The 144,179-nt window shown below is 39.7% G+C and overlaps 5 protein-coding genes and 1 long non-coding RNA gene across 12 annotated transcripts in view; 2 read left to right on the forward strand and 4 right to left on the reverse strand.

The window, feature by feature from the left end:
* Window positions 1-4,034, reverse strand: part of nfe2 (nuclear factor, erythroid 2) — a 5,313-nt gene extending 1,279 nt beyond the window's left edge. The window contains exons 1-5 of one of the 6 annotated variants that reach the window (XM_063891767.1): window positions 3,859-4,034; window positions 3,272-3,339; window positions 1,394-1,472; window positions 1,174-1,311; window positions 1-521 (exon numbers count right to left, since the gene is read on the reverse strand). The exon at window positions 1-521 is cut by the window's left edge and continues 1,279 nt beyond it. In XM_063891767.1, coding sequence (XP_063747837.1) covers window positions 1-521; window positions 1,174-1,311; window positions 1,394-1,441 — 707 coding nt within the window. In that variant the 5' untranslated portion in view covers window positions 1,442-1,472; window positions 3,272-3,339; window positions 3,859-4,034. Of the gene's footprint in view, window positions 522-1,173; window positions 1,312-1,393; window positions 3,519-3,858 lie in introns of those variants that run through there. The other 5 variants (XM_063891733.1, XM_063891758.1, XM_063891750.1 and 2 more) reach the window with 5 other exon arrangements.
* A 4,542-nt stretch (window positions 4,035-8,576) lies between these two features.
* copz1 (COPI coat complex subunit zeta 1) lies at window positions 8,577-12,979 on the forward strand. Its single transcript, XM_063891999.1, has 9 exons — window positions 8,577-8,706; window positions 9,146-9,214; window positions 9,876-9,957; window positions 10,048-10,139; window positions 11,152-11,207; window positions 11,327-11,404; window positions 11,552-11,603; window positions 11,688-11,726; window positions 12,372-12,979. Exons 1-9 carry the CDS (start codon window positions 8,689-8,691, stop codon window positions 12,417-12,419), a joined length of 534 nt encoding a protein of 177 aa, XP_063748069.1. The 5' UTR covers window positions 8,577-8,688; the 3' UTR covers window positions 12,420-12,979.
* Window positions 12,980-21,903: 8,924 nt separating this feature from the next.
* znf740b (zinc finger protein 740b) lies at window positions 21,904-28,570 on the reverse strand. 2 transcript variants are annotated; one of them, XM_063891890.1, is made up of 7 exons: window positions 28,432-28,561; window positions 25,847-25,997; window positions 25,428-25,661; window positions 24,674-24,802; window positions 24,453-24,585; window positions 24,231-24,349; window positions 21,904-24,116 (listed from the first exon to the last, which is right to left on the reverse strand). In XM_063891890.1, exons 2-7 carry the CDS (start codon window positions 25,889-25,891, stop codon window positions 23,967-23,969), a joined length of 810 nt encoding a protein of 269 aa, XP_063747960.1. In that variant the 5' UTR covers window positions 25,892-25,997; window positions 28,432-28,561; the 3' UTR covers window positions 21,904-23,966. The 2 variants fall into 2 exon arrangements, with proteins under 2 accessions (XP_063747960.1, XP_063747965.1); XM_063891895.1 differs by lacking the exon at window positions 25,847-25,997 and having other exon boundaries at window positions 28,432-28,570.
* A 282-nt stretch (window positions 28,571-28,852) lies between these two features.
* csad (cysteine sulfinic acid decarboxylase) lies at window positions 28,853-36,612 on the reverse strand. Its single transcript, XM_063886739.1, has 15 exons — window positions 36,518-36,612; window positions 32,576-32,674; window positions 32,354-32,493; window positions 32,148-32,274; window positions 31,970-32,060; window positions 31,535-31,757; window positions 31,338-31,417; window positions 31,001-31,055; window positions 30,708-30,824; window positions 30,536-30,600; window positions 30,333-30,414; window positions 30,051-30,250; window positions 29,847-29,898; window positions 29,665-29,754; window positions 28,853-29,514 (listed from the first exon to the last, which is right to left on the reverse strand). The coding sequence occupies exons 2-15, from the start codon at window positions 32,598-32,600 to the stop codon at window positions 29,341-29,343; spliced, it is 1,521 nt and encodes a 506-aa protein (XP_063742809.1). The 5' UTR covers window positions 32,601-32,674; window positions 36,518-36,612; the 3' UTR covers window positions 28,853-29,340.
* Window positions 32,785-41,588, reverse strand: zgc:174906 (uncharacterized protein LOC571548 homolog). The gene is made up of 4 exons (XM_063886749.1): window positions 41,452-41,588; window positions 34,132-34,459; window positions 33,968-34,039; window positions 32,785-33,734 (listed from the first exon to the last, which is right to left on the reverse strand). The coding sequence occupies exons 2-4, from the start codon at window positions 34,445-34,447 to the stop codon at window positions 33,454-33,456; spliced, it is 669 nt and encodes a 222-aa protein (XP_063742819.1). The 5' UTR covers window positions 34,448-34,459; window positions 41,452-41,588; the 3' UTR covers window positions 32,785-33,453.
* Window positions 41,589-55,462: 13,874 nt separating this feature from the next.
* LOC134871950 (uncharacterized) lies at window positions 55,463-94,826 on the forward strand. Its single transcript, XR_010166762.1, has 4 exons — window positions 55,463-55,625; window positions 63,577-63,649; window positions 94,132-94,171; window positions 94,462-94,826. It is a non-coding gene; the product is annotated as an uncharacterized LOC134871950 (long non-coding RNA).
* Window positions 94,827-144,179: the final 49,353 nt, after the last annotated feature.

A 144,179-nucleotide genomic window follows, 5' to 3' on the forward strand; every position in this document is an offset into this window, starting at 1 on the left:
CTATAGGTCATGCCTATGTCTACACTCGGGTAACCTGATGCACCTCCAACGGGATTATCTGGGGAAGCAAGTGGTGGACTAGAGCCCAGAGACAGACCTGAGTCCGACTCAAGATCATCAGCTGACCGAGCTTGCAGACTTTGTCCATGTGTAGTCCAAACAATGTGTCGGCGAAGATCCTGAGTGTTAGCCCTCCTGTGCCCTTGACTGCTACCTGACATGTTCATGTGTTCTCTGAGAGCCATGTGCGAGGTCTGTGTGTAGGAAGAAATGGGGATCATTCTTTGATTGAGCTGAGGTTCAGGTCCATACATCGCCTCTGAATTGCTTCTGGGACGATGACAGGTGGGCACTTCTTCAGAGTAACATCCATCATAAGTGTCAGCAGGGCCGAGCTCACAAGCAGTAGAAGGCGGCTCCGAATGGGACTGGGCCATCCCATATCCTCCCATAGGGACCATGGGCTCCATAGTTTGGTACTGTGTTGTTTCATAGGAGCCTTCACTGGGGGCTTGAAACTCCTGGAACAAAAGAAGAAGCCCCAATGGTTATGACTTGGACAATACATATGCATATGACACAGTAACAGCATAAAGTGATCATAGGCAATTATTAAAGGTTTTTTTTAAAAATCAATAATGCAACACTATTTTTTGCATTTTATCTGGCTCAATATAGAGCACAGTTTGCCCCCACTTCAGCATGCCACCCATAGCCTATGAAGGCTTCATAGATGTGATCCGGTTTCACCTGGAAACAGATGGCTATTGTATGGTGCAGGGGGCCAGTAGGAACATACAGCACTTGCCCCCTCTCACAATCTCTTCATCCTACCATCACTCAAATGGGCCATTGTTGCTTTCCCCAGCTGAGTTTTAGTTTTTCAACAGTTAGCACCACATGAAAAGTGAAAAATATGTATTTTTGCCACAAGAATTAAATACAAATTAAACTGAGAATAACACGTCACTGAATTATATTAATGAATAAATACATTCTTATCTACTGAGACTTTGGGTTTTGAAAACAATCAATAATTGTTCATTTGTAGTGCCCTCGTTAGTACATGCACCCCTTTCTAACTCAGCATGGGGTATTGTGATTATGTTAAGGATTTGGAATATCTAGGATCATATAAAACAAACATATTGTGCAATAAAAAAATTAATGTACCTGCAGCTCTGTGATGGCCATCAGTTCCTGCCAAGCCACATCCATCTCTGTGTCCTGAGGAGCTCCATGAGACTTGACTCCAGGGAAATTAGCTGACATGGACACTCCCCCACACAGCCTGCCTGGAGTAGCTAATACCTTATAATACAAAATAATATTGATTACCTTGTTCATACGTCTATGTTAGGTTGTATCATGTGTTGTGGTGTTCCAGCTGTACCTCACAGGTTCTCCTCAGAGGGAGAACATAGTTGGCTGTTGAACACATTCAGGACAGACTCTTGCTGCTAAAGATCAACCTGGTGAGGAAACAGAACAGCAAGTTAAATTTCAGCTATTATACCTATCCACTAGAAAGAAGAAATGAAAAAGTATTCTGCGTATCGTTTAAAACCACTACCACACCTTTTTTCAAACATACAGCAAATAACATAATCGGTATACTTGTCGGAGCTTCGCATAAATGACTGATTGGGTCTTCTGTAGGTTTTTTGGAGCACATGCAGGTTCAGTTTAGTTGAGTTGGCTCCTCCCAATAGCTGTCCTGGCTGCAGCTATGCCGACCCCTGATAAGACAATCTGCGGGAAAACAGCCCTCTCTACAAGACACACAGGGGCCTGATGGCTGCTTTGGAAAACTGTGGTTCTCTGACAACATGTTTGCAGTATCCCTAAAACTCTTTTGGTAAAGCTTGACAGTAGCTGTTATTTCAACTTCAATTTGAGTTAAAAACTGTATTTATTTTTGAGCAAACAAACTAAACAGAGACTTAAACACCAACAGAGATGTGAACACTGTTGAATATATCCACTGTCCAATGAACAAGTACGCGCTGTACATTTATATTTACACTCACAAATGTACCCACACGTCTGCGCATACATAGACTTGTACATAAAATGCAGAAACCTACAGATAAATGCTTGTTTTATCTATCATATAGTGTTTATCCCAAATTTGTTTTTAAAAGTTTCAAATTTAAAAGCCCATTCAGGGATTGGCCAAATGAGCTTCTTGCACATCATTTTTGTTGTCTAAAACAAACATTTAATTCTCAACCTTTACAGTCGAAAGAACCATTACTTGCCTATTTTATGCCATCCTTACTTTAAATAGATTTGAACAAAAAGAGGTATTCCCATCAATAAATGCAAAATGTGCTCATCAAGTCCCGATCACAAGCTCAACTGACAATAGTTCAGACTCTACTTTGTGGTTTTGACAGAGCCGAGGGTGTGGTTGAAGGTACCCTTAAAGATAAAGTTATCTGACATTTAAAGGTGGATGAAACTTTTTTAAAGAAAGTAATCAATGCCAGGTTAATTGGAGTGGTGTATCAAACAACAGCTGGTTCCATGCTGAGGAGTGACAAATTATAGAATTGGTTCAATTAGATTTTGAAGAGACTTCAATGGTCTGGATCAATAAAACTGTAATATTATCTGAAAAATATACATCCAGACATTTATAGAAAATGTGGTAATATTACAGTATATATTCAGGTATTTTTTCACATAATTGTTTCTTCTTTTTTATTTCAAAGTTCGAAATGTAATTTACCTCTACCAAATCTTCAACACAAAGCATTTGCAATATTGCTTATTATTTCAGAGGAACTAATATATAAGACAATGTGATATAATTAACAATATGATAATTACTTTTTAATGTTTAGACATTTTGTAACATTTTAAATCCTGCATTGGCGTTTGTGGTATGTTTCCAAAAGATGTTTCTAATACTGTAAGGGATCCTAATTCACAGTTAAATCTGTACCAGCCCAGTCAGTAAAGTGAATTAGTTTGTTACACAGTGCGACAAAACATACAATCAATACAATCTAAATTGTTTTTAAATATATTTGACTGTGTCATTTTTTAAACAGTATTTTTACAACTTAAATGCTTGGAAGCGTAAGCAACAATGTAATTAGATTGTTTAGTAGCTCACTTTGTTATATCATAATGACACCTACTTTAATATATGGAAACAAAGTTTTACTATAAGTTAAAATGTTGTAACCTTTAACCTCAGCTTTGCAATATGAAAAGGAGAGACCTTAGAAAATAAGAAAAACTTAGACAAGTATGAACATACCTTAACAACATTCTCTGCTTCTTCAACAGGTGATGAGTAAAAAATAACTTCAGATGTGAAGCACAATCCTGGTGTTAAGGAAAAGAAAAAATTAGAAAAGGAGATACTGTTCTTTTTTTCCACATATGTCGTGATGTTGCTGACTTTTAACAGATCACAAGACGTAAAACACACGAGGCCTCTTGCTCTATCTCTTATTCAACTGTCTGTCTCTCTCTTTTCAGCTGCACTTACAGCCACCGGCATAAATGGGATGGCTCTATGCAGACAAACGCAATCTTCCTGTAAAGCACCCACACCACAATTTTTTGCACTCTTGTATCCTTAATAGCACACTTGCACCCCAGCCTCCAAATTTCCCTTTAGCCCACATGTCAAACCACAAACCAACAGTCTGGCATACACCACGACAATCATTCTGTCAGTCCACACTGAGGTAGGTAGATGTTTACAAAAACAAACAAAAACCTGTAAGCAATTTTGATTCTAATTATATTATGACAATACACACAAAACATTTACATTTAACGCCCTAAAAGTGAGTGAAAACTAGCAGGATTGTTGTCCCTGTCGTGGCCAAACCGTACAAGAACTGTGTCCTTTCAAATCCTCCCAAACGAAAGGTATGAGGAGTGTGATGTGGAGCACCTGGAGCCGGCATTGCAGTGAGGGCCTTGTTCAAGCAGGGGTGGGTTTGAGGCAGGATTGAGACTTAGTTTAGCAGAGATGGAATGTACACCCTCCGACAGGTAAGAAAGACTACATTGTTCCTCTATCTGGCAGAGCAACCGCCAAGGGAGAGAGAGGAGCAGGGGGAGAATGGAGGGGAGCGTGTCTTACATAGCAAGTGACCATTAAAATCCCTCACAAAAAAAATCCCCTCATTGCCCTGATCTGAAAAACTGTGAGCAGAGAAACTCACAAAGACTATGTGTTATGTATAACTGCTCTATTGTGCAACAGCTTTCACACAGTTACTGACAGTAGAAATGTTGCTGATGTATTGTTTCATAGAACAATTTGTCTTCAAGCATATTGATAGAAAGCAATCTGTCCCACATTGAAGATGTTGGAACTAATCGGCATCAGATTAAATATTCAAGACATTTCATGATCTGTAAAATACCCCCTAACCATTGTGACAACATAGTGGATAGATTTAATTTTTTTCAAAGGGTTTGATGATGAAATCACTTGATGGTGTTGAAATACATGTATGTAAATTCAGCATCTGTTGCTTTAACATATACTTGTTATATGGTACCTGCATACAAGGATTCCCACACAAAAATAACTGCAGTGTGCAACAAAGGCCAGTAGTTCATTTAAGTATGCATCGCACAACATAGAATAGCTTTTTCTCCGAAATGCAAAGCTGATATGAACACATATTTCATACACATATGTGTTCTCAAATAAAAACACGTCTGCTCTATGTGATTTACAGCATTGTTATTATTATTCTATACTTAATTATACAAATATTATACTATTGCCTTCTTCAGACACTTACGGTGATAATTCACATAAATATTTGGACTTTTTAAATATTATCTAACAACCCATAAAATGTAAAGACAAAAAGTTTAAGTCCATTTATTCTGAACACTGACTAAAGCTTGACTTTTTTTATTGTGAAATAATTACACATTTTAGGGCTTGCAATAAACAAAACTGGAGTTACAGTAAGGCTTTCAGTAAGGCACTGTATATTAAAAAACCATGAGAACATGGAAGGTTTTGTCTGGCCCATTACAATATCAAATCCCACAGACATAAATCTCAATGTTTTCTTTGTCATTGTTCTAAGATGGAAAAAGTAGGTGGCTGACACAGTCAAGAAAGGTGAATGTCTACCAGGAATCAAAGAAGGGACTTCCCAACCCAAGTTCCTAGCACCCAGCCCCTGACTCAACCACTACCACAGCATGCCAAAGAGCACCCTGTTATTACTGCGACCACAATGGTTTTGAATCTGGACACAGTTCCCAGGTCAACGCCCACTTTCCCTGTTTGTGTTTGTTTGCTTCAATTAGTCTTTGACATCTCTGCTTTCCAGCTTGCCTGAACCTCTCCACGCCCTCAGACTTTTTCTTGCTGTAAACCCCCTATGAATTATGTTAATAATCATTGAGTTTTATACAAATATTTGTTAAATGTTATGTCAAATTAATGGTTGATTATGTTCGTCCTTTAAGTTGTTCCCCACATCCTCAGTGAGTCCTGATGTTTCTATGGCAGTTCAATTGTTAATCAAAGATGGACGAGTGTGGCCTCTTTGGTTTTGTTTTAACATCCAGGAGGCTGTATCAGACATGAGTGGAAAACCACCTCACTACTAAACAAAATGAATGTGTGCCTTGGGTTGTGGTATCATAAAGAGAATATTTTTGGAGTCAGCTTCTGGGAAAGTAAAAATAGAGAGGGCAGATGCAGTATTTTTTTCTTCTTATATTGATAAACTGACTAGTCATTATCTTGATCTGAATTGTAAAAATAAGTTATTTTACTCATTTTCTAGTGTTAATATTCAACCTTAATACAAACAAAACTGAAAATTGAGGGAAATACAAACGGTAACCTGTGCAATTGTTCATTGTGGAATTCAACTCGAAAGGGTTAGCAATTTGAACCATACTTACAGCACATAGGTTCACAGTTCAGCTAATATCTAGTTTCACATATTCACCTACTCCTATAGATTGATTTGAAAGATGCGTAATGTTATTTGTACATTTTTGAAAATGCATAATTGCAGCTGTAGATTAAAATATAAATGGGATTTATAGAAACCTTTCATTGCTGTAACGATGGTCACATATTATCACTACCTGAAACAGAGCAAAGGAGGAACCTAAACATGCCGCATCATTCTTCTGAATGTGTCAATACAGTCTGCCCTTATCTCAAGATGTTCAGATTAAGATAACGACAGTAGTGTATTTCTTAAGAGTTTTCAATGTTTTCACATATTACTAGTGATGGACAACAGAATTACAAATACTAATAGGTACAAAGGAAAATTACACAGAAATACGTACATTTATTTTACTTGAAGACATGTGTTTGTGAGCATGAGTGTTACTGTTTAATTGCATATTTAGGCAATGTCTTCATGAGATTAAACATCAAGTCTTGTATAGACAGAGGGAAGGTAAGGAAAGGAGGATGTTGGTTGGCGGAAGCTCTGCTTAATGCTGATAAAAGAAGTACTTGGTTCTAAGGAAGGGAACTGCTAACTGCTGTGGTTGCTGGTACGCCGAGAAGAGGGGAGCAGCCCTATCACACAACATCATTCAATCTAATACTACATTTAGAATGAATTTCAACTTTTTCATAATTGTGAGACAAAAACACTCAACTTATTGTAGTTGCATATATTTTATACAACTAAAAGATATAAATAGTGTGGTAACATTTTGAAGCCAGTAGAATTACATATATATCAGTAACTTTACTGCATGTTCCTTCATCATTAAATCAAACAACTTTCATTGTGCCCATCTTCAACTCTGCCATCATAAACATTGTTGTGATTGTTTTTAAATACATATAAAGGTATGTTTGACTTCTAACATCTGGGAATCTTTTAAATGATAAGTTCAATGCAGCATAATGTTTAATCTTGAGCCGGGGTCATTTTGAAATCTTAGTGGTGGAATAGAGCAAACATGGTGCAGTATTGCAACATTTCATGGTAGCCCGCAGTGGTGTTATATGCATGTCAGACTAGTTATTTTTGTGATACACTTTTTGGCAGTTATATAATAGTTTTACACCACTAGTTTTCAAAATGTAGATATTCCAGTATTATTTCAAACTCAAGCCTCAAAATATTTTACTGTAAGGCCAAACTGTGATGTCATTTACGGAGTGAAATACAGGGAAATCCCCATCAGCCTGGGTTTCCAGATGCTTCCCAGAAGTGGGAACTAAGATAATTGGGTTTGGTTAAATGTAGGAGGATCCAGAAAAAAGATGTTGATGAGTACAAGCAAACCTGAACGGCTTGTAACCTAAACTCGTTTTTCCCACATTTTTTGTTTGTTACCATGAAGTCCTATTTTTCAGTTTCTAAGTTATAAATGGTTCATAACAACCTAAACATTTGGTTTGATAACGGTACCCATGGGAGAGATTTGATCCCTACCAAACGCAGTTTCTTATTTATTGGTATAATACCTCACAGATATACTGTAGTTACCCTATTAAAATGTAAAACTGTACATTTAATTAATTAATTTTTTGTATAATGACATTAAATGTTTTGTATTCTATTCTATGTAACAAGTAACATAACTAAAGTTAACTGTACTTACAAGTAAAATTGAATTGAATTGAGTTGAATATAACCTTACATGAATTAGGAATAGAACGTAGCAAAAGGATGATTTTTTTTAAATAAACACGCACGCTTTTTCTTGTGTGCCTACTTGGCAGGACATTACACCTACAGTGGAATGAATTGTATTGAAGCAGATTAACTCAAGTACTGTACTTAAGAACAATTTTGGGGTACTTTTACTTTTCTTAAGTATTATATTATAAGTATTATACTACTTCATATTTCTACTCCACTACATTTTAAAAGCCAATATTTTACATTTTACTCTACTGCATTTATTTTACAAAAGTATTTGATAGTAACTTTACAGTTTCAATTTATTAACAATACAAAATACAAATAAATGAATACATAAACTATAATATTTAATTATAGGTTAAGATATCCAGCATCATTTATAAAGTAATTCAATTAGCTCCACCTTTACCAGCTGTGATGAACACATTGATGCATGAATGATAACAATCCAGTAATTTAATATATATGATTCTTAGATGGGAAATTACACACAATAAGTCATTTCATTTTTGGTAATTAAAGTATATTTTGATGCAAGTACTTTTACTTAAGTAAGATTTTAATAAGATAAGATGTACTTTATTGATTCCAAATTGGGAAACTTGTAACTCTCAACAGAGTATTTTGACTCTGTAATACTTCTACTTTTACTAAGGTAAAATATATGAGTACTTATTCCACCTCTCGTAGCCTAATAACATCTGAATTGAAGACTAGATCACTTTTATGTTTTAATTTGATGAACAAAAAAAAGCTCAAGGTTGGACAGATGGTTCCTGGGGAATATACAATGCTTGACTTTACCTGAATTTTATTATCACATTGCAACTTTCCCCACTTAAGGGCTAATCAATGTTGTATTAATTTACATTCGTTAAAGTAAAATGTAGCTTGTTTTAATGTCTGGCTCCGTGCCCTGTACTCCGCCTGTACTATAATGCTCTTTGCCCTGGCTGTGCGTCAGCCAATCAGAAAGAGCCTCATCTACTGAACGTAATACGTAGCCGCAGTAGTAGCTAGTAGCTTGCTAGCTGGTTAGCTTACAAGAAAGAAGATGGATTCTCCCATACTGGTAATGTTTGCGAATGTATTCATGTGTAACAGTGTACGTGTTATCCCAGTTTAGAATTATAACTATTTAACATAACCGCATGTTGTTGATATCCAAACGTGGTAATGTAAGATAATTTAACTCGACAGGGAGCTAGCTTACTAAAGTAGTCGGTTTGGCTAACAAGCTAGCCTGTTAGAAGTTAGCTTCGGGTGTCTGTGTTTGTTGGTGATGTGGAAGTGTCATGTCTTCCGTTTAAATTCGCAAATAATCGGTTATTTGTATCAACTTGGTAACACTGATTCGATGGCTTTCGTTTCATTCATCCCTTGTTAGCGCATACACGAATGACCTGTCAGAGTTTGATGTGTTTTTTTCGAGATATGTTTGGTAATTACTGTCACTTATTGATCATACTTGCGTTTATTGAGTCATTGCATCATGTCTTCTATGTTCACAGGAACCATCCTTGTACACTGTCAAAGCCGTTTTGATTCTAGACAACGATGGAGACAGGCTTTATGCAAAGGTTTGTACAACAAAATGACCCTCAGTAGTTTAACTTTACTTTATCATTTTCTGGGTGAACTTCTTATTTCTTTGGCAAACTGTATTAAATGATGCACATGTAGATATTCTACATTGTTCTTTTTAAAAACTACCACTCGAACACTAAAATCACACATTTCCCATACATTTATCTCTTGGTATTTAAGGATGCGTATATAAATAACTGTATATTGAATTTTCTAATGTGAACATATATTTATTTTGTTCTATGCTCTATTAAATATTAATTTAGCAACTCTTAAATTGTAAATAGGGTTTCAAAGCTTCTGAAATTTCCATTGGAGCTTAAGAATTTTCTACATTTCTAAAGTAAAACATCTAATATTGCAACCAACAATGTAACTACCCTATCAATGATCAAATATATATTTTTTCTGTTAAAAACACCTCAAGTTTTTTGCTAAAACTGGTAAAAACACATCAAAGAACAACACTGGTAATTGCATGTGACATGTTCCTTAATTACCTTCAAAGTTGGCTCTGCACTTTATTTTAGGGAAAATATTAAATATCTCCAGCCTCCTTTTTAATCAAAATTCAATCTAGTTAAAGTGCGCTTTGGGTTATAGATTTACATTATCAATATATAATAACATCTTCTTTTTTACCTCTATCTACAGTATTATGATGATACATACCCGACAGTGAAGGAGCAGAAGGCGTTTGAGAAGAACATATTCAACAAAACACACAGGACGGACAGTAAGAAATATTCACTTCACTGAAGACTGACACTTTCCTAATTTAGAACATGTCTATTAAAATGCATGGTGTTTTTTTGTGTGTCTTTAGGTGAAATAGCATTACTCGAGGGCCTCACTGTTGTGTACAAGAGCAACATAGACCTGTTCTTCTATGTGATCGGGAGTTCACATGAAAATGAGGTAAGCATTATTTCAACTTTTAAAAATAAATTGCTCTAAGGTAAGAGTTGGAACCCGACTAATGAACAATTTCACAGAAAGTCAAATCTACCAATCCCTTACTGTGTCTGAGAACTGGGGTGTTGGTTTTAATCGTATGAGATGAAACAAACATCTTTGACAATAATAGTTTCCGAAGTGTTAGATGATAATACAAAGGTTTGAGCAGTCATTCATAATGACTCGTCATTTGACATGGCCCGTTCTGTAGTTTGCATTTTTCTGTCAGTCAATCTTTTCTCCTTTTGGTGACTAAATGTATTGAATAGCCTGCTGAGTTGAAGTACTTTAATGCGGTAATTCTACTTCATGTCACTTATGGGGCTGTAGTTTATTCGTTTTTCTTCTCCAATTCACCACAGCGTTTATGTAAAGCAACAGATGTAGCCTATGTTCATATCAAAAAATAAATAATGGATCCAGCATATGCTGTTTTATTTTTAGAAGAAATTCTCAACCACACAATGGCTAGTTTAAATTTGATCAGAGATGTTATGGCTTTGGTTTGACGAGTAAATTTAATTTATTGGTATTGCCCCAGGTCTCCTTTTTCTTTGATGATTATTTGCAATATCAATATTGGGGCTAACAGTGCATGTTGCCATAAATAATGTGTGTAAATGTCAAATAAGCTATCTATTTTTGGGGTTCACTCATTTGTTTATTTTTTTATATTTTACAAGATCAAAGCCTGCAATACAAATAACTTAATTTGTTATAAAATAAGATGTTATTTTGTAGTTTACCCGAGTCATTTATTTATAGCCACAGTAGTATAGCCTGTACAGATGGATACGAAGTTAGTCTTAGGTAGAAAATGAAAGAAATATTGTGCCTTGAGGTCCAAAGAAAATATAGTGAAAACCATAAAATATGATTACACATGTTGTTTTTTGAATGTTTATTTTTTCGTTGCAGATGATAAAAAACAATGAGATGAAAAACATCTAACATATTCCTTTATTCTCAACAGCTAATGCTCATGGCTGTTCTAAACTGCCTTTTTGATTCGCTCAGTCAGATGTTGAGGTACGTTTCGGCAGCTGTTATTTATCCTTAATCACTCTAGCAGAACTTTTTGCTACAAATCTTTGTCTAATGTCTAGAAAAGTTAATCTTGACATGCATGTGTTTTTGTTACTTTGCAGAAAGAACGTTGAAAGGAGGGCCTTGTTGGAGAATATGGAGGGCCTCTTCCTGGCTGTGGATGAAATTGTAGATGGAGGGTAAGTACAAATTGAACGGCTTGAGACTTTTAATGCATATCCTTGTTAAAAAAGACACCCGTTTCAGAACAGCATTTTCTCTCTTTGGATTAATTACTTGGTCTACTAATACTAATTGTTGGGATGTGTCTTTGCTGCCTCCTGCAGGGTGATCCTAGAGAGTGACCCACAACAAGTTGTGCACCGTGTGGCCCTCAGAGTAAGCTCCTCTTCTCTTAGAAATAATCCTAGAAGTTTGATCTTGGTTGTGCTGGATGTAAACACAATATAAATTTGCCTGTAGGGGGATGATGTGCCTTTGACAGAACAGACAGTTACCCAGGTGAGAAAGACATTCCTTGCTTCTCTCTCTGCTATAATGTTGAAAAGCTCCATTAGTGTATCGACCGTTAAAGCTCATTACATCAGAACCTTGTTTTCGTCATTCTCCTCTAATTCTATTTGGTCCTGTGCCTCGAGGTGTCACACGCTCTGTTATCTTCTATGCAAAACAGTGTACATGCTTGCTAATTATTCAGTGTTAAAGTATTGGTCGCCATCGGTGGTTCCTGTCTTTCAGTTTTTACATGACTCTGTCTGCGTGTGAGCTCCTCTTGATTAATGTTGTCATTTAAGAGGCCTGACACCGGCTACCACCATTCTTCCTCCCGCTGTGATTAATGGCTGTCCCCAATCCCCGTTCTTTATGGTTGTGATTCGGCTTTCATTCAACGAATTAGGATGATTAATTAGGCCTTTCATATTTCTCTTCATTTACATTACCCGTTCATCATTCTTTATTCTGTTTTTTAATAATGATATATACATTTTTTATCATTCTTCCTTTTCCCCAACAAGATACCATTCATGTTTTGTTACACTTTTCCTTAAAGGGTATTCAACATTGCAGCCAGTCTTATAATGGCCAGTGCAGTTCAATTTTCTTGTTGGATATATATGCTTGGTCAAACCTAGTTTTCGTCTACAGGTTCTTCAGTCTGCCAAAGAACAGATCAAGTGGTCACTTCTACGGTAGAGTCGCCGCTGCACCGGTCGACCAGGGAGCCGCTGTACGGGCCAGTCTGTGTGGCACTGATCTGCATTGTCATTTCCCCTCTCATAAATCAAAGCTGTGAGGAGTACCACTGGCTGATCCAGTCACACTCCCAGGACTACTGCTTAATTCTATTCTTTATTCTATTTTACATTGTGAAACATAATCAACATGAGGATAAGATATGTTGTACATTCCATTACAAAGACTGTTGTGTTTGTTTTTTTCAATACAGAATATGGTTTATTATACCAGCGTATCTGTCTATAAACATTGATTAACCTCATCGTAGCCTGTGGCAACATTCCCCGTGTCTTCTTACACCAGAATTTTCTCCCGTTTGACAGCACCCGGTCGTCTTACTGTACAAAGTATTGAGGCTCTATCTTGTTGTTTACTTACATGAATATTGTGATTGAAAGTGTACAACTAGTACTGTAGTAATACCGGCGATCACAGAGGTCTGTTTTGAACACCTTTTGTCCGGGGATCCTCCTTCATCAGACATAATAAATGTTTGTCGATACTGATGTCTAACATTACCTTTTGTCTTTGCATTATTAGTAATTGTTTTATTCAAAGCGTAATTGTTGTGAACTGCTGTCTTTGTGTGAATGTGGTTTGTCATACTTTTTATGTCTACAAAAGTAGCTGTTACTATAAAAAATAGTATTTCCGTATTTCAAGCTGCTGTGCTGTGTGCTCTTTGTTCTTCAGGGCCACAGCGAGAGCCAGAGACACTAGAGCAAGGGCTCCATCTCCTGGCGTCTGCAGCAAAGTGCCAGGCTGAGGGACATAAATACTGTAGACAAGAAGGTAGAGAGGGGGAGGAGACTCATTCATGCCGCTATGATCAGGAGCTTCCACTGTGCTGTGTTGCTGTGACATGCAGATAGGTTTTATGGAGTCATACTTGATTCATTTCTGCTCTGTGGTGACATACTGTGCCGCATGAATTGTGTGCTTCAATGTATGCACCCCCACCTTCACACACTAACCCCATACTCTATTGTAATGCAGATGAAGGTTACACTTGAGAGAGAAATAGATGCAAGAAAGGCCACTACATCATGTTGGTACCTGATGCATATTACAGGAGAAGACAAGATCCATATGCATTCTCCTATCTCGTTACCCACATATGTTATCATGATGATCACATGAAGGTATTTCTTGTCAGAAGAGATTTGTGTTGGGGCGCAAATTCAACCATGCTTAATTCAGACCATATTAGCGAGCTGGTTACATATCACGTATCCTCCCTGTGAAATCACACTCCACCTCCTATTGTGCTTGGCATGCTGGGACTAGTCCGTCGGCCTGAATCTTAAAGATCATAAAGCTACTGTTTGTAGCCTTTTTTTAAACTGGTCTGTATAACGAATGTGCCCCTTTTTATCTTTCTTCATCGTAGTGCAAAGCGAATAAATGAATGCTCTTGATGTAGAGATGACTATGGCCTGGAGCAGTTTGTGGAAAGGATTACACCGAGCTGTAATGTCAGATTACAGAATGTAAATTGGAGCATTTTGCGCCTCTTTCACTGGCAAATAATCAGTTAAATCTTGCGTTTATAGCACCCTCAGGGAAATTGGATGGGAGCTGCTTATCTCGATCACAAAATGTAGGACAGAAAACAGCACACATGGATGTAGGCATGGTATTGTGAGGCACACAATAACTGCATTTTAATGCTCACATACTGTAAGGTTTGTGGAGTATTTCTTTTATAAGGAAATAACATTTTAGTTATTCAGAGACCGAGGACTTAATTGATTTCAGCTCTACATTACGGTACATTATCAAACTAATAAGTAGCTTTCTGTATGTTATGTATCAATCACTGCTAACTGCTTGCAGACAGCAGTTGATGTATAACAGGCCAACATAATGTGTGTGTGGTTGTGCCAGATGCATGCATGTGGGTTGATGTTTTCACATAACAGAGAGGAGAGTAGTCAATGAAACTGTTATTGTCTCTGACCTGTAGACCTTTTTTCTTGGCTTTGCTCCAGTTTGATTCAGCCCTTGAATCTGTGGCTCTTTATGGCTACAGAGATAGCATGAATGGCAGCCATGTTGATGCTACTTTCTAAGTGTTTTACTGGAGAAAGAGCAGTAAGAAAGGGTAAGGTAATCATTATAAATGGACTCCATTATCGCACCAGTTTACTGTTATCGCACCAGTTTGCTGGTATAATGAGGACAGCTTCTGTCTCAGTGTGTGGTTTCAGTGAGGGAGGGGAAACATGAAGGTTAAAGAGGACGAGGTTAGCTGAAGTAGACGGCAGTAAATGTGATTAGATGAGATCCCAGGGAGGGCATGGCGGAAAAAAGAGAGGGTTATAACAGATCCCACCCAAGGTGCCTGACCAGACCCTCACTTTTAATCTAGAATAGCCCCACAGCCCCATTGGGGGCGCAGTCACTTGCTTTCATCCACTAATTACAGTTGCACCATCATAAAAAAACAGCAAGATAATTTATATTAATTATACAGGCATGAGTATAACAGTTTAAAACGCCATGGCTTGACATGCTGTACATAACATGCAGTAAAATTGTCAGAGACGTGTGGGCTAGAGCCTTGTAATTGATCGATGCATGCAGTGAAAGAGTGGCTCTCTTTCTCTTGTGTGTATGTGTGTGAGTAGACTGTGTGAATTAGAGTCAATAAATTATCATCATCTGTAAGCTTACAGAGTCTTTATGTCATAGTCAATGGGCCTGAGCACCCATCCAATGGCTTGCCCTGCTAAAGAGAAACAACACTGGGGAAAACAATGACAGCATGTTGGATGCACCACAGTAAATGTATTAAAGAAAGTGTCATTATATCGTCTGAGCAGCACAAAGGCCAAGACCCACATGATGTTTAATGACCTAGAGAGTTAAAATTAACACGGCCATTTTACCTATACTGCTTTCACATTTCTATCCAGAAAACATTGCCATCATGATACTTATTATCACAATTTCTGGGAAAAAACAACCTCATTTGGCAAGTACATTTATCGGTTGTTTATTGAGGCTCAGTTAAAAAAAAAAATACACCACCCTTTAAATCTGGAGAATCATTGTAAACATTTGAAATAGGTCATTAAAGGGTGCTCCAAGCACATATGGTTGTGTGTATGAGCATGCTGAGAGAAGGAGGTATGGGCCCAGGCCTGCTCCCCTTAGCAGCAGCTCGGCAGCCTGACGTGGTTTATGGCCCAAGTTGCCCTCTCTGGGTCTGTTTATGGATTCCCATAGAACAGAGAATCATGGCCACCCCAGGAAAATCCAGCCAAAAACAACACCTCCACTATTGCTCTCTTGCCTGCCTTTGCCGTAACTCAACAGGCTGTTTATGTTTCTGAAGAAGGAAAAAAAATATTCATAGTAATGACATAAGATGGCTATAAATTATGATGCTAATGTTTAATTTTTTTTGTTGATGTAAGATAAAAATGTCACCGCAAATGTGGTTGGTTTATTGGATGTCGTTACAGATTGGTGAAAAAATTGTGGGCTTTGTTAAGGAAAAGATTTCTTCTTTGGTTTGGAGCAGCTTTGCCAGTTATTTTATGATACCTGTAGGATTTACGACATGAAAATGTTCAGCATTGATAGGATAATGAAAGTGCACCACCAAGGGCATTTTTAATCGAGGAAATATTCTACTTGATGTGATTTCCCTCTGCTGTTTATCTCCAGTCTTCTTGTGCCAGTGCATTTCTCTGGATGTGAACATGCTCTTTAGTCAGAGGTGGAATTGTTTTGATGCAGCAGGACTATGTTGTGTTTCTTTGGGGTTAGATGGCAAGCGAAATCCTGCAGCGTAGAGGCTCAGGTTTGCTGTGCTGCAGGGCTAACTCCATCATCTTCTGAAGCTGCACAACTGGGGCACATCTGGTTTGTGGATGGGCTCGACTGGACTCTGCCTTTAATCCAGAAGGCAGCGTGTAGCCAGGCGCCTGCTGCTGCTACTTATGGTGCTTTGTCATGACAGACAGAGGTTACTCGGTTACGGCTGTTATTAAAGAGTCAACACCAAGTTTTGGTTTCGCAGTGATGCAAAAGACGCGCTAAAGGATGGCCATCTATCATTTTCAGTGTATCCAGTCAACATTAGACACTGTGCTGGCAGTAAAGCTTTATGAGTGTTTCTGGTGGTGCTATTCAGCTCCCACATTATCCATCAGGGAAGCATATTGTCTGTTTCTCCTTTTTTCCTGGCCAAGTTTAGTCTTGTTTTGCTGGAAAAAAAATTCTCTGCAAGCCCTTTAATGTTTTAGTTTGGTTTGTGTGTGTGAAGGTTTGCAGCACGACCAAAGGATGTAAAGAAAAGCATTTTGTGGTGCAAAGATCTGAACCCCATATTCGCTCCCTCCTCCCTCTGTCATCTTGTCTCTCTCACTTTCTCCCCTCCCTCCCCATGGATTCCCCAACCACACCACAACACCGTTAACAGACGCGGCCCTGACAGATTTACTGCCATCGTCTTTCCATTGGCCGCCAGGGTGACAGCAAAGATTTAATGCTGCCTTCTCATTGGCCAAGACTTGGCAGGTTAATTTATAGGTGCACTGTGATTTGATGCCTTCTGCCTTTGAAGTGAGTTACAGCTCTGTCGCTTATAGGACACAGAAACGGTGTCAGGTTGCAATCGTAAAACCTTATCCCTGAAGGGAGGTGCGCTGGAGTATAATAGTCCTGACGTCACAAGAGAAGAGACCTTCTTGTGAGCAAAGAGGAAGAACAGAGAAATGTGTGATACAATAAAACGCTAAGTGTTTAAAAAAAATGCTTTAAATAGGTCAAAAAATATTCTGCTAATGCAAGAAAGAGAGGAGCTCAGTAATGTTGCAAAGAAAGAGAAATGAAAAAGTGTGATTGTGCATGTCTGCATGTTTTCAGTCACATCTTGCCTGGGATTTTAGGTATTTCCGAATGCATGGGAATATGCATTTGTCTTCTTGTCTCATTCCACATCTCTAATGTTCTGCAGGTTTTTGCTTGACTTTAGGGTCAGAAGATCCTAAGTGACAGAGTAAATCATGCATATATCTCAAAGCTGATCAACAACAGCAAAGTCACTTTGGCGTCTGACTACCGTATCCACTCACTGCAGCCCCGCTGTTCGTGCAACGCTATCATCTATCTGCAGCATATCTCTTCATCAGCCTGAGAGTTTATCCTGACAAGATCAAGAAGAGCGAGAGCGTGGCCCTGTAACAGCCTTGACCCATGGAAATCTCTAAGGGTAAAAAGCATGGCCGCCCCTGCCCTGTCTATCAACCCCCAGTGAATTCATGCTCCGTTTCCCTTGGATATCAAATCCCTCTCTTTACTCTTTCACTTCACACTTGAGGTCGTCTGCTCAAGTGGAAATTGTCGGAAAATAAAGAGACAGAAGAAAGCCGTGGACTTGCCTTGTCAAGTGGGATTGCATAATTTCACCAGAGACCTTCTCTTGAACTTGATAACTTGGGGTTACACACATGCCCTCTGACAGTGTAGCATGTTAGAGAAAGAAAACAGGTTTTACATCCTTAAGAGATATGATCCTTCTGAACTCAGGGGAATGATTGATAGTTTGGCGGTGCGTTTGAAGAGGTCGAGACAATTGTACGTGTAGGGACGTTAAAACATTTTCATTTTTCTGTTGCCCTGTTGTTTGTAGTATGACTTAAAAATCTGTAGATTTGAGGTCTTTAAAATGTTTATTCTTATAAATGTTTAGAGGAGAGAAAAAGAAACTGGTTTTAAATTTCAACTCTCCCAATATGTGTTAAGTGTATTTCTGGTCTATGAAACATAATATATCTTGACTGGAAATGTTCCCCAGTGGAGTGCAGCGCTGCCAGCCCCGCTGAAGCCCAAACATGGACTCTTGTTGTGGCTGGTTGGTTGTTCCCTGGAGAAGCAGCTCAATCCAAAACATGTTCCAACAAGATGTAGATTAATAGAAAGGCGTAAGGCCAAGGCATGTTAATGTATCTTTGGAGGCTCAACGCACCGCTGTTGGAAAGTGATTTTTACACAGTCGGCAGGGCGCCGGGCTGTCCTTCCTGTCAAGGGAATGTGGCCAAATAAATCTCATCAACAAGGTCCTGCACAGCTGAACTTGACCTTTGTAAATGTTTCTGCATAGTGAAGACCTTTACCATGGTGTTCATGGTAGACCTAGAGGCCCTCATACTCTTGCCTTCCTCTCTCTGTGAGTGCTAGGTATTATTTAATTGAGGCAGAAAATGTAGTGTTTGATATATTTGAGGACTGGCATTCAAGTCTGTGGTATTGCACATCATAAACTCAACCATAAGTGCACAACCAGAACCTGAACTATGGAATATAGCCATTATATATTTATCAGTTAAGTTATACTATTAAAAGGTTTAAGTCTTTTTTGCACCTCTGCTTCCCCAAAGGTTGTCTCCTTTGCTCAAATCTCTTAGGCTTCACTCGTCTGAGATTGATCCACATTGCAAACAGTTCATTTTAAAGATTTAGGTTGCAAGTGCCGTGACTAGAGATTCATTTACATCTATGAATATTCATGATTTGAATTAATCAAAACATGCAAGTAGGCCAAACTTTATCTCTCCCTTGTTACCAGCCACATGGGTAACAGCTTTCACTTCTTTTCTCCTTTGTGATATGGTTTGTAGTACTGGGAATGATATGCAGAGGCTAATTCATCTTGTTGAGTTACACTAATTAGAATCGTAGTGGCAGAAACCTGAATATGGGAGAGTTTGAAACATAATGTGACAGGAAATTCCCCGTCAGAGATGTTTTGTACATCCTGTCTGTCATTTCCATACATTCACTATATAATGGTACCACCAACAGCAGTACCCCGGTTTCCTCTGTATACACTTTTTCTGCTAACACTTTGGAGACCATTTATATTGAGTTGAAATGCCGGCTATTTTCCCAGAATATTTTTGATTTCATGTACGTTTTTATACTGGTTCTGGATTCTTTTTAGGTATATGTCAGACCAGTGTTCAGTTACATACACAATTTATTCTGAATAATAGCCTGCAGTATTAGAACCTATTAAAATATTTGTTCATCATTAATAAGTAATGCATGAACACTTTTATTGCTCATTGTTTGACGATAACTTGAGATTTGTGGCATACTTTCATAAGGAGTTATTGAGGAAGCGTGATAAGTCTAATTAATATTTTTACATTTATGCTGACACAGTTGGGTTAACATAAAATGCATGTTAAAGAATTGTTGATGGAGATATTCACAGTTAATTACTTTAATGTTAGATTCCCCACCTTTCTGTTTCGGAGAATAACGGCTATTGTGTGTTCATTTATTGTCAAGTCTCCATTGCCTCTTCCTGTGCACACTTACCCTGTTCCTCTGTGTGAATGTTGGAGGACGTGTTCACTGATGTGTCCAGGAAAATTGGAGTAACCCGGAAAGAGGAATTGAAATTTTAATGACGAGCACCACCACCACCACCACCACCACCACCACCACGCTGACGGCCATGGAACACCTCAGACAGCTTAAATACCACCGCTAATTAACACAGAGAGGTGGGCTGTCACAGGCATGATGGATGTTCCAGGGGGGGCAGATCGCTGCTTTCAACCAACCAGTGCTTCCTTTATTAATCAAAGCATGAGATGAAAGGCTCTCCCACACCTCGGGGAGAGGGAGATAGCAGGAGCTATTGTTGGGAGGGTTTCAATCATGCGCCATGAGCCTGTTATGTATTTGATCAGGGGGCATCCAAACATTTGTACGAGACACAATGTTGCTGCTGCTAGGCGCTTGTTTTTGCACACCTCTGAACAACCCACATGTTTACTCAGTCACCTGAGATTTACTAGTTGTTAGGTCAATTTCATTTTAGAGGATTTCTCCTTTTATCCCTGTGACAGGAGAGGTGAGCATGCAGAGCATTGGCTATCACTCCTCCCTGATGGAGAGAGCCAGACTGAGCACACGGCAGCACTCCTACACTTTACCTCTGGACTGACTCCATGATCAGTCTCTCTCGCAGAAATGATTTCAAACCTAGATGATTTCAGCACTTTGTGTATGAAGATGGAGTGTTATCTCCCCCTCTCTGGTCGCCGCGCCATCTACCTCACTTAAGAAGGTCCATTGTTAAGTGCCAGGGGCCTGTGGGTGCTGTAAATCAGACTGCAGAGGGAGGGGATGTCTCCCATGGGGGAAGGCACACACTCCCAGCAGCCTTCGGGCTGATCTCATCCTGCCTATCCTAATGCTTTAATTAAGGAACTGGTCAATAGCAAAGAGGAAGGTGCGAAAGGGTATGATCTGCACTTCCTAACGTAGGACTGATGTGGCAATACCTACGCAGACAGAATGACAGGCCAATGTAAATTCTTTCCTCCTCTCTGAAGAATGTGGGTATCAGCTATCACCACACAGACGGTTATGACTGTTTAATCACCCAGTTTGACATTGATACTTCTTACCCGCAGCATCTATAACAAGTCATATTTCTTTGAACAAGACTGACTGCGATGTATATCTTTAGCATTCAAGATGGATTTACAAATTCATCGATTGTGACTGTTTTGACCTAAACTACTTTTATGCTTCTTTGCCACCTCAGATCTGGCTCATATATGATAAACCAGCTCCAGGCCATCACACTATCAGTGATTGGCTCATGTTAGATGTGCGTTGATCATCTTTTGTCTCAGAACAAGTACCATGGGTATCTTAATGTCTTTAAGGAGCATTGTTGGCAGACATTAGCTAAGGATACACCTCCCTCTTGTGGTGCAGGCAAGGATCTTTATAAAGTGACTGTATTGTAATGTGTGTGTGCAAGTTGATAAATGTAGGTGATAGAAAATATGTAATCACTAACTATTTTCATTACTTGTTATTACTCTCTTATCAACCAAAATGAACTCCTATCTTAACAAATGGGAATATTTGCATCTTATTACTGATATTGAAAAGATGTTTTTGAAGAATGATCCTAAAAAAGGGACTGAGGTAGATTTGATATTTGGTAGATAGGTTAGTAGATTAAACCGGCTAATGTTGCAGCCTCATCTCATACAGTTCATAATGATTAATTGTCTTGAAATCCTATCCCAAAATTGTGTATACATGCATGATGTGATCTTTTTGGTAGTCTCTTTGTAGATCGATTTTGTTCTGTCTAAAACTTTGTATTCAAGCCAATGTAATGTGGAGACAGGAGTAGATTCTTCTCTTGGCATTTACTCACTGCATGAGGAGTTTTTACCCAGGGTATTGTGTGAAAATGTACCATAGATATAGAAAACCCTTTTGTTGTGGTTACTCATCACTGTGCTAGAGGAGCTCACATGATCATGGATGCCATCTGCTGACAAGATTGGTGCATTACATACTTCTGGAAATGTTTTTCATTCTTTGTAGGCTGAAATATTCAGGAAGCAATGTCTTATGTTATGTTGACATAAGTGGAAGACAACTGCAATTTGTTTAAAAAGTGTAACAGCTTTATTAAGACTTGAGGCCCTAAAACTCCGCTCACTACAGTATGATTGACAATTGATTTCAATTCACCCCTGAAATGACAAAAAAGGTTGGGCTCAAATTTAAAAAAATATCTTTTCTAAAACAAAATGTATACAATATCCTCCAACAAATACATGCAAAAGAAATAAACGGTTGACTAATCATGGCTGCTATACAAAAAAAAGAAGAATGGCAGCTTTTACTTTACACCTAACAGCAAGTTGAAGGTTGTCTTGCTGTTTTTCATAAGGAATCATCAGACTAAGGATTATAACTTTGTAAATACTTTGATTTTCTTTTGAAATGTAGGTCCCATACATACTATTTTCTACCCCTAATACATTTTAAATATATATTAACTTCATTAAAAAGTAGACAAGTCAGTGATGGGGCCCCATAGTCCTTTCACATTATCTAAACGTCTGGCTGCGACAGAAGTACCAGTCTAAAATACAATCCTCTACAACCCAGCTAACATCTTCCGTCCAGTGTTTACAGTCGGATTTCATCATACAGAGGCCTGAAGATAACATAATGTAAGTATTCATTGGACAAAACACTGCGTGGCCCCATTGCTCATCATCATCATTGAAGATTCTCAAGGTTAAACTGGAGATAAAGTGACACGCACTGTATTCAGATCACATTTGGAGGTGAGATGTCAAAGCTATGGATGAGTCGCATTAGGTTATCAACTGTTTGGATCTGGATTATGAGGGCTAAACTAAACTAATGAATTGGGTACAACAACATTTCCCATGTAGCCCCAGTAAAAATAGTTTTTAGGACTGATTTTAATCGAATTGTGTCCTAATGTAAATCTCAGGAACAAGCTCAGCTAAGCCCTCTTGAAAGGATGGCCTTTCAAAGTCTTAAAAAAAACTAATCGCTGAGCATTAAACAATAAAACTGACAGTGCTTTCTAGGAACAGAGACAGTAAAACCATTCATTTATATTGAGGGGGTTATTACAAGAAGCGCAATTCCTGGAACAGACAGGTTGCTCTTACATCATGTTATTAGATAAAACAGCTTGCGAAATGTGTCCTTCCTTATACTGTATTTCATCAGTGTAACCTATTAACTGTCAGGAAAAAAACCCTCTAAAACAAGGTCGACCAGTGAATATGAGAGCAAACAGGCACCACAGAACTTAACTAATACCAGGACTAGTTTGACATTTTACATCTGAGGAGCAACTACTTAGCCATTAGTGTTTTTCAACCTGTTTGTACGTCACAGTTGTGCTGGGTACTTGTTGCACCGTAGTTCTACAGCTGTGGGAGACGCAGATAAGACAGGCCTTTTAGATCCATTTAAAATAGGGTTGAAATAATGCAATCTTCTACATAAAGTGAAAATTAATTCCCAGTTAACATTTTACTCTGTAAGGTTTAAAATTGTGTAATATAAAATTACATCAATATTATTTCAGGTCACAAAACACCTTTCACTATTGGATATGTGGCAGCACGGACTGCATTTACCTTTTCCCTTATGAGCAGTAGCTGGTACTTGAAAAGTAGCATTAGTAACACACATTTACAAAAAAAGAGAAATGAAACCGTAAAACATTAACAGTAATGTATGTGTGTCCTTTAGCAAATTGTCCATATATAGTAGAGGGCAGCACTGAGATGACTGCAGGTCAACAGGATACCTAAGAGGTGCTGCACGATACATTGCAGTCAAAAAATCCAATCCCTCAGAAGCAATCCCAAAAAAATACCGGAAACTTTTTAGATAAAAAGGAGACTTGTACATTATTTCATTCAGTTATTGCCGTAATACCAAGACCTGTGAATTAGTCGTTCCACTTTTTTGTCTGTATCATGAATGGAAAGCAGATAAGAAAAATACAAAAATCCACTATCAAGCTCTGTGAACGAGCCGGCGAGGGCAAAATAAAGTTTGGTTGAGTATAAGCTAGGCTGTTTTTCTGGTTACAGTACTGTTGAGCTCCAATGTGCGACATTACTGAGCTGCAGACTGCTGTCTGTAGGGTCTCTGTGTGAAGCGGGGTCAGACAGTCAGTCGGTTGTTGGAAGGCTGTAGGGGGCTCCAGGAAGCTGTATGGGCAGATGCTTCCTGTGAGTACTGGCTTTCCTCTTTGCTCATCCCCACTGTACATAGCCGCCGATGTCTCAGCAGCCTGTCTGTCCGTGAGAAGCTCTATAGTCGAGGGTATAGAAGAAGTGAGTGAAATAACACCACTGACACTGCTAACAAAATTGGTTTGCTTTAATGCTCTTAAAATAAATTAAGCTGAAACAAGGGCTATCTCACCTGATGGCAGCGATCACACTGGTACGGCTTCTCTCCGCTGTGCACCCTCTTGTGTCTGTCCAGGTGGTAACGCTGAATGAACCGCATATCACACGCATCACAAGCAAATGGCTTCTCTCCTGTAAACAACAACGGGCCCAACATTTAGCAGTATACCAAGACTCATGGCATATTTGATCTGTAGTGAGAGAGGAAGGCCACATTGAAGAGGTGAGTTCTCACCTGTATGTGTCAGTATGTGTCGCTTGAGGTGATAGCTACTCCGGAAAGCTCCATAGCAGTGGTCACAGATGAAATTCTTCTGGACTTTCAAGGAACTGTCATCGTCGTCCATATCCATTGTCGGAATAAAATGCTAACAGGAATCACAGAATGAGTTTTAAGTGAACTTAACATCAGGATTAGATGTTTGCTTTAAAGGGAAGCTCTGTAACTATCCTCACCTCGACTTTAACTTTGCTGGATGATCCTGCTTTTTTGTGCTTCTTCTTGGGTTGCATATTCTGGTTTGCCTGCATGTCCTTTCCATCAGCCAGTCTTGATGAGTGATAATCCCCGTCTTTTCGGATCAACTGTAGGAGGAAGGAATGGTCCTTTGTTAATTGCACAGTATGCCAGCTTGTAATCAAGCAGCAAACACAAAGTCTGATATACAAGGCAACACTCTAACCCTTTAGAATGTAGCTGTCAATGCAATTTCAACACATTTTTAATAATGCTGTATGATGTAGTTTTAAGTAGATATTAATGCATCTGCCAACAACTATAACTCATCCTGTGGTCATCCATAAGGAGAAGCTAATGTATCTATATAGATAATGAATAACAATGTAGTAAAAATGGTTGTATTCATAGGATAAGTTATAACTGTTATAAAATGTTAATATATATATATATATATATATATATATAAATAAACACTTAATACTTACTCACAACTTCCTTTAAATGTATTATTAACTATTTATTATTTGTTTTATAGTGCTGATCAATTCTAAATAGGAGGGAGAGGGAGCAAAGTACTCATGTATAATGTGTAAAAATCTTATCATACAACTCAAATCGAGGATTCCTTTTGAGTCCCACCATAGAATTGGTGCCAAGTGATTCCAGAACGAGTTTTAAATCTAGTTTATTCCATCACCATAACATCCGTCTATCAACAGCTAACCCAGTCCAGGTTTATTGTCCTCTTACCAGCGGTGGACAGCTCCCAGCTGAAGGATGGCCCATGTGGCTTTGGTGAGGTTGTTGGTGGTGGACCTGGAGTCCGTGTTGGTTGTGGCTAAGCTGCGAGTGGGTTTGGTGACTCTCGGGACTGGACCTGTGCCCCTGACCCAAGGGTGACATCATCCTCTTCTGGCCTGGGATGTTGTTGGCTTGCATCAGGGCCATGCTGGACAGCACCGCCTCGCAGCCCAGCAACCCAGCCTGGCAACACAAACAGCATGTCAGAGCATAACGATGGGGCCACAGGACTCCTCACAGAGACAAGGAGTCAGGGGAAAGAGAGGGAGTTGAGTAATGGGAGTAACAGAGAATTGAACTGGCATCAGGATGGAAATACAAACTAAAAACATGACGGTGATTCTGCAGATGAAGAGACTTCCACTGACCCATTTCATATGGTCTCGAACAGAGTTGTTTGAATGGTGTGTCATCGCCGTTGTTTGAATGCGTGTGTGTTTGTGGGAACAGGGGGGGCTTCACTTAGGATGAGGGGTTACAGAAGAGACCACACCCACCCAAATCATCAGGGGCCAAAGCCTGAAAGTAGAGGCATGAAAACATGAGGCTAACATTTTTTCCACCCTGGAATCAGGAACTGGAATACCAGACCAATCTAATAAAGGTCTCAAATCTGGATATATGACTTGAAATTTAGGTCCAGCATTAGTAAGGGCTGTTTATCAGGCAGGGAAACCCTAGTGATTTGGTTCACACCACGTTTTAATGGGTACCTCAAGCTGACAAACATAATGACATCCAATGGGAATATGAAAACAGTCAACAACAAAAAAGACACTTTGTAGATATGATAAATCCCACAAAGGCTTCATACATGAGGTTATAACAAAACATATGAAAGAAAACTAACAAAAATAGGCCGATGCTAGAAAGCAGCAGGTGCACAGTAAATTACAATTTGATCTACATTAAATTGTCATTGGTATCATAAAATCTAATAAAGGAACGATGTGATGTTTGTTAACGGGGTTAAACATAAAGGTCCTATTATAGCCTTGGATCTGATGCTGTAAAGCACATTCACGCAAATAAGAGCCTAAATGGAGCGTAAAACGTAATATGTAAGACACTTATGTCGCCTCTTGTGACGTTTCCAAACCCGGGGATGAAACATTCGAGGTAACAAAGAGTTCAACAGTCAAGTAATCATTGTAGAGAGAATATGATTATAGTAATAAAATCTGGTGCTGAGGTTACAGGTTCCCTTAACTCAATGACCTGTGGTGCAACTCTAAAGCAGTGCATGATAATGACCAAACACCACAAAAATATTTCCTTGAAATCAATCCTGTATTTATAAACAGAATTGACCTTGTCTTTGCATTATGAACTCCTAATTGTTTAATAGAGAATACGCCATAGGGAGCAATGTGATCATTTTAGTGTGATGTGTTATTACATCCAATGGAAAAAATGGAAACCAACAATCTCAGTTGAAAAGATTGATCAAACAAATGCTTCATATACAAAAAGTAATAAATGACTGTAACATATTGTGGTGTAATACTGATAACATAGTTTCTACTCTAAATAAAATTGTTATGGGAATAATAAGATGGAATACAGGCAACATGTGATGTTTCATTTAAATGGATCAAAGGTAAAGTCTGTCCTAACCTAAAGTATACATGGCACTTCAAAGAATATCCATGCAGATAAGATAAGGTTATAAATAAGCCTTCTTTCTTAGAAAGTTATATTGTCTTTATCAAGTTTCCAAACCAAGAGGGGAATTATTGAGGTGAGGTAGTTCAGTAGTAGCATTTCATCAGTTAACGGTGAAATCGATTTCATGTAATCAAATCCGGCACAGAGGTTGCAGATTCAATCTGCTTTTGAACCCAAAGACCTGTAGTGCAAGTCTAAAGCTGTGCGTGATAAAGCCCAAACACTACAACAGTATTTCCTCGTAAGTAATATTGTATAGTTTTGTGCTTTTATGTTGTATTATGTACTGTATAGGCCTAATGGTAAACATACAGTGCAAAGCACTGATTTAAGGATTACACTGAGCGGTTTGTATACCTAATGAGTTACTGACATTAATTACTTCTTTGATCCTCTAGGATGCGGCTCATGCTCAAGAAATTGTGTTTAATGTATAACAAACATGAATACCATACACAATTATAAAATAGAACTAACTTCTTGATTAGAAGTCAGTGTTTAGATCCCATCAAAAACGATTCAACATTTGTATATTACAATTTACCAAAAGAGCTATGGTAGAAAGGAAGAACTGCCTCTTATGGTGTGGAGTTAAGCACATGTAGAAGGCTTACAATGGTCAAAAACAGTTCAGCCTTTTCAACGAGAGAGGTTTGTATTACAGTCTTATACGTTAAGTTCACATCAAACTGTTTGTGAATAGAAACACATAGCAAATGTATACCTTTACAGACCATGCACAAGGGCTTTGATGGTAAACAAACACTGCTATTCATTAAGTGAAACACGTTTCCATTTATCTTCATGTTATACATATTCGTCGTTTTTATATTTAAGCGTATGGTTTAAAGGACCTTGCAACAAAACTGATGCATTTGAGCACAAGTGTGCTAGCTAGCGACTTAAAAACGTTGGAAAATCGAACCTCTCTGCACAAATGAGCTTTATTAATTAAACGGGAGCCCATTGGGAAATGCAGTTTATATTTGGATACACTATTTAGACGGTGGCTTTAAAAGTGTGCAGCATGCTGAGAGTCTCTGCTGAACACAACAGAATAGGCTAACCTGCTAGCTAGCCAGTAGTTGGGTTGTGGGACAACTCTTGTGTGAGTGCACCCCCACCCCCCGCCCCAGACAACACAACAACAGCAGGGCGTGCGGGCTCAGCGCCGACCGCTAAATAACACCTTCCCCGGCTACAGCTCTCACAAACACACGTGTAGCAGAGTATAAACACGTCCAAAAAGCAGAGAGGGAATTTCGTTTGCAAATAGATTGCTTACCTTTTGATTTTTAGAGTTTTGTAGGTTATTATTTCTTGTCGCACTTCCAATTTTTTCTCAGTTTACAAACACTGACAGGAAACGCCACCGGAAGAGCTTCTCGGGAAGGGTTGTGATTGGCCAGGCGCCCTGTCACGTGATTGTAGCAGCATGACCCACATTTACGGCCATAATTGTGAGGGAGTGGTATCCTTTTGATTGCACACATCCGAAATTGTGGTTCTGATTTTCTTACACATTACATTATACCGTATTATATCTGTCGGTAAAATAACTATATAATATGGTATATATAACGTATATATACAAGCAAATGTTAAAATGTGCAATGACTCTTGCACTATATTCTATTAATTTGTTGTTCACCACCGGTTTGCCAACATAAAAAGGTCTAGAATCATTGAGTTTGCATTGGCCAATATGAAATGAAGCAAATAAAACTTAGATTTATTGTTAAAAGGTGTTCCTTCATTTTACATTTAAAAATCAAATCAAACATAAGAATTCAATATTAATGAATGCACTTTACAATATATTTTCAGAACAGCAGTTTAAACTCGATTTCCTTCATTATGAAGGGTTACACTTACTCAATCACTCACACAAATCTAGACCTTTTTGGATGTGTTTACAACAGCAGTTTTATTCAGTGGATATATTTCAAAAGAATAACAACCCTGTATACATTTGTTTGTTTATTGATTATTAACAGACAGATTTTGATTCATGGTCATTAGATTTCAGATTTTAGTATGTCATTTTATTATGAAAGCTGTCATCATTAAGCAAATCGAATATCTCAATGGTACAATTGGGCTGTTTGTTTGACTTTTTTGACATTAATATACAACGTATAATGCACAACTCCTAAGGTCCAGTCTAGACAACACATCTTTCAAGTTGCTTTGTTCACAAGTCATTTCCCAGTCTTTCAATTTCATCAAGGAAGAAGTCCATATCTTCCTTTGAAACCAGCGTAGAGAGGACAATCATGCGGAAAAAGTTGACCTTGTCTCTCAAAGGTTGGTAGCCCACCATCATCGTACCTTGCTTTATCATGCGCTCCTTGATGACTGGAGCTACCTATTATCAAGAACAAAAACACACACAGTTAACTGTTTGATTCAGAAGCTCTGCTGAGGTGAATGCTTGAAGATGGTGGCCTTGTTGTCTTATTAACAAAGCATGCAACTCAATCAGTTAGTCTTTCTGTTACCATCCACTGAAACTTACTTTTGCCAGTCTGTCCTGGTAATCTGCATTTCCTTCCTTTCCCCTTATACTGGGCGGTATAAACCAGAAGCACACATTCAGAAACTCTGGCTGGTCATAGAGAAAAACACACAGGTATTCTGGGTGAAAACATTTCATCTTTAGTATGATACAATACCAGAAAGCTTGACATATTTACTCACCTCCCACAAAAGATGAAACCCTTCCCTTTTCTTCATCTGCTCCACCAGATACCTGCAAGAGAGATGTTAACACTTTCTGTTCATCTTCATTGACGCTCAACAAACAGATAGACGGAGGAGTTTTAAACTTATGTCTCGTTAGGGTAAGATCATTTTGAATTTTAACTATGCTATGTTTGTGTTTTACTTCAGCTGGATGCCTACCTTACAAGGTTAAAAGCTTTGTCTACACGCTCGGCCAAGCCAATGGAGCCAACAGCTTTCCACATCAACCATAACTTCAGACAGTCCACCTTGCGGCTACACTGTACCGTCTTGTCACCGACATCCAGCTTGACATCGTAGAATTTGTCTTGCTGGAAGAGGTATGTGGCGTTGGCACTGTGGCACTTTTTCAACAAGTCCTGAGGACAAGCAGAAATAAATTACTGTCAGTGATAATACAAAATTAAAAACTCATCATCAGATGATGCTGTAGCCTCAAACCGTTGTATCCTGTAACAGCAAGGCAGAACACTGCAGGCCAGCCATCAGCATCTTGTGTGGATTCCAGGCTACTGAATTTGCTCTTCACACACAGAGACAACACACACAAAACATTGTTCATTATTACCATATCTGCCCAACTGTGTATCTAATTATTTCTTTTATTACAGTGAAAGTGTATTTTTTGTCTTGTATATTAATACCTGTCAACCCCTTTCATTAGATGTCTGTGCTGCTTGGAAAACAGCACACTCCCTCCCCAGGCAGCCTGAAAAACACCACAAAAGAGACTAAATGTAGCATGTACTTCAACCTTACGCAAAGACAACAGAAGCTTGTCCACAGACTTGAATGTTCTCCTTCAGGACAACTCACGTCTACATGCATCCAGACGTTGTGTTTCTTGCAGACATCCGCTATGTGGTCCAGTGGGTCAAACGCACCCCGCACTGTTGTCCCTGATGTGCAGCTTACAAGTAAAGGTACTGCACCCTGATGGAAACCAACAGAAAATGAACACAGCATTCTGTCACTTGTGCTTTCAGGTTTGCAGGATGTACAGCATGTTTAATGGTTACCTATAGCTTTTAAAAAGTCACTGTTAAAACTAATTTAAGGGACAAAAGGGAATGTTAAATATAATATACTTGAGTGCTTAGTGAATTTACCTGAGATTTTGTCAGCTTTATCTTTTCATCCAGGTCCTCTGGAATGATGTGGCCTCTAAAGTGCACAAAAGATAATAGAACATTAATTATTCTGACTATATATAACCCTGATAGACATAGTGTATAGGGCTGTAACCAACAACCCTTTTCTTTGTTGAGATTTTTAAATAATTGTCCAGACTATAACAGGTCAAACATTTTTTACAGATATGAAAGATAAAGGACTGATTTAAGTTAAAAAGACGAAAGTAATTGTTAACTATTATCTTAAGAATTCATTGATTATAATTTGATTTATTATGAATGGTTTCAGCTCTTATTATGAATAATACAATACCCTTCATCCACTTTCACCAAGACGATATTGTCTGTCCCAATGCCCAGAAAGGCAGCCCCTTTCTTCACAGAGTAATGGCTCTGGAAAAACAATCATATTTATGTACAACAGAAAAAAGCTAGTGTGATCCTCTGATATAGTTTCAATCTCCACAGCGACATAAACTCCTCAAGCATGCAGTGTTTAACCTTTCTGACCTCTGCAGATGTAAAGATGGTAAGCCGGGGGACAGCCCAGAGCCCCTGGCTTTTGACCTCTGGGAAAAGTCGGTAGCGTGCGAGGTTCATGGCAAACATGTTAGAGGAAGACCCCCCAGGGCAGAAAATACCATCACCTTCTGTCCAGCCAACCAGCTGCCGCAGTGATCTTAAAACCTCAGTCTCCATCAGCACAAACACTGGGGCCACCTCATAGGTAAAGCTGCAATTAACACACAAAATATATTTTAGAAGTTGTATTACTTACTGTATTTGTACACATTTTATGAACACAAACATTAATTCTTCAATCTGCCTAATAGTCACCATTCTTTATTTATTGCAATATGTGCATAGTTGTGTCTCAGACCTATTCATCCAGCCCCTGTAAAATAATGAGCTTAAATCCAAAATTCATTTTATATTGATTCTTACAGGTTAGTGTTGAGAGCCTCACTGAGGAATCGTCCAGCCAGGGCATGATAGTCCACTCCTGCAAACAGCTGATTGAAAAAGCGTGGGTGACCTAGAAAAAATGAACAAAGCGTCATCATTAAAGAAAAAAGGGTTTACTAAAACATGTAAATGTCTCTGCTGTCTCTGGCAGGCTCACTTGTCTTGATGCTGTACTTGGCAACATCTTTTACTCTCTGTAGGAGCCTCTGTTGTGGCTCCCCTGTCGCCCTGAGCTCCAAATCCAGCAGCAAAGCCAGATCCTCAGGATCTTTCCACTCACAAACCTGCAGGAAGAACACATGGATTTTTAGTTTTTGCTCAGAGAACTCACTGTAATCTGAAACCATTGTCCTTTTAGGCCACCTTCTGCTTGATGTCTGTGCCCTTGCAGAGCACCTCCTCTATAATGATTTTGAAGGCTTCATTCAAGAAGAGTTGGCCCTCTGAATGGTCAATGAGAGGCTCATTCATGTCATGGAGACTAGCTGGATCCTGCCCATCTGCTGTTAAGAGAAAAGTTGAACATGTAAAAAAAGATTCTAACATTACAAATATGAATAAACATGTACAGCACACTGTACTTACATGAGAATGGAAACATGTTTGCCATATTCACGCTTTCCAAGTTGATGAATCCCTACCGCTTTATTTGGCTCTACTGACAAGGAAGCCAGCAGTGACTGTCTAAAAAGCAAAGGCAGAGTGAGGTACAAAACGAGAGGGAGGTAGTTGACCTTTGTCCCAATTAAGTTACCTAATGTTCTCAAAGAAAAGGAAGGAGGAGAATACAATACTTAGAGGCTGCAAATGTGATACAAGTTTATTCAGTGTAGGTATGAAACATAGGCACTGCTTTTCTTTCCTACTTTGCATGATGACATGAGTTGCTATCCCAACACATACAAGTAAGGAACATTTGTTTAAAATAACAATATATATATACAAATCAATAAGGAACACATCAGTATAATTGTTGTGACACCTAATAATCTGCTCATTTGGACAAAATAACATCTCTCCAAAATATTGAAGACTAATAAAAAGATGAGTTTAGCAAAACAGAACATTAAGTGATGGAAACAACATATCATTAACTTCTTTAAGTGTCCTTCATTATTAACATTAAAATAAAGTGAGCACAGCTCGGTTGTTTTGTCCTCCTTGGATTGGAAGGAGAATAAAATCCACTCATAGATACAATGAACAGAAAACAAAATAAAAAACTCTTACTAAGATATTTCACAAACCAAAACTTAGTTTTTATAATCTTACTTCCACATTAAAGTAATATCAGTTCATCATAAAACTTAAGACAAATATCTAAATCTTTATAGCATACAATACCTTTTACTCTTACAACCAATACTCGTATAGAGAAACTCCCCCAAAATAAACCTTTAATGGGGAAATGATGGAAGAAAGTTCCCAGTAACAGAGTGTGTCAGTCACAGCCAGTGAAGGCCTCATTTAGTCTCCAACAGGAAGTCAATGCTTTCAGGTGGCAGCGCCCAGTCTCCCTGACTGAGCAGCGAGTGCAGGTGTGCAGCAGTGGCTTTTTCCCTCTGACAGGTGCTCCAGTAGCGCAACATGGCAAACACTCGCTCCACATGAATTGAGTTGTCCTCTTCAATCTGTTCTAGCTTCACAGAAGAGATTTCCAGAGCCAGTCTGCCAATCTCCCTCCAACATTTGCCAATTGTACGAGCCACGGTCATCAGCTGCTTCTCATGAACTAAGCAAGAGCCTATGCAATGAGAGAGGCACATCAAGTATTGGTGAAGGTCTCGACAATGTGTTAAGGTTAATATCTTTGTATTGCTTCCCCTTATTGACCTCATGTAAAGAAAACATGCAACGAGTGCCCTCTAAGGGTGCTCTACCAGTGAAGGAAACACTTCCCTACATGCTAGAAACCCCCACTTACATCTTCTGCTCTTTATTTATTTGCATCTCCCCCTCAGTCAGCCTGAGACCCACCTTTTTTGCAGATCTGTTTGCATGGAATGATCTCTCGTGGGTCAGGAGTTTTTCTCTTTCTTTTGTTTATTCCTTGTCGATAGAGAAAACCGTTATATTTAACATGGACATCTAACATAATATCAGAATGAGATAATGACAATACTGAGCAGACTTTGTCCTACCTGAAGACACTGTGTTTATTTGCAGATCCTTAATAAAGCAAAGCATTGGGAAGGTTTCCTGCAGGGCATGTTCCTTCAGCAGTTTCAGTAGACCCCGTGCTGCTTCAGGCCCTCTTTGGATGATGAGATCCAACAGGTCAGTCACCTTCTCACAAGGAATACGGCATGCTTTCACCTGCTGGTAGCCGTGAACAGACAGCAGGCAGCGAGAGTCTGCATGCTGCAGGACAAAATCAGCATCGGCGCTTAGAATTTCTATAAGCTTGACTTTCAGGCTTCTGAGTAGCTGGATTTCTGCTGCTGGTTCCTCAGCCATGTCTGAATTTTACTTAAATGAGAAAATAAAAAAAGCGATGATGAATTATTTTAATGCAAGCAAAGATCGAATCTGAAATATTTGAATAACAAGTATTAAATTCATTGCTGCAATCTCAGCCACTTGTAGCCAGTAGAGATAGCAGAGAGCGGTGTAGTGTGCAAAAAGTAGATTAAAGACCAGTCGGGCTGCTGCATTCTGGATGAGCTGCAGAGGTTGAAAAGCACTTGCAGATAAGACAAAGCAGCAAGGAGTTAGAGAAGTCAAGACAAGGCGTGAGATGACACATGCCTGGACCAGAACCTGCGCTCTGACACTTCTGGGTCAGTAGGGGAAGTATCCTCCTATGTTATAAAGAGTGTATCTTGTGGAGCAAGTTGAAGCAATGATTTTGGTGGAGAAGGACAGTTTCTTATCCAGTGTCACACCCAGAATACTTGCAGAACTCAGTGTTGTGAGTTGCTGACAGGCATTTCTACAGGACTGTGAGGGAGTTTGTGGGAAGGTGAGAGCGGACACAGTGAAGAGGGTATGTGTGACGCATGTATGATCTTCGCGATTACACATGAATAGGAACAGACAGTATGCACATATATTAACAGGGAGAGGGAAGCAAAAGCACAAATAAGATACCTAACAGTCAAAGTAGAGTTTGCCTCCAGTCAGACTCCTACAAGACTCCTTTGTCTTTGTCTGGCTATGTCTGCTGAGACTGCCAAAATGCTGGAACACCAGGCTTGATAACTCACTTGGCTAACTTTGCTATAGCTATAAAACTGCTTCACTTCTACATTTTTCACACTCTAATCAGGAAAATGTAGGTAGACTTTTAGAAGTCCTGAAAGAGCTCCACTGATCAAGAAACCTAATTTTTCCAACTGTAAACAACATTTTAAACAAAGAACAGATTTTACACACAGCACACTAATATGGTAACATGGTAAAATGGCTGCATTTATATAGCACTTTTCTAGTCTTTAAGACCCCTCAACGCTCTGTTACATGTGAGCCTTCACACACTCATACAGAGGCAGAGGCTGCCATACAAGGTGCCACCTGCTCAGGGATACTAACATTCACACAAATTAACTCGCCATGCAATCAGGAGCAACATAAAAGAAAGAGCTTTGCAAAACAGAAAATATATTCAGCAAGCAGTCAAGCAGTATGTTCCTACATAAGTATGATTTGCAAATGTGAGATTACCCTGAAACTGAAGCTGATGGCCAGCAAAACCCATGAGCCAACAACCCACATTTTCTAAACTTAAACACAATTTTGACCAAAGAACACATTTACACATATTCAATAAAACAGAGAAGCATACACAACAGAAAATATTCTCAGCAGTGAGTTTAAACTGTGAGGCAGTAGGTTCCTCCAAGTCAAAATGCACACTTAACAGATACTAATGATAGGTTATCACGATTACATCCACAGTAATGTTGTGTCATACTGTATCAATTCCCATTGCTGGTTAGTATAGCCACATTTTTAAAAGACAGCTGATGGGGTTTAAATCCTATTACATTGCATTTGCCTTTTTAATAAAAACACATACGGTATGTGTGATAAATCACCAAGAAGACTTTCAAGGTGTTTTTCCTTGTTGAAATAAAAAGGTAAATGAGTAGTTTGGATATTTGGACACTTATTAATGGATAACAGGATTTCTTCACATATCCCTTATGGAATTTTTCTTGGTGACGTTTTCACGGCCACTTTATCAAATCCCTTACATCGATTTGTTAATGATTTACAAAATGCCACTCTATCAAGGACGGTAGTAAATAAGATGCTTTTATGAACACGAAGTTTTATAAGAAATATATATTGTCACGCTAAGTAGTTTATAAAATGCGGTATTAATCTGAAGCAAATCAACAGAAGTTGCTTTAACAATATGATTATTTTTATGGTTTTAAACTATTTTAATTACCGGTATATTCTAAAACTACGTTATAACAGTGTTTATGTGTCAGCTACCATGCAATACATCTGAGCTCAAGATGAGCTTATAGCTTATAAGAGGCTTATAACAGACAATATATATTACCATAAGACTCTTACCATTTATTGTTACAGCTGGAGTAAAAACACGATTCAGCAAAAAGAGTTCTTCGCAAAAAGGCGGAAAACAGTTTCTTCAGTTTACAATGTTTAGATCACATGCACGCGCTTTCTTCTCTGTCTACTTTCGAAGACTGCAGCATTTCAGTGTGCTTCCATCCAGCGGACGGATGACTTAACTGCAGTAAGATGCCATGGTCCTGATGATTTGGTGACATCTGGTGGAAATGATTGCCCGTTACACTTGGAGGTAAGTGAAGCAGGCCTTCTTTTATAAGGAAATCTCATAATTACACGAAAATGATCAGAATCAAGCAAAACTAAAAATAAACGAGAGATATTTGGACAGAAAAGGTAAAAGGGAATCTATACGTTAGACAAAAACATGCGTTTTGCCCAAGACTATATGAACTGTACCATATAATTTTGTATCTGTCTGTCTGTCTGTCTGTCTATCCGTTTGTCCGTCAGCCTGTCTATCCGTCTGTCTGTCCACCCGCCCGCCCGCCCACCCGCCCGTCCATCCGTCTATCTATCTGTCTATCCATCTCTCTGTCTCTCTGTCTGTCTGTCCGTCCGTCTGTGTATATAAAATAATGTGTTTAACCATAACTAAATGGATTCTCTTATTCTCAGCACCCTTCCTCAAAACAAGAAGCTCAATCATTCATGTTTAGTTGGAGAAATGTGTTGCTGTTCATACCGTGGAAGTGAAATGCTGTTAACATGGGAATACACTCATCCATGCCTTCATCACCTCCCGTCTGGACTACTGCAACAGTGTCCTGTCTGGACTGCCCACCAAGGCCCTTAGCAGACTCCAGTACGTCCAGAACTCAGCTGCCAGGGTTCTAACCCACACAAAGCCCTGGTAGCATATCACTCCCATCCTCCAACAGCTCCACTGGTTGCCAGTCAAGTCATGCATCACCTACAAGATCTTCCTGCTCACCTACAAATCTCTCCATGGACTCTCACCACAATACCTCACAGATCTCCTCCACCCCTACACTCAGTCACGTTCCCTGCAGTCCTCTGACAAGGACCTGCTGGCCACTCCTCGCACCAGATTGCGAACTTTTTGGGACAGGACCTTCTCTGCCAATGCTCCCACACTCTGGAACAGTCTACCACTCCACGTCCGCTCTACCCAATCACTGCCCATGTTCAAAAAGCACCTCAAAAGATTTCTCTGCACTAAGTTCTTTGATCCCTAACCCCCACTCCCCTTTTCTCCTCCCTATTTGTAAAGCGACCTTAGGTACCATGAAAGGCGCTATATAAGTTAAAGTTATTATTATTATTATTATTAATACATATTTGATTGATCTGTTTGAGCAGAAAATATTCACTGAATGAATACCAAACAGAAGGTGTGTTTTCAGGAACATGCACCGCCATGTGAATGATGTGGAATACCCAGTGCATCTGAACTTAGTGTATCATTTCCTCCAATGGCCTCTGACTGTTACCTGACGACAATTATCAGCCGCCACTGGTCACACGTCTGCTTAGACTGTTTACTCAGTCTCAGCTCTGGGAAATGACAAATCAATATGTTATTCCTGGACAGATATTTGCTTTGTGTGAGAGGTAAAGCCTCTCGAGCCCATTTCATCCACACACAGTATACACTCTGAGCAGCGGCGGCTGGTGGTTAAAATAAAGAATGAAGCACAAAGTTGCGGACAGGGGACATGCCCCACCGTAGGACATTTTTGAAAATTAAACCCTTAAATGGCTTCTGGTGAATTTTGGAGAAACAAATTGAGACTTAAAAATGATGAGATTAACTTTCAACAGATTGAAGGTCCATCCATCCATCCATCCATCTTCTCCCGCTTTTCCGTCAGGGTCGCGGAGGTAACAGCTCCAGCAGAGAACCCCAAACTTTCCTTTCCCTGGCCACATCAACCAGCTCTGACTGGGGGATTCCAAGGCGCTCCCAGGCCAGCGAAGAGATATAATCCCTCCACCTGGTCCTAGGTCTACCCCTCGGTCTCTTCCCAGCTGGACGTGCCTGGAACACCTCCCTAGGGAGGCGCCCAGGTGGCATCCTCACTAGGTGCCCGAACCACCTCAACTGGCTCCTTTCAACGCGAAGGAGCAGCGGTTCTACTCCGAGTCCCTCCCGGATGACTGAACTTCTCACCTTATCCCTAAGGGAGATGCCAGCCACCCTGCGGAGAAATCCCATTTCGGCCGCTTGTATCCGCGATCTCGTTCTTTCGGTCATGACCCATCCTTCATGACCATAGGTGAGGGTAGGAACGAAGACGGCCCGGTAGACAGAGAGCTTTGCCTTCTGACTCAGCTCTCTTTTCGTCACAACGGTGCGGTAAAGCGACTGCAGTACCGCTCCCGCTGCTCCGATTCTCCAGCCCATCTCACGCTCCATTGTTCCCTCACTCGAGAAAAAGACCCAGAGATACTTGAACTCCTTCACTTGGGGTAAGGCTTCATTCCCTACCTGGAGTGGACAGTCCATCGGTTTCCTGCTGAGAACCATGGCCTCAGATTTGGAGGTGCTGATCCTTATCCCAGCCGCTTCACACTCGGCCGTGAACCGATCCAGTGAGTGCTGAAGGTCACAGACCGATGAAGCCATTAGGACCACATCATCTGCAAAAAGCAGTGGTGGTTGCAATCCCTAGCCCACCAAACTGCAAACCCCCTCCCCCACGACTACGCCTCGAAATCCTGTCCATGAATATCACAAACAGGATTGGTGACAAAGCGCAGCCCTGGCGGAGGCCAACCCTCACTGGAAATCGGTCTGACGTGCTGCCGAGGACCCGGACACAGCTCTCGCTTTAAGAGTACAGAGATTGGATGGCCCTGAGTAGAGACCCCCTCACCCCATACTCCCGCAGCACCTCCCACAGTATCTCCCTGGGAACCCGGTCATACGCCTTCTCCAAATCCACAAAGCACATGTAGACCGGATGAACGTACTCCCAGGCCCCCTCCAGGATCCTTGCGAGAGTGAAAAGCTGGTCCGTCGTTCCACGACCAGGACGAAAACCGCATTGTTCCTCTTCAGATTGAAGGTATCACATATTACTGCATTCAAGCATTACATGACCATGCTCCTACTGATAATTGTCAAATGGCTGTGGAAAATACTGGAATTTTAACTTAAGGCTATGTCCCTGTCTGGGGGTTGGGGGACATAAACAGTAGCCTATTACATTCTCCTGCCTCAGCAGTACCCAAACAAACCAAAGATTTAATAAAATTAATTAAATGTATTGCCAACTGGGGTTATTCAATAAAAAAAACTAAAGGACCGGGAGAGGCCAAAGTAACAATAAGTAACAACAGGAGAATACCTATTTTGAGTGGAATAAACTTGACCTACCACAAAGCAAAAGTCAAACACCAGAAATAAATCTCATACTACAAAACGTAGAAGAAATGTCCGTCTTCAATTCAGATATTTACAAACTATTTACAATTAAACAAGTAATATTTAGGTATATCATTGCTGTAAGGTGAAACATCCTAACACTTTTAGCTGCAAACACTCAACAGTTTCAAAGTTCAGAAACACTTAGACACTGCCTGCATCACTTTTCTTTCCTTAGCAACCGTTGCCACTAGTAAACAAAACCCAACTAAGCAAGTCCGGTTTGAAAAGAAATCGTTTGATTGGAACATTATCTTATAACTTAGCCTACTTTATGGTAGTTTAAAGCGCTGCTCCAGCCCAAAAAACACGATTTGGCTCTCATTTTGCCGTAGTTTTAAGTTAATAACCTCAGCCGCACGTTTTCTATAAACACGGTTTCTTTCTGTTTTAGATTAGTCAGATGCCAGCAAGCTACCTAGCTAGCTTGCTACTGAACCCAATGACGGGATGTCTAGCATCCATGGATTTAAAGCATTTAGAAAGAAATAATAAACGTTGATCAGATCTATAACGTTACAGAAGCATGTGTGTATCTTGTTTCTAACCGTAACGTTACCCTTACAAGCTCTCGTTAAAAGAAGGAAACGTATCCTACCTTAGGGCCAGTTTTCAGAATTACTCTTTCAGCTTCCTCATAGCAATTTTCGCTCAAATTGCTATGACGTCATCACGGAGCCCTGCCTTTATATTCATTCATACAGCATTACACACTTGTGGACTCGAGTCACATCACTTGGACTCGAGTCAGACTCGAGTCATGAATTTGATGACTTTAGACTTGACTTGAAAAAATCTAAAAAGACTTGCACTTTGACTTTAACATCAGTGACTCGCATTTGGACTTGGACTTGCCCCCTTTGACTCGAAAAGACTTGCTACTTTCCCCAAACCCAAAGATTAAAAAGTATGTTGACGTGTGGGTAACGTGTGTGGCATGACATCCAATCAAATTAGATCCACGTTGTTTTGATCTGACAGCATCCAACCAATCAAAGTACTGGACAACCAATGAGGCGGGACAAACTATAAGGCGCCAAGTACGCAACAATGATACCACGGGTAGTTTCGTTTGGATTTAAAAACTTTGAGGTGATCAACAAAAAAAGAACTGCAGTCTGTAAAACATGCGGGACGAAGATAACAGACGGAGACGCGACAACTTGCAACTTCGTTCCACATTTGAAGTTGCACAAAGAACGGTAAGTTTTGAATGAAAGCCAACACTAGCTTATTGGCTAATTGCTAGCTAGCTACATATCAATGAGACTGTAAACGTCACCTTGGCTTACGAACACGCTAAACGGTATCTCCTGTAGGTTCATTAATGGATAAGTTCACTATTTTGCACTTTGAGCCCCCTTTCTGGGTCTTCTTGGATGAAATAGAAATGTTGACGATTGGTCCAGTCTCCAGCTTTTGGCTAATTGAATCACCCCCTGCTTCAGAATGGTTGGCTACAGGCATTCATAACATTGTCCTTAAAACAACCCTAAACATTCGTTTTCAAAGATGAGCAACTCGCCGAGTGGTAAGTGGTGTTCGTAGTTGATTAAAAAAAATATATCGGGGAAAGCTATTACCTTCCGCTTGATATTTGGAATACAAAATAGCAAATTAAACACTACAGAAACTGTATTTCGCCAAAACACTCGTTTTGGAACATCGCCACTAACCAGTGACCACTCCGTGAGTTGCACATCTTTGAAAACGAACGTTTAAGGTTGATTTAAAGACCGCTTTATGAATGCCCGTACATGAATCATGGGGGACCAATCGTTAAAATGTTGGTGTCAAACACACTTTTTCATCCTAGACAAACCAGAAATGGGGCTCAAAGTGCAGAATAGTGAACTTATCCATACTCATATTGTAAAAGGATAGTTTAGGATTTTTTGAAGCGAGATTGTATGTACTTAGCAGCTAGTCAGTGGATCATACACAGTAGACTGCTGCCAGCAGCAAAACTAAAGCAAGTGTAACGGATCCCCGTATATAACTGGTTTGAGTCTTTACTGCTGGTTCAAATTTACTGTTTTATTTTCTCTTGTTCAATACTACATTCCTTATACTTTCAAACTATCACCACCGTAAGAACTGTTTGGCCTCATACGGGTCCATTATAACTATAAAATCCTTCTATTTTACACACGTACATCCGTTCGTGACCAGATCATACACTGTACTAAAAAGTTACACGCTAACAAAGTGACGTATGATTAACATTTTACCTTTCAAAATAAAAGTCTATAGGAAAATGAATGGCATAAGGCCTGTATAAAATTCTTAAACTAATTCCGTGTTCACAATTATGCAAATAAGTACAAATTGAACTAAAAATGAATTATACCTTCATGGGGTTATTTACACTCCCACCAAATTCTAGTGTTTTTCCAAAATGGAAACATTTAAAACACACAATTTCAACTTATAGGGATAACCCTTCAAATATATATGGCTACACCACACAGAAAACTATATTGCATTTCATAACTGCATAGTGCCTAAACAGCTTCTAGCAATAGAACTCATTTCTGGACAGGGCGCTCCAAAGAGGTCCTGATGGTGCGCTCTCCTTTGTGGTTCAGCTCCTTCTCTCCAAACAAGATTTTGGCCCGTCTCACAAGTCCATCTTTGCCTTGAATGACTTCAGTCACTGTCCCAAGTCTCCATTTGCTTCGTGGTAAAGTGTCCTCAGCGTCCATCACTACATCACCGACCTGTAGGTTCCTTTTAGTGCCATGCCAGCACTGTCTTGCTGTGATGCTGTGGAGGTACTCCTTTTTCCATCTACTCCAAAACTGTTCGGTCAGGTACTGCACCTGGCGCCACCTCTTTCGTCCATAAAGATCCTCTCTTTCAAATTTGCCAGGTGGAGGCAAGGCTGTGGTGCTTGCATCTGAGAAGTGATGTAGCTCTGTTTTGATCACTTTTCCAAAGCCAGCTGGCTGGTAGCAGCGAGCTACGCGTATCTTTTCCATCTTAACAAGGTCATCTTGCCATTTCTCCCACCGTGGCTTCAACTGCTCTGGAATTAGGTCATCCCATCCTGTTCCTTGATGGCACATGTCCTGGAGAATTTTCTTTCCGTTAAGAAGGTACGGAGCTACGAAGCCTAGCGGGTCATATATGGAGGCAACAGATGACAGGATGCCGCGCCGTGTTGCGGGCTGGTTCTTTGGTGCGACTTTGAAGGTGAAACAGTCACTCTCGATGCTCCAGTATATTCCTAATGCTCTCTCTAAGGCTGCGTCATTGAATCTGAGATCCTTTGCTTTAATGTCTATAGCGTGCTCTGTTGAGGGGATGCTCTGGAGAACAGCACAGCTATTGGACACGAATTTGTGAAGGCGTAAGCCTCTCTTTGCACACAGCTCACGTGCCTCCTTTGCTATCTGAATGGCCCTTTCAACAGACTCAACACTAGTGATGCCATCGTCAACATAAAAGTCTCTGGCAATGAACTGTGATCCTAATGGGTGTGTGTGACTGTGTTCTTTGGCGAGCTGCTTTAGTCCATAATTCGCACATCCTGGTGAAGACACGGCTCCAAACCAGAGGTTGCGCTAGACTTTTTCATTGTCCGTCATTTTGACGGGCAGGGTCGTAAAAAATCCGTCATTGTCCATTATTATCTGTCATTGTATTTTAACTTTTAAATGGTTATATTAGGCCTAAGCCATAATGCTTATATTTAATAGCCTCAATTGTTTTTTATTGACTTATTGTCATAAAAAAAATAATTCACAGAACAAGCGTGTTTTAATAATAATTATTTATTATGCATTTCTTTTCTGACGATCAGAACTTTTTCAGCTGTGAAAACATAGCGGCTGTGCCTTAGAACGATGGGCTATTTTAGCCGAACGAAGTCAATTATAGTGAAAATACAAACAGCTCAAGCAGCTCAAACTTTCCTTCTTGGCCGCATGGATTTGAACAGTGCGCTTGCCTGCGTGTAATCAAAAGTGTCAATGGATTCTGCTGCCGAGGCGATTGACATTAAATGCTGCGCCTTTGCCTCCGACAGACGACTTCTCGTGGCGGTTTTTATTTTATTTTGAAGGCTGAACCCCCGCTCAGCTGCAACACTAGACACTGGGATAACCAGCGCCACCTCAGCCAACGCTCTAAAATCGGGAAACATTTCCCCTAGCGAAGTGATGAGCAGCCGACAGGAGCCCCTGAACGAGGGATTTCCCGACCCTGCCAGCACTCTCTTCATCGGGAGAAAATCCCTCTGCATGCGGTACAGGAGACAGCGAAGTGACACAAACGACTCAATGCATCTCTTTTAAATAGCAAAATTACGCCCACATGCTTTCTGCAGATGATTGAGAAGGGGAAACAGCCCACTGAAACAGGTAGATAGCCTACACTACTGCAGCCATAGGCTACATCTCAGACTGTGCTAATGGCACAGACCGCTAATGGTTTTAAATCGGAGCATGGCTTTGAGTGCGATGGAGCTGAACTTGCGCAGCTGGCTACAATGTATCGACCCACTGAACACCAGAACAGCCGTAACGTCGGCTCAGATTGAAAGTTGGTGTCGGCAATGAAGCTTATGCAGAGTAAGAAAACTGTCACAACTTGCCTGGTATTTCAATTGTGATTTTTATTGTTGTGTTTATTATTGGTAATGATCATTGTAAAAATCTGTCAAAATGACGGACGGCCTTCAGATTTTTCCGTCATAGCTAAAAAATATCCGTCAATGACGGACATTTGTCGGTTAACGCGACCTCTGCTCCAAACAGATGGACCTTCATCCTGAATTCTTCGGGAGGTGGGCTTACATCGCCGTTCTTCCACCATAAGAAGCGTAGGTAGTCACGGTCCTTCTCTGAGACATGGAACTGGTGGAACATCTTTTCAATGTCACACATCATAGCAATGTGATGCTGGCGGAAACGAATGAGAACACCTGTGAGACTGTTAATCATGTCTGGGCCTGGGAGAAGGTGTTCATTGAGGCTACTTCCCTTGTACTTTGCCGAGCAGTCGTAAACTACTCTCAGCTTTTCAGGCTTTTTGGGGTGATAAACACCATGGTGAGGTATGTACCATTTTTCTCCAGACGTGCCTTCTGCGCTTACCTCTTCTGCGTCACCCCTTTCAATGATGTCTTTCATGTAGTTAATGTAGTCGTTCTTGTAACTTTCATTTGCAATGAACTTCCTTTTCAGGTGACTGAGCCTCACGGCAGCAAGCTGCTTGTTATCAGGTAAGCACGGTCTCTCTCTGAAGGGGAGGGGCATTTCATAATGTCCATGTTCGTTTGTCTTTATGTTTTCCTTTAATTTGTCAAGAAACATCAAATCCTCTTGCGAGACTGTTTTGTCATCACTTTGAATGTCTCTGAAATCAGTCTCCAGAATTCTGATTGCATCCATTGGAGTCACTGCAGGCAGCTCCTTCACAGTTACTCGGTGACAGTGACTGTTTGACATGTGCGAATCAGAGTGAGGTGCAGAAAAGCCAACAATACTCCACCCTAAGTCGGTAAGAATGGCGAAGGGTTCATCATCCTTTCCTGTTATGACCCGTCTCGGTACAAGACTCCTTGGACAATTGTAGCCTATCAGTAGCCCCACCTCGCAACTAAGGAGGGGCGGTATTTGGTCTGCTATTGCCGTGAGATGTAGCCATCTTTTTGCCGTTTCGTGTGTTGGTATGTGTTGTTTGTTCACAGGTATGCAGTCTTTGGTGTATGCGGGAGGCAGTTTGATGTGCACAGTGGAATTGAATCCTCTCACTCGCAGACCAGATGTGCGTTCACTTTTAAAGACCATATTTTCACCCATCATGGTAGTGAGTTTCAGTTTAACTGGGCAAGTAGTCAGCTGCAGCTCTGTACACACATCTTGCTCGATGAATGTTGTGTCACTTTGTGTATCCAGCAAGGCGTACACAAGTTTTTCTCTGGATGGATTCTTTTCGTTAGACACCCACACCGGCACTATCATGGAGGTGTTTTCTGACTGACCTTGGCTGGTGACGTTGAGGGACAGAGCAGGTGTTGGGTTCGTTGTACTGCGTTGTGCTGAATCTTTGTCTTGACCTTTTCCGTAGTTGTCATCATGAAGACATGTGGGATGTCGTCTTTTGCATGAGTCACATGTGTGGCGGTGCCTGCACTCCTTTGCGCTGTGACCAGGTTTTAGACATCCATAACACAGTCTGTTGTCTTTGATGTACGCTCTTCTATATTCCAGTTTTCTTTTCATGAAGTCTGGACATTTGCAAAGCTGGTGACTGACATTCTGACATAGCATGCAGGGGGGCTTGACCTTTTCGTTTGTTGATGTATGCTTATTATTTTCCACCACTGTATGTGTGTTGAAGGCACTGGCTTTGTTTCTTTTGCCTTCCCTTGTGCTCCACTTGTCTTGACAGGATTCTGCTGGATGGAGAGCGAGGAAAGAGGTGACTGGATTGCAGGCAGTTTCGGCCTCCACTGACATGAACTTGGCAAAGTCCTTGAAGCTAGGGAAATCCTTTCCCTCCGTGAGACGTGCTGTCACTTGCCGGTTCCATCGTGAGGCTATCCACTCTGGCAGTTTCCGCATCAACTTCTGATTTTCCTCACAGTCGTTTAAGATGTTTAAGCCTTTTACATGGGGCATGGCCTGCAGACAAGCATTTAAGAAATCTGAGAAATCTCTCAGTCCTTCAGCATCTTTAGACTGTATTTTTGACCAGTTGGATAACTTTTCCCTAAAGGCCTTTTGAATGATAAACGGCTGGCCGTACCTCTGATTGAGCTTGTTCCATGCGTCACTGTAAGCTTCACTGTCGCTACGATAGAAAGTCCCTTTTATGCATTTGTGAGCTGAGCCACCTACATATCTCTTGAGGTAGTGCAGCTTATCGGTAGTGGGGATGTTCTTTCTATCTATAAGTGATGTGAATGAAGCCTTCCACTCAACAAAGTCAATTGGATTGCCATTAAACACTGTGGGCTCTGGCATTGGAAGTCTGTTAATAGCAATGCTGTCCTGAACGGCTTGGGCTAGGCAGGATACATCGATGGCAGGAGATGGAGTGACAGCCGTGTAAGGGTGCGTTATGGCAGGGGGAATAGAGTTGTGTGGCATAGGATCATGACATGACTGAAAAGACTGGGCATCAGACTCCTCTTTCACTTCTCTGTTGTATGCTTCAAGTCTGGCGTGGGCAGCTTTCAAGTCTTTTTCAGCTCGTAATTGTTCTAATTCGGCCTTGTGCTTTTCTAATTCCCTTCTGTGTTCTTCTTCTAAAACACGAATTTTTTCCTTCTGTTTCTTTTCTTCCATTAGCACCTTATATTCAGCCTCCTTAGCAGCTAACTCCGCCGCTGCTTCTGCTCGCTTGGCTGCAACACTTGAGTGCGTGGAACGATGACTGCCAGTCAGTATTGAAGCAGTGGAGCCATAAATGGACCGCGCATAGTCATGCTTAAGCAGCTCATGCAAACGCTGCCCTTCATATTCTGCATCATATTCTCCATTTACTTCAGTCAGTCTTACGTTCAAGATTTTGACAATGTCAATCGTCACCGCTGCACAAGCATCAACTTTACACCTTAGCTCAGTATCGGGCGTGCCGTGCTTTCTCAATTCTTCATACACATTCATGATATCCATTTTCCTTATTTCCAAGTTGTCTATAAGGGATGTTAGGCATTTTTCAGCTAGCTCAGATTTGAGTTCATTGCGTGTTTGACGAGCTTGGGCTTTCCACTGTTCATACAAGCTAACAAGTTTCTTTGCTCGTTTGCACTGTTCATCTTCACGGTATGCTAGCATCTTTTCAGTGGGAACTCGCGCTCTGTCAGAACGTCTGGCTAAATCTGTATCAACATCTTCATTGCTTAACAGTTCGTCGAGAATTTTCTGCTTGATTTGCAATGAATCTTTTAGTTCGTTACTAACAGCACCTTGTTCTGCTTCCCTTTCTATGATTTCCTTGTATTCCTGAATTACCTTTTGAAGGATATCAATCTGCTCCTCTTTATCCTTGCCGTGCAGAGTAGCATCGTTTCCCTCCATTTTTGTTATCCTTTGTTCGTCTTCTTGCTGCCTTTACCGCCAAACCGTCTTCAATTCACCGCTGCACGTATCCCTTTCATCCATAAAAGTGTTCCTTTCCGTCCGTAGAAGTTGTCCTTGCAGCAGGTTTACTGAAGAGGAGAAGCTTTTGCAGGGGAGGATAAAGTTCTTACTTTTTCCGTGGAGGATAAGTTCTTACTTTTTCCGTGGAGGATAAGTTCTTACTGTAACGGATCCCCGTATATAACTGGTTTGAGTCTTTACTGCTGGTTCAAATTTACTGTTTTATTTTCTCTTGTTCAATACTACATTCCTTATACTTTCAAACTATCACCACCGTAAGAACTGTTTGGCCTCATACGGGTCCATTAAAACTATAAAATCCTTCTATTTTACACACGTACATCCGTTCGTGACCAGATCATACACTGTACTAAAAAGTTACACGCTAACAAAGTGACGTATGATTAACATTTTACCTTTCAAAATAAAAGTCTATAGGAAAATGAATGGCATAAGGCCTGTATAAAATTCTTAAACTAATTCCGTGTTCACAATTATGCAAATAAGTACAAATTAAACTAAAAATGAATTATACCTTCATGGGGTTATTTACAGCAAGCCTTATCAAATCAAGGTCAGTTTAATGTACTTTATGTTATAAATATGTGTACCATTTTAGCTTGCTGCCAGACGATTTTTTCCGATAGGAAAACTAAGTATATCTCACTCTCTCTAGCACACCAGATTCCATTGACAAAATGGCTATTTTACTTTGCAGCACAAAGGAGTTGCTAGTGTACTGCTGCCTCATTGAGTTCGTTTATGTAATTTAGGTAAATCACAACAAAGCTGAACTATCAACGAAGATATAGAATAGCACAATTAAACGTAATCATTGAGCCAGCAGTAGACCAGCAATTTCTGTGATGCAGGTAAAATTGCTGTTTTTGCCAATGGAATCAGGTGTGCTGGAGAGAGTGAATTAACAAGCATACTTCAGTTTCCTGTCGGAAAGGGCTGCTTGATGGCAAGGTAAAGCAGGAAAAATATACATTAATATAGTAAGTGTACACTGAAAATGGAAATGTATTTTATCAATGTAATGTTAAAACCAACACAATCTTACAGTATTCAATACAATTCATAATAATACAGAAATAAATATTAACACAATGTTAGCATTGATATATGAGGAGATAGTTTCAAATGCAATTTATGTGTGGCTATAAGGGACTTTCTGACATCTGTTTTATATGCTTTCCTGTTACAGATTTGAAGAATACCAGATGAGTAGAAGCATCATAGATGAACCACAACAGCAGCCGCCTTGGATCCAGCCTTTTCTCTGCTGTGGGTGGAGCACCATGTACTGGTCAATCGTGACATCAAGGCAGAGGTGGCACAACAAGTTAAAGGTAAATATTTTTGACTTCAATGCAACTTTTTTTCTTGTAGTCTGATCTTATTGACAGCATCAATAATTGCATTTTTCAGTCTAACACTGTATTGCCAACACCAATGGTAATAAGGGCTCTTTTGTTTCTGCTTTTAAATGTTTTTCCAGAATGGATCCTGCAAGATGCTGCAGAGACGCCCTTTTGTTCTGGACACTGAACATGAGTCTCTTCCTTCACTCTTCCGAGTGGCCACCAGGGTCTTGGCAGTTCCTGCCTCTAGTGCTCCAGTGGAGCGAGTTTTCAGCCATGGTGGCATCATACTACGTCCCCATCGTGCACAAATGACTGACAGAATTTTGGCCAGTTTGATCTTTTGCAAATGCAATGCAGCATAGGGCTCTGACATAGAAAAGTACAACTCTGTTCATTGTCATGTTCATGACACTTCACATCTAGTCCCCTACCAGACACACACACACACACACACACACACACACACACACACACACACACACACACACACACACACACACACACACACACACACACACACACACAAATGAGTTAAAAAGACTGAAAATATTTTTTATAAAGTGGTAACACATTTGGAAAAGTTACATTCAACTGTTTTTGTGATCCTCCAAATACCTGTTTGAGGGTGAAGACATGTTTTTTAGTTCAAGGCTAGATTTAGGTTTTAAGATGAAGAGTGTTTTGCAAAAATGAGGATCTTTTGAGACGCATTTATAGTGCAATAAGCAATGGAAATACAATGTCAGCACTTTCTGTGGAAATTACATTTGCATTTGTTTATTTCAAATGTGTTTGAACAATGCTCTTTTTTTGATACTTATATACAGACCTTAAAAACATACATGATTTGTGTAAATATTATTTCTCCGTTGTTAAAAGGACTCGAAAGGACTTGAAACTCAAACGGTAGGACTTGGGACTTGCTTGTCTTGACTCGGGACTTGCTTGTCTTGAATCGGGACTTGACTCGGGACTTGAAAGCAAAGACTTGAGACTAACTTGTGACTTGCAAAACAATGACTTGGTCCCACCTCTGACTTATGGTGTGTAGCCTACGTTCTTCTGAAATTCCATCAGATGCCTATGCCAGGTAGCTATTCCTGACGAATAGAAACACTAGAAACAACAACTTAATCAAGAGAGGATTACAGGAGCATTATCTCGCGATTGCTCATTCAAATGACCTGCACATTGGGGCATCGCTGAATGCGGGCAGGCTAACTGACGTGACTGACAAGTGAACACTGAACCAACTCGAAATCGTATTACATTAGATTATTCCTTGCAAGACGAACACGAAATCTGACGTTTATGTTGTAATCTCTTTAAACGTTAGCACAGCAAAGCACTAACACGGACACAGAATATTGTGGCAGAGAGTTGGTGGTGATGAACATTGTTATTTGTCAGACCTACTGTCAATCATCTTTACATGAACTCGCAAGGACGCGCACAATTGATTCAAAGCGGTCAAGCGGCGCTTCACGACAACGCCTCAAAAGGGGAATTGACCAATCAAAAAATGAGATATCGTCCCATTGACCGCCAGCCAAACGCTTAACATCTTGAAGCGGCGCTTAATTGTGTTATGCCAAATTTTACAGCTTACTTTGTCAGTTTGTCTCTGCAATACACAGCAGCACAAGCAAGTAATGAATCGTTAAATATAACAGAAACACGTCCACGTGAAGCTTTTTTTGAAGCATCGCTTCATCTGCTTAAATGGACGGGCCGCCACTGACTCTGAGTCACTGTGTGTGTATTAGCTGTCTGAATAAATCCATATTTCTCTCTGCATACAGTGGGTGGAAAGAGTAGGCTAGAAAGAACCACGATTTATTCTGATCGTTTGTTCTTACAACCCAGGTGAGACTGCTGTTTCAAAGAGGAATGCACATTCATCTACCATTATGTACTTTTAATGATTGTATAACGCTTTAAATCTGCATTATGTTCAGCTTTTATCTGAGAAAATACATTGTGAAAATGAAGACAAATCTCAAACGCTGTGATCTACTGATGTAAAAAAAATACACATGTTGACACTCTGCTTTGCGCTCAGCTGTGTAATGTGCCTGTGACATGTGCACTTAGTCATATTGCATTAAAATGACTGCAACACAAGTGGAGCATATTCTATATAGAATATGAAAATGAACTTTCTCTTCCGCTCATCGAGCACAATCCCACTCATACTCTCGTGTTTTTCAGGCCTCATCGCACTCTCTGTCATGTGGTAAACTCCATTTATATGTGCATGCTAGTGGTGAATGGTATAATAGCTTGGACGCTCCACAGTGCTGATGGAGAATAATGCAGTTTTCTTATGAGTGGCTTTGGCTCTTTTCTACAGATGTGTGTGTGTGTGTGTGTGTGTGTGTGTGTGTGTGTGTGTGTGTGTGTGTGTGTGTGTGTGTGTGTGTGTGTGTGTGTGTGTGTGTGTGTGTGTGTGTGTGTGTGTGTGTGTGTGTGTGTGATTTATGCATCTATACAATTCAGCGTCTTATGCCCCAACGCCAGATCAATTATATTTACAGAGAAATGTTCTTGAGCACCCCTAACCGAAACAAAATGTAGCTTTGTGTACAATTGTAAGGTTTAAATATAGCTTTGTTTCACAATACACTATTGTAAGCTAAGATACAAATGTGCACATGAAAAGAATCCCTTTACAAGGAAGTGAAGGTAAGATCTTCTCCTTTCTCCTTTGAATAAGAATCCACTCAAGAGAAAGCTTCAGATGTAACTCCTTTGATATATTTTCTTGATATTGATTGATTTAATCCTACATTTGACAAAACATTTATAAAAGCTACTCTCTCACAACTTTTGTGGTTTTATGTGATGAAACAGTTTGAATATTTATGTATAAATAATATCTCCTCAGAAGAGTCTGTGTGTATTTGCTGTATAGCTGACCGTAGTTCATCTGGGCCTGCGCTGCACACAGTGGGCCTTTGAGAGGTGACCCCCCACTGTCAGGGTGAATGGAGCAGCAGCAAGGGGACAGCCATGCATCTGAGTGACTCTGACATGTCTGTTTGTTTAACATGCATTATATATGAAAGACCAGAGTGAAAGAAGGAATGAGCATGAGAGCAGGGCAGCAGAACAGAGAGAGGGATGAAGCGAGAGACACCAATGAAAAGACAGACACTGGGAAGAGAGCGAGAGAGGGGGCAAAGGGAAGCTGCTGTTTACAGTTGAGTGGAGACATATTGTAGGTGGAAAGGTTCAGTTTCCTGCAGTAACAGGGCTAAATTTAGTCTTATGAAGGAAGAATGAAAGTCAAGTACAGGAAAGTACAGAAGAGATTTCTGTAAGGCTCAACTCAGAGCACCTAAGTAATGCTGTCTGAGATGATATTATCCTCACTATTAGAGAAAAGAGGTTGTCATATGGTACAAAGGCAGGTCTGACCATCCATTATCACTCAGTGTGTCATATACATTCTTTCTGTTTAAATATACATGGAAATGTAGTTCATTATGGGATGGAGACAGTTTGCGGAAGACTTATAGGTTGAGCCTGTAATGTAATTGACGGGTCCATTAACGCTGATAGAAGTGTAAATAATTTAAGCGTGTGTGCTCCTCATCAGCCTTACTTTAGAGAGGCAACTGAAAATGGCCAACACAAAGGCATTTTCCGTCCTTTAAGTCTAATGAATGGAAAAGACAGTGAGTCTGACTGACAGACACATATTCAGACTGCATTAAAGACACAGAGGGAGTCGAGAAAATGCATGAGTGAGGGGGGAAAAAGTGTGTGTGTGTGCGCGTGTGCGTGTGTGCGCGTATTTTGGAGGCTGTAAGATAGGCAGGAGATGGTAAGAGAACCACAGTTGAAGTCAACACGCCATACTAACCTGCTGTAATTCAATAAAGTCAGTGCTATGTCATGATCCTTGATCAACAATTCAAATCTGCATCATCGCATAATATGCAAAGTTACAAAGTAAACAAGAGTGGAGTGTGTTTGCAAATTCATGTTTGTCCAACGCAGTGAGAGTCGACCTCTAGAGGGAGCTCTTATCATTCTAAAGCATTATGTGAGTGCTTATAGTCTCTCCTAACACAGCTCCCCATTTAAACATACAGTACTTATGTATAATTCCAGCCATGAAGCTCAGACACGCTTCAACCTTACAACATTTCTGTTTTTGGTGTAACACGTGTAAATACATTAAAAGATGGAATACCAGGTTTTCCCCGAAGAAAACTTGCAGATTTGGAGTTAGGTCTGTCGTAAACTCTGTTACTTCTGTGTAAGAACTGAAGTGACACTGTGCTTCTGGCCTGGATATGAAAGTGAAGTGTTTTTTGAGGACATCACACCTAACCTTTGATTCAAGCGAGTCACTGTTACCCACTGTCACACCGACTGAACATCAACTAACATCTTCAAATGCATTTAAAGTCCTTGTGGATTTGCATCAAAATTAATGAAAACATGGCTTCAACTACAAGGAAAAGCTGACTAGAATATTTTCCCAATGTTGTTCTGTTTCCAATGAGACATTTTATTGGAGAGGTGTTACTTAATATAAAATATTTTATAAAAATAAACCAGTCTACAACTCATAGCTCTTTGTAGCCTATGAATGTCTTAGCTTTTTTGGGTTCACATTCCAAGGTGTGCCGTATGTAAACAAAGTAGGCCTATCTGATATAATCTCATGCGTTTAGCACAGTTTGGAGTGTGTCCCGCTAATGTTAGAACGTATCATCATTGGGTTGATCGCCATCCATAGGTAATGTTTTTTAGATGAGGTCAGATACAGAACCAATTCAAACCATCAGGATACAGTTTCATAATAGTTTTATATTGCACATAGACACATGCCGGTGGACTGCACACGCAATGTACTGCATTCTGTATACAAACATATATGAATTGGTAATAAAGGTTGCAATCTCCTGCAATGAGCTAAAACGTTTACAGAATTCATGATTTTATGTTGAAGTACTTCACAGGCAGAAAGTAATATACAGGAAATATAAGGGAATTATTATTGAACCATTGCCTTCATCTATACAGTATGTCTTTGAGTTTCATGAAGTGAATTTTCAGACTTAAATTATCATCAGCAGTAGCGGTTTTGGGCATGGGCGAAGCAGGCAGCCGCCCGGGGCGGCATTTCGTGGGGGGCGGCACGAGCGAGCACTAAAAGAAAAAAAGTCATCTGGGCCGCGAAGCGGTTTTCTATCTAGGCGCTCGGAGGGGATCTCGCCCGGGGTGTAATTCCATGCAGAACCGCCACTGATCATTAGTGTTCATCGTCAACTGAAGAATCCTAGGAACTTCATTGATTGGATCAATACGGGGAAAACAGTGCTCTTTGTCCGTGCTGTAAGTTTCTTTGCCTTCATAAAAATGATTTGACCAACCAAATTGTCTTCCATTCTTTCTAGTCACCTACCACCATTACCTGCAGACCAGGGACGGTTTGTGTATTAGTGCAACACTCTACCAACGGGGAAAAGAGGGCTTTTTTTGTAACAAAGCAGCAGTCGTAATCAGTGTTGTAGACGTTAGATCTGTCAAAAACGTCATTGTCCAATCAGACTAAAATCGTGCTTAACATGGTCCCGCACCTTTAGGGGCGATTTCAGTCAGGCTGAAGTCAGGGTTCTCTCATAGACTCTCATGTTAAATGCATTTTTTTCAAATATCAGAGCTTTCAATGCAATCTCTATGGCTTGCCCATACGCGCTTTCGTCATACGTAACTGAGAAAAAAGCGGGCAGCTTCTTCGATCACGTCACTTACTACTCTCAAGATGGCTAGCGTTCAGTGCAATTCCATTGTGTCTTTGAAAGAAGTTCCTTTTAGTCGGCGTGCAAATCCAGATAAATTGGCATTAAAATAAGGACCTCAAAGACCAATTTTGACCATTCAACAAGTTTCTACAAAGGGGGGAAGACCTACACGCGAGGATTTTCTACAAATTGGTATGAGCGAAAAACCTGGCTAGCAGGCTGTGAAGTAGCCAACGCAGTCTTCTGCTTTCCCTGCCTACTTTTTCACCCTGAAGGTGGCACGGAAGACAGCAATGCTTGGACGTCGACTGGTGTAACACATATGCACCATGTATCTGAACAAAATAAAGACATGAGCTGTCGAAGATCCACATGGATAGCTGCTTGAGATTTTCGTCTTTTGGGAGGGTGAACATTCCCACTCAACTGGATGAGGGATAAAGGCTAGCTGTTCGTCGCCACAATGATGAGGTGAGCAAGAACCGTCACATCCTAAACCGGCTTGTCCAGTGTGTGACATTCTGCGGGGTGTTTGAGCTAGCTTTGCGAAGCAAAGATGAAACTGAGGGCTCCACCAACCCTGGCATTTTTCTCGGACTGGTCGACTTGGTTCCACGGTTAGAGGAAGGTTTTGATGAGCATCTAAAACATGCTACGGTATTCAGTCAATAAATACTTGACTTAATATGCTGCCCCTGTCTTTATGTTGTTTCTGAACATATCTTTTTGGCCTGTTTAGCTATTTTACATCATACATCATTGGATAAATGTAAATAGTTAATATAATAATAAGTAGAATAATTCATTGTGGACCCACACCATTTCTGCTTATAGAAGCTCCTGGATGCAACTTTCTTCCATAGCTTTCCACCTGTAACTTATGTAGCTAAAGGGGAAATATTTCTGTTGTGCCATCTAGTGGACACAAGAGGGATCTCTGTCTGAGTTAATCATCCAACAACAAATTGATATGGTCTTACTTAATGTACCCATTGAATGGGTCAATAGGTGACCTTAATCACTATCAGAAAAAAATGTCCACCCTTAGATTTTTCTCAGGAGCCGCCACTGCTGCAGACACTCATTTCTGTTGCACTGCACCTCCTAGTATTGGTTAAACAGCGTATCCTGACTTGGTTAAAGAAGTTCAATGGACGTGTATTACCTCACGTGCATTTGAACAAATTCTATTCCAGCTAAGTTAATTAAAGGCAAACTTTACAGGGATTTATGTATGTGTATGCTGTTAGTATGTGCTTACATCTAAAGCTTTGAGGTGGTTTTTCTGTTTCTGTGATTTCAAGTGTTTGTGATAGCCATCACTCTCTTCTGCTGTGTTTTCGCAGTATATTGGTGTGAATGTGTGTTTGGGCCTGGGTGTTTGTGTGTGTATAATACAGTGATTGGTGGCAGTCGGATATGGCAGTGATTCACATTTGCGTGTTGCATCACACCCAACATCCCCAGCGGGAGGAAGTCTCCTTTCCAGATATAATAGAAAATAGCTCTGCTTGAAAGCCTTGAAAAAAAGAGATGGATTGAAGTTGTAACAAAGAGTACCATTATTATTTCTAATGAGATATGATGGAGATTTTTATTCCACATTGTCTACATAGTTCAGTACCCTTACTTTATGGCAATATTGATCGCATGACTGTGGATGCTGAAGAAGAGAAGATTTTACACCAAATTGCTAAAGGTTTTCTCAGAAATACTTTAAAGCTATAATGTAATTAATAAAGTTTCTTTATTCGAGTTATGCGTTTTACAACCAAGTCCTTCATCTTACTTTGGGTTGCCAGTAACCTACCTATTCAATCGAAAGGAAATAAGGAATCACTTAAGTAAAGAAACCAAATGAGGGGAAACCCAGTAACATAGTGATGTTGGGAAAATGCTGATTCATGTTAGTCAGGTGGGCTCAACTGTAGCCGTATTGAGTATTTAAATTAGTTTATTTTCTTAGCTCAGGGCTGGGATTCAGTCTAGGGTGGTTCCCCCCTTTAATTCCGTTCTCCAGAAAATCAGCCGTAAAAATAATGAATCTGTTTCAAAGCAAATTAAGAAAATATGAATATCATGCCCATGCTTTCTTTACTGATTTTAAAAAGTAAACATTTTACTTTTACTATATACTATTGTAATGTATCCCTGTCATCTCAATATATCTTTATGCTTTAACCACACAATCACTTACTGTCTGGCTGTGGCCTGCAAGCCACAGATTGCACTATTCCACCCATAGCCAAGGGAATGGGGCATTATGCAACGAGTGGCCTTCCTCAGGTCATTAAGATGCCCTCACTCAGCAAAACTGGTACATCTGCGCGTGCTGATCAGCCTGGCCCTGTGGTTGGTGGAGGGATGATAACAGCACGCTAATTAAAAAGCCATTTATTGGAGTGAAAGGCCAATTAAAGGGCCTAATATTTGATAAGGCTCTCAGTTCACTAAGCAGCAAGCCCACCTGGGAAGTATTTATTAATTGTTAATGGAGACTGTAATTAATATCCAGGGCGGATTAATGTGCAGCTGAATATTATTCATATTCACAGAGAGGGGGAGGAAGGGAGAGAGAACAAGTACAAATGAGAGAAAGATTTGAAACTTGGCATTTCGCTCTGGTAGGGTGTAGTGAACACAAGTGGTTCTTATACAGGTTTGTCATCAATCCAGAGCGCTGCTGCCGTGGAGCACAACGTTTCCTTTTTCAATGCAAATCATTCAAGCAGAAATTCAGATTTTTTTGTAGCAGTTCTCCTTTTTCTAATGTGAGCAGCCAGTTAGATTGGGATAGTTTGTTCCTTGTTACTCTGTATGTTTATTTTTACACATACTTTTGTAAACAAGCTTTGTTTGTTCCACATTAGACTTTTTGAATACTTGGAAGAGAGGAGAATGCAATATGCCACATGCAATATACACGAGCATAATGTTTTGTAATGAATTGATTTAAATTTCACTTTCAAATGTAAGAGGACCAGCTACATTTTTTCTTTCATTTTTCCACATGTTTTATTTAAGGATTGAAAATACATAATCATTTTCCAAGTTGGGTTCTGCTCCTCTCGTCTTTCCTTGTTTTTAGTCACACTGATCAGAAAATGAGCAGGTTGTGAAAAAATTGGCAGTACGAATTATGGGACAGTCTAAAGTTTAAGGGATAATCAGCTCCCCACTCCACAAAATACAAAAAATGTCCTTTCTACTTGTGTGTAGTACAAAGTATTTAAAGTATTGGCGCTCTTCTGTGTCCCTGCCTGGTGTCAGTTGTCCTTGCTTCTGTCCCTTAGAAGCTGGCCTCTATTTATAAATCGTGTTTAAACAAAAACAGTGTTCTCCTGGTCACTGAGCAGCACAGAGCTTTGGAGAGTCATTTGCCGTGTTCCTCAGCTTCTCAACAACAGAGGACAGACCAAGTTGAACTTTAGATAACAAAATGATTTCCCCCTAGAACCGGCCTCTTTCTCCCCCTTTCCTTTTACAAATAGCTTTGTTTGTTACTGCTGCTGTGAGCCGAGTTATTGTCTGACTGTGAAGATGGTTTCCTTTCATTTTCTTTTTATTGTGATGAGGTGTTTTGGTTTTCCTTTGACCTTGTTTACATCCCTTCCACAAGCCATTAGGAACTATGTAGTGTGTCTTCATTACAGATGGCTGCTCTATTAGCCAAGACTAATAGACATGGTCACTGAGGAAGGACATGCCAATAGCACTAAATATGCTAAAGGTAACGATCCATTGGATTGGTGGCAAGATTAAGGTTACGGCTAAAGGTTCAGGTTAGAGTTACAATCTCACATTGGTGACTAGGGATAGAAATTGATAGTGTTTAGTGACTCCTGCAAACTGTCAAGGGGCCAGCTGTTTACCACTGGCAAACAGGAGGTAAACCACACCACACAAGCACTGTTATCTACTCTTGTTGCAAGTTATTCCCAATCTGAGTTTGACTTTGACATGCCATGCTTGTGTGTCTGCATCTCTTGAGGGATGATGTTGGCAGGACACATTCTGTTGGATTAGACCTGGCATTATATGAATAATACACATGCCTCAACCTCTGTTATTTAAATGTTTCATTAATTATGAAGAGACGCTGACCATGAGCTTTGCACCTTTTTGTAAGTTGCAGACTCTGGGCTTTTTGGCATAGAGGGTGAGTGTGTGTGCGTGAGTTCATTCAAATGGATGGGTGTTTGTGGTTACAGAAAGTGTGATTAAAGCTGACATTCTTTGATTTAATGAAATTAGAAGGCAATTAGTGGATTCATTGCCTTTTATGGCCAATCCTTGAAATGTCATTCTGTTTACTGTAATTCTGCAAACAACCAACTCAGCAGCTGCAAACCAGGCAGAGTAATACATGGCTCCATGTGGGGAGAGTCTGAGGGCACACACAGCAAATAGTGATCGTTTCAATAATAGATGTGTGTGTCTGTGTGTGTGTGTGCAGCTTTATTGGTCAATAAAAATACTCAGGCCTGAGTTGGAATGTGAATTTATTGTCGCTATGGTCAGTTAGTTGTATGTGCATGAGCGTGTGTAGCAGTATTAAGGCCACAATATCCAGTAAATCAGTCAGACACAGCAGACAAAGTGCTATGTTGAAACTTCACTGTAGAGCATATACACAGCTAAGATGGATGGTTGGTAGGGGGGGACTATTAAAGGATATAACAGTAAGAAAGGGAGGGGGGGGCGAATGAGTGGAAATCCGCAGGAAACGGCTGCTGAACGGCGTGCAGATCAATACTAATAACCACAGACAGAGAACGACTTCCTCTCAGAGAGAGCGAGAGAGAGAGAGAGAGCGAGAGAGAGAGAGAGAGAGAGAATATTGTAAATTTGTCTGTTCTGCAAACTCTGTTGGTCTCTTTCTTTCGGTTTTAATAAGAGGGCAGGGCAAACAGATGGCTATGTTTTGGGTGCCACTTTATCACTGTGGAAACCTGGTGCCACCCATCTACTCCTCCTACAGCCGTAACTGAGCTCACAGTCATATTGGGAAGATTAGGGGTGTGTGTGTGTGTGTGTGTGTGTGTGTGTGTGTGTGTGTGTGTGTGTGTGTGTGTGTGTGTGTGTGTGTGTGTGTGTGTGTGTGTGTGTGTGTGTGTGTGTGTGTGTGTGTGTGTGTGTGTGTGTGTGTGTGTGTGTGTGTGTGTGTGTGTGTGTGTGTGTGTGTGTGTGTGTGTGTGTGTGTGTGTGTGTGTGTGTGTGTGTGTGTGTGTGTGTGTGTGTGTGTGATGGAGGGTTGGGGTGCCATACAATTCGTGGTGAATTAGATTTTTCTAAAAGCATCTCTCAATAAGAGGCTGCTGAATGTGTTTGCCCTAATGGCCTGCCATTTTATATTTCTTTAATTAAGTTACAGAGGAGAAAATGGTCAACCCTGCCGTGCATTTCCACACACACACCCCCTTGCAAAGTACACTACATTTTCATTCTAAGCTGAGGTGCAGACATTAACCTCGGCTAATTCTGTGTGCCAGAGAGAAACTGAAGCTGCATAATACTTACCTCCCAACACTCAGCACACTGGGAAATCCAGTTTTGTGTGTGTTTCTTGTGTGTGTTTCTGTGTGTTTCTGTGAGTGAGTGTGTACATATTGGTGTGCAGCGACTACGTCAGCTGAATGTACCAACTCTGTATCAAAGCATAATAATGTGATCCCAGCTTACTTTAGAGTGACAATCCCATTTCACCCAGGCTTCACAGCTTTGGTGAAAAATCAACACCTTGCTCAGACTCAAACATATTCATGCTCCGTTGAGTTGAAACTTCCCTGTGAGCGGGTGCGTATGAGAGATAGAGGGGCAGAATAAAGAAAGGGTTTGTCTGATGTCAGATGAGAAAACTGCACACACATGCAGATATGTTAGTGTTGCACTTTTCCTGACAAATAGAACAAAGAATACAGTTTCCTCTTTCTGGTGCCAAATATGAGAACCAAAAGCAATCTGTCCAAAGCGCATGTCTCCCCCAGTACAGTGCATAGTTGTTTGAGGATCCTTTTCAGATCATTTTTAACACATACAGTGTGTGCGTTAATGGAAAGTGGACTTGTTGTGATTCCCAGATGGCAGAGAGCTCATCGTCTGCTGCTATAGAGACACATTTAGGACAGAGCTTTCATAAGCCAGTCATTATGTTGAAACGCAAGAGCAGATGGCCCCCCCCCTAAAGCCACGCCTGGAATTTGCTTCCAACAATCACCACAAGGACATATTGTCTGTAATATTTTTCCAGCGTTACTGTTGTAGGTAAAGACCCATGGCAATGGAAAAGGAAAAGTGATAATATCTTTGCTTGAAAAGCAATATGTTGTAATTAATTCAAGTAGTGTGTGTCATAGTTTGTCCAGGCAATCTGCTCAAAAATGCTGTACGTATACTCATCAACTAAACTTGAATAATAATGTTGAAAGCTTTGAGGAAAAACAACAACATTGGAAACATAGACTTTAATGTTTTATTTTATCAACAATATGCAACTTTGAAACACAATGACAAAATGAGCTGTGTACGTGTAGGTATTAATGTGCAAAGGTGCACCTGAGCTACATGACTCAATACTGGTTCAATAAGGCTTAATGTCTGCCAGGTAAGTGAATACGAATTTGCTCAAACATAACGGTGCATATGAGTCCATATTGATTTAATGAACATTTCACTGACACATATTTAGTTGTCAACAGAGCAACCTTCTATAAAATATGTGCTAATAAATAGTCGACCCTATGACCTATAGATTTTCTCTAGGGCTATCCTCAGATGGTGCTATGGCTTATTAAACAACAATGATACATATCACCATCGACCCATCCTAATCAATTATTGAATCCTAAAGCCTAGGCCATACCTGCATATTTGACAGCCCCTAATGGCCATATCTATCTGTTCCTGCCATTTTTGCCCCTCCCTCTCTCTGATATCGACTGAGCCAAAGCTAAGAAATGACTGGTATTGAGTAGAACAATCTCTGGCCAAAATTGTATTGACTTGGACAGTAGGTATTCATCAAAGCTAATTCTATTGGTGATGAAAGGTCTTGGATTTCACAAGAATAAACATACACTTCAACACATGCTTAAAATGAATATAACCAATGAAGATGTTTTGAGAAATTAAACGTATCTATTTGCCAAAATAATTTACATTTTCTTTTGTTATTTTAGTTATTTTAAGGGGTCTTCGTAAAACTGCCTGAATCTAGCTACCTTGTTGTCTGTGTCTGATGACAAGTAAACAGAGGGTAAAACATGTACATTAGCAACAAGAAGTGGTAAGGAGTAAATTGTTAATCATATTCCCTTTATTGTTGATTATAATCAGACTGATACAATATTTATAAAGATTAATATTGGAAAAAATATATATTTGTTAGTGACAAAAATAACGCTGACGTTTTATTGTCTGATATTCATTTTTAAAACATGGACACAACCTCTTTTTAATGAGGATTGCTAATTTGTACAGCAATGTTTCCTATGAATGTTTTTGCTGATATAGGCCCAATAGACACTAATTATTTGAAAGGTGTAAATACTAAATGTTTTCAATAGTACAATGAAAAGAAAGGAAATACCCATTCGGCTCAGTTGGCCTTCAGTTTACAGTTAAGATGATGATGATTTTGATAGAACAAGTAAACAAGACTCACATGCAGCACTGACAAAGGCCTATCATCTCTTCATAGAAAGGACATGGTACATGAAAACCTTTTGTATTTTGATTAAAATGATGTCGATTCCACACGACAGAAGACATTTTTGTAAAAATATAATGGTGGTTCATTTCATAAGCAAAGAGGAGCTGAGAGTGAATGATTTGCAAAAAGTAATCCTGTTTTTGTGAAGCCTCTTTGAAGTGCCAGTGTCACTGCTCTGTAGGCTACTGTGTACAAAGAGAAACACTAAGTAACTCTTCAAAAACTTTGACAAAATTCTCTAAAAACTTTGAATCTTAGGTAGTCATCGGTTTTCCCCAGTTAGTTTTGAGACCCCACTTCCGGTTTAAAACTTTGGTGCGCACTCCTGCGTGGCAGCTCAACGTGTGTTGTCATTAAATGGAGGGGAGAGCTTGCCACCACGCGTGACACCTGCGTAGTTGGCAAGCTTGCAAAGCGGTGGTGAAAGAATTTACATGAACAAACACTGGAATAAGTTTTGGACATATCAGAGGCGAAGTGAACATTTTGGAGATGAAGACAAGCAACCTTGCGATAGTAAGTCTGAGTCAGAGGAAGGGGCAAAATATTGACTCGTGTGACCATGCTAACAATGTAAATATTTATGCTAACATAGCGTTACCTGCGTGTTCCCTAGTGTGCGGAGCAAAGATTAATCCTGTCACTAAGGATCATGTTGTGAAGGATGGCTGCCACCTTAGTGATTTTGTTTTTATATCTAAATAATTAAAGGTCAGACTGGTGAAGCTGAATTGGAGATGCTGGATGCCATAACACAAGCCTGATGAATGAAACTCTACAAACTGTAAGTAGCCATTATTAAGTTTGTTTGGCCCTGTGCCATTGCACAAGATTACAAACTGTAAATCAGCTTTATTATGTTTGTTGGCCGCCGTGCCAGTGCTGTTCGTACAGTAGTATGGTTGTGTCTGTTGTTAAATGTGTTTCTGTATCTGTTGATGAACACGTTGTGATAACACCTTGGTCACAGTTATGCTTTTACTGCTCTGTTTCCATTCCTCAAAATGCTGGGATTCAGGTAAGTCAACCCTGTTTAACACAAGATTTGTTTTGGGTAGTATAAAAGCAAGTTCCAATGTGTTGCATAGACTTGTATCTTAAACTTTAGTTAGCTGGCCTATTTGTCGACTATTTAGAATTTGGTTAGGCTTACAGGGTTTCCTGCATTTTTTACATGGAGGGATAATTATTGCTATCCTGAAGGCTCATCAGAATAATAAGGGCTTCTCATTCCCTACAATCTGATATAAATAATTAGGGTGCTATTGTTGAAGTAAAAAACATGATTTGAAAAATCTCATCAATTGGGATTGATCCATAATAGATGTAAGGCTGAGCTTGTGGTTAACTGTTGAATGTGTGGCATTGCGCAAACTGTATTTCAGCTGCTGATGAGTTATGTGATTAGACTTTGGCAACAGTCACATGGCTGCAGAGTTTGTTGACACAGATTGGTTGTATTCATATAAATAATTCTTTAGACTCAGCTTTGGTACGGTTGAGTTATTTTTTCTACCCTGCCATTAGTAGACCAAAATGCTTGTAATTTTTGTTGTTGTGACAGATTAAGGTTTCATCCTCCGATTCTATTCTAATGAAAATGATTAAACACACTGTACACACAGTTGACCCGTGTAATATAGGAAGAAAAAAACAGTCTGCGTAGTGGATGCTCATTTTTGACTCTTAAGTCTTGGTCTTTGCATTTGATTTGGTCATATAAGACTTGCTGAGTTGTCCTTGTTTCAGTACCTTGACAACAACTCTTATCTCTAATGGGTGAGGCGGTCCATAGCCAATAACATGTTGAAATATGTGCCCTTTTGAGTGGGCTTCATGCTGGTCATTAAGAAACCACGTGGTCATCAGAGCTTGGTATAAACCTTTTTCCATGGTAAACGTTTTGACAAGTCATAATAGAAAAAGCACAGGTGTGTAACTAAAGACATAAATGGGGGCCCCAGTTCAACTCATTGTGGCAGACAGCCATGTCAGTGATACAGCATGCACAAAGCACGGCCCTGACATTGGCTTCCTTCATCAACGGGAGCTGTAGTTTTACTTTCAGGAGGTAAAAATGTCGAACATAGTTTTGGATGCGAAGTCAATAAGACCCTCTCATTACGTACATCATCATACATTGGGAGTTCTATGCAACCTTTGAATATATATATATATATATATATATACTGTATATAGTACAACTTTTATGTGACGTTTGTTGGTATGAAACCCATTACCTATTATCCAAATATTCTTGCCTCCTAAACTTTTTCTTAAACATTCAAGCCAGCAGTTAAGTGTCATCTCTTCAGAAATTGCATATTCTAGTTAGAAAAGTTATTAATTACATGGGTTTTACCTGTTAGGGCCAATGGAAATGACTCCCAATATGTCTTTGGTTATAAACTTGTATTACAAAGTGATTTTGCTAGCATCAGGGTTTGTGATGATTATATTTCTTGTGTGTCACTTTAAATTAGATGGCTAAAATCTATTTTGCAAGAAATACTGTTAACCGTCAGCAGGGGTAAATTATTTTTGTATTTTATTTGATGATCGACCAAATAGATGATTTAGAAGGACGTGTGTGTGTGTGTGTGTGTGTGTGTGTGTGTGTGTGTGTGTGTGTGTGTGTGTGTGTGTGTGTGTGTGTGTGTGTGTGTGTGTGTGTGTGTGTGTGTGTGTGTGTGTGTGTGTGTGTGTGTGTGTGTGTGTGTGTGTGTGTGTGTGTGCGTGTGCGTGCTCTCACTCACATGTGAAGTGGGTGTGGACATGGGAACTAATGGTGACTTATTAACATCATAATTCAGCCAGGCAGGACAACTAATCACTGAGACCTCAGATAGACCAGCCACAGGGGGTGATGGATGAGGCTTGTGTGTGTATGCGTTGGTGTGTATGCGTTGGTGTGTGTGTGTGTCTGTCTGCCTTTGTGTGCGTGTGTGTGTTAGTGATAGATTAGTTGTGTGGCGTTCCTTTCACACTGAGATGTCTCCCAATCAGTCTTGATGATTAGGCTCTATTGATGAGGTGCATTGATGAGAATGTGATTGTGGATATAGGGTGTGGCAACACATTTTTTTGAAACAGGAAATAAACCCAGCTGGTATCCTGTCTAATTCAGGTTTTGAAGAAGATATATTTACGACTAAAAGTGTATTACGTTGTATCTGCGTGCTTTTGTGTGAGTGTGTGGGCTTACGTCTGATGAGTATTTCTATGTTTTTGTCCGTGTAGGGTCTGCTGTCTGCCTTTAGCACATGGAGGGCTGGGCTTAGGCCGTTTATCACAAGGAACTCTATAATGAGGAGTGTGTGGAAGTCCCTTATTCAGTCTTACACTCCTCTATCTGTGTCGCCATCCATCTCTCAGCCTCCTCCCTCTACGATGCCACTCATTCGTCTTTGGCTCAGTCAGGGCTGTTTACACTCATTTAGCTCCAACTGAGGTGCAGCCAGGGCAACCTTTGAGGTATTTATAGGCAGCAGGTGAATAACAACCTAAACCGGAAGCAAGAATTACATTTTTAAAAAAAAGAACATGGCTTCAATCGGGTATTATTTGAATAGGAAAAGCATGTGAGAATGCTTTTGCAGTCATAAACCTGAGCAGTGACCACGAGCTGCAAATAGGCCAGTATTAGATTTCCGTTTTGGTTTCTGCTCTCTTAAGCTTGCCGTTATTGTAACCATTGTAAGCAATGAAATTACACTACAGATTTTACACATGTGTGATAGGAGTTATTCTTAATATGGACATTTCCCCACCCTCCCCCTTTCTCTTTCTCCATCCCTTAGCAAGCAGTGAGGGCCGGCGGAACAGAGGAAGAGACAAACTGAATTAGTGTTCTTTTCATCATCCGTGACCAGCGAGCCGTCTGATAACCCTGATCTCATTATGAACGCTAATTGTTAAGTTCTCCCTCCTCTCATCCTTTCATGCCGTACACACATTTACGACTAAAGGCCCATCTCAGTGAAAGGCAGCTTATCTCTCTCTCTCTCTCTCTTTCTCTCAGTCTCTCAGTCTCTCTCTCTCTCCCTCTCTCCCTCTCTCTCTCTCTCTCTCTGTGCGTGTCTAAGTATTTACTTCCTGCCTGCTAATGGCACCAACTTCAGGGAGAGGTCCAATATCCACTTTTAGCATAATCATTCTGAGCATGGGCAGCAACACGAGAGATTTATGGTCTGCTGAATGCAGGCTGGCAAATCTTTCAGCTTTCACATTTAAACCTTTTAGCTGTCTGTTTCTCACCACCATCTTCATCCTGCCCCTCTATTCTTCTCCTCTTTCCCCTTATTCACTTACTGTGAGGTAGCTTCAGCTATTTATTTATTGCTGTAAGGCACATTTCTGTAATTTCTACTTTGGTGTATTAGTATGTCCTTCTCAAACAAAAGCAAAGGAAACTTTCCAGCTTTGTAATGCATCTTGTGTCCTTGGTTCAACTTGCTGAAATCCTGAATATGGGACAAGGGAGCATCAGCAATGTTTTGATTATTGGTTTCCTCTATGTTCCTGCTTTGAGTAATGACCACAACTTTTAATGGAGGTCTTACCAGTGTCCTGCTATTAATTAAAGCTTGATTGGAAGAATAAATTAATCTAGCTGTGGTCTGCCCGATCAATAACCCATATGAGGGCTCCATTAAGCACCAAGGGCTGAGTGCCTCTGCATGTGATATGTGTGTGTTGAAGGAGTTAGGAGAGTCAAATGGGCCTCTTATATTGCAAGTGATTTTCACCTCCATTAATCATAACAACCTCATCAAGCCTTGGGAGAGCATGCATATGTGTGTACGTTTCTGTGTGTGCGTGTTTATCCATCCAACTATGCTTTCCATGCAGCAGAATTTTGTAACGTCTCGAATTGATTTCGGAGTTCCTCATGCAGATAGTGAACAGATGGTATTGTGAACATATAAGTCAGGGGAATCTGACATTTTTCATGTAAATCAGTAAAAAACCTCTGCCATGAAACAAAGGAAAATGGCATTTGCACATAAAGTTCACTAAAATAAAATGCTAATCCAGAGTCGGTTGAATATGAAGGTATAATCATTTCGCTGAAGAGCTTAATAAAGGGGACAAATATCACATCCACTTGTGCTGAATTCTCAAACAAAAGTGAGAAGTTTTATATAAAGTCATATGTTTTACAGTTTCGGCAACTTCTTTGATAGAAAACAAATTAATATAGACTAGTGAAGACTGTCTGATTTGAAATATAATGATTTTTTCCCAAGTTTTAAATGAATTAGACTGAAGCATTGAGAGTGTATGTAGCAAGTTACAAGCTTGGGTGCACAAAAGCAGATGTTTTTTAATTGGGCATGTGTGTATAACATATAAACACATTGTTGGTGCCTCAATTTATTGAAAAATGTTGCTATGTTGTTGTTTAAGCTAAACAGCATTTATGCCCTTGAGACCTTTGCTCTGAAAGGTTAATCTGCTAATGGGGCCACGATGTTGGGGTTTCGGCATAATGCAAGAAGTGTCAAATGAACTAGTTTATAAACAAAAGTGAATAGCATTAACATCCGCCTCCGCTAAACTTTGTTCATTGCTAATCTGCAATTGTTATCATGCCAATCTAAGATGGTGAACACGGTAAAAATCCTACCTGCGAACATTTGTTGTTATCTGTTGTTAGTGAGACACTTTAATGGTTGAAATGTCATGGGTCACCAAAATATCATCATCTAAGTATAGTGTTGGATAGCATATAGGGTATTCTGACAAGCAGTCATAGAGCTACATCTTTCCCTAATGCACACTCTTGGAACATTTTTAAATGACCAACCCATATCCATGTATGTCAGATTAGGCCAAACATGGAAAGCAGTACATTTTATGTGCTCTATGTATGCCAATATTTGATATGTGGACAAGACAAAGTAAAATTGACATTCAGTCACTCCTTTGTATCAGTTCATGCATTATGAGTTATGAGCTGAGCCAAAATGACTCTCAGGTTTACAGTTTCTTTCTGAGCACAGAATTTTAATTCAGCTTCTACATAAAGTTGATATCCTTTTCACAGAAATTGATATTTTGTGTTACCTCTTGTCTCTCTTGGGTTTCTTTCATGTATGATCCCCTGCTGCCATACGAATGGGGGTTAACTTAATTTGAGAACAACAAGAGAAACAGTAAACTAAGGTGAATCAGCGGCAAATATCAGCAGCAGATTTGCTGAAAATAGACATCCATGAATTATGTTAATATGCATAGCACACAGCAAATGTTCATCAATGTCAAATTTGAATAAAGGGACTCTGGACAGCTGTAACTCTAAAATAATGCTTGCTGGAAATGTCGGCAAAAAAATAGTTTCCTAGTTTCCCAAACAATGTATTCACTCTAATATGAAAAAGCAGAACAGCATTTTTGAACATTTTTGAACAGAGAATGACCTTAACTCGTAGGCTTATTGATTATCATATCATAATTTGTTAAAAAACTATTCTGTCGTTTACTAAAATAATCAAACTAATCGTTGCAACAATATATTTTTTAGAAAATTATTATTTGGTGAATAAAGTGAACTGTTGACACTACATTAATTCAGCTCATCATCTTCAGCTTTCTGTATTCATTCTGAACCAAAGTGGTCTGACAATAGACATTTAAGTGAAATAATTGAATACTGAATAGCTTGTATACACACACACACACACACACACACACACACACACACACACACACACACACACACACACACACACACACACACACACACACACATACACACACACTCTCACACACACAATACGTAGCACACACACCATAGGGCTCATTTGGATATGCATTGAACTGTTTCAGCATGATAGCTCGCACAGATTGGGAACAGTCAGACACACAGAAGTACAAAACCCCAAGCAAACAGCCGTGAGAGTGTCGCAGTGGTTCTTAGTCTAGTAAATAGTTTTTTTTACTCCTCTCGCTAATGATTAATTTGTTGTTGTTGGAGATGTTTTCGTTGCATCCTGAAAAGACTGATAGGCTAATGAAAATGCCTGCTTTAATTTCATTACAGCATTTTAAATACGCCTCACACTATTTCCTGAGACGTCCCTCTCTTTCCATTGTTCCCCTTCGCTCCACATTGAATTCCATTTCAGAATAAAGAAACCAATAAACCCCAGTCCATCTTGTGCCATGCATAAATGAATTTCTTACATAAAGATGTAAGAAAAAACAGATTCCCCCTCTTTCCTATTTTTCCTTTCCATTTTATAGCTATTTTTGTATTGTGTTAGCATGTTTGTGTGCATGTGTGAAAAAGTGTGTGTCTCTATGAACATAATGCTTTTGTGTGGCATTACACAGTTTAATGGAAAACTGTGCTTGGTTTCCTCTACCTCATTATTTGATAGACCAGATGAGAAATAGATTTATGATTCCGATTAATAACGTTAGCCAGAGTTCATTGTTTCCGCCAGTCAGCCGAACAACTTCATATCAGTCCCACTAATGCGTTTGAAACACCAGTGCTGTGTGTTTAATAATATCGCTGTTAGAAAAGCCATTCGTTCTCATTTGAGCAGCAAGTCTCATTTGGTTGGATGGCGTAGCTCTCCACCTCGCCAATCCTGCAGAGACTTTGGGGAATACCAGGCAAATGAAGGATAGAAATAGCAATATTCCTGCTGGATCGCTGTGCAGATCTCTAAGAGCCCGTGTTGTAATATAAGGATATTGAGAGAATATATTGAATATTTTATGGAAAACAGATTAGAACAGATTTTACTGCTAAAAAATCTGTTTGTTCATTTTATCCATGATTCCAAAGTAATGTGTGCATTTGCAAGTTGAGGTTACAGTTACATGTGACATGTGGCTGCAGTTAGCCCAACGTTTTTCATGTTGAGGTCACATGCTTTGGGAGACTGTGGGCACCCGCTACAGCTGTGAACAGGGGTGTACTCTAACAGTAAATGAATGTGGCAGCAAAGGAGCTAATCGGCCAAACAGTGCTGGTCACAACGGGATACCAGCAACCCTTAATCATCAAGCCTCAGCAAATTAATTACCACAATCATCTACCTACGGCAAATTAATTATCACAATCAATCACCACAAATTAAACTGGATCTTAAAATAGCCCCGCGGTCAACTGGCAATCAGCACCTCTGGCCTGCAACCAGGGTACTATGAACACATGCAAATAAATATGCCTTCGCACCTCGAAAGAAAAACAAAGAAGCATTTATGCATCACACATTTTCTATATACATGCACATACCAATATCTCACAAACACACACACACACACACACACACACACGCAGACTGACACACACAAACACCTTCATATCTAATAGGCAGAGAAGGACATGAGACTCATTTAACAGCAAATGTCAACTAGACAGCCCACTTAATTAGAGCTGCAGAGCTAAAAGAGGGAGAGGGGAGAGAAAGGCGTGGTGGTGGATTAAGAAAAAGAGATTGGAAAAAACAATTATGAATTGAGAAAATGAAATCACAGAAAAAGTGAACATAGGGAGTTTACTGACATCGGGTCAACCTGAAAGCAGTGAAACAGTTCGGACCACGAAATGAAAAACAGTCAAAATTGTATTTTTCATTATTAATTACCAACACCTTTAATTTATTGCATTTTTTTCCATTGAGATATGTTGTGTCAGTGTGGGTCCTCAGAACCCTGTAAAGTGGTGTCTGTGTGGGAGTGAAACCTGAAAGGAAACATTTTTTTTATGGGACTAACTGAAATATGTGTGATAATGACAATGTGTTTTCTCTTCAACCAACTGTCTCTATTCTCAATATGATGTTTAATATGTAAATGTATGCCTGTGAAACTATTATCTGTCTAACACACCTCAGTATCTTGTTAACATTGTTAGCATTTATCAGTTATAGATTCTTAGATTCTATTATGCTATATTTGAAAAATATATTGTTGGGCAATATCTATACAACACTTGTCTGTGAAGACACCCATTGTAGCATGCCTCATACCCCTCTATTTCAGCCCTGTTCCTGAAGTGCTGATTCTGTGACTGTCACTTTAAATTTGAGCTGACCTGAAGCTGGCCACCGGGATGTTGCCAAGAGTTCAATGTAAAGCCAACCCACATTTCGATTATGACATCATAACCGAAGCAAATCTGGATCAGCTCGTTTGTATCCCCGTTTTTAGGGATGTGGGTAAGGAGGAAACGAGAGAGGGTTGTATTTTCTGACACTTGAGTCTACTTACACACTGGGGACACATATTTATGTATAAAAGACATCAAAAAGTGCATTTTGCATAATAGGGGACCTTTAAACTGTGTCATGTATATTTAGTTTCTAAAGCTATTGTCTGCTTCTAAGCATATTCAAACTGAGGCATCAGGTTCACTGGCGTTCGCTGTGCTTGAAGTTTCCAAATGTGCAGATGTCTTAACCTCACCTACTCTGAAACACTGGACACGTATCCTATCTGTCCCACGCTGGCTTGCTGCATCAACAAAGCATTTTTTCATGTTAAGATATCAGCTATAGTATATAAAGCCAGATGCGTTTCCAACCCATACTTCATAGTAACCAGTTGCTTTTCAGGTTGGCTGTGAAAATGAATGCCCCGTTGCGTTCTGTCACATCACTGGAATGTTTTCTAATGCACGGTATTAGGAGCTGGTGAACCGTGAAGTAGCACAAACAAATAAAGAGCAGAAAGCAGTCTCAATTAATGATATCTACACTGACAGCTCAAGCTGGCAAGTGATACAAACAGAGATGCTTTTGGGGAAAATAACCGTATTGCAGGTTGGAGACATGCTAGTGCTGGTTAAAAACTAAATGTGAAATTCAGTGTTTTGTTCATGGGAGGAATAAAGAGAGGGAGTCCACATTCAGTCCACACCTTGCTGGCACATTGCTATTTTTAAGTGACTTTGAATCAGAGAAAAGCCTTATTATTATTTGTCTCTCCATTCATTGTACCAGAAAAAACGTAAGTTGTGAAAAAAATCCACGCTGCCTATACTACCTGAATGCGGATGTGTTTGGCTTTTTAACATATTTAGTGTTTCGCTTAGGCAGGTCATATATTGTATGAGATAAACATGATAGGGACATGTTTTCCTGGTTAGTATACTCAAGAGCTGAGAAATAACTTGTAGCCTCTTTAAGAGCTCCACAATGTTATTGTCAACTTTAAGTGTTTCAGTTTTTGTCTGTTATTCATGGCAGTGCTTTATAATATGGTTTGTACAGATTTGTAAATAAAACATTGTAAGTCCTGAGTATTAGAAGGGACTGGGAGGGTGACTGGTATGTGTGTGTGTGTATGTGTGTCATCAACATTGTTAGAACCAATAAATTACATGTACACCAGGGCTGAATCAATAATACAAAAGACGGACACAATACTGACTCTCGAAACGTTAGGTGGATATTTGGTGAATAACATTTTTAATATGTGTTATATGATTCCTTTAATTTACTGCTTCGGGTGTGTTGCACCATATTGAAAGATGAATCATTCTGCGACACAGCTGAAGGAACCGAAAGTCTATTATTCAGTGAACTCCTCCTTACTGTCCCCGGAGCTGCCCATGGATACCGGGACCCTCCTACATCCTGTCTGACATCCCTTCCAGCCCATCCTTTCGTCTGGTCTCTACCTGGCGTTTTTCTTCTCCCTCTTTCTCTCCGTCTGTCTCAATAACTCCCTTTTTGTATACAAAATGTATATATGCCCACTTAATTCTTAATTCTTTTTTTGTTCTAACTGTTTTTTTCCTTGTGTGAATCTGTACTGTTTTTCTTTCTCTATCTGTTGCTGCTTTAACCATGGGGATTAATAAAGGTACATCTAACCTTATCTTATGTTTTTGTGTCTGTCCCTCTTTCTTTATCTGTGTCACTCACTTTTTGTCCCCATCATTCTCTGTCACTCCTCCTCCTTTCTCTCTGCTCTCTGCCTGGCTCTACTGATCTCTTAGAAACACAGTAGACACAGTTCAGTTCCTGTGAGAGCCGGGCTTAGCCATATTGTGTGACACCCTGATGGCGCCTAAAGGCAAATTAGTGGACACACACACGCACACACGCACACGCGAAGACTTGTCTGCATTCTTTGTACACACGCATACAGGCTTAATGCATTCAAATGTAATAGCGCTGGTGGTGAATGTAAGTGGGGTTTTATTGGAGTTGACTGTGCATGCGTTTGTGTGTTTTTTTGCTTTATGTGATGTATATCACTTTTGGCATGCATGCATTCTATGTGAGTTTGTGCATGTGTGTCCAGGATGAAAGGGAGTACTTCATTGTGTTGGGGGTCCCTTGATGGCCTTTAGCCCTCATCTGAGCATGCTCCAATACCACAGTCTGATTGGTCTCAAACTGTCCTGACAGGAAATCCGTGTGTGTGTGTGTGTGTGTGTGTGTGTGTGTGTGTGTGTGTGTGTGTGTGTGTGTGTGTGTGTGTGTGTGTGTGTGTGTGTGTGTGTGTGTGTGTGTGTGTGTGTGTGTGTGTGTGTGTGTGTGTGTGTGTGTGTGTGTGTGTGTGTGTGTGTGTGTGTGTGTGTGTGTGTGTGTGTGTGTGTGTGTGTGTGTGTGTGTGTGTGTGTGTGTGTGTGTGTGTGTGTGTGTGTGTGTGTGTGTGTGTGTGTGGGGTAGAGGGGTGCATCTGGATGACAGCTAAATTGAATGCCAGGGCCAACAAGGCCACAGGATCACAATGAGAGAGATGAGGACAACACTGCACAGCAAGCGACTGGGAGAAAGATGCTGGCATTAAGCCCAGAGATGACATAGAGAGACAGTTGGGAGGTGTGTGTGTGGGTAATTGATTGAGTTTTAATGTGGTCCCTGATGAGGAGTCGCTGACATCAGGGGGAGGAGAAAAGGGGGTGGAAGGAGAGGAGGAGATGGCGAAAGCAATGTCTTCTTCAAAGAGAGATAAAAAGGAAGGATCATGCACCCTGCACTATCCATGGATCTTTTTATAGCTTGTGTCCTCCTGATGCATATTGCACCTAAACTTTCATACAACAGCTCATAAGTGTGCATGTTCTTTATATACTTCGGTCCATATTGGAAAGGGAAATGTTGTTTATCAGAAATCGGATACCTGCAATTCCTACAGTATGATTGTATTGTATGTTGTACAGTTTTAACCCATCTTTAAATTCATTAAATGTTGCATTTTATATGAGGACTTTATCTAAACCCAATCTCCAAATAATATTGATAAATTAGAGGTAAAAACCAAACGTTTAATAATCTTTAAAACCTGCAAATGTGTTCCTCAATTAATTATGATGCTGATTTATTCCCAATTTTCATCTTTTTTTTGCACTCATAATGCAGTACACTTTGTGATATTGTACGTTGGACTCTTTAGTGTATGTAGGTGCATTATTTATGATTCAGGATTTCCGTGTGGCGGACAAGCGTGTGTGTTTGCTGTGCATCCTGTATTTGCATTTCTGTACACGTTGTAACTATTAACTGCAACACAGACGTAAGTGTGGTTGAGTGTGTGTTACTTAATGATGCAACGTAGATGCAAGCACGCAGTTTCTACATCACAGAGTTGCTTTAGTGTCAGGAGGAATCCTGAGAGTTGGGCCCTCAGTCCAACCAAACCTGCCCTCTAATTATATGGTGAGGCTTGTTTTGGACTTTGGAATTTTTGACAGGTCTTCTTCTGGTGACTTAACTCGATGTTGTAATACAGCACTCTACATGTTGGTAAGACTTTTTTTAAATGGTTATTTCTGTTTTGTATTTAGTGTTCTGGACTCTGCAGTGGAAACCCTAGGTCCATGCAATCCAGTTGTTAGTGTGAACCGATTTAAAGCTCATAATTCGGCAATTATAAAAAAAAAAAAGTTATGGAAAACAGATTAAAAGTTCTGGTCTCCATTTATGCTAATGTGACTCACAGCTTCATTTTTTTTTTCTCAGTTCACCACTGTCAACAGCACCTTCTGCATATGAGCCTCACAAATTAATTTTTCCTCAGCTTGGCTAGTATTCCTTCACGTGTGTGATCCCTCGTTCTCTTTTTCTTCTTTCTCTTTGTGCTCTCTCGCCCTTTCTCCTGGGTTTTTAGTGAGCGTCCAAGGTCAACCACTCCACAGTTGAGCTGAGCTTTGGTACTGACATAGCTCTTTGATGTTCTCAGAGAGAGGGAGAGAGAAGGGTAGAGAAAAAAGAGAAAGGGGGGCATGTAAGGTTGGAAGGAAAGAAAAGAGAGAGGGTGAGAGATATCTTGGGAAAGGTAGAAGAGAAGAGGAAGAATACCAAACAAGGTGTGAGGAAGAAGTAGGTGGAGACTGGAAAGGAGTGATTTGGGGTGAGAAGAAAATGTCATGTAGAAATGTTAAAAACATAATTTTTTACTTTGCTGCACGGACACACCTCAAGGAATAATGTTTGTTTGATAAGGGCTTGAAATTTAAAACAAGCATCACTATTTTACCAAAGAACATAACTGATTTTTTTACAAATGTGGTTACTACAATACCAATCATTTTTTTTCTTCAGTTTACAAAATCAATTAGTTCTCAAACAATAAAATGACGGCATTTACGTTTCTGAAAGAATAAACAGCACATTCATAGATTCTCAGGAAAAGCACTCATTAGGAAGAGTATATAAACAGTGACTTTATTTGGAATATAATGACCAGTAGGCCATGTGGGCTTATGTTGACACATTTTAGACAGACATTGCAGATGGAGACAACTCTTTTGATTTCTCTGACGTCATCATAATCAGAAATCCTTTGTTAGTACTACAGTGGGGTAATGTACATTTAATTTTCAATACTACAGTAAATGCCACTGCTACTGTCCAATTGTTTAGCATCATTTTAAATGTTGCAGCCCTAAAGGGACTATATGAAGAACACAAGTCTGACCAGTCATTCATTCAGTTTTAAATTATTAGCATTCTTGAATGTGCTCTGGACAGATTATGGACATGATTTGAATAGTCTATCTATTTCCCCCCTCTGTTATTTACAATTTCAGTACAATGAAAACAGCATGGTGATTGATTGATTGATTGATTGATTGAGAACATTTAGAACAGCCTCAGTAATGCAGAGGCTGTTGTTATGAAAGCAACTAGGAATAAACTGAAGTGCTAGAGATAACAAGTGAGCAATAATCCAAGATATATTAAATACCTACTAAAAGTGCAAGAAGTATCAGGAATTGTAAGGCAAAGGCAAACAAATGGTAGCCATTGTGAGTGAAAAAGAGAGGCAGGTCATGTGCGTTATCTGTGGGTGAGGCCCTGGCCTATTTCAGTGTATTAGCCTGTGGCTGATGTATGGAGTGTTGTCAGGGATATGAGGTTTAGATAGGCCGCAGTCTGGGTTAGATAAAGTTTGTGTAATGGAATCCAGTCCCATATCACTCGCTAAAGGCCAGAGAGGGTGGGGGTAATTCAATTGCCCCCTTCAGCACCTCAGAGAGTGGTGCACGTCTGGGGGATAAAGGATGGACACTTTTCAGGTGAGTGCACGAGGCATATCTATTAGTCAATCCAAATGATGTTTTCATTCTGATCATTTGTGGTCCAGTACAATACAATCGCTTTCCATTGTGTGAGACCTTCACAGGACCTTACATCCACTCAATTCAGATCAAATGTAATCTCTGCATTTTAAACTGAATTCAATTCCTCTCTTAGTTTAAGTGCATCTTTATTCTGGACTGGAGTTTTACTTTGTACATCTTATGAACTTAAAATACATACATCTATCAAACCATTCCTAAAGTTTAGATACACAAGATACTGAGTCAAGTTTTCTAAGTTGCGTTACAAGCTCAGAATTGCAATAGGTGGGTAGGTCAACAAAGGTTGTTGTTTTTGCAGTCCTGTAGCAAATAAATAAAAACACTATTTTCAAATTCAAGTGTTGATGTACAACTACATCATAACCGATCAGCACTGTTACATTTGACATAAGGTAACGGATAGAATTTAACAGAGATAAATCTTTGATATTTTATGGGTTGGGGACTTTCATAGTTTAGTCTCAAGGAGTAGCTCCCAAATTTAGCTAGAATTGGCTTTGTATAAATCTCTGTCTGGAACAATGATGATCAAATTAAATATTAGGAATCTTTTTCATACCTCTATCTACTTTTTAACAGGATAAAAATAAGAATCATTTTAGGAATGCTGCAGTCTTCGGTTTTGCCAGTTTTCTATTATTCTGCAAAATGTTGAAACAATGAGCTGCATGGAATACATTTCAAAAACCGATAGTGGACATAAAGAAAACATCATGTTTGACTGTATGTTTACATTTTTGGTAAGAGTGAACACATATTGTTTATATCTTGTTACTCTAATTTTAAACAATTGTAAAAACACAAAGCCGGCCTAAATCTGTTCAATATCAGGCTGAAGGTATGCACTGCCACCGGTGATCAAACAGTGTTCCTGTTTGATCAAAAAGCTTTGTTCAATCAATGATGAATCAGTTGAACCGTACAAGTGTGCTTCAACAAATGTTTTCAGAACAGAGAAAAAAAGGAGGGTGAGATAGCTTAAAGATACTTTGGTCACGGATGCACAGCTCTTTTGAGATGCAATTGTTAAGTGTCAAAACAATTTGGCAGCAACACAACATTGTGATGGATGAATATCCTGACAAACAGTTGTATCGTAGGCTTAATTTAGTCAATTCAATTTTAAAACCACACTTTTTTCTGAGAATTGCCGCAACACATTTGAGCAAAGTATATTATACAAGGTTAACAATACAACTGTGTTGCTATTAATGCTTCATACAATTTATACATTGTGGATTTGGAGAAGGCGTATGACCGGGTTCCCAGGGAGATACTGTGGGAGGTGCTGCGGGAGTATGGGGTGAGGGGGTCTCTACTCAGGGCCATCCAATCTCTGTACTCTCAAAGCGAGAGCTGTGTCCGGGTCCTCGGTAGCACGTCGGACCGATTTCCGGTGAGGGTTGGCCTCTGCCAGGGCTGCGCTTTGTCACCAATCCTGTTTGTGATATTCATGGACAGGATTTCTAGGCGTAGTCGTGGGGGAGGGGGTCTGCAGTTCTGTGGGCCAAGGATTGCACCACTGCTTTTTGCAGATGATGTGGTCCTAATGGCTTCATCGGTCTGTGACCTTCAGCACCTCCAAATCTGAGGCCATGGTTCTCAGCAGGAAACCGATGGACTGTCCACTCGAGGTAGGGAATGAAGCCTTACCCCAAGTGAAGGAGTTCAAGTATCTCTGGGTCTTGTTCTCGAGTGAGGGAACAATGGAGCATGAGATCGGCCGGAGAATGGGAGCAGCGGGGAGGTGCTGCAGTCGCTTTACCGGACCGTTGTAATGAAAAGAGAGCTGAGCCAGAAGGCAAAGCTCTCTGTCTACCGGGCTATCTTCGTTCCTACCCTCACCTATGGTCATGAAGGATGGGTCATGACCGAAAGAACGAGATCGCGGATACAAGCGGCCGAAATAGGATTTCTCCGCAGGGTGGCTGGCATCTCCCTTAGGGATAAGGTGAGAAGTTCAGTCATCCGGGAGGGACTCGGAGTAGAACCGCTGCTCCTTTGCATTGAAAGGACCCAGTTGAGGTGGTTCGGGCACCTAGTGAGGATGCCACCCGCGCGCCTCCCTAGGGAGGTGTTCCAGGCACGTCCAGCTGGGAAGAGACCGAGGGGTAGACCTAGGACCAGGTGGAGGGATTATATCTCTTCGCTGGCCTGGGAGCGTCTTGGAATCCCCCAGTCAGAGCTGGTTGATGTGGCCAGGGAAAAGAAAGTTTGGGGCTCTCTGCTGGAGCTGTTACCTCCGCGACCCTGACGGAAAAGCGGGAGAAGATGGATGGATAGACAATTTATACAAAGCACAGCGGGGAAGTGAAATTTTTGTTCTTTGAAACCAAAATCTATGACTGTATCACACACTTTAACTTTAAGCTTCTTCATTCACTGAGCTTGAATGTTTCTGAGAATTAGTCTTTGTATTTTATCTCATAGCAATTCTAAAGTTCACTTATAACACATTGTGTCTGTTATATTTATTTTGTACAAAAGCCAACTTTTAGAAGTTGTTTTTGTATGGATAGGCTTTTTCACATGTTTTTTTCAGCCTTTATGCTAAGCTAAGCTACCTGGCTGCTAGTTGTAGCCTTCAATGTAACATGCAAAGTCGCTGGTGGTATCATGTTTAGTGTCGTCGTCAAAATATAAAACCATTTACTTTTACAATGACTCACAAGGCACCCTGCACTGTTATTTGTTTGATTTACTAGAAAGAAAGGAGTTTTGTAAAATGTCTCTATTCCCACAAAATTATTTAAATTATTTGTGTACGTGTCTCACATACACAAAGTCGGTAAGAAGAGTTAATGAAGATTCAAGCAGGACGGTTTAAGTCAACCAGGCATTCGATGTACAGTATGAATGAATGAATAAGAAAGTACTATAGACACACCGGTTGTAAAGGTTGAAGAATATCCTGCTGTTTGTGACATGCAGCATGAGTTGGCATCTCCACATTATAGCACATAAAGGTTTTCTGTCAGGAGGCAAGAAAACATCTACTCCTTAATACATTTCAAATGAAAACCTCTTTATGTCAACTTCTCAGGTTTCTTACGTGCACATCATGCGCGCAGTTGGCTTATGGTTGTCTAGTATTTGCTCGCAGCAAGCTGTAGGGCTCAGATTAGAAGCAAAAACAAGCCAGATTCTTTACTAGAAACCCTGCTGGTAGTGTAACTTTAGCAGACTGCGTTTATAAGTAATAACAGCCTTTGGGATAGACAAACCTGTTCCATTATGCTTATCATGTTGAGTTGTGTGACTCCTAAGCGTGCATATTTAAGAGAGAGGCTGAATGCTTCAACGATTCCCGACATGATGACATCACCTCTATAATGTATTTTTTGTTCTGTTCTGTTAACTCTTTTGACTTGGGTAAACTCTGGCTGTCTCTCCTTATTGTCATATTGATCAGTGCCACAGCGCTCCCTTTCCTCCTCTAAATATTCCCTGGACACACCACTCTCCTGTCTTTGACCTTTATCCCCATCTTATCCTTCTCCTCTGCTCCCCTTCATCCTTCTTTAACAACGTCTGTTTTTTATTCAGTATCCTTTTCCCATCATCCCCCTGTCCTCTGCTCACCAGTTTCCCCTCCTCAAACCTCTCCTCTGCCCTCATGAGCTCAGTGAAGGAGAAATCAGTTTATGATGAGGGCTAAGGGACTATCTGCTTCCACAATAACCAGAGTTTATTGTAACCTCATAAAACTAAGAAAATGGGTTATGGATGATATACAGTGCAGCTTGCTCTGCATTCTAACCCTGGCTGCGTATTTTGTGCATGTCTGAATGCTAGGTGTAAGTGTAAAGCTGCTATCGAAACAAACTGAGAAAAGGTGCAGCAGATAAACATAGTGAGCTTCAGGGAGGAAGACTCCTGAGTGGGTATGGAAGCAAGTCATTAAGTGCTAACCCTTACTGCCCTTAGCCCGACTGTCCCCTTCCGTATTCTCCCCCAATCCCTCTCCTCCCCCTCTAATCAATGCAACTTTGAAGGATCATTGGATTCTTAGTGGAGCTGCAGATCAGACTACATACCCCTGATCTATCTGTATAGACCTACACACAAATCCAACTAATTTAAATCCTATCTGCTCTTGTAGTGGCATATTTGCAGGCTGCACGGTGGCAGAGCTTTCAGAGAGCATTAAAGGTATCTGCTTGAACACTTGAACCCCTTTCATGGTTATACAGAGCTGGAAAGTGATACACTAACACTCAGAGAACAAGTGTCTAGTAGGTGCTCTCCAGTGTGTTGTGTAGTGATTCAAGAGGAGGGGCAGCCAGATATCACAGAAAGATCTTACAGTGGGTGGCGTGTGTGTGTGTATATGAGAGAGAGACAAACAAATAGACAGAAAGAATGAGCAAGCGGGCACAGCATTGCATCTTTGGCCTGTTTTGCAAAACATAATCTGACAGCGTGTCCACTTGAGCTCTGTTTGCCTCTAAAGGAGAAAAGCAAACAGACTCATAGAGGTGTGCTATTCACAGACAGGGAGTCTCCGTGGATCAGATCCATCAGCTCGTTGACTTCAAACAGGTTTGGGAAATACACCTTGGCTACTGTGGACTACCACCATGTGCACTCAATGGGGAGGAACAGGTCAAAGCTGCTGATGTTACCACGGGGAGCAGAGACACTAATCTGATTGGATGCAGAGCAGAGAGATGCTAATTTGATTAGACAGCAAGACAGGGGGCTGCGTGATAATATGGAGATTCAGTGTAAGCTCTGAGCATATCACAGACACCTCAACACATTGAATTATCACACCATGAGTATGCAAGTATGCATTCATTAAACAAATTACGCTTCTGTTATTATAGATAATAAAACAAGCTGTACAGAACAGCTGGAGTGAGTCTGCAGAGACTCTGGATTTCAGGTTTTAAGGTTCAAAAGCAGTTTTGGATAATGCTTTAATTTGATTGGTTATCTGTGAGATTGACATGACACTGTCATAACCGTGATATGAACACGGTGGAGTCTTTGTTTATGACCAATTTTATTACGTGTCATTTGGTCAATGATGTCATGATGGGGTTGATTGACCAGATGGCACGGCAGGCTAAAGATCTTGGCTCTAAGTTGCCTATCTAAAAAAAGTGCAGTGGAAATGGAGATGAGTAGCACAAGCAAAGCAACTTCATTATTTTCACTTTGCTGAGCTCCAGCGCTGAATGCCTAAGCCGAACGGTAAGCATGACCCACACTTTGTATTCCTTTGAGAATTAATTGGGAACGACTCACTGTACTGTATATGACTGAAACTTACTTTCCAAAACAAAGAACGTACTTGTCTTTAGTTGGCTACTGTGAGTGTGTGTATGTGTGTGGGAGGGGGTGTGGATAAGTGAGTTTGTTATGATGGAGCTGACATCCCCCGAAGACAGTGACCTAGCAATTGACTTAGAGGCCATTTATACCCCATTCCTGTCAGAAGCCATTGGTGCGGGTGTCACACAATCAGCAGGGGTGTGAAGTTGTCGTAAGAGAGCGTGCTGTCTTACCGTGGGACGAGGGGGGTGGAGTTGTGGGTCACTGCTATGGAGTGTTATAGCCAGAGGGAGGAACACAAGCGTTACACCCATAAAGAGATGAACATCTGCTGTGTTAAACCTGGAATAACCTGACGGGACACATGGGCTGCAACCAAATACCATGTTTATTAACATGAAGCATTTGGGATTTGCAATCTTCTTATCCAGCTGGATCAAATATGTGCTGAATTTAAGTGCCTTATACACATATTACCTCTTATGTATTTATGTAGCCATCATTTGTGGATTAAGCAACCTATAAAGAGTTGTTTTGGCAAAATGAGTAATGTTAGATTTGTTTTAAAGGTTAAAATCCGTCCAGTTGTATCTCATAATCTTGGCTAACATCAACCATTCAGTATAGCCATCCTTTATTACAGTATAAGCAAATACATGTTGGGGAGGAGAATCTGTGTATCTACAGAACAATTGTATTTGTTTCTGTCTTGAACCAGTAAACGGAAGAGCGTCTGAGAGGCTTTTTTGTCAGAATCGCTGTATCATTTCAATCTCCTAACAATGTTGTCCAGTTTAGACATAGCCATACGGCGCTTATTGGCTTATTAGATTTACAGCCCTCAATAACGTTTGTTTTCTTGGCGCAGTGTGTGTCGGTTTTTGTTGTGACAGCAATGAACCAGCCTAAATTCACCTCGTTTTCCCTTGTTTATAATATCATCATTGTTCCTTCAACCGGATACTGTAGTGCTTCAATGCAAGTATATCTTAGCATGCCAGTGCTTTTGTTCTGAAATAACTTCAGAGTTTCGCCCCGCCCCTCGCTCCAATGACCATTTGACCATTTAGGAAGGTATAAAGCAAAAACGAAAAAAGACTCTCAGATGCTTTTCCATTTACTTGATCAAGAAAGAAACACAAATGGTCTGTAGATACACAGATTGAGAAGGGACAGGCTTCTAGAAAAGAAAGAGATAAACAAATACACTAGATGACTCGCGGGGGGAATTGTAATTTGAGGCTAATGATCCGAAGCCATAAAGATAGCTAAGTCTGTGTCTGTTTCTATAAATGGTTTGCAGTAAGGACCCAAGTAAGGATGTAGTACTATTTAACTCCAAATTACATAGAAACAGAGTACATGAACACAATTTCTCTTATATATTTTACTTTACATTTGTATTTAGATTGAATGTAGATTGCTGGTTTTATGATGGCATCTTTTGCTCTAATCAGCAAATAAGTGCCATGTACAGTTATACAAAATGTCCCATATATACACTTTCATTTATATAGCCTTTAGTTTGGAGGCACATAGTGAGTTAACTTTAATGAAATGCAATAACTGTGAGCAACTGCATAAAAAGGAAATTAAGAATGAAAAGGGATTAGGGTTGATGGAGTCTCTGAGAGCTCCGTTTTGGGGAACGCTATTACTTGCTATATGAGTACTCAATTATATGGTGGATTTTAAACTATATAGGGATGTGTTAAACATAATGATCTAAAGAGTTAGTGGTTCAACAGAAGGTGTCTTAATCTGTCTTGAGGCTGCTGGGTCTCAATAACGCTTTGATGGTATAACGGATATGGAAAAAGGTTACACTAAGCTGCGATAAAGTGTCATTATACTGTATCTGTTGCTTGCATGGCTGGTACATATGCAATCCCCAAGGATTATGACTTTAATTAGCCATTCCCCTTTCATCATTTATCTCCAGCTGTACTGATTCTTTAGCTCTTCCCCACTTCCAGAATATATTTTTCCACTGCCAATAAACATTACAATTTACAGCCATTATCTGAAGGTGTGTAGTGTGGGATGGAGAGGAAGATTTTATGACGTTGACTGTCTTTGTTTGACTTGAATGAGGCCTTGAAACAATCTTACAGGGTTGGTTCCTCATGATTAAGCCTTTTTTTCCATCTTAAAGTATCAAAGCGTCAACTTAATCTAGTTTTGGGGATTTTAATGAGGTGAGTCCTCGAAGATGCAAAATGTAATACGTCTATTAGGGAAAAGGTCTGTTTCACTTTGTAGGCCGTCAAACTTACATTTTCAATTTGCAATGCATTTAAAGACTTTGTAAAGTTAAAATTACGCTTTAATTTGATGGAAAGTATCGTATGCCTAAAGCAAGGATTTGGTTGCTAACCACAGCCAGCTTTGCTATCTTTGTTTGACTGAGACAGACCAGGAGCAAAACTGACATGGATGGGCTCCAGACAGCTAAACACACACACACACACACACACACACACACACACACACACACACACACATACACACACATACATACACACACACACACACACACACACACACACACACACACACACACACACACACACACACACACACACACACACACACACACACACACACACACACACACACACACATGCACACTAATCTGCTCTCTCAGAACCACTCTGTATTGTCATAGTGCACAAATGCTATCCATACAGAGAGTGTGTGTGGGCAGAGGCAAGACTCCATTCCTTTATTTTTCCTCTTCCAGGCGAACGTGTCAATCCTTCGCTCTGAAGAGTGAGCGCATACATATGGTGTCTGTATGTGTGAGCGTTAAAACAAGGGTGGGTGTCTTAAATGTCACATCCCATAATTGCATCACTTGCTTACTGTCTCCTTGTGCCCCGAGTTAAGCTAGCACTGTTTTTACCCAGCCTACACACATTCAAAACAAACATTGTCCTTCTTCTACTGGCCGCATCACAACCTGTGTGATGTTGTGATGTACGACGCCCATAATGCTGTGTTATCCCTTGTTGTGGAGGGTAAACATTTTTTTATGGGGCTAACTTTTCTGTATGTAATGTGTAGTATATTAGATAAACCATGCATGAATATTCTCAAGGCTGCAGCACATACAGTATTTGCCGTCTCCATGTACTACTAAAAAATATATTGTATTTCATTAAGCACTGTTGGGCATTGCTGTAATCACCAGTAGGTATAGTATGGAACCTATTTAATTATAAACATTAACTTGGATTATTTTTAGATGTGAGCTAGAGTTCAAAGTCAGAACCCCTGCTTCCCCTACAGTTTGGAAAGGAACAGTTGTCTTCTTGTGTTAAGCCATTTCAATGTTGGCATCCGCAGAACAGATGTTCAGTCTGTCAGTTATCCATTTGTTAATATCTCGGGAGATTTTGCTTGTGTGTAAGGATCACTGTTCTCCTTGGATTGGCCCAGCATCGCTGATAAGGCCATCTGATCAATAGCAGTCTCAAGCAGATGCTCAAACATTCATTAATACTCTCACTTTAATATCGATTTACTTCCCCAGAGCGGCAACACCCCACGGCCACAGACGTGTTGTCTCTACACAGTACGTCGACCACAAAAAAGGATTATTTAAGTATGAAATATCACAGTTTGGGCATGGATGTATTATGTATAGTCCCCCTTGAAGTGAAACAGGTGTCACGGTCTGATTTGTAAGATACCCAGCACAGTTGTGATAAGAAGATTTATTGCAAACATAAACTGCTGCGGATGATTACAGCGGAGGATATGATTTATGCCTCCCTCATTGAGGCAATCAGCATAATTTCCCTTGGTGTGACACACTTACACAAAGATGAATATTCAAAATCACATACACACACACAGCTACACATGCGTGCCTAAACGGTGCACATAAGCACATACACAGCCTGCACACAGAGCAGTTGCATCTAATAGTGTCTTACTGTGAGAGCTGCCTAGATTAGATCTCTCCCCAACGCTCCCTTCTGTGAGGAGCTCTTTAAATATGTACCTACCACCTAAGGCTTCAACAGGTAAACACCAGTGCACAAAACAGACACTGATAATGCCAATTAAAAATCATGAATGGAAGTGATGTGTCATTAAGCTATCTTAGGGATTTTAGGAAATTGTCTGGTCTGTCGCTATGTGATATAAGTAATTAGCTTTTCAGAACATATTGATTTGTTATAATGTACAATTTCTGTTTGCTTTCATTTGAGGATATTTGTATCCTTTATTTTGCACTCCAATTTCTCTAAAAATCGTTTTGATGGTCACTGAAACAGTCATTAAAAATGTGTATTTAGTAGCCAGTAAACTGCTTTGCAGATCGTGATTCATTGTTGTTTCCCTTTTCGGAATAAACCTTGACCCAGTTTTTTACCTAAAACATGCTTTCCAGTTCCCTACAACCTTAAATACCCACCACCGTGTTGGGAATTAAGTCCTTTGCTTGATGATCGTCCTGCTTCTTTTAGCAGTGATATCTATTTACAACACGTGTCATCTCATCAGACCCAAGTCCCAGAGTCGTTAAACAAACTTTGCATGCTAATTGGGGACTTGGTGACCTAACTCTCGGCAGAAGCTCTGCAACTTTGATCCTTGGAGAAGTGTTTTAACTTGTGAACTGCCCTACTTACTATGTATGAAAGCTGTATGCTCATATCCTCTTTCAGACAGGTTTGTTACGTCCCCAGTCATTTCACTTTTCTTAGCTCCCTACTTAAAGGCGGAAATTGACATTTTAAAACATTAACTTGCCCCATTTAAACTTTTCACTGGAACATGGGAGATACATTTCTGTTTTATTAAATCAGGTTTTTTCTGTGTTGATTTAATTTTTGTCAAAAACTTAACACGGTCTATGTGTTTCTTTTGTTTTGTTATCACAAAACATCCTTTTTGTGATAAAATTGTAAGCATCAATAACATGTATTTGACTTGATTATTTATATCTAATTCGACCTCTCCACACATACAACAAAATACTAAAGCACAGAGGGACCATCTTCCTGATATGATTAGACAGCAAGAGTGTTGCTGTTGTTTACTCCACTAAAAAAACATGTTGCTTTCAGGGCAGAGGTTGATTTTTACCCTACACCTCATGTCATTTTATGTTCGCGTTTTGAAGTACAGTGTTTTCCCCTTGATTCTAACATATACTCGTATAAATGTTTTACAATAAAAATAAAATCAATAATTTTTCGTCGGTCAGGCGGGGCGGCAGGGCAGGCGGTTCGATATAGGCAGGGCGGGTCGTCCCCTATATGATGATAGGGGAAACACTGTGGTAGTGAAACATGAGTTCTTTTCTCATACCTCATTTTTACCAAGGGCATAGTTGCTTGCCTGACAACATACAAAAATCCCACAAAAAAACCCCCACACATACATTCTGTGTCTGTCCAGCTCCGTAGTTGAGATTCATCCCCGTGGCCTTCAGACGCAGCGGAAAGGAATCTGTCCAGCTAAGTGCTTAGACCAGCACTATCTGCAGTGACGATGGTCTCCCAGGCTTTTGACGGATGCTCTTAATGAGATACTCTATTTTGGCTAAATGGTCAAAGCTTTTATTTCCCTTGTGTGTTGTTAGGGTTGTTTGTACATGGCAGCACTATTTCATGATTTTATGTGGGTAAAATTACACTGGTATTTCATTGAGCTTGTCCACCATCCCGATCAATCATCCCATCATCCTGGTGGTAGTACAGTGTTTGTGTCACACACACACACACACACACACACACACACACACACACACACACACACACACACACACACACACACACACACACACACACACACACACACACACACACACACACACACACACACACACACACACACACACATACACACACCATAAGTCATCTCAACATGTTTATGGAAGCAGCTGGATCGATAGGCAGCCAGCCCCTGGCAATCAGGAATCAATACTGCAGCACATAGTGAGGACACAAGGAAAAAACAAAGCTGCACCGCGATACACAAAAGCACACGCACTGCATGCATAAACAGCTCAGTGCAAGCAGACACACAAAGAAACACACGAATGCCATGACCAATGAATGATTGCTGTAGTGCTGGTGACTGTGTGATAAGGGATCCATTTAGAGCTAAACTCTGTCCTGGCCTGCAGTGATCTAGAGGGCAGACACATCTGAAAGGGAGAGTGAACTGTAATGCATCATTTCCAAACATCATTTACACAGTGAACAGATGCAAAGATGTAGTTATTTTGCATTCATATAAAAACACATTATTCACCCGGAAGATGAAATTGAAAAGTTGAATAATTATGCTATAAAATATTCACCAACAACTGGTGCCTGCTCTATGTTAATGGTATTAAACCGTTCTGCTTTCCTTTTTTTTTTTTTTTTTACTCCCCTAGGGACATGGCTCTAGCAATGATACTGACATTATACATCAGATCAGGTGTGGCCATGTGTGACCGATTCACATTGAATACAGCTTCGTTCTGGATGAATCGGTATGACTTTGGTGCTAACTTAACTTTTCATCTATAACCATCATTATTGCACTTTTTATTTGCCGGTGTGCTTAGGTTCACCTCATCCTTATGTTGATGGAATAATGTTGCTATTATGTTGCTAAATATTGTTTTTGCAGTCAACACCTGTAGAGTGAGGCCACTGTAAAATCAAGTTAAGGAAGCTGAGTTCTCCCTGAAATGGCTTTATGCCTCTCTGTTGGCTTATAAATAGCACAACAAACCTCACCAAAATGTTTACCTGACTTAAAATGGAGGTAATTCATCTTCATGAAACCGAGCATGCTTTTTGTGAAGGGGGGGGGGGGGGAGTCTTAGTGAAAGGGAAGGAGAGCAGGAAAATATACTAGGGGAAAAAAGCAATTAGGAGATAGAGAGGCAAAAGAGAAAAAAAAATCTATTTTGGACAATTTCAAACAAGCGTGTCACAACAGTGCCAAGGGACTTGAGCTGTCTGTCTCCCCACGTTGATACGCGTGAACACACACACACACACACACACACACACACACACACACACACACACACACACACACACACACACACACACACACACACACACACACACGTCAGTCTGTGTGAGTTTCTGTGACAGTAGGATCAGTCTGTACCCCACAGGCTGTAACCCCCCGAAAACCTTCTCAAAACGCTTTAATTAAAACGTCTCCCACAATTACAGCACATCCTGATGCCTTGACCTTCACACCTACTATGAATACTGTGTCATACATTCTCTCCGTCTTTTCTCACTCTCTTTCTCATACGCAAACACAAGTACGCAGTTGCTGTCAAGTCAGTATTTAGAGTTTCAGATGCTAGAAGTGACATTTTCTTTTCATAATTATTTTACGCCAAGTCATTTCAAATTGCCATCAACATCAGTCCCTGACATTTGTGTTTGAATGTGCTCACGGACATTATTGAATAGCAAAGCTTCTGTCTTACCTTAAGGGAGTGCATCAAAACTTACTTCAGGGAGGCCGTCAACATATTGTTAGATAATAATTTGAAGTAAATGTTTTTCACTTGGGACAACGTAGCCATTCACAAATTCAGTAAGCCTAATGATTAACAGCTTTCTGCATGCATGTTGTCCATCAAAAAATACTATTTTAATAGCTTAGCATTGTATGCACTGTAAAAAGTATATGCAGGATACTGCAGACCTTGTCTCTCTGCGTATTATTAGGGGCGCTGTCACTTTAAATGATAGGTAATTACATTTCAGGTCCCTGTGTGCTAGCGGTCTGCCCTGTTGCATCACCCAGACATGCCTCACTTTTATTGATGATTTTTTGGAGTCAGCCAGAGACATAATGTGCCAAAATGGTGACGGCCCGGGGACACCTACAATGTCTCCTGAGAAACCTATAGGTGACTTCATATAGACCATGCTCATAATTTCACAGTCTTTAATATTACCAGGGTGAATATTAGTGTTAGTAATTGCGAAGTGGGAACGATTTCAAGCGCTCCTGGTTATGAAAGTTCAATTTACTTTGTGAACAGACAGGCTACCACCAGGACCTAAAAGGCATGCAGGGAAATTAAACTCTCCTGGTTGAAACATCAATACAAAAGATGAACAACTTTTCTATCTCATTAATGACCCTTTCCTTTGTTTAGTTTATTTTCCGAAGGTTAAACTGCCCTGACTACAAGAAAAACATCTCGACTCTCCTGGTACACCGTGTGGATTAAATAACTTGTTAAAATGGACATACCTTTTTTTTGCAGTGTGTGCATCAAAGAACACTATCTCCTAAGTGGGCTTCGGGGCACTTCACTGAGATTGCGGTTGCATTATCCAGCTCAACGCAAACTCAGGTTGAACAATGGGCTGCTGTGTTGCCTGTTCAGTGTGTCTCTCTGTAGCAATATGCAGCCACACCAGACCTCTCGCATATATGGATATCCAAGATAGATGTATTGAAATCAGAAAACAGCCATAGGCCATCACACACACACACACACACACACACACACACACACACACACACACACACACACACACACACACACACACACACACACACACACACACACACACACTGGGCAGCTTGCTGTGCACTATAAGATGGACATGATGTGTTGGGGACTTATCTGAAATGGGGAATGATGATGCCGGCCAAGACCTATGATTGGTTATCCCATTTAGACCAGAGCCTGTGATTGGTTGTCTTATCGAACCGGCTCCCATCATGCATCACAAAGATTCATCTGTTCCTCCGGGTCTAGTCAAGTAGGACCAATCTATCTCTCCCTCCATCCTGCCTGCTGCTGTCCCTCCCATAATCTGTCCTCCTCCCTTCATCTTTTTCTTCACCCCATTGCCCTCACTATATCACCCGTCCCTCCCCAGCTTTATGTATCTATCTCATCAACCTCCTTTCAGCGGCTTGTGCTCAGCCCTCGCTCTTCCTCCCTCCTGCTGCGCCATCCGCATTTACTTACTTCTCTCCCCTTCCTTCACCCCGCTCCTTTTTTATATACCTTTACACCCATAATCCCTCATTTTCTTCCAGTTCTCCCCTCTTCTTCTTCTCTGCCACCTCCCCTCCCTTTTCTATGCAACTCATTTTCCCTCTGCATGCTGATAAAGTGAACGGATGATTATGTGAGGCCATTTATCATGCTTCTGTTTTACCAGCAGCGGAGACCACAGCGGGGATAAAGGGGTTAGAAATACGGTTTAGTTAGAGATTTGAAATAACGGCCGAGGAATAGTGGTGATGATTGAGTAGTAAGAACAGCAGGATGTACTTATTTCTTTCACTTCTTTCTGTATGTGAAACTATCTCACTTTGCAATCACAGATTTATCAGTCTACAAAACATCAGTCTGTTCTTTTCTTACTTCTGCTCTAAACACTAAGTTATATATAGGATGAACATACTCTATACAGTACTTTATTCTCAACTTGAGAGGCACGCAGCAGGAAACTCAGTGGGGAGTGAGCTTTGTGTGTGTGTCTGTGTGTCCATTGCCTCATTTTTGTCTAGCTGCACATTTTTCCAGGCTAGCTCTGGAAGTGTGCATTGAGGCCCTATCCATCTCTCCCTTCCTTACTCTCTCTCTTCTTCCTATCGGTTTCACTCCACATCCCTTACTCAATCTTGTTGCTTTCCCTGTATCTCTCGTCCCAGCCTTGCTTTACAGATTCATCTCTCTGTGGCACTGTCGCTCTGCAAAGCTTTTTTTTCGCTACTGTGGTTTTGCTATCTCAGAGAGGCAGAGGCACCCCTGCTTTTCCAACCTGTGTTTTTATCCTTCCTTCTCCCTCTCATTGCCTTTCTTTCCTTGTTTCCTTCACTCTGCCCCCCATTTTTCTGTCTTTGTCTCTCTTGGGAGGGTTGTTATCAAAAGCGATAGTTCACTTGCTGAAAATAATAAGCAGCTTCTTTTGAAGTCCTCGATGGCTGTTTGACGTCTCTGTGGTGTTTCATGCAGATATTGCCTCCATTTGTGACGGGGATAAACAAAAGATTAAACTTATTTTAAGGTCAGTCCATGTGTCTGTGTGTGTGTTTGCATGCGTTTGTGGTTAGTCAGCCCCTCAGGGTCCACATTGGCCTCCTGTCACCTTGCCAATCATATCAGTTAGGTGTGTTCTGATAACCTTATCTCTGTCTGAGCTCTGCATAGCCATTGGGCTGCCCTGCAAAACACACACACACACACACACACACACACACACACACACACACACACACACACACACACACACACACACACACACACACACACACACACACACACACACACACACACACACACACACACAGACTTTTACACATAGCAAATGAAAGAGGCTAGAGAGCAGATAGCGATCGATGCTGCTAAATCAAGGACATGCACTATGCTGCTTCTCTCTGTCTCTCTGTGGCTCTTATCTATAATGGAAAAGCCATACATTTACAGCTCCCTTCCCACCTTATGTTCACGCTCAATCACAACATGAAATACTGCTGCAAAGTGTTCCTGTCGGTAAAAGAGCATATTAAAGGTTTTGGTGTTCAACTTGCAGAGCATTGTCCACTTTCACAATAGCTGGACTAAGAGTTGGGTTAAAACAGTGAGAGACAAACCGCACAGTGCTGGCATGGTGTGAGACGATTTGCTACCCAGCTATTCCAGAGTAATTATAGCGCAGTATAAAGAAATCACTCTTATGTGAAGAACTGTTCCGTTTAACACTGCCCAGCTTTTTCACACAACACAATTTTCCTCTTGCTATATCTAAGAGCTGCAATAGGGTTAAGATCCATAAACACAACATGAAACTAGAGCGAAAATATGCTCTTTTTTTTAAAAATATGAGAAGCTATTATTATTTGATTATTTGGTATAGTGAGGCAGTGTCATGTTTCTGTATTGGTCAGTTCCCTCCCTCATTTTCTCCGAAATGAAATGCCCAATTCCCTTTTGTACTTCCATCCTTACCGTTAAGGACTCATATATTGACCACTATAATGTCTGAGCCCGTTTTACAGGAGCAGGCTGCTGAAAAGTTGGAAGGTCATTGATTAAAAAAAACAAACGTTATAGCCAAACCACAATCTCACTATACGTGGAAACAAGTTGTTTCATTTTTTTAATGGTTGAATTTGTGCAAAGGACATTTCAGTTTTTAAAAAAAATATTTCTATTTCCCTGGCACAAAAGAAAGAACAAAAACACCACAATTTTAAGGGCAAATAGTTATTTTAATATGTATCGCCCAGAATTTCTTTGCAGCCCTTGATGATATCCTATTCTTTTCAGTGACACCATTTATTTACCCAGCAGTTGGTGCAATTTTCGTGTAATTGTTGAGGAGCTGTGAAGTCCTGTGAGATAAACAGCCTGAATTTATGTCAGATGTGTTTTTCTTCCCTTTTTTATTTTATTTCATTTTCATTTTCAGGTCTTCCATAAGAATTGTGGTACCATGAATACATTCCCTGGTAAGGCAGGTGATTATTTCTTTTGGCAATTATCTTTTCTAACTGCTCCACTGCTTGAAAAGGTTTTAATATAATCAGTTTGGCATATGTTATTGCTTAAATACATTTTGGCTAAAGTACTTTGGCCACTGGCAGCAATCATTACTGCACATTTCCCTCCCTCTGTGTCACCTACACAGCTCTGCTGCTATCCTTTCAACTCCTCACTCTGCCTACAGTGCAATCCTGGAAGCATTGTGGACCACCATGCTGTTAGGGAGTGGGCTGACTAATGTCCTTATTAATTACAGACAGTTAGCCCCACCAGAGGACTGGAGGAGACGTGGACACTTCTCAATCAAACAAAGTGATATTTCAAATTGTTTAATATTTGTTGAAATGGATTGGAATTGCATTACATTGTTCAAGAACACATTTGGAAAATATACTGTAAAGTTGAAAAATAAGTCAATTCAGGGTGTCCCTCTAATGGCAGTTTTATTTTGGGCGTACCTGTCTCTATAGATATGTCAGACTTTTATAAATTAATCATAAACTATCTCTTAAAAGCCCTGGAGCGGATTTTGATCATTTCATGAGCCAAAAATTAAATATTTACATTACCCCAATCTGTGTGCGATACAGATTTGATGTGAACCGTTTCGGCCATTAAAAAGTCCCATTTGAACAACTTTTTTTCTCAGATTAGATTTGTACTTATTTATAAAACCGTACCAATGTTTAATGTTTCCTTTCAATGTGAATACAGTATAGTAAGTTATTACAATAATATGCAAGTTAATCTAAACTGCCAGAAGATTCACTGTTGTTTAAAAAGAGGTGCCTTTTCTTGAAATGGGCCATGGCATACCATGTGAAATGCATTAGAGAAATGTTCACATCCTCTAACGAAGAGAGAGTTTACCAAGAAAAATATTTCCCAAAACATAGAGCTCTGTCGCACTAGATATACCACAAGGGATGCTGAGGTCCTGTCTCTGAGTGAAACAAACCTTGAATTGAACGCTCATCCTGTTCATAGTGTCCAATTATCTTCCCAATGCTAATGATAGTGTACACAACTGTATCAACATTAGCAGTCTCAATATTAGGAACAGTGTCATTGCAATGCACGTGGGTAAAAGAGTTGAAAGAGAAAGCAATGGCAGGAAGTATGGAATAACAGTTCATACTGCTGTACACTGATATGTCGTAGAAGCTTAGCCATCTAAAAATAATGTATCAATATTTATCCATCTTTATGTGATTGTGTATGTATTTTACAAATTCCAAAAGGATTTACAAGATCTTTATTTGGATTGGGCTTTGACTGGTTCTTGTGTTCCCATCCCCTTTCTGTGAGGGTTATCACATGTTTTGTATGTGCTAATGAAGCAAACATAAACCTTAATGCGAGTTATTATGCTTTTGATGTCAGCATGTTTGAAGCACTCATTTAATGTGGGTAGGAAGGGAAAATGGGACGAGGCAGAGGAGGAGTGTGGGTGGAGGATGAGTAGAGGTTAATGTGCATGGAGCCTCTCAAAGCTTTCTTACTTGACTCATAGGATGGCTGAGATCAGACAGAATGGTAGATTGCAGGTTTTATCCCTCAGCTGTTAGGCCTACTCTGCCCTTTATTTCTTTCACTCATTCCTTTCTCTCTCCTTACGTCCTGTAATGCTATCATTACTCTTCTTTTTGTTTTTTCTCACACATGTACACAAGGGTTCACTAACACTTCTTTGCTCCCACTGAAACCCTCTCTATTTTTTCTCTTTCTGTTCTTCTGTCTGACTGTATCCTGCCCATTACCTCAGCCGTGGAAAAGTCTGTGCTTCAGCAATCCTCTCCCACTGCTGCAGACTATCTTTATATGGCCACATCATATTTGGTGAGACAGGTAGGGGGCGAAGGGATGCAGCTAATAGCTTTACCTAGGTCTCTCTCATGGCTCATTCTTTCTATCCTATTTAGTTTGTTTGTGCGACGGAGAATGCATGAATGTGTATGTGTGCCTGAGGCCATGTAGATCCATCAGACACTCTCAGGGCATAACAGTTTTCTACTATTGAATTGCCTCTAAACTCCGGGAAACATATTTTAGAGATTCTGTCTAGCAGGTGTGCAATTCCTTACTATTTCCTGTTGGATTACAGTATAGGTGAAAATGCAACATCAGCTTCAGGGAGTAAACTTCTAGTAGTTTGCTGACAAACACATGACCTACTTACATTCACCATAATGTACTTTTTTTTGGTCATAATAATTATAGCTTTTCATGCAACAAAGTCAATACAAACCGAATCAGACATCAGATCCTCCATTTACAATACCCATAATGGACAACAAAAGGATAAAAGATGAAAGAAAGAGTTAGACATTATAACAGGATAAACTGTATTATTACCTTATATAATAATGCTGTGCACTCAGCCTATCTACAATTTAAATGGTATATACAGCCATACAGAAACCCCAAACCAATGACCACACAAACCAAAAGATTCAAAGAACACAACCCCACTCTCCAAAAGCCTCAGCCTACCCCCCCTTTTAATCTAAAGCCACTCCAAGCCCAGCCACCAGCCCCGCTGAGCAATGCAGTGCAGCTTCAAGTTTGAACATGGACATTGCAATTAGGAAGGGCTAATTGGTAGAAATCTCAGGGCTCAACCTGCAGCGTGCTCTCAGCCGGTCATCACCGCCAGTGACAGCGCAGCTCAATCTTCAGCATCCTTTTTATCCGCCTTGTGTGGATGGTGTACACACTGCTGCTCTCCTCATTCCTCTGGGTGAGTCTAAAAAAAGCTCAAAGTCATGTTTGCAGGCCTTCTAAACAAATTGAACAAATTGAAACTTGCAAATGATTTGTTTAAGTTAATTAAATGCCAACCACATAGCCCAATGTATAAACAATGTTTTACATTTAACATTTTTCCATCAATGATGTTTCAAACAATTACCTCCCAAACTGTTTGTTGTTATCCTCATTTGTTCAGCGTGGCTCACTAGCTTGTCTACTTTGCCAAAGAACTAGCATTGGTCCAGTTTACCCATAGGGCAACAGGGATACGGTAGGTTGGATGGAAAGTTGAGCCCCCGAATTAAGGTATTGTGATGGCTGTCTTTTTAAAAATACAATTGGGTTGTTTGTTAAGGCTGGAATATGTAGCACATTTGATTTATATTCTCAGTCTTATTCACTTTTGGGTACATCAGACCATGAGTTTACTAATTAAATATTATTTGTAACAAAAGCACATTCTCTGCTTTGTCTTCAATGAACATATACCATATGTTAAAACATGCAATTCAGAAAGCTTACCAACTCAAATAAACTGGCTGTTACCAGATTTGTTGAAGTAAATTCAAATACGTCCTGACAAAGCTGTCAATAACAATAGAAATGTAACATTCAAGAATGACCAGTTCAAATTAAAGAAAGTGACAGCCTCTCTGGTGACTGTGATGGAAGTAGAAATATTAAAATCTTTGATTAAGAATACACTGCTTCTCATGATTCATGTTGCTGGAATGTTGTAGACAAGGTCATTATACAAAGGAGCAATTTCTAACTTTGTGTTTTCTGCCTGTGCTGCACAGCATGCTATAGAAACACCGTTGGGCTGTACTCTTCCCACCAGAATAACAGCTGAATATGAAAATAGGTTGATCATCTGATTCACACATTTTTCCCTTATTGAGCTTACTCCTGAGACAGCATAACTAATTAGCTGTCAGACCAGGACAAAGAGATACAGGCACTATAGAGTAATTATATACACTCACACATGCTTCAACACACTCACACACTCTCAAAAGGCTGTTTGCCTTGACGGCGACACTTGACAAGTCAATAAGCCAATGGCTTATCTCCCATCCTGCTTCTCTCCCCAGCTATACTCTTTATTGATTGCTTCCATAATTATTCACTTCATCTAAAGCTGGAATTAGCCACCATATAGCTGCCAGCCAAAAACCTTGTACACATGTTCATATTGTTACGCAGAAACAAAACTGTTCTTTTAGAATCGTAGAGGAAAGCAAGAGATGTATGACACTGCGTACCTTGGACATTGTGTTGAGTGGTATCTGAATTCAGTGATGTTTCTCCTAGCAAAAATGTTAATGACATGAACATTATAAGCAAAAAATGGGTGTGGGTGAAAAATGATGGAGTGGTCAAGCCTTCAAGACTGTGGAACAGCATCCCTCTACCTATCCATTGACTGTTTTAAATCCAGGTTAAAACACACTTTTATTTTCTAGTGTTTGACTCTGCATTATTTAGCTGATTGTGCCTGTGCCTTTGTTTTTGTTTAGTTGCACATAAGACCTATCTGTATGAATGTGTATGTCGTTGTTTTCTTTATTTTCTTTATTTAATTATCTATTTATCTTATGATAAACGTTGTGTCAGCTACCTGCTCTGTTCTGTACAGCACTTTTGTCAACGTGGGTTGTTCCTGAATGTGCTTTATAAATAAATGTGATTGATTGATTTATTCAAATGTTTTTTTTGAGACACGGTCTAAATACTTGACTGTATGCGTTCTTTTGTGCGTATTAGTGTGTCAATCTATAGCATTTGACAAATTCCAGTTCCATAGTTACATTTGCAATTACATTTAAAAATGATTGTCTCAAAATGGACCTAATCTTCACCTGCTAAGATATTGTTCTCTGAAAACAATGTTTGTTGTCAAGCTTCGCCCACTGTTGCCAAATGTTTAGAACAAAAATAAAATGGAAATGCATGTCTGTCCCGTCCTAGGCTTTCCACTGACTGTTCATGTTTTGCTTTCCGCTCTTATAAAAACTGTGCTTAAACAGTCTAATCTATCAGAGTACTCGGTTATGTGCCAATGAACATCTCGCAGGTGGCTATCAACAAGATTGATCCACTTATCAATAACTGACACTGCGGACTCAGTCCGCAGTTCCCCTCCTGTCCATCAAAGACTGATCAGTCAATTTGAAACTCTTCAAGCAAATAACCCCAGAGAGCACTGCATAGTTTGCTGTTAATACCAATATACGGTCATAAATACACAGAAAAACACACTTTACACTTATGCTGAAACATGCATGTGAAAGCTTGATGTGTGTGTGTTCTCCAATCAATCAATATTAGTTTATTGATACTTGTGGCTCAGATATTCTGTATGAGAGGGTGTCTTGTCTCTTTAAAGTGGTGACAAATACTAAAGCGCATTTTTAATGGGAGGGAAACACATGCAGGCCCACACACTCCCATGGCCGAACACTGCAATATGCACTCCAACAACTGTTATGAATATCAACTAGGAACTTATTATCACTCCCTTTCCATTTTCACTGAAGTTTTTCAGTCCATTCGATCAATTCTTCCCTCCATTTCACATCAAGACACTCATTCTTCGCTCTTTGCGTTTTTCCAACCATCCGTCTCTTTTGACTGCTCTCTGCTTTGCTCTGGTGGAGGAAATAACAGAAAATGTATTCCTTTTATTGGTTGTTTCATGGGCTTCCCCCTTTTTTCTCAAAGTATGAAATCATTCCTCCATCTTGAAAAGAAGTGAACCCCTGTGATCTTAGCGTAACTTCAAAATGACTGCAGCATGAGTGTACGCAGTGGGGTGTAAGTTCCTCCCTTTTAGTGCAAGAAGATGTGCTCTCTCGGTCGTATGAGTGAGGCTGGTTTGTCTTAATGCCATCATAAATGAAATCTACTTTAACTAGAATTTTAATGAACGTTCCTGTGATCTGATCGGGGCAAAGAACAGCCCCTTTCATTACTGCAGTGGGGAGATATGGAGATTCAGTAATCAGTGCTTCACAAGGGAGATGACCTGTAAGCCACAGGTCTGGTCTCATGGCTCACTTTTAGTAGGTGGGTGTGTAAGGAATGCAGAGAGGAAAGGTGACAAAAGGACATTTCATGGAGGCTAGATGATTGACACTTAATTTGTGCATTGAAACATTAACTAGTCACATTTGGTTGCCACAGCCTGCTTAATGTTGTCACATTGTTAAAGCATTAGCTGTTATAATTGGTGTATGCCTTCTGTTTCGGTATTTGGCTTACCATGCTAATTTGATGCTGGTGCCGTGGTTTCCAGGCCTAAATCTCCGAGCAAAAACATGACCCACAACATGTGTGAGAGAGTCTGAGGCACTTTAGGGACAATGAGCTCCCTGGTCACTGGGGTTAAATCAAGAAGCCTAAAACCACTGCCAGGACAAGAAACCGGTTGAGATATCTGGAGAGCCACAAATGGGGTATTTTGAGAGGGTTTATTTATTGTTACGCCTGTATAGTCTGAAAATACATTGAGCCAATATGAGCATGGTACAATTTTAACAAATACATTTTGATGCATCACCTTTATTTGACAAAGATTCAGCAAACACTCTGGTCACAGTTCTTGATACAGATAGCAATGTATGGCAAATTGTATGTAGAATCTTCCCCTTATTGTTGTTATATAGTTCTGTGTGGCATTTCCACGTTGAGACATAAAATGTAAGAATGATGAGCATTATCGGTCAGAAAGATTTCCCTGATCCGACACATGCCTTCATCTCCAGGGTGGACTAAGGTTGGCATGAAGAGATCTAGACAGAAATGGTGGTTAAAAAATAGATATGTATAGATTATTGGACTTCCTGCAGAAAAGAAGGGCGTATAGGAGAGTATATGAAGACGTTAGAGATGATGGAAGGGCAGAGATGAGAGGAGCGTAAAGAAAACTTTGATCCTTTTTCTCTCTTACTCTTCCCCTCTCTGCCCTTTTTAAGGAGATGAAAAGGAGAGTGGTGAGGCAGGATGAGGGGAGCAGACAAGGACCGAGAGGAAAAGAACAGCATATAGTAAAATAGGTGCCAACAAAAAGAAAAGGAGAGGCAGATAAGAAAGAGATAAAACAAGAACAGAGTAGGAGGAAGCGATGGGTGTGGAGTAGAGTGGAAAGGTGACATTTGGTGACCAGGGGCTATTTGTGGTGACATTTTCACACCTCTGCTCATCTCTAATGCCAGGACAATGTGCTTTGGCTCGTTTGTCACCTGCCTTCCTAACAAGCTTGTCACCGCCGTTGCTGCTTCCCATAATGTGTGTGTCTGTGTGCATGGACCTTTTGCATCTCACACTCGAAATGCTGCATCTTTTCATACGAGAGAAAAACAGCCAAAAGTGGTGTTCCATCTTTTGTAAACAATGTTAAGACCTCAGCGTAAGTCCAGGAAGAGCAGGTCTCTAACAATACCTACAGTTTTTTTCTAAACCTCTTTTACTAATTATAGAAAGGCAGACTCCATGAAAAAACTTGTATAAAGTGCTCAAAATGTGTCATATTATCTCAGGTGACTTGCCTGTATTCCCTCTTGTATTATAAGTATGATTTTTAGACTAATTAAAGCACTGGAAAAAAGAATGGATAACTGGGACATGCAGTACACACAGGGAGTAAGCATTAATATGTATGCCAAGAATATACCACAATAAAAGATAACTTTAATCATAAGCTAATACTAAAATAAGATGTGATCCTGGGTAGCTGCATTAACTAAATTACTTTTCTAATATTGACTATTAAAGAATAACACAATCATTAACATGAATTAGTATGTATTTGAACTTTTTTCTGTACCATCCAGGTAGACTTTTACTTTGAAAAGCCTTCTCTGCTCTCCAATTTCACAAACAAATACATGATTGATCTATCTACACTTGAAAAGCTCATCCCTCTGTGTGACAGTCCATATGTGTGTGAGCATGTGCAAACAGTGTACTCTGCAAATGAACGCGCTGTATAGGCCAGGTTCGACCTCATCACTGAAACATTTTACTCTTTTCGACTTCTTGATCAGGCTGCCGAGTGACGATGATGGACTCTGAAAGGAAGCGAGGCTGCTGTGTAAAATGATGAAATCTTCTTTATAGTTTTTCATGTTAGGGCATGACATTGTTCATTAATATGAATTGCTCCTGTCCACGTTGGTCCAGGAGATCTGCTAAAGGGATACAGCGATAACCAACTCTAAAGGAGTCTCTGTTCAAGAGGAAAATGCTGCAATATGCCACCTGAATGACAACATATATAGTATACTTCAAATTGTGCATGACTAAAGAACATTATGCAGGCCAAATCCAGAATTTAACCACTTAATTACAACTGTATTTGTATATTCGTAGACTTTACTTACAATGAGAAATAAGATAATTTTTTTCTCATCTGATCTAAGTTTGAATGGTGGGGCAAGCCTTTTGCATCATCTATAACTTGTTCATTGGACTGGCTTTTAAAGGTCCTGTCTATCTGGTATTGACAGAAGGTCCTCAATCTGTCTTTTGAAATGACGTGGTGGCTTTGTTCAGACTGCATGAAAAAAGGCCACCCTTTCATTCATTTCAAATCCAAAGTCTTTTTATTTCGTTTCGACAATGCATGAGCAGTGTTTGTCATTCAGGAATGGTAAGCACAATATATGCAAATACAAATAAGACATTGGTTTGTGCTGATTGTATGTACAAAGAGAAAAATAAACAAGAAAAACACAAACAAACAGTAACAACGATTAAGTAATCCCCTACATTCACTGCCAGTGAGCAATACACACAAATATTTGCCAGACATATTGTTAGATGAATATATATGCATGTTATACATATGCATATACATACTTGCAACATACAGTACATATGCTGCAGATAAGCATTTCATTTCAATGAGACCCCTGGCTTGACACATGGCTTAACCCTTAGCTACAAAGCCATGTGATGCAATCCAGCAGAGCGATGCATTGATGCAAATCCTGGGTAGATAACTTTATAAAGTGAAAAGTATGATTCTATTGTATGGCAATTGTTGCAATGGAGGATGAAATAATGGTTGCTTTAATAAGTCTACAGAGTGGTAAAATACTTTTTGGTTGTGCTATAAACCAATGTGTAAAAAAACAACAGCCCCTAAGACAAATGCATTCGTCCCTTTGCACAGTGTTTAATTCAGGGCTGTTATCTGAACACACAGTATGGAGTTAGCAGGGTTTCCACAAAGGACAGATGTGTACACACACACACACACACACACACACACACACACACACACACACACACACACACACACACACACACACACACACACACACACACACACACACACACACACACACACACACACACACTAATGAATGTCAAGGGGATACCATCTTTTGCTTGATGCCTTATTAAAGCAGAATGTGGCATTAATGCAGGCCCAGTAAAACCACTTGCAGATACTCTCATCTCCCAGCATTTAAATTGGAGCTTTGCATTTGTGAAGTGCACAACCCCCTGGTTATTTGTGCTCATAAACTAAACTGTATATATACTGACTAATTACATCAGGTCCATATGTCTAATGTTAATCCCTCTCTCATTCTAGCCATTTCCTCCTCATTTTCCATTTTCATCCGAATTTCGATGACATTGTTTCATAAAGTTTATTTGTTGTACCCTACTTTGTCCAATTCATTGATCGTCATCCCCTTACTCGTCTACTGGAAGAAACCCAACCCCAAAGGATGGCTTCACAGTGCTAGCCGTCAATCCCTCTGCCGCATGATGTTGTCTGTCATGCTACAAAATCTGCATACAGCCTCATTTTGCAAATCAAACTTTCCTCTGAGCTTTTACCCACAGCCGTCAAGGGCTAAAGCAGATTTACATGTTTAGAGCGATTAAACAAATCTATCTAATCCACAGAGAACATAATTTAACATTCAGTATTTGGACATCAGTGCCAAAGTGTTTTGCTAATTCATGAAAGTACAGAGGCCTTATGCAATCCGATTTCATTTCCATTCAAATGTAATTTGGTTCTATGTATTAACTGGAATAACACACATCAAAACTTATTGAGAGAAAAAATATGCTGTTTTCCAAACAGTATACATAATGCGATAATTGAGTATATGATGTTTGCATTTTCATCATCAGCGTCGTCTTGTACTTTAGTTGGAAAACTGTCTTATGAAGCTTTCACAGTGGACATACTTTAAAAAAATCAATACTAGTTTTGTATGCTCTTGTGGTATAACTAAAGTTACTATATAAATAATGACGAGTTTGTTGTATCATAATTTCATCTATTTGAGACCCTTATTGTTCAACTGCTTTAAATTAATGGGTGAAAAACGCGTTACCCAGCAACTGTTCTGTTTTTATACTATATATGTATTTAAGCATGTTACTATACTTATCAAAAAACCCAGTTCAAACTAACTTTATAATTAGAGAAACTCACCTCACCAGAAATTGTGTAAAGGGAAAGACGATGTATTGTCAAACGTGAGAATTACCTTTTTTCAATCTTCAATAGCTTTGTGGGTTTCGACTGTTGCTGAAAAAAAATCCCAGCTGTTGTGATTTGTGGTAGGAATGGGTCATAACATTTTAAATGTTTTTAAATACATACATTTGACAGTGGATAAGATCTTAAATTGTCAAACATCAATCAAAGCGGGCTTATATGGGACTAAGATCTGTAATCACAATTCAAATTCAGCCAGGGAGATTTGTTGCACCTGGTTGCTACCATCAAATTAAAGGCAAAATTACCCAAAACGTACAACCAGTACACACACACACCCACACACACACACACACACACACACACACACACACACACACACACACACACACACACACACACACACACACACACACACACACACACACACACACACAGTACTTTAATGAATCCTGTCACAACAATAGAGGGGACATGGCTAAACCTGTGTAATGCAGCATCTCATTTTCTCTCCTTTTATGGTACAGAGTGGGAGAGACGGGGGAGGCTTGTACCACTTACATGAATGGTAATTAATTTTCAATTAAACACATTAATTAAATCCATTATCTTGCACAGCTCTTTTTTTAGTATTCATCCCAGCTTCAGGCCTGTCAAAACACGGCAACATACATAAGTACACTGTACTCAGAACTTCCTGTGTTTGAAGGTCAAAGACTTTATGTTAGATCGTGTGTGTGTGTGTGTGTGTGTGTGTGTGTGTGTGTGTGTGTTCTGCAGCTTGAAAAGAGTCACTCATTCATGTTATATAGTGTGAAAAACATCTGAGAAGAGCTGATGGATTTCTCCGCCACAGCAGGGCAGCTGCAACACAATGTAGAGAGCCACTGCTGTCATGAACTTTAAATTGATATTACTGTCCTCAGGGCGATTTGTCCATCTCATGTGTTAGTTTCTGCCCCTCTCTGTGTTCAATCTCTATCTTCTCTGTTTCCTTTCGAACTCTCTTTACCTACAGCTGTCGCTCTGGTAAACGCATTGAAAGTGTTGACCCATGCAAGAGGATATAAAGGAGTGGAGCAGCTTCTCTGCGCTGCCCTGCTCCTCAGGGCTGATGAAGATAACAGCACACAACAAAATGGAGACTTGGAAACGGCTGTGTGTGTTTGTGTGAGTGAGTGAGGGACTCGGGGAGAGATTTAGATGATGAATGAGTGACCTTGCCTAAAGAGCTACATGTCCCTCTAGTGTGGCTTGATGGAGAGGTTGCATTGGGTCCTGCTGTGTTTATGTATTTGCGTCTGTTTTCCTTCTGTTTGTGCACTTCAAGAGATGCACATATTCTCGCATCTGTGAGCAATATTCATATGTATAGTTGGAGTGAAAGCAAATTTATCCACCAGTGAGAGAAAACACAAACATGCAGCACATTGACTTTCTAAAAATACTCATTTCCTCTCTAAATGCTTAACCAAAATGGTAGCAGAGTTCAAGGAGAAGTGAGATGAAAACATTGGCTGATATCTAGCGTAAGTGGGATATCGGTGTAGCAGTGTGTGATTTTACTTGTGTTACTGCATTCGCGCTTGCACCTTTTTTGCTTATTGCGTATGTGGCACGTGGTCACGCCTGTGTATGTGTATATATATGATCAATCACTGATATGAGACACCTCTCCTCCCCACTGAGTTTGCAGATGCCAGCTGGAGGAACAAGGCTTTATTGCTTCATCGAAATGTCATTGCACAGCGTGTGTGTGACACCCAGAGATGGTGGAGGGGAACTTAATAATATATCAATTCATTGTCTTAAGGTGGACCACATTTTCTCATCAGAAACCAAAACCCTGCATTTTTTATCTATGGGTTTAAACATGATGGTTGTCTATGTATGTGTGTGTGTGTTAGAGAATGCATCAGTGCATGACAGCACTGTCTGTTTGGTTTCTCCATTGCTCATCACTTTTTATCCAACAAATGCTTTAGTTAGCGTCACTTTGACCTTGTTGCTGCAATGTGATGGGCCAAAGCGGCCAGTGACGTGCAGCATGATGATTCACAATGGAAAAGATGTCAGCTTGTGACTGGTGAGGTAGTGACGACTGCAGACGTGTTTATGTTATGTGTCACAATACCCAAATAATGAGTTGGAGACATGCCTAAAGTATTTTACAGTATACTATGCAACAAACGTAGTTATACATACAGCTTATATTCTTACATGCACACATTGCAAAAATGTCTCCTAAAACACACTTTTATATACTTTCATTAGCAAGCACACAAAATACCAAGGAAATAAATATATTATTGTGCCAATGATTGACTATCAAAGTCAAAAACTCATTATGAACTTATCTTTAATATTTTCACTGTGCTCATATTTTACTTGTTTTACTTCCTACAGTATTAAGAAAGCTGGCAGCTTAATTCATGTTTTCCTGTTCACAACCCAAAGACATTGGTTAATGTTAGGGAAAGATTGTGGTCTGTGTTAAATATTGCAAAAACAAGGAATCTGCAGCCTTGCTAATGGCTCCGTTAGGCAGGTACATTATTCTTCATCTAATGAGCATAAAAACACAGTACAGCTGAGGCTGATGGGAATGTCCTATAATTAGGTTTCAAGCAAGCGTTTGGTCCTCATCATCTGTATTTACAGAGTAGAAATGTTTGACCTAATGATGTTTCAAGATGAGAAGTTATGGATCAAGTGATGGACTAACATCCCTTACACCATGAAGCTATTCTCATTTACAATTCAATGTTGAATTAAAAACTTGACATGTTATATTTAACTAAATCCACATCTTACACTAAACGTAACCAAGTGTCCTGATAAGGGAAATAATGTCTAGTCAGCACCATCATCCCAAATATGTTGGGCACATTGAGGAAATAAGTAAATAAGAAATATTCAGAACATTTTCAAGGAGATAGGGTTCCACACAGACACACAATACTCAAAACACGTATTATCATCATCATGTCTCAATCAAGCATGGATTTATATGCAGGTTGATATCTAGTATTTGAGCCCTGAAGTATGATTGCAAAGTCCCCCCTCTCCTCTCCAGTCTGGGTCATTTATGGAATCCAAACAAGTTAATTAATTTCATTTCTTTACCACCTTGATACTGTTGTCCCAGTATCATTAGCTGACACTCACCAAATCAGAACAACACTACATTATTATGAAAGGGTTTATTATGTTCTGACTGATTTGCATTTGATTCATGTGATCTCCATAATTTTTTCGAAATATATTTAAACCTTTTGCACAATGCATGCCTGTTCATTTATTTTTGGTTTCGCTGGGTTGCTTTGAATTTATAAAAGTTTTACATTTAATACTCTTGTAATAACAACATTCTGGATGATTTCGGAGATTACAGGATCTTGGACAAGGAACTTTGCTTTTGTGAGAAGTGGATCAATACATGTAGTACCGAGTAAATTGACAGGATGGCACATGGCTGTGATGTTGCTTTTAAAAGGCAGCTGACTGTCTGGAGTCGTATTATAGGTTTTGGGAGGGAAGAGGAGGAAGGGGGAAAAATGCTATGTGCTGTGAAAGAACAACATCATGGTTTGCTTTAGTAAAAGTGTGAACAGGAACCAGCTGGAGTAAGCTGTTCAGAAATCATCCAGATAAAGAGACTTAACCTGCTTGTTAGAGCAGGTAAAAGAATGGACCCGTTAGCTGTGATCAGAATTGCAACCATGAGAGGTGAGGACAGATCTAACATGTTTTTGCATAACAGAGGGCAAAAAGGAGACATAAGGCTGAGCCTAAAGGGAAAGTTACCCTCGCTGTGTAAGCTGCAAGCAATAGCCCTCTCAACAGGAGGCAAACCTTAAGCGTGAAGACCCTGAGATATCCTTGTTGCAGGAAACGGAAGCATACCCTGTTGGATAACAGCCTGCAGTGTGGGAAGAATACTAGGGAGGATGAGGCATCCCAGCTCAGCATAGTCCCTCTGTGACTTCCAGGAGTGCAGTCTGAGTGAATGAGCTGCCTCGAAGCCAGACTGCCTGAGCTCTAGAGAGCACGGGTCTTTATGCAAATAACACTGAGTCAGAGTCAAATAAAAGCAATGCTAACTAAAAGCCACATGGTATACACAGTATATTTATCCTCTTTCTGAGTCTAGTGACATACCTGTACTGTTCGAAGCTTTAAATTTGATACTACTTCTCTGTATTAGTCCATTAGGTATCTAATCCATCATAAGGGTATTAGTTGGTCGGTAAATCCTTTTTATGGTCTTTTTATGGGGAATGAGCTATTGGTCATTAGTGGTTAATAATAATATGCACTAATATGCTCTGATCTTTTAATAAACCTCTTGTTTTTTCAGTAAAAATGACAGTTATAATTTATAAACATCTTCAATTAAGTCAAGAAATCAATTAGGCATGTAATCCAACGAATATTCGTTGACTTAAAACATATTTTGTCGAGGAAGGGCGTAAAATGTAACCTTCTTTTTTAATGTTTTGGAGACTAAGAGCTACAGTTTTGCTAGGAGGCTTTCACTACTTGGGTTTGGGCAGCAGTGTTTCCATTGGTCGAGCGGGTCTTCCAAGATTGGACGCTCCTCTTGTTTGCATGTTGAAGTGTCCTTCGGCAAGATACATAATTCAAAATAACTCCTGAAGGCCATCCATTGATTGTATCTGTCAATGGGTAAATATTAGCATGTACTCTAAAAGTTTGGGGGGAGACTATAAAAGTCTCTATATGCTGTAAATGAAAGTCCATTGACTATTTTACCTGTTTTATACACTCTTAACAATTATTAGTTGATTCAACTTGAAAATGCGTGTAACCTGGTTGCCTTGGAATTTTGAGTTAATTGAAAATAATACAATGAGTTAACTAAACGAGGCAATTTGGTTGTGTCAACTTGATGCTAGTTGATGTGACAAATATGACCTGTTCCATCAACTAAGGAGTCATTGTTAGCACAACTTTCTATTTAGTGGATGCAACTTAAATTATGCATCATATCAACTAACCTAGTTGTGTTGAGTCAACTCAAATGTTCATTACCTTAACAACATATAAAGTGGTACTGACAAGCTTTTTGAATTTGTATTGACCAAACTTTTTACTTAACTCAACTACATAAAGAAGAAGAAGAAGATTGAAGAAGATTCAACTTTATTGTCATTGCACAGAGTACAAGTACTAGGACAACGAAATGCGGTCTCTGCATTTGACCCATCCTAGTGTTAGGAGCAGTGGGCTGCCATTATGTACGGCGCCCGGGGAGCAGTGTAGGTAACCAGTGTCTTGCTCAGGGACACCACGGTGGCACTTGGTCTTTCGGGGACTTGAACTGGTGACCTTCCAGTTCCCAGGCCAAGCCCCTATTGACTTTGCCACCACCGCCCTTTAACTACATAAAGCGTGTTGTATTAACTTTTCCACTAAAGTAACCTGGTTGCCTTGAAAATGTAAGTTTTCCTAACTTATTTGCTTAAGTTAACATGACAAATGCCCTTTACTATGAATTGTTTTAACCAAACTGGCTTGTAATACAAATATATGCAAACATGAAGTACAATTCAAGAAGACAACATTTATTAAACATATACAAGAACCAACAAGTTCTGTGTACAAGTGAAAACTTAACAGGTCACGATAAACAATACATCTCAGGACTGCAATCAAGGTGTGTGTGTGTGTGTGTGTGTGTGTGTGTGTGTGTGTGTGTGTGTGTGTGTGTGTGTGTGTGTGTGTGTGTGTGTGTGTGTGTGTGTGTGTGTGTGTGTGTGTGTGTGTGTGTGTGTGTGTGTGTGTGTGTGTGTGTGTGTGTGTGTGTGTGTGTGTGTGTGTGTGTGTGTGTGTGTGTGTGTGTGTGTGTGATGATCAGGAAAACAGATCATATTAACAAACATCAGCTGCTTGACAAATCAACAAGTTAGTGTGGCTGTGTGTGATTCCGTATGGTTGTATGACACAGGAACGATTGGGAACAATTGAGCCATTTAGTTTGAGTACATTACACAGAAGACAGAGAAAATCTCAGGTCTCACATCAAAACGTGTGTGTGTGTCTGTGTGTGTGTGTGTCTGTGTGTGTGTGTATCTGCGTGCCTGATAATACTTTCCCTCCTACACACACACAAACATCAGTTGTGTGTGAGTGAAAGCACTGTAAATAATGCAGTTGATAGGTTAGTGATAATCACAATAGATCCCATATGATTGTATGGCACAGGATTGGGAACAATTAAGCAATTTAGTTTCAGTGTTTTACGCAAGGGACAGAAAAAATTCTTAGGACGCCTTTTCCACTCCACTGTGTGAGAGTGCACACCTACCTCACATCAGCTGCTTGACAAATCCACAGGTCTTAGAGTGTTTTACGCAGGAGTCTGTTATGGAGTCCATGTACTCTTGATGAGCATGCATTTCCTCCTATGTTCATGATTACCTTTTGGATTACCTCAAAGGTATACTTCAGGTCTTTTGGATAGTTCATGTTGAGGGCGTACAGCAGACCGATTAGAAGGGCAAAGGCATTGGGGACATCCATCAGGTCATGAAGAACTATTTCCTCTTCCAAAACAAGCGCCACATCAATGAGGTCCTTTGGGAGAAGGCTCGCAGGTTCTCTTCTGTGACCGCCAGGGTCCCGATCTCCATCCCTTTGAGCATCTTGCCTTCTGCATCAGTCGGCTAATGAGAGAACAAAATAATACAACTGATCACAAAGCAGCATTTGTTCCTCAATGAATTCTCTGTAGATTCATGATGCATGATGCAGATTCATGGTGCATAACATCTATGTCAAGAGACTCATTACAGTATCATATCAGCTGTTTCTAAATAATGAAAGATATACAAAATATTTACAAATGATTGTGATAGTAACTAGTTCCTATAGTTTCAATTGCACTGGTTTCTACTAATCAAACGCTTTACATAACCTACACATCAATGTCCATGTAAAAATGCAAATAGTATATATGTTTTAAATGGACAAATAATATACAGTAGATGCCTCACATACATCACAGATCTTGTCAAAATCTATGGACTCTTCTTTAAGGAAGTAAGGCAGGCCAAGAAGGACAACGGCTCTCCTACGCTGGTTCGAAATCTGCAAAAAATGACAGACCAGAGTGGACTCTTAAGCAGAATCTTCATAGGGGTTGCATGAGATTTTTACTAAAAGCAGTGGGACAGTTTACAATTGTTTAATCTAGAAGGAAAACTACTCACATCTTCATCCAGAGACTGCAGAATGACCTAGTTATTCGACAGGATTGTCTATCGCCCTGTATAACCTCAGGAATCTTGGCACATATTCATCAAGTGTATCAAAAAAAGGTCTTCTTGAGGTCCAAGGACACAATCCGTTTGAATTCTGTCGCAATCTACTCAAAATGAAAGACACAAAATGGGAATGTATTGTATTAATGTTATTAAACAGAGACAAGCTATTAAAATGTTTCGCCTATAGGCTAAGTGGATCAATATAAATTCTGTTACATTAAAATGTTATATTTCAAAAAGTAGAAATTGTATTAACCTGTCGCTCTGTAAACAAAGCAGAGAGAAGATGATTCTCTTTCCGATATGAACCATCATAAATTGAACTGTAATGACTTGTTTCTGAGCTTGAGCTACTTTCCTGCAGAACTTTATCAAGTACTTCATTTCTATTTAGCAACTCTGAGAATTCGTAAAAACAAGGAGGCGAGACTATGCTTAATGGAATCCTCAATGCCATCTTCCTGGTGGTCAAGATCATCATCATCAGAACATAACTCAATATCAGCTTCTACATGTTCATAGTCTACAACAGCATGGTCCTCTATCCCAAGACGAATAAGATGCGGTCTTATATCATCTAAACTAGGAGCATGATGGTAACTGCTCTTGTGAGCTTTAAAAGTGTTACAGACGTTTGACTTGAAGGAACACTGTTTGAAAGGGCGATTCACTGTTTCTCTGCTTTTAACATGCTTTCCTAATGAACAAAGTATTTGGTTACGTCGAAGGGCTCACACAAATCACATAGCAGTTGTGCGTTTACTGGCGCAGAGTCTAATTGTCTGTCATGTTGGGCCACCAAATGCCTTTTTAGAGCTACCTGAGTTCTGAAGGTACAAGGGCAGTCTGTACAAAGAGAGCTTCACTCACCAAAATGTCTTATTCAGTCAGGAACATCTTTTCCAGCCAGGAGAAAATGGCAGTCTGTCATCCTCACGAAAAATGACATCGAGGTGTGGCTAAATGTGTCCGCGTATGTTCCGTTCACGTGACGCAGCATCACCCGGTGGTGAACTATGACAACTAGTGGATATGACTCGAATTTTTTATTTTTTGGGGGCTTTTTGCCTTGAATCGGAGAGGACAGTGGAGAGTGACAGGAAAGTGGGAGAGAGAGGCGGGGTGGGATCCGGAAAGGACCACAGGTCGGGAATCGAACCCGGGTCGCCAGCATACGGTGCAGGTGCCCCAGCCATTTGCGCCACGGCCGGGGCCACCAATAAAGTTAATGTATAAGTTGTCTGAACTTAGAATTATTATTACAGTTAAATTAGAGTCTACTTGGCTAAATATTACAAGTTAACATAACAAAAAGGGAAAATATGTTTTTACAGTGTATGGATGCTAACGAAGAAGGAGTTCAGTTCCATGCCGAGCAGGTTGTTTGTGTGTATAGTTGTGTGTTTCTGCTTGCAGTAGTGAAGCTGTGTGCATGAGCCTGGATTCCCACATGTGTAATGACTGAAGTGAAGTGAGTGAATCCATGTCTGCCTGCCCACACGTATGTGTTTCAGACCTACCAACAAAGTATTCAAGGATGGTTCTGCTAGCAGAGGTCTGCCCTAATGGCTGCTTCAGCTGCAGATAAGCCATTAATAGGCCAGTTATGTGAGGTCAGTGAGGTTCCCCACACAACACATTACATGCTAGAGGCTGCACATTACCTACAGCTTACAGAGGTCCACAGGTTAACACTATGAAATATAAACTCAAATTTCGAGGCAGCTCACTGGTCACACACTAATGTGTTAACCCCTGCAGAGTGTGGTAATTACTTAACATAATGTACCAGTTATGGTCATTGCGTCAAGTCGAGGAATGGAATAGGTACTGTATGAATCAGTAAGGGATTGGACACAATAGTAGTGTTGCTGCTAGTTTAATGGTGCTAAATTGTCGCTAGTCTTTTTGTTGTTAACATTTCATGGTTAATAGATTTTTAAAATCATCAACATGGAAGTATTATTAGTTGGGGTGAAATCTTTGACTGTTTTTTTTACTATGGTATATTCCAGTACGTATTGCTATTTTGTGTTTTTATCCATTTCGCTTATACATATATTAAACTTGTATGCCCCTTGTGATGATTCTTGAAGCATGTGTCTGTCTCATTGGCGTTGTTCCTTCAGTCTTCACAGAAGCTGAATGTATGTAATCGGTAATTGGGATCAGTGGATCAATAGCATATCTGAAGCCCTCTATTGTAATTATCAGATCATTATGATGATTTAATTATGTATAATAATCTATATTTGATAATAGAATAATATTTATGTTTCTTATATTCCTCAAAGATCCCAAGAGCAAAAATAATATAAAATATCAGTGAATCCTCAATACAGTATCAATAAGTACTCAAAACATAGGGGAGACATCTTGGAAACAAACAAAACAAAGTAGAAATGTGTTGGCATATCCTTATATTCCTACCCCCCAATTATAAATTTTTCATATGTATAATTCATAATAATAAACAAAAGGTTAAGTTAATATGATTGATATCTTTTTTTTATCAGTGAGTCCTTAAATACTTAATATCAAAAGGGAGAGAATGTATGCTCACTTTTAAGCAATTAGTACCAACAGTCCTTGGAAAAACAAAGCCAAATTATTTATTGATTTTAGGTCTATAGCCACTTTTGAAACTCATGGGCAACACACATTTTACAGCTGTGGAAATATTTCTCCTGGGAGAGCAGCACTTTTTACTTTACTCTTTCCAAGTAAAGGCTTATACCTTTTTTAATGTATTTCTTCGATGCCGCCCATGGTTGAAATTATTATTATTATTACCTGTCTAAAGCAACAGCATGCTGCCAGTGGGTCCCCTATATCGAGTGGGTTTGTGCACATGTCAGGTAGCCTTACTGTATCCTCTCACAGTGCTTCACCTGCAGCAGCGTGTGGGAAACCCGTGTCTATGGTTTTAATTAACTTCAAGGTTGAATGTGTGAAATTTAATATGGGAAATTAAAAGATGTTAATTTCCTGCTTTGGAGCCAGTGTGCTGGCGTGAATAAACTACATTAAATCAGAGTGCTGGTCTACTGAGGAAGGAACACACGTCTTCCCATGAAGTGATGGCGGGAGGCGAACGATTGAAATAAAAAAATCTGAAATAATTACAGCTGGCAGCTTTATATACAGTAAGTTTGGATGCTTTAGAAAAAGTAGTTAGGAAAGAAGCAAGGGAAGCAAATAAGTTACAAACAGCTCAAAGTCATATTTGGGGTCTTTTGTGTTTCATTCAGTGCAATAATTATATGGAGGTGTTCAATGATATGTTCATGTTTCAGCAATAACAAGCCATAGTTCTGTGACACGTTCTTAAATCAGAATTATTTTCCCTTACACCTTATATGGAATTAGTGTGTGTGAACTCGGACAGCAACATGTTCAACACAATTTATTATTCATTCATCTGTACATATTCTAACAATTTCTTATAAAAAGCTAAAGTCAGTGGCCAATCCATTAGGTGAAACATGTTTTGCATGGTGGCTTTTTACTTCATTGTCTATGCTTGATAAATTACAACTTCCACCTAAAGAACAATGCTGTATATATCGCATTATCTATGAAATATGAAATACAGGCAAAAGAAACTGTCCCTATTACACTACCATTATGAGTGTCTCCATACTTGACTTTACAGTGCTGCTATCTGATAAGCCAGCCATAGCGCTGTCCTAATTTCTCTTAATTGGATGCTGGTAAAATAACAATCAAGAGAAATGGTCTGTAATATACACTCACCAAGCCAAGTGCATATTATGGACTGCACTCCTTTGAAACTTTATTAGGGATCCAATATATGTGGGAGTTAGCTTCTGATGGTGAAGAATGGTTTCTAATCAACCAATAGTCATCTATAGGGAAGGGTCTGGCACAGGATTACACAATCTGGTGTGATTACACCTCCTCTCTCTGTCAAGTTAATGAACATACTTTATCAGCCCCAGGAAATGATCCAAACAGAGAGAGATAAAGCATATATTGTGTCTCAGTTCTTGTGTGTACTTCAGCCCGTACTGTACATGTGAGTTTTGTTCACGGTGTTGTTCAATATGTGGTAGACCTGGGATCCAGTGCTAGTGGGCACCTCAGACAGATGAACATGTCTTTCATGTTGAGGTCAATATGTCCCCTGACAGTCTCACTAGAGACATTGACTTGGTGTTGCATTTGATACCTACACATGTCTTTTGTGTATGTGAGCACGGCATGGGATTGATAGCTAAAGAAAGGAAAGACACAATGCGATCAGACAAGTGTAGGCCCTGATATGTGGAAAGTTTAGCGTCACGTCAGTTATTGCTATTCTACAGGATATTGCTCTCTGCCCATCCATCTCCTACATTATGGTGACAGGATATAGCTCATACCCAGGACAGCTGTCTGAAGACAGTGTTTACCTGATAGATTGGAGCAACCGAAGAGTGACAGCGACAGAGAAAATGACAAATCATTCATAACAGAATAATGTGGCACTGTGGAGATAAATAGATGTAAACAAAGGTAAACTATTTTATCTAATTTTCTATGATATTACTGTCAGCTGCAGTGTGTCTGTATTTGTGAGTGTGTGTTGGGTGTAGTCTGTAGCTTGCAACAAGGCAACAGTTTTGCTGTGTCTGGTGTGTGCTGTGAGTGTGGTTTCCCATGGGGTATTTTGCCCTGCTTTTATCCCCACTGGGGAAAGCCTTTCCGTGGGGTGCAATACATTCACAGCATTGGTCCGTGTTGATGGATGGAGTTCCAGAAAATAGAAAAAAGGTCCACAATTGAGCCGAGTAGAAACACACACACCTTTTGTTTTCGGCAGTTCCATCACTATCTTTTGGTCTACACACTGGTGATGGACTTATATATTTTCCAGGCGGATTTACCATCCACTATCAGCTGTCAGTACAAAAGTGCCACATTAAGTGTGACGTAATTTATTAAAAGTGTCACATTTCTGTAGTATGTGCTCTGATGAGTTGATTTTTTTTGAAATGCCAAGTCCTGTATGTATCTTGGCAACAATTTGAACAAAAAAGAAAACAATTTAAGGGATACACACTTATAAAACATATATACATTTACCCATTTCACAGAAAACAGTATTGGTATTTGCCTTAAAAATCCAGTGGTTAGGCTGTAGTCCACCCAGTTATTCATGATGACCACCTTTAGTGGTCATCATGAATATTGCTTTTTGTAGTGATGAGTTGAATTAATAAGAATGCATATATGCATAAATTTGTAAACATCTCTCCGATATGCGATACTGTGTGTGTCTGCATATGTGTTTGCATGTTTGGTGACACCATTAATGTGAGGTCAAGTTTCTCTTTTGAAAACCATTGCTTTGTAATTTCCCATTCATTAGGTATTCCCCTCCAACCATTTCTGCAAATAGATGATACCATACCCTTATGCATTGCCCTGCAAGCAGACTTGATATAATGCATCTATTCCCCCATTCCCTGCTCTGTGCTGTGCATTTACCAGCCTTAATTCAGCTGTGAAACACGCCTCAAGTGTTTTTTCTGTGGAGTAGCTCAAGGCGTTTAAGCACTCCAGTCAATTGTGCCTGAATATCTTGCTTAAAAACATCAGAAATACAATAAACTAACTTTTTCTCTTTTCTTCTGTGGCCAAATCCATCCCAGTGCACTACTGTGCATTCTAATGAACTCCAGAATATTTCTGTTGCTCTCATTTATGCATTTTCATTTTTGATTGGACTGTAGTCTAACAGAAGAAACTGTGGGAGCACAGGACACATCTCTTCCGTGCATTTGTCTAGCTACCCTGGGTCCTTATTATCCCAGATTTCACTCTGTATACCTGGGAAGTTTGTTTACATCAAACCTTCATTTACACCAGTGACTGGAAGGCATAGTGGCTGGGGAGAAGATGTGTGCTGAATGAGGCTATCTAAATGATTTAGCAGACAAGGTGTAAGCCATGATGGTGTGAAGGTTAAAGCAGTAGTTTAGGTAGAACATTGATTCTTATACACTCTTGCTGAAACGTAAAGGACATGGTTCAATATGGTTTTGTCTTAAGTGCTTTTCCAAGGTTCAATGTTTTTTTGTCTGGCCTTCGACACGTTTATAATCCGTGAATTCACCTTTTATGCCCTTGTATAGATTCAGGGTCCAACTAAAGTTAACTAGGGCTTTTGCTGTTCTTACTAACTCTGCCAAATTGGACTTAAATACAGACAAAGAGTTTGGAACTAATTTGCAAAACATTCACATCTCATTCGATACGATTTCATATCATGGGGTTATGGCTTCAACCAGAGCTATATAGATACTAAGAGTTGCGACACTCTTTGATGTGCCGCCAGGGCAGTCACGTGGTTCATGTAAGCCCCGATAGTTCCAAACAAACACTGCGCTGTCATGTTATTCTATGGGACAGACAGCAGCGATTGCGTTATTGAATGGTAAATATTAAAAGAAAACACACAAAAAGCAGTTTTTCAGCTGTTATTGCATTACTGCATATTTGTTAATGTCAGTTTTGCATTTGGAGAGGCAGGGTGACGACGGAAAGCTGTGTATTACTTGGATTAGTTTTTTTAAAAATTGGGGAAAAGCTTAGTGTTCATGTTAGCATGGGTCGCACTACTGGCTTTAGTAGTTCTAACTTAACTTTTCCTTTCCATATCATTCATGTGATGATAGACGTCTCATGATTTCATTTAACGTAACTGGGCTGTTTTATTGATTCTTGATTTTGCTTATAAATTCCGATTCAACCATTAGCCTACCATCGTGGTAGCGCTAAGAGGTTTGCCGTGGTCCGTTCAGCATTCGCCTAGCTCAGTTCTTCTAATGAAAGTGACAACCCCCAGGACCATAACACACAAACATGATCATGTTAAGACTAAGAATATAATTTTAACATTAAACTATACACATATTATCAAAACAATAAAAACGAATTTAAGATTTTATGTTTTGGGTCTATAGGTAAGTGCAGTCATCAAGATTTTTCTTAGCTGTAACTCAACCCAAGTAACTTTAGCAATTAGCTATTATAACAAAACACTTGTTACTCCTGTTACAGCTATTGAGACATCAATGTGTGGATGGCTGATTTCTACTAGTGCTAGCAGATAATCTTATATCATACACAAAGCCAACTAACGATGGCTGACACGGTCAGGTTCAGCAGATAAAACCCAAAACCCAAAATAAATTAACCCCCACCCCCCTGATAATCAATCAAAAATCCTGCTTGTTAGTTACCCAACATAATTAATATAAAAGTCAGTAACGATTCATTACCGAACTCTTACCTTCACAGCTGGCGAAGTCACGCTAGCTAACTAGCAGGCAATGCTTGCAAATTGGTTGTAACAACCCAGATAAAACAAAGATAATTACGCTGTGCATACACAAATGAAGACCAGCATAAGCATCATAAAGGGCCTGTGATACAATATAAACAGTTGTTAGTTCAAAAGAGGTCAATATTTCAGCAACTTACCTCTGGAACTAATCGACGTGCCGCAATGTAAGTGAACGGGGTCCAACGCCCAAATGCCAGTGTTTGGAACTATCTCGATGTCCTTACCCCGGAAGTAGGCGCCGCCATTTTTTGCGGTCTTTTGGAGTGTCGCAACTCTTAGTATCTATATAGCTCTGGCTTCAACTATAATACAAACATTTCAATTTTTTTTAATGTAAAGAAATAACATTTAATAAGATCAGAAATTTTATGTCATCAAATGGCAACATTGTGTCCAAAAACCCCAAAATGGTCAATTGAAAATAATATAAAATGTGCCGAGAAATATTTGCCTTTTTTGTTTGTGAAAATAAACGTAATCATTAATAAATTATAATATTTTTGCTGATTTAATTTAATTTAAATCAAGTAATGAATTAATCAACCAATTGTTTCAGCCTATATGTGGTATGTGTACCATGCCCTTTAATAAGCAATTACCAGAGCTTTTCATATGACTGCATGGTGAAATGTGTCGCTGTAGAGCTGGAGATTCAACCCAAGATCTGCATCCTTTGCATCATCTTTTAGGATGAGGCTTCACTTACTGTAAAGAAAAATGTTCATGTACATCTTTATATAAAATGAGTTCAACAAAAGAGAACAATTGTTTATATTGTTAAAATCATACCTAGTATTTAACTTTGGCAAAACTGAAAGCATTATGCTAAGAATTAAAAAGAAAAACACACATTCTTTGTGCGACAAAAAACAAGGATAACAGAAGCTTATTGCCTCTGTTAAACAGATCCTTCAGACACTTGACATGACCTCCGGGTACGCTCAGTTTTACCCAGGTGGCCATCAGAGGGGATGTCTGTTTCTTCAGCATCCTGTTAAAGGTGTTACTGTGCTATTTCAATTCTTCCTTCGGGCATAGCAGTGTATTTTATAAATAAATGCATCCATGAGTCACAACTAAACATTACAGTACCCTTAGGCCTGTTAATTATTCAAGATTCAAGAAGTTTTATTTATCCAGAGGGAAATTGAGGACATATATGAAAGACAAATTCAGTATTGGGTATCTTTTTTGTTTCTTACTAACAGGAATCACTGAAAAGGGCAGCTATTCAATAATGTAAAACTAACTTTTCTAATGAAAGCTGTACAGAAAGAATTTGGTGAATACAGTTGGAAAAAGGGAAATGCAATGAAAGTTCTTCAAAGGTGAGGTCAGGATATCAGAGGAGTCTTTTGAGTGAAACTAGAAGAGAAAATGCATGTTTTTTAACGTGGTTTATTTTCACATATTGGTGAAGTAAGCCTGAAGTTTCTTTGTATATCAAGGTATGTTTCGGTGTTTTTTATTAAAGTCACGCAGATATAAAAGTTCAGGTTCCTTAAGCCAAAGTCCTTCACCCATCCCTCTGAAAATGGACACGTGCTTTTGTACAGGAACAGTCTTTTGATCAGGGTGGCCTGTGAGAAATTGGCCGTGTACCCTCAGTGCGAGGTTGATATCCATGGGAGGTTTGGTGAAGGATGAACGACAGGAGGAGAGGGGATTTTAAAATATGGGTAACACTTTATTTTGTTTTGCAACAGGTTAACAGATTTCACTCTTCTGACGAGCCTGAGGCCATTGTGCAACAGGTTCAAGCGCAGCGTTGTCTTCTTTCCCTGCCTGCTCGGCTCGGCTCGGCTCGCTCGCAAGTCACGTGACCAGATCACGTGACCAGTCAAATCGCAGCCTTTGCAGTTGGAAAGTCTCGTTTTGTCATATCGCGATATTATCGCAAATGCAATTAATCGTTCAGCCCTATCAGAGACAGAAAGCTCTTTTATTTTAAGAATATAATACAAATATAGTAAAAGCACATTTGAACAGAGATGATGGTCAAAATAAAGTTTGTCACACATTATCTCCCAACTGGTAGTTAATACCAGGCAAACAAAAATAAATCACTACACTGCAGATTTTTACAGTTTAATAACTATAAATAAAGGAAAAACAAGACTTGACCAACAGAAGAACATTACATTACTGATCTACCCTGAGGCCAAGGTCAACCTTTAAAGGTATAAATCAATTAACAACAGTAATTAGGCTACAGAAAGGTCCTAAACTGAACTGTGGTTACCATCCCTTATGTCCTTGATAAGTCTTCCAAGTACACCATGTTTATATGTTCTTGCTAACCAGTCAGTCCACTCTTATGAAGGAGAGCTGTTTTTTTAAGGTTTTTCTCAGAACGACTCCCCGGCATACGCCAAACTTCCCTCTTGTATGTGTGCCATGCTCTCTCAATGTTTTGAGTATGTAGTCCTGTTTGTGGATCAACATAATTCTGGCTGTGGTTGACGCTGACATGCCTGTAGCCATCCTGGGAAAGACTGATATATGCTCTCCCTTCATCACTCACAACAATACTTTGAGGCTTGACATGCTTCTTGATGATGGGAACAAGGGTCTCCTTGTTTCTTCTCTTTACAAGGCGAAGAATGGGACCTCTGCTTGCAGCTTTGATCTCGAGTATACCAAAAACCCACGATCTCTTTCTTTTCCAGGTGTTACCAAAGGGTCCTCTTCCATACTACCAAAAAACAGTATAATCAGTATTACAAAATAATCTCTTGACTTTATGTTTAATCAATTTATTGTTAGCTAGGTGTAATAACCTTTTCTTCTTAATCTGTTTTAAATTCCTTATAACACACTAAACATGCTCACAGAATGATTTGCTGGAAAATCTTCTCAAGGTCTGAGTTAAGGTTAGCCTTTTTTTCGACAGTTCATACATTTTTGCATACATTTTGTCACTATGACCACATTAGGAACCAGAAAATCTTGAAATTAATTGAAAACAATTACCAAATCGTGTGACACTGCAATGCAGTTACATGTAATCTTGACTCTGACTTTGTCTGAATATTTAGTTATTTATTGATTATGTATGTAATTTTTGAGTTAACAACACCTGTTCCTGTTTTATTTTACTAATGTATAAGAAAAATACAGAAGCATAATGCATTCACTTGAGAAAACAAGGTTTTCCCTGTTTTTTGAGAAAAGTTTTCATGAAAAAAAGAGTCTGGTGGAAAGGGGTGGGCGATATGAGGTAGAATTCATATCACGATATTTTTCACTGTCCAGACGATATCGATATTATATCACGATATATGAGGGGAAAAAAAATCTGAATCACATTTGAATAGCCCTTCTTAGTTAAATGACATTAATTGAGGCAAAATATGTATTTTAACATCATAAATGGACTTGGCTTACTTCGCCGTAAACTCTCTCCCGACATTCCAAGTAAAGTTGAGGCAGGCATTTCTGGCTAAGTACTTGCGGCTCGGGATCTCGTACCTTGGGTCCAGAGTTTGAAATAACTTTTTGAAACCCACTTTCTCCACAGTTTGGATGGGTACCATGTCCTTCGCAATGTGATGGGTTCTAGCCTCCGTGATGTCTCTCCATTTCTTGCTTGTCCGCTCATAGCGAGTACGAATGATGTTTGTAGTGATTGCTGAAGCGATTGAGTGGAAGTCTGGCTTGTCTTTGGTCGAGCTCCTGGGCTGATTGCTTCTCGCATTTTGATGCAATCTGCATATTGTCGTACATGCATCGTTTTAAGGTGATTTAATAAATTGGTGGTGTTTCCACCTTTCGCTAAAACAGCACGGCGACACAATTTACATAAGATATTTTTTTGTTCAAGGTCGGAGATCTTAAAACCGAACCAGTTCCACACGACAGAGGTGCCCCGTTTCTTTTTCACCAATTCGTCATCCTGCACCTGGGTATTCTTTTCTGCCTGTTGACTCATCTTTAATTTTCAATGTCTTCTTTTTCTTCAATGTCTTCTTCTTCTTCAATGTCTTCTTCTTCTTCGTCGTCGTCGTCGTCGTCGTCGTCGTCGTCGTCGTCGTCGTCGTCGTCGTCGTCGTCGTCGTCGTCTTCGTCTTCTTCTTCTTCTTGTTTTGGATCCACTATTGCTAGCACTACTTCCGCGCCGCAAAAAATGCTTGCAACGTCCGCTCATAAAAATAGGTCTACACCGTAAATCCTCAAATTGTGGCCGAGTGCTTTTATTTGCTTAGGCTGCACATCGCACAGGCCTTTATTTGGGGCAGGCTTGTATATGGACCAGGCCTTTATTTCTTGCTTACCTTCTGTTGTATTGTATTACTTAAATCAAATAATGGGCATAATTACAGTAGGCTAATATCATTCACTGCATATGCATTTAGCGTTGTGCGTCTCCTCACTGAAAAACCATTCCGCTCAAGCCAGCACCTGCTTGCTAGAAGTTACGAAATCAGTCACGGGGGAAAAGATTTCCAAAACTTTGTTCTAAACACGCTATTATGCTTATCGCGGACTAAAAAATTCCGTTTCACATCTACATTCATGATTCTACTAGACATCGTGATGTCCTAAAATAATGTCATGATTTTGATCGTTTAAAGTTGCTTTCGTGTTGCCTGTGGAGTCTGGATTGTTCACATGTCTTGCATGCCCTTATAAGGAGCTCGTGGAGCGTTTTTGTATGGAAATTAGGTGCACAAGAACTCTGTGCACAGCTGTTTTAGGAACAGACAGGCTGTTTAGGAACACGTCCAGGCATTCATTAATCCAGCGGAGATCTGTTGTTACGTTAATCTTCCGAAGCCCGTTTGAATATACTTCAGAAGACAAAGAATGTTCGACACTGCGACCCAATATGAACGCCAATTTATGAATCTATGAATACCGCGGTATCAACGATATCTCAAAATTCATATCATGGCGCAGCACAATACCGGTTTTTACTATCATACCGGTATATCGCCCACCCCTACTGCTGGAGGAATCTCATTATTTCTGAAAAATTGAGCAGAATTTATTTTTCATGATAACTTTTCCTGGAATGCTGAGATAATAATCTTGTTAATTAAGAAAACATTGATTTCTGAAGTGTATGCATTACGCTTCTGTAGATAAACCCTCTTTCGGTTAGAGAAATACAGTAAAATACCAATGCAGTGCAAATGTTTCCTCTGTGTATAAATAAGTTACATATTTGTTGTTATCTTTGGGTTAGAAACCACACACACTTACAAAAGCCCAAAGAATTAACATTCTTAACATAATCAATATGGCACTAGTAATGGAAAGGATGATTGGTGATAGGAAGGCACCATTTTCACCTGGGGCTGGTTTTATTTAACATCAAGAAACTGTTCTCGGAGCAGTTTAAGTTGTGTTTTCCCTCTATGCATTCACATTGTGCTCAAGTTGGGCTTCGTAATTTCCTGTAGATTGTAAATATGACATCCTTGGCAGAGGAATGGGGAGAGTGGATCACCATTGTAAAATGACATGTCATGATGACATCATAATGAAACAGTTGTTGTATTAACTGATTGACAGCTTTGGGGAGAGTGATGTTCATTTCAGCCTTTTTTTAAATTTCCTATCTATGACTCTCCCCTCCCAGCCACTCTCTATTTCTATCCTAAATTATGAGTCACATAATGATGTAAACTATTGCAGGTTCTAGAAAATGTAACACATTTAGTCAAGTGTTTAGCACATTTAGATTATAAATACCTTGCGTTTGTGGCAGAACTTGCTCTCATCAATGTGAACAAGGACATTAACTCCACCGACTTTCTGCTTTTTTTCTTTTGGTGCTTTCCCAGGCATTTTACACAGATTCTTCGGACTTTCTTTGACATCATGGAAAGTGTTGCTGTGCCTTTTGCAATGCCATGTTGACAGCATGTCAACTTGCTGTAGATGCAAACCCTGTGCAAATCTATAAAGGATTAACACAAATAATTAAATAAGGACAGTGCATTTCCAAAAGAAGAAAACATGTCCTTGATCAAGTTATAAGTCACGAAGCATAACCGAGTATATTGTATTTGGGCCATTAGTTCTTTAACTACTGACATGTTTTGCTCAAATTCTGCCAGCATCAATAACAAGCTATCCTGTCCATCAACCATCCTGTACAGGAGCTGACTAAAACTGATGCTCAATGCAACACAGTGTCATATCTGGCTGTATAGATAGAACAACCACCATACTCTTCTGTCAGAAGCCCAAACTTATGATTTATAAGAAATCCTGATGCTTGAAAGCAGAAATAAATAAAACTTAAGAGCAGAAAAACAAAATATGGTCAACTTGCAACATGATGAAACTAGCAAGAGCCAAAAGTCACGTCAGAGAGTTTTTGTGTTACTGTAACATATCTGGCCAACTAAGGCAGGTTATATTACAGGATATGCTTTTGCATTATGCTTTCAGATTGACCATAAATCTATGCCGCCATAAATTATGATAACAGCATGTGCTGTAGTAGAAATGTACTCCAAATACTTGAATGCACTCTACACATACTGTAATCTATCAAATACTATAATAAGATAATACATTTGCATTGCTTATGGATGTACTTCATCCATGCAAATAAATTGCAGTGTGATTGTGAGAAAAGTGACTTTGTCCTAACACCTCCTCAAACGTCCACATCTTGTACATCGGCATTCCCTGGAAATTGCAGGACATGAAATTGTATGATAAACTGCACATTTTCTATGAACACACACACACACACACACACACACACACACACACACACACACACACACACACACACACACACACACACACACACACACACACACACGTGATTTTGAGTAGTTCATTGTTGATTTAGAAGATGCTGACAATCAACAAATAGTAAGGTTGAATAGAGGAAACCTGTTAACCTGTTGCAAAAAACATGTTACTTGTCTGTTTGACCGGTGCTGAAGCATGTCAACTGATACACTGCTGACATGCTTCTGAATGTCAACTGATTCGTTATAGACTGTCAACAGATGGACTATCAAAATAAAGTGTTTCCAAAATATGTAGCAGCAGGGAGTGTGAGCCAAAGAAGAGTTTGCACACAAAGGAAAGAGAGACAGTGCTGTGAAGAATAGAGAAGTTGAGTCAATATCTCAGTCTCCCCAATGGCTAAAGTACTTCTCTAAGCCATTCACCCTGCTTTGGCCTCTCTCCTGCTTTCTTTGTTTATCTTTCTCTGCTTCTTCTCACCCTTCCTTCCAACTCATTGAACAAATAAAGCAATGATACCGCTGTGAAATGTACTGACAAAAGTGACAAAGCACACACAGTAGAAATCCTTGAAAGATTAATGGAATAACGTGTAGCTGCCACTAACAGATTTAATGACCAATAATCTGCAATCTCTTTAAGATGTTGGGAGGTTTCATTGGCTAGTTTTCCTAAAACCAACCAGGCCATATGTACATAGGTGTGAACATGGAGCACATCTCCAAGAACTTCCAAATTCTACTTGGACTGCCTTCACCTCATTGATCTCTTGGTAATCTTCCACTTCGCTTCACAATGACAACCACACTTGGGTTGCAAAAGCAGTAAGTACAACTTTTGAGGCAGTTGACAACACATAGTCCAAACTTGACCTGAGAGTATATTTGAGCCTCAAGCTTCAGTTACTAATACCAACAGAAAGGACACAGATAATAGGATGGTGATGCGGCGAGACAAGTTGTCACTTCAACTGTTCTTTTTGTTTACTCCTGTCTCTGCCTCTCACTCTCTCATATTTTGATTTATGCACATACTCACGGAAATATTTTCCATCTATTTCTGTTGTGAGGATATATAATCTGCACAGGAGTCTAGAAAAGGTCAGTCCTCACTCCTGTTAGAGGCATTGGCTGGCATGCGTAAACAAAATGTGTGAACCTTGTCAGATGCAGCATCGAGAAACTCTTTGACTTTTTTATCTCCCGGTACAACGTTGATGTCCCTTTCAGAAAGCACAAGATTTAGAATAAAGTTCTTGTAATAATTAATATATTTTAAAAACCATATCGTTAAATCAATATCATTCCAAACCTATTATAACATTTGTGAGCAGATATTGATATATTGACAAAACTCAAACAGAGATTGATGCTCAGATTTGACATTTAAATGAAATCTTCAAATGAAAACGACAAATATATTTTTACATTTTTCTTTCCTGAAATTTACAAGCCCTTTTATGTGTTTTCATTTACGCACGGAGGCAAAAAACTCAACTTTAAGCAAATGTATTAAAAGTACACACAATCTGCTAGAGGTCAATGAATCAATACATAATTCATGAGGTTTATAGTTTTGTTTTTGCGTGGCAGTGCCTAACACTTTTCTGAAAATTCTAACTATTATAATTTAAGCTTAAAAAGGCAATTGTTTTTCTTTGGTCATAAGACATAATGAAAGTGCAGATCATAACAGAGAAACTTTACCTCTCATTGGATATTACCTGTTCAATTAACCAATAAGAAATTCTGCCTTTTCTGAATAAACTGCATTCTGATATCAAGGACAGAAAGTGCTGAAAGAAGCTCCAGCTCTCTAGACATAGTCAGGGCAACAGAAATATTTTGGCATCTGGCTTTTGAAAGATTTACTTGTTGGTAGAAACATCTAGATGTAATTTTTTAGACATACATATCTCACAGGGGAGGCCACTGACGGCACTTTGAGCACCTGAAGTGAACATTTCCAACACTGTGGGAGACAAATGGTCAACATCACTGCAGCTCTTTCTCTCCTACACAGAAAGGAACAACTGTTAACAGCAAGATGGGGACAGGGGGCCGCAGGGGAAAGTTAATAAATAATTGTGCACTGCCTCGCTTTAAGGCATCCATTATATTCGCAACTATTGACTTATCTATTCTTTTGATAATTGAGCTCTTAAGTATTAATTACTGTGTATAATTACAATCCTCACCGCTGCGTCCTACTTGTTTAGGTTGATCGATTGTACCTGACTGACAGCCTTACTAATAGCCCTTTTCAGAAAACTATCAACTAACATAACATCTTGACTGTCCTTGGACACCGGACCATAACATGCACTTCATCACATGTTTTCTGTCTGATCTTATTTCATTGTCTGCGTGAAAATAGCCTTGATCCTGTTTTTTCTGCAAATAACTGATAACACTCAACAAATCTCTCCTATATGAAAACAGGTTAATATTTTCATCTCTCAAGTGATACACGCAATACCCCTGTATGATACCATAATTTGCATTTGCAATGATAGATGATGAATAGCTCTACTTTCGTTTCGCAATATCTATATTTCTCTATCAAATGGGACTCAGGTGGGTGTTCTGCACAATCAGTATGGCTTTGATAAATGTTCATAAAAGAGGTGAAAAAAACAACAAGAAAGCAAAAAATACTGTCAAGCAATTGGTAAAATGGCTCTATTGTGCAATAAAACACCATTGTACTGTTACTTTGAAAGATTTGACTGTTCTCTTTCAGAGGGAGCTATGTGTTCTCTCTGCCCTCAGGAGAAAATTACACAACTCCTTTGTTCTGACTTGATTAAATACATTTCTTTCGGCGGTTCTTGCTTCTTTGCACTATGTTTAATGTCTTCAACACGGCCTTACACACACAGAGGCAAACACACACACACACACACACACACACACACACTGCTCTGCCAGAAGAGCTAAACAGTTAAAGTAAAACTCAAGGCTTAACCACCGATCCAGCTTGCTGAACTTTCTGCTCTATCGACACTTCTGCTGAGATTAAATAAAGCCCGGCTCCTTCCTCTCCCTCTTACTCCATCACTACCCCTACTCCTCCTTCCACTCTACCCTCTTACCTATTTTCCATACTACTGCTCGCGTGTCGTTTCATATGCATTCAGGATTATCATCAAACTGCAATTGTGTTTGTGTGTATGTGTATGCATGAGATTGTGTGCGTGTGTACTTATTCATGTGCTTGCATGTGTGAGAATGCCTACTGAGATTACCATTTATCTGTCTACTGATCACATCCGTGCTGAGGAATCCAGCAGAGGCATAAGAGAGGTGGTACAAACAATTATGCCAGCAGTGATTACATGAGCTTGCTCCACTCTCACTTTATTGCTACTCCTTTCTTTATCAAAAACCTCTCCTGATTCTGAGCAATAGTTGGGGTTTGTCTCAAGAAGAAGATTTGCTGTATTGCTGACATCTGTCTTTTTTTTTTTTTTAACCAAACCTCGGTACTGTGCTGAATTACTGACATACTGTAGGTGTTTGTGTATGCTTCAGGTGTCTCAAGAATTGTCACATAAACAAGGCATTTATTAGATGAGATAATTTCTGTGAGGTAATTACCCCAGGAGTTAATGGCAGTGCAAAACAGAACTGCATGGAATACAGATTGTATACATGAATCATGTCGAGCAGATGGTTTGGTTCTAATGAAATACAGATGACAGGATGGCATTTGATCTATTTATCTTCCACTTCTTTAAATACAACAAACTTCAAAAAGAGATGTCTTAAGTAAAGCATCAATATATATGAGCTTGCACTATTTGTATTGTTTTAAAACACATGTTTTATGTCTTGTATATATTTATATTGCATTGTTTGAGGAACTTGTTTGAGGAACTTATGACCCAAGTTTTTCATTGCACAACTACACTGTAGCTGTTCAACACTTGGTGCCTTGAACCTATATCTGTTTAAGTCGGTTTGCATGTTAAAAAATGATCCCCTCAATGCCCTTGTACTCGCATTATTTTGAAGTAGGGTTTGTGGTCCTGTCCAATCAAAGCACTGTATTCCCTTCGCAGAGTGAACAATTTAATATTTGATGCACCTTGAATTAAATTAGCTTTGTAAAACACATCTGGTTAACCTATTGCTTAGGCCTTCAGAGTTGCTCGTGTTGAATATGGTTCCTACATAATTGACAATGAGCAAACCAGAAACTTTTGCTTTGTCACTGCTGACACGCTACTCTCATCACGTCTTAGTGCAGTCACTTTGCAGAGATTTACTGAGACTCCCAACTAAGATGGGAATAAAACGGAAAAGAAACCATCTGCTAGATGAAAACACTGTGACACAACAAGAACTTTTGTGATAATGAAAGTCTATAAAACCATATCCAAAGTCTTTCTGCCACAGAGAGCATTTTAATGTATGAGGTAGTTGTTTAGAGCTTTGGTTAGTAAAGATAGTATGTTGTAAATTGAGATTTAACTTCCACCTCTTCGTTCATTTTTCTCCTCTTTTCCAAGCCACTCCTACTCCGTAATAAAGACCTCTGTCTGAGCCGGTTTAAGGGAGGGTGAAAGTCTGTGGGCTCAGGGTAAGCACAGGGAGGATTTCCTGCTCTCTCTCTGTCAAGCTGCTGGGTTATATAGTGTTATGGAAGTATTATGGAGGGGAGAAAAGGCCTTAGCAATGGCGGCTCCCCATAGCTCTCATCATATTAAAGAGAGGAAGGGATGGAATGTACAGGCAAATGAAGAGCCAAATAAAAGAAAGGAAATCTCAAGGTGGCAGTGTAAACACATAAAAAAATAACGCCTCTTTGGTTAAGGTTTAGTGGGTTTGAGGCAGCAAATTAACTTGGCTAAGAAAATCTGCGTTTGAGTCAAAATAAGCGCTTGATTGAGAAATTATTGTGTTCATTAGATTGTTGTTGTGCTAGTGAATAGGAAGCAAACAGTCTCCTGTGTCAAAATGCTCGCAAAACCATCATCAATGCCTACATATCGTGATAGCATCAAATCACGAGTTTCCCTGTGGTTCCCAGTTTTAGTTCTTATGCATTCTCTCATTGTGCTGACCTCCAGCGTGTGAAAAAAGCGTGAAATTAAACAATTCCCTTGAGACGCAGATCCTTTGAGGCCCTTACATCTGACTTTGGAAACCTCTGCTCGAGTGAACAGCGTGCTTTCACTGTTTCTTCAAGCAGGCCTGGTAAAGAGAGTAAAGCGGACTGAGCCTTTCCAGCCTCTCTGACAGGCTGAGCAGCCATGTGGAAAAAGAGCTGTGTTTGCTACAGACTTCTGCTTCTTCACTACAGGGCTGCATAGTAATCTGTGTGCCTGGCCTTGCTGTGACCTACAGTTCCACCCTGGAAAACCTTGTTTAAACTAATGTTACTCTGAAAGGCTCTTTAACGTTTTCATTTCTTACTTCTTTTGCTACTTCACATTCTTACACGACAAGCGGACAATGTCATCTCTTTGCTAGATAAAAGCACAGACATCTAATACCACTGCTCCATTTCTGCAGCTAAAGACAGACTACCAAGCTTCACTGGTTGTGTTAAAACCTGAAATATCACATTATAATTTTCTTTACATTTCTCCACAAATGTGTGGGGTTTTCCTAAGAATCCATGAAATCTGTGTCCTGTTGAAGCATCTCCTTGTCACAACTAATGTTTAGTAATACCTGTACCAAGAGACAGTATCTCCATTTAGAGGACCGAGTTAGCGTTCTCTAGCAATGCAGTCACCTCACTGTGCCCCAGTGGCCTGTAAAGTTACCCATTCCTACGATAATGATGCTGCAGGAAAGAGAGGACTGCTTTTCCACTGTGGATTAGCAGAGCATGGTAAGCTATAGTGATGAGCACAAGCCAACAGCTCTCCTGCTGCACAAGCAAATGCTTCCTCAGTTCACCCTCTGTTAAGATCAGGTCCCTGGTTCCCTATTAAGTCTGTTTACTTACTGCAGTCAGAAATATGTGTGTGTGTGTCCTTGTATCTAGGGCTGTGAATGTGTTCACGACACGTGCTGACCCATTGCATTGGTAACATTATGCTAGGGTGAGAAGATAATCTAAGATTCATTCTAGGACTGACTCTTAACTCTGATTTCTCATTGCATACTTTTACATAACATAAAATGTTTGGCTTTGGGCATTTTGGTCTTTGGTCTCACGTAAGGGCAGTATGCAATGTGTGGAAAATTGGAAAATAGCCCATAAGAAGTCATAAAATAAAGTCAAACATTTTACAAACTCTTTACTTGTGTCTGAGTCAATGTAACAATGATTCAATGAAAACATAAATCCTGTTCACCTTAGTTCCTCAGTCCTAGTTAACACATACCATCCAACTGTTTCATATTATCAGATGAGGCACCTTGCAGTTCTGTTAGGGTTGGGTTGGTGTCTTTACTTCAGCAATTTGTAATATAATGTTCCCCTTTCACTGCTGTGTTATTTTGCAAAAAGGTTCGGATCAGAATTCAACTACCAGACCTATAGGGAAATATCACTTTTGCAAGAGTTTGGCTTTGGAACTGACTCGCACTTAAAACTTAAAATGTATCTTGTGCATTGGACAGACACTGCTTCAGGCAACACCTGTCCTCCAAGTCAAGTCAAGTGAATGAAATGTATAAAGTTCAAAATCGCAAATTTGCCTCAAAGAGCCCCAACTATCTTCTTCAGTTGTTTCAGGTCTTGCATACTAAATAACATATTTAAAAAAAAGATTGAGATGAATTGCCAAATGAACAAGAAGGCAACTCAGAGAGCACAAATCTCTGCCAAGGCCCTATCATATCTAAAAAACAAGTTGTGTATCTGCCCATTGATATCTGCTCCAAAAATATATTGGGTTTTTACCTTGGCCCACTTTTTCAAAGTTTCATAATAAATGATCCAATAGTATTTCCATATTCAACATAACCTCTTTGGTTGAGGTTATAAAGAGCAGTAAGCTTTTTAGTTTACCTTTGACCTTTTATTCATTGGATTTAGAATAGCATTTATGCCTCATCTGATAATATGAAACAGTTGGATGGTATTTTCAAAGTCCTGTTGGTTGGTATTTTTCACAGAGCGTCAGTTGGCTGGACCTGACTTTAAAAATAGCTTTGGCTCACTCTGCCAATCCCGCCAGTCCCAACACATTGTCATTATAAAGTAACAGCTTGTCTGTTGGCTGCTGGTCAGAGAAATTGCTTTTATAATGATTGAATATAGTTTTCAGGTCATTAAGAGATTTGGGTATAGCTGCAGAGAATGTTTCTCTTGATTTTTTGCCTTAAGAGGCTCAGGTTAAAGCCCTCTGTCTGGGGTTGTATGTCGAAGGATGCTCCAGAAATAGGGTTAGGTACCGATAATCAGCTCCAACTCAAACCAAATCCAAACTGGCCATGAACCCGGTTCCAAATAACAAAATAATTGTTGTACTTTTGCAAGCAGAGGCCAGATCAGGCAACAAGCTGTTTTACTGCCCGACAAATGTTGGACCTTGTTTCGGGAGGTTATAGTGTTGCAGTTAGACTAAGGGAGACTGTGGCAATTGTAACATCTCAAATTGCACCGATGCAAATAATGATTTAAACAAGAATGATATCAATAAAGGAAACTTTATGAATCAAACTTAAAGGCTCCCGAAACCCTTTGTTGTTAATATGAATGCATATTAATTGTGTTTAGGTTTCTATTCAAACTAAAGTTGTCTTGCCTCCCTCAAAGATTAAAATGAACAACGTTGAGAACCAAAATCAGAAATGTTAAAATTCAAATAATAGCCTTTGGTATACATACATGTTGGCATAGCACACTAATGCCGCGTTTACAGGATACATTATTTTCTCATTTCCTAAAAATAACTATCAATTAATATACAGCTTTTGCATCGTCTCTCTCCTTCTTTACACCACAGAATACCACCTGTCTCCCTCGGCAGCACTACTGTACAAGCAGAAGAAAACCCTGGCTAACCCTTTATATTTTATCTTTACTGTTTAAATAATTGCCTTTCCATAAAATTTCAAAGGGGACATTGTTAAATATCTTTTACTAGTCTGTGTCAAAGCTGACGCATTAAAGTTGGCATGTTTTACTGTATAAGGCTAAGAAGGATTAGAACTGCTTAAAAGTTACATACTAAGCATTAGGCTAAATCTGCACCATCACAACCAGCATAATAGTCACATTTTGGCTTTATCATTTCATTATTATTTTGCCACCTGACGGGACATAAAGGAAAGTGAAACCCAGTACAATTTTTATGATAACAAATGGGGATTGTAGAAAGTTGTTTACTAGGGTGCTGTTGGCTCTAATCTACGCTTTGCCTTTTTATTTGTGATGAGAGCCATGTTTTCCATTTTGCATATCAAAGGCTCAGTGTCTGATTATCAGGACTGTAATGCCTGGAATATGCTACCATGTTTTAGTTTCTCTCTATCCTCAATATCTCCATTTAGATCCCTCTTTGTCTTTTCAAAGGTGTGCCACACCTCTTTTTGTTTGAGTATCTAATTATCATGTTAATGATTTTACTCCTGATACTTATTTTGTTGTAGGCTCTTTGCGAGCCTGTTAAAAATGATAATCATCTGTAGTGAAATTGGCTTTGGGTGAATGTTTGTAGTTTTTCAAAGGATAAGAAGAGCCGCATGCGGCAGTGACAACCCTAGCTTTGGGCTGCGTAGCTATACTTCACAGGGACAAAAAGATATTCATACAAACAGACACAAGCAGGTCTACACCAATGCATTGACCAACAAGATACTACATTCATAAAACTCTTTAAACCTCAACCCTAAACTTAAACTAAAAACCTTCAAGTCAAGGCCAAATGAATAAATGGATTATTTGAGTGGGATGTATCTTCTACAAGTAAAGTTACAGTGAAATCATTTTTAGACACATAAGTCACAACAAAACTCAGCTTGAAATCAGTGCTTTTTGTTCTATCTCGTATCAACAGTCAATATTCCCCACAATCAACCCCGAACAATGAGAGTTTTTGCCTTCCAAAGATGCCACTTTTAAAAATGTGTTATTTAAAGCTGTGGGCTTTTAAAGCAGGCTAGTCAATGCTGTACATACTACTGATATAAAAAACAGACCAATATCACTGTACTGCACACAACTGCTCATCTGCTGCCTCATACTGCCTTTATCTAGTACAACTGTAGATAGACAGTACCAGGCCGTCACAGTTACACAACCCCTGCCTATACGCAACATAATGCAAACCCCCTGCCATAGTTAATACTTTGAGACCTCAAAAATAGAGGTTTTTAAAACCAGTGCATGGGTCAGGGGTTTTTGCTCTAGAAAGACTTCCCTTCCAGCAGTGTGGCCATCCTTCAAACATGAAAGTAACAATATAATTAATACACTGCAAGTGGATTTGAATGATTTCTCCCCTAAAATCACAAGCCAGGACACAGTAGTTAGTGTAATTGTATGTTGTGAAGATGGAAACTGTTGATTTTTGAGTTGTAGGGCTAATGCTGGGGGTGCCATATAGTGACAGAAACAGTTGTAATTTAAAAAAGGGATAAATGGTGTGACAATTTGTCATAATCCGGGAAAAATATGCGAGAACTGTGACCCCAGAAAGGGAAACAAGAAGTGTCCTGGGAAAATGAGTAGGGTAGGAAAGTGTGCCACTGCAGACCCACATTACTTTTTAACAGGCTAATATACACTCACCATTCATTATACTACCATTTTACTACAGCAGTACTCTTCCTCCGTGTCCTTCTTAAATAATAATCACTCTCAACTGAGACCCCGTAACCTGAGAAACATTACCATTTACCTTAATGTACTTTTTTAAACTTCAGAAACACATTCATTTAAAAGTCAACACAAAGTGCAGTTAATAAAAGTGAGGTAGGGATTTCAGTGGTAGATTGCTTGCAGGAAAAGGTGAGGCAACACCCTGTCAGATAGGCGTTAATGAGGAAACAAATCTTGAGAGTGCAGGAAGACTTCTTTTAGATCAGGTACAGAGGTTGGCGAAGCTGGGAATATGAGGTACTTTCTATACAGTTAGTACTTCAAATGTATAGTCCTATGTTATCTTCATATCATACAACCATCCTTTCTTTTATTCTTCATAGCACAACATCATCCTTCTCAAAGGGCTCTTGCATATATGATAATTAGAAGTAAACCATGTGACTCATAATAAAAGTTTCATGCCAGTATTTTTTATATTGCCATAACAGTATTACATAGTTTCAGATAACATGCAACATTTATACTGTCTCAGATCCAGAGCTGCCTTCCATGATCTCGTTCTGCCTCGTTTCGTGCTTGAACACACAAGTCCTCACTGACAGTGATGGGACACAAAAATAGTGGTGCTAGACAAAATGAAGATTGCTGCAAGGGGAGTGAGAGTGGGTGGCATATTGAATCAAAAGTGTTAAGTAATGAGGAACAAGCATGGCTGATGAAAGATGTAAATAGCTTGTTGTTCAGATTGCCGACACACTTTGCCCCTGCAGGTTTACCCCCCCCCCCCCCCCCTTCCACTGCAATCAGCGGTCCGAAAGCACACAAACATACAAACGTGGGGAGGATGTAAATAATTTATGTAGGAATAAATAATCTCCTCATTTGCATTGGAGGTAATTGATTTACGGGAATAGTTTGGCCCTCCACCTCATCCATCCGTACTTTAACACCTCCCTCCTCTCTGCCACCTTCCTCTTCTCTTCCTCCTCTTAGTCCTTCTCCTCATCATTCCCACATTCTGTCCATCCACAGACTGCTTTCTCCCCGGGGCATTTGTGTGTTCCATTACTGCTCACCCTGCCCATGACAGCTGCTATTAACCTTGGAAGTGTGTGTGTGTGTGTGTGTGTGTGTGTGTGTGTGTGTGTGTGTGTGTGTGTGTGTGTGTGTGTGTGTGTGTGTGTGTGTGTGTGTGTGTGTGTGTGTGTGTGTGTGTGTGTGTGTGTGTGTGTGTGTGTGTGTGTGTGTGTGTGTGTGTGTGTGTGTGTGTGTGTGTGTGTGTGTGACGTAGAGTGATCTTGAGCAAGAGAGAGAGACAGTGTTTATGTATTTGTGTCAATGTGCATTTATATATGTGCATGAGAGAGAACAATACTGTACATTAAATCAAATAAGAAAACACAAAGCGTGTGTGTGTGTGTGTGTGTGTGTGTGTGTGTGAGAGAGAGTGCAGGTGGGACATATTAAAACAGCTGTAGGCAATGGAATTGACTGTTGCTCTGCAAATAAGGAGGGGTCATGAACAACAGCTCTCATATCCACAGACCTTGTGCCATACTAAATAGCTCTCCATCCTCTCTCCCTTTCCCTCCGGTTCCCACTCTTGTTTCTATCTTGTTTCACAAACACACACACATTATCCCTCTCTTCCCCTCTTCTCATCAGGTTTCTGTTTATACATCACTCACTTTCTCTGTCTGTGTCCACCCCCCCCCCATCTACTTTCACTCTATTCCACCTTCCACTCGAGCCAACTCCCCGTAATGAAACTCTAATGGTCTGCCATTCGTTTCCGCTCTTTGCTTAGTGAGGTGATGCAGCAAGGGCTAATGGTCCTATTTGTGTGTGTGTGTGTGTGTGTGTGTGTGTGTGTGTGTGTGTGTGTGTGTGTGTGTGTGTGTGTGTGTGTGTGTGTGTGTGTGTGTGTGTGTGTGTGTGTGTGTGTGTGTGTGTGTGTGTGTGTGTGTGTGTGTGTGTGTGTGTGTGTGTGTGTCCTGGACTGTATCACACATAGCTAGACAGTGGTATCATCAGCCTATGGGCCCTATAACATTTTGCTGCAGTGGCCAGGTGCCCCCTATAACTCTTACTAATGTCTCAATACTATCCTATTTACTGCTATAAGGTAGATGTAATCCTGTGTTTGTGTGTGCGTGTGTGCATACGTGTATGCGCATTGGCAGCAGAGAGAGATGATCCTCGGGGAGAGCAGATAGATGGAATAATGCATGTTTTGAATATTATTACTATGCAGAATCTGGATGGAATATTGGGAGGCATTCAAGCACTGATGGGATTCGGTAATGGCAACGGTGTCTAGGCTTGGAGTCACACACACACATGCACACACATTCCCTCAAACATGGACACACACTTTCTATGAGAAGCTGACAAGCATTAATGACTTAGATTAATGATATTGCAAACATTGTAGAAATACAGGTGGTTCATTTTCATCAAACTCTTGTTTGTGTTTTCTCATATGATGATCTATCTCTGTACACCTTTGCAACCGCATAAGCGTGTGTTCATACGTGTGCAGGCTCATGTATTTGCGTAACCTATCACACAGGTTTTGATTACCAATGATAGGCAGTGTAATGAGGTGCCATAAAATCAGATTCATTTGAATATGGGTGAGAAACCGAAGCCAGATGCTCCCTGCCAGCTTCTCTCTCTCTTCCTCTTTCTCACTCTCTCTGTCACACACACACCCTCACACAAAAAAACACACTCACGTAGAGGAGTTGAAAATTGCATGATGGTAATATTGGTATACTTTTCTTTTCACTTTCTCTGTCATTTTCTTGCAGTATTAGAGAAATGGAATGGTATTTGGAGGCTTGTTTCGTTCAGCTGGTTGCTGTGCAATGTGAATTTCGTTAACAATGACAATTCAAAACCTTTTTTTCCATGGCTGAGAGGATGACAAGATGGCCCCAACATCATGAAGCACTAGCTGGGATGAAAAAAACTTGCAGCATCGTTAACGTGAAAAAAAATCCTTGTGAGCAGAGGTTCTGTAGACCAAACAAGCTGCAGCAGACCAAAAGCTTAAGATTTATTTTAACTTGGCCTAGTGAGAACCGAGGATGAGAAGTACATGTATGCCTAATTACAGATGTACAGTGTATGCCACCATCTATTCTAAAAGTCTGTTTTCTCTTGGGGTAATTATCTTACATTGGATGCACTACACTAGATCTACCAACCACAGCTTTTCTCTACCAGGCTGGCTTAAGTGTCCATATGTACGAAAACATGTTTGCCTAATGAAGGATGACGTTGAGGAATCCTCAAAGTGGTGAGCTGTGTGTCTCTGTGAGTGTGCCGTGACCTAAGAGATGCCAAAACTAGCTGCGGGAGTGTGACCTGAGGTCCACTGTGCTCCACAAACAGACACAGCGCAGCAGTGTACGGTCTCAATCCTGCGCTCTTTAAATAAAGAATGTTATATTATTATTATTTTCTCAATCTTCCTTGAAAACTGCCACTATAATGCATAATGTTTGGGGTTGGGTCAGGTGCGAGTGGTTGCATAATGCATATTATTTAATGTTGGGCGGTTCGCAGATTGGCTTCCATATCGGGCTGGAGTAGCAAATCTGCAGTCGTAGTCATATAACCTTTTTTCCCCACTAGATGAATGTAAGATAAAATCTAATGTAAAGTAAGTTTGACTAAATTGCCAAAATGATTGGTTTGGGCAAGGGCAGATATATTTAATATAATCCCATGACTAACGGACCTGCAGACATTTGACACAGGTCTAATTGAAAATCTACCAAATGTTGACTTAAATGGAAGGAATTTTATTTGAACTAAAACTATCTTTAACTACAAATCATTTTCATGATTAAAATGTGACTAAAACAAATAAGTGTTTAAGTCTGAAGACTAGATCTTAAATAGCTGCCAAAATGAACTATAATTCAAAATAGTAATACTAATTCCGGCTAACATGCCTGAATTAGCCTAACATTATACGGCTAGAATGATCCTGTTAATTCTCATGCAGCTAATTTGATCCTTGAAAGCAGTTAGATATTTCATTTGTAGATTTATGTGACTCTGTAACTATAAGAAAGGGATACAAAGTCCTTGCTCAAGTAACACAAACACACCCGAGCTTTACATCTGACTGACACTTTCTCAGAAACAGGCCCACTTCTTTAACTCCCTTCCTTTCTGTTTGCCTGTAAAGTCCTCTCGGTATTCTGCTATGGTATAGTATGGACTAAATGAAGGGAAAGGTCAATTGCTGTTGTCAACTAAACCCTTATCTGGATTTATGACAACCGTCTGGCAGAGAGGGAATATGGGAGGAGAGGCCCTCATTCTGCCCTCTGCATACATTGTTTTTTGTCCAATTAACTACACACTTGTCACATAAACACAAATACCCAGTGCACAATCACACACTCTTCCTTTTTCTGCATCTCTTTCTCTTTGTGTCTCTCTGACACACACACACACACACACACACACACACACACACACACACACACACACACACACACACACACACACACACACACACACACACACACACACACACACACACACACACACACACACACACACACACACACACACACACACACACATCCCTGTCTGATTAATTCAGGAACATGATGGCAACCAAGAGCTGCCCTGAAAAGAACTCTACTTTTTCCACTTTCTGTCTGCTCTTTCCCTTATCAAACTTTTTTTTAAACAATTCTTTTAAATATGGGTTGACAGGAAGTGCAGCTACCTGTAACCTTACCCATCACATTTAGAAATGGCAGAGCTACTGTGAGCCAGATATTAGCTGTCTCCCTTTTTCCTGCTTTTTATGAATAGGAAGCCTGCCTTTTGATGCTTGTTTGCATGCATATACTGTATGTGTGTGTGTGTGTGTGTGTGTGTGTGTGTGTGTGTGTGTGTGTGTGTGTGTGTGTGTGTGTGTGTGTACGGGTCTATGAGAAAGTGTGTATCTGTGTTGCTACTCTTGTAATTACTGCCAAGCTCTGCTAACCCCAGAAGTCTCCATTCTGCAGAAAACATTATTTAACTCTGTTTAATCCTTAAATGGGTAGATGTTCTTTCGTTGTCTGGCTTTGTGCTTTTATTCAATTTCCCGTAATTTGACTGTTTCTTTGTCATGGGTGCATAACATGTTCCTGTCTTCACAAAGACATGTTTAACTTGGTAGTACTTTTGATCAGTGATGAAGAGAGAACTAATCCTACAGTGTAGAAATGCTCTGATCACCTGCAGTTTAAATTTCACTACTAAAATCACTACTGTATTAGCATAGACATTTTTTTACTTTAAGTATAAAAAGTAAATGTTATGCAAAAACATCTTATTTTGGGATTATTATCAGACTATTAGAATTCCTATTGTTGGTGTGTTAATCACATTAAAGTTGCAGTTGTTAAAGCTGGAGCTAATTTGAATATCTGGAGGCTTTGTACTTCTGGTGAGGTTGTGAATTTCACTAAATCTAATCTTAACCTGTACTGAAATAATACATCATCATTTATTTGTGAACTATAGTTTTTGTTAATAAAGTTGAATCTACAAGGTAACCAAACTTATAGCTCAATTTGAAATGTTTTCTTCATTCATTTAAAATAGTTGATATGGAAAAAGTCAAGTAAATCACAAGTACCTCAAAATAGTACTTAAGTAAAGTACTTGAGTGAATGTAGTTAGTGACGTTTCCCCACGGCTTTTGATGATATTTTAATGAAGTATGTGCACGTGTCCTTGACTACATGTGTGCATGCATTGGCGTATGTGTCTGTCAGCAGGGCCCGTCTTAAATCGTATACTCCTGCCATCATCTTTCTGATTATGTGATCCAAAGGGCAGTTCTCCCTCACTTCCAGCACGCGCAGTAATGAAAAAGGCTCAGATTATGAAAATAAGTCCCTCCCGCTGTCGTCAACACATATCGGGAGCAAATGGAAGGGCTTTGATTTCTCTGTTCCCTGCTCAGTGTCCTGTGTGTGGTTAAAGATAGAGATGGAGATGGCAAACACATCGAAATTAGATCAGGATGATTAGATGCTGCACTCGACTTCCACAACATTATTAAAGAACTCCTCTGACTGACACTTTCAATCACTTCAGTTTGGCTAGAGGAAAGTGGAAGTAAATTATTACAGAGCCAGAGTTCTCAGAAAGAAGATTGAGAGAACAGAGTAGAGCCACTCATTGCTGTCAGTAACAAGTGAGGGATAACCCTGTTAAATGCTTTTTTCATAAAAACCTAAATCCTAGTTTTTTCAGTACATTTTGTCTTTCAACTGAATATTTCTTTCAACGTACTGAATCAATAAATGTTCTCTACACAGTGCTTTTTATTCTTTCTGTTAAAGCTGTAATATTAGCTAGCATTAGTCGTAGCTGCTTTACATTTTTGTTATTTTTTGGATTATTTGTTATACATTAATATTGTAACCATCAGTGTTCCATTTCTCTATTACGTGTTCTAAATATTATTTGATCAATAACTTTACTTTACTTTTTGTACTGTTTTGCGCTGTATTGTGTTCCTTGGTACTGGTATTGTGTGAATTTGCTTTTTTTAAATAAAAACAATCCTATTTCTTTTAAAACACTGTGCTGATGTTCATGAATAAAAATGTAAGTCTTTGCAAATCTATTCAGGAGTCAATCCATCTCTATTTTAAAAACAGCATGAACAAAGAGCTCTTTCCGTGGTGCTAAAACTCTGTTACATGTGTCGTGCCGAACTGGCTCTGCTTTGCTAAAGGGTCTCTCTTGGATATTAACTGCAAGTGACTTAAAAAGCTCTGTATTGGTTGACTGTTTTGACACACGGCCTGTAAGATAACATGCACTCTTATGTAAAGCTGAAGCTGTTATTAGCGTTGTAACTACTGTGTATCTCAGGGCCATAAACATGACTGTCACCCTTATGGACTGCATATTGCAGGACGGTAAAGTCTCAATGACTGACGACCACTGAGGTAATTGGCTAATGGTGGAGAGAGCATTGCTTAATTACTTCCTTTATTTGATGGGATTGGAAGCAGCAGCGAGGTGACATTTGGCTACATCATGTCCATCCCCTTAGTCAATTAGCCAACCAAGTGAAAAGGAATGAATGAGCAGGGAGGGGCGGCATTAGCCTGTAGATTGACGGTAAACATATTTTACCTGACTCGAAAATTTGTTTAATTCTCCATATTTGGGCATGCATTAACACAGGTTGCCTAAAAGTTTCTTACTCAGTTTATCCAACTGATGGTGTCCACTCTACACACATGAACACACACACACACAATAATTAATGTAATCACCCTTGCCTTTCTCTCCACCAGTCACAGAGGAAGCTGGGCAGCCTCCTGCAGCTAGAATAGAGATGGAACGGTCAGTCAGTGAGAACTTGCCTCCATTGTTACTACGGAGCTGGAGTAGTGAGAGCATATAGAGACAAAAACTGAGCTGTATATTTTCCAACCAGTTACACACATATACATAGCCACAAATATACCTACACACACATAATGTAATGGCCTGTGGTTATATATCTTTCTTAGATGTGGACCCATGGGACATAGATTTATGACTCTTGTCTCCACAATCACTTTTCGTATCAAGACGCTGTAGAGCGCCAAAGAAAAAAAAAAACGTGTCTGTGTGGCACAGCGGGCCGAGAGGCGGTATGCGTCCTCATGTCATCAGAATGAAACACGCACATAAAATATTGAGCTGCTCATAATGCACCACAACTGAGGAGCTTCAGGAAATACTGTATGAATACTAAGTGATGAATATACTAGTGACTACCCAGAGTTATTTGAAGGCTTTCCTCTGTGCAGTCTGATTGCACTTTTTCACAATCAATAACTTCCTCCCAACCATCTTGGAGTGTCTTGGTGTATGTAGTATGACTTATTTATGTCTCTTTTTAAATTACATTTACTCTCTTTTAACCAATGCAGTCCAATACAACATTTGTGTAATACATCTCCATAAAGTTTATGTTCAATTTTTGTTTAAAAACAAGGGCAGAGCAGTATACAGAGAGTTTCTCCGTGTAATTTTGCATACCCTCATTAATATAAATGGGGTGGACAAGATAGAGAAAACACAACTGTTTGTTTGTGTCTGTAGTTGGGTTTAGGCAGCAGAAGCACTTTGGTTGAGGTCAGGAAAGTTTGTGGTTTGATTTAAATATTAATAAACATTGTGTCTCAACTGATTCCAGACTTTTTCTATATTAAACCGAAGCACTTACCTTTTCCAACTTTAAACCAAGTGCTGTGTGTGCCATGAAATAACAATAAAAAAGTGAAATAATGCGGTAGTTTGATGTTGTATTGTGTGATTGGATTTTTTAGGTGCACAACAAACAAAATACTGGGGCGCCATCGCTCTGTTTTACCAAGGCTCAGTCCCTACCTCAGCGGCTACATATTTTGATCTGTACTATTACATGAGGCACCAAAGTAATATAACATACAAATACAAGAACTGCAATGTCATGAATCATTTAGTGAAGTAGTTTAATTTGTTTGCAATTTCTAATATATGTTTAATAGCAACATTTCCCCATAATGTTAAATGTTATATATCCTCTGATGAACACGAGTTGTATATAAACCTTTCCCATGTCATCGTTTAAAAAACTTCAGCCT

This window comes from Eleginops maclovinus, chromosome 1 (assembly GCF_036324505.1).
Source record: "Eleginops maclovinus isolate JMC-PN-2008 ecotype Puerto Natales chromosome 1, JC_Emac_rtc_rv5, whole genome shotgun sequence".
NCBI classification, from domain to species: domain Eukaryota; kingdom Metazoa; phylum Chordata; class Actinopteri; order Perciformes; family Eleginopidae; genus Eleginops; species Eleginops maclovinus.

Coding starts and splice junctions, on each gene's coding strand:
- zgc:174906 (XM_063886749.1), bottom strand. CDS start 34,447: ATGGCTGAGGAACCAGCAGCAGAAATCCAGCTACTCAGAAGCCTGAAA. Junction 34,040..34,131: donor AATAAACACAGTGTCTTCAG/GTAGGACAAAGT, acceptor TCTATCGACAAG/GAATAAACAAAAGAAAGAGA. Junction 33,735..33,967: donor CAAACAGATCTGCAAAAAAG/GTGGGTCTCAGG, acceptor CTCATTGCATAG/GCTCTTGCTTAGTTCATGAG.
- csad (XM_063886739.1), bottom strand. CDS start 32,600: ATGGCAAACATGTTTCCATTCTCAT. Junction 30,415..30,535: donor CTAATGAAAGGGGTTGACAG/GTATTAATATAC, acceptor CTGTGTGTGAAG/AGCAAATTCAGTAGCCTGGA. Junction 29,515..29,664: donor ACCAGGACAGACTGGCAAAA/GTAAGTTTCAGT, acceptor TCTTGATAATAG/GTAGCTCCAGTCATCAAGGA.
- znf740b (XM_063891890.1), bottom strand. CDS start 25,891: ATGACACACCATTCAAACAACTCTGTTCGAGACCATATGAAATGG. Junction 25,662..25,846: donor TTCGAGACCATATGAAATGG/GTCAGTGGAAGT, acceptor TTGTGTTGCCAG/GCTGGGTTGCTGGGCTGCGA. Junction 24,586..24,673: donor CCAGCAAAGTTAAAGTCGAG/GTGAGGATAGTT, acceptor GATTCCTGTTAG/CATTTTATTCCGACAATGGA.
- copz1 (XM_063891999.1), top strand. Junction 11,208..11,326: donor TCGCTCAGTCAGATGTTGAG/GTACGTTTCGGC, acceptor GTTACTTTGCAG/AAAGAACGTTGAAAGGAGGG. Junction 11,604..11,687: donor TGCACCGTGTGGCCCTCAGA/GTAAGCTCCTCT, acceptor ATTTGCCTGTAG/GGGGATGATGTGCCTTTGAC.